At 37.8% G+C, this 135,701-nt stretch overlaps 2 protein-coding genes across 4 annotated transcripts; both read left to right on the forward strand.

Moving 5' to 3' along the window:
* Positions 1 to 20,538: 20,538 nt before the first annotated feature.
* On the forward strand, positions 20,539 to 35,324 carry EXOC1L (exocyst complex component 1 like; the record flags this gene model as incomplete). Its single annotated transcript, XM_082837724.1, has 3 exons — positions 20,539 to 20,659; positions 29,270 to 29,400; positions 35,058 to 35,324. 3 exons carry the CDS (start codon positions 20,539 to 20,541, stop codon positions 35,322 to 35,324), a joined length of 519 nt encoding a protein of 172 aa, XP_082693850.1.
* Positions 35,325 to 49,236: 13,912 nt separating this feature from the next.
* Positions 49,237 to 110,492, forward strand: EXOC1 (exocyst complex component 1). 3 transcript variants are annotated; one of them, XM_082838893.1, is made up of 19 exons: positions 49,237 to 49,325; positions 53,398 to 53,531; positions 57,529 to 57,659; positions 64,612 to 64,771; positions 69,183 to 69,370; positions 71,217 to 71,444; positions 71,653 to 71,785; positions 72,628 to 72,737; positions 80,130 to 80,279; positions 85,046 to 85,151; positions 89,778 to 89,822; positions 96,397 to 96,560; positions 97,193 to 97,300; positions 98,601 to 98,677; positions 99,205 to 99,433; positions 102,976 to 103,159; positions 105,037 to 105,236; positions 107,685 to 107,879; positions 109,544 to 110,490. In XM_082838893.1, the coding sequence occupies exons 2-19, from the start codon at positions 53,408 to 53,410 to the stop codon at positions 109,694 to 109,696; spliced, it is 2,685 nt and encodes an 894-aa protein (XP_082695019.1). In that variant the 5' UTR covers positions 49,237 to 49,325; positions 53,398 to 53,407; the 3' UTR covers positions 109,697 to 110,490. The 3 variants fall into 3 exon arrangements, with proteins under 3 accessions (XP_082695019.1, XP_082695020.1, XP_082695021.1); XM_082838894.1 differs by lacking the exon at positions 89,778 to 89,822 and having other exon boundaries at positions 109,544 to 110,489; XM_082838895.1 differs by lacking the exons at positions 49,237 to 49,325; positions 53,398 to 53,531; positions 64,612 to 64,771 and having other exon boundaries at positions 57,578 to 57,659; positions 109,544 to 110,492.
* Positions 110,493 to 135,701: the final 25,209 nt, after the last annotated feature.

Genomic DNA, 135,701 nt, shown 5'->3' on the forward strand with positions numbered 1-135,701 from the left:
AATAGGCAGTCTACCTGAAAAAGAATTCAGAATAATGATAGTAAAGATGATCTAAAATCTTGGAAATAGAATAGACAAAATGCAAGAAACATTTAACAAGGACCTAGAAGAACTAAACATGAAACAAACAACGACGAACAACACAATAAATGAAATTAAAAATACCCTAGATGGGATCAATAGCAGAATAACTGAGGCAGAAGAACGGATAAGTGACCTGGAAGATAAAATAGTGGAAATAACTACTGCAGAGCAGAATAAAGAAAAAAGAATGAAAAGAACTGAGGACAGTCTCAGAGACATCCGGGACAACATTAAACGCACCAACATTCGAATTATAGGGGTTCCAGAAGAAGAAGAGAAAAAGAAAGGGACTGAGAAAATATTTGAAGAGATTATAGTTGAAAACTTCCCTAATATGGGAAAGGAAATAGTTAATCAAGTCCAGGAAGCACAGAGAGTCCCATACAGGATAAATCCAAGGAGAAATACGCCAAGACACATATTAATCAAACTGTCAAAAATTAAATACAAAGAAAACATATGAAAAGCAGCAAGGGAAAAACAACAAATAACACACAACGGAATCCCCATAAGGTTAACTGCTGATATTTCAGCAGAAACTCTGCAAGCCAGAGGGGACTGGTAGGACATATTTAAAGTGATGAAGGAGAAAAACCTGCAACCAAGATTACTCTACCCAGCAAAGATCTCATTCATATTTGATGGAGAAATTAAAACCTTTACAGTCAAGCAAAAGCTGAGAGAGTTCAGCACCACCAAACCAGCTTTACAACAACTGCTAAAGGAACTTCTCTAGGCAGGAAACACAAGGAAAAGACCTACAATAACGAACCCGAAACAATTAAGAAAATGGGAATAGGAACATACATATTGATAATTACCTTAAATGTAAATGGACTAAATGCTCCCACCAAAAGACACAGATTGGCTGAATGGATACAAAAACAAGACCCATATATTTGCTGTCTACAAGAGACCCATTTCAGACCTAGAGACACATACAGACTGAAAGTAAGGAGATGGAAAAAGATATTTCATGCAAATGGAAACCAAAAGAAAGCTGGAGTAGCAATTCTCATATCAGACAAAACAGACTTTAAAATAAAGACTATTAGAAGAGACAAAGAAGGACACTACATGATGGATCAAGGGATCAATCCAAGAAGAAGATATAACAATTGTAAATATTTATGCACCCAACATAGGAGCACCTCAATACATAAGGCAAATACTAACAGCCATAAAAGGGGAAATTGACAGTAACACATTCATAGTAGGGGACTTTAACACCCCACTTTCACCAATGGACAGATCATCCAAAATGAAAATAAATAAGGAAACACAAGCTTTAAGTGATACATTAAATAAGATGGACTTAATTTATATTTATAGGACATTCCATCCAAAAACAACAGAATACACATTTTTCTCAAGTGCTCATGGAACATTCTCCAGGATAGATCATATCTTGGGTCACAAATTAAGCCTTGGTAAATTTAAGAAAATTGAAATTGTATCAACTATCTTTTCCAACCACAACGCCTTGAGACTAGATATCAATTACAGGAAAAGATCTGTAAAAAATACAAACACATGGAGGCTAAACAGTACACTACTTAATAACGAAGTGATCACTGAAGAAATCAAAGAGGTAACAAAAAAATACTTAGAAACAAATGACAGTGGAGACACGACGACCCAGAATCTATGGGATGCAGCAAAAGCAGTTCTAAGAGGGAAGTTTATAGCAATACAATCCTACCTTAAGAAACAGGAAACATCTCAAATAAACAACCTAACCTTGCACATAAAGCAATTAGAGAAAGAAGAACAAAAAAACCCCAAAGAAAGCAGAAGGAAAGAAATCATAAAAATCAGATCAGAAATAAATGAAAAAGAAATGAAGGAAATGATAGCAAAGATCAATAAAACTAAAAGCTGGTTCTTTTAGAAGATAAACAAAATTGATAAACCATTAGCCAGACTCATCAAGAACAAAAGGGAGAAGACTCAAATCAATAGAATTAGAAATGAAAAAGGAGAAGTAACAACTGACACTGCAGAAATACAAAAGATCATGAGAGATTACTACAAGGAACTCTATGCCAATAAAATGGACAACCTGGAAGAAATGGACAAATTCTTAGATATGCACAACCTTCTGAGACTGAACCAGGGAGAAATAGAAAATATGAACACACAAATCACAAGCACTGAAATTGAAACTGTGATTAAAACTCTTCCAACAAACAAAAGCCCAGGACCAGATGGCTTCACAGGCGAATTCTATCAATCATTTAGAGAAGAGCTAACACCTATCCTTCTCAAACTCTTCCAAAATATAGGAGAGGGAGGAACACTTCCAAACTCATTCTATGAGGCCACCATCACCCTGATACCAAAACCAGACAAGGATGTCACAAAGAAAGGAAACTACAGGCCAATATCACTGATGAACATAGATGCAAAAATCCTCAACAAAATACTAGCAAACAGAATCCAACAGCACATTAAACGGATCATACACCATGATCAAGTGGGGTTTATTCCAGGAATGCAAGGATTCTTCAATATACACAAATCAATCAACGTGATACACCACATTAACAAATTGAAGGAGAAAAACCATATGACCATCTCAATAGATGCAGAGAAAGCTTTCGACAAAATTCAACACCGATTTATGATAAAAACCCTGCAGAAAGTAGGCATAGAGGGAACTTTCCTCAACATAATAAAGGCCATATATGACAAACCCACAGCCAGCATCATCCTCAATGGTAAAAAACTGAAAGCATTTCCACTAAGATCAGGAACAGGACAAGGTTGCCCACTCTCACCACTCTTATTCAACATAGTTTTGGAAGTTTTAGCCACAGCAATCAGAGAAGAAAAGGAAATCAAAGGAATCCAAATCGGAAAAGAAGAAGTTAAGCTGTCACTGTTTGCAGATGACATGATACTATACATAGAGAATCCTAAAGATGCTACCAGAAAACTACTAGAGCTAATCAATGAATTTGGTAAAGTAGCAGGATACATAATTAATGCATAGAAATCTCTTGCATTCCTATACACTAATGATGAAAAATCTGAAAGTGAAATCAAGAAACACTCCCATTTACCACTGCAACAAAAAGAATATAATACCTAGGAGTAAACCTACCCAAAGAGACAAAAGACCTGTCTGCAGAAAAATATAAGACACTGATGAAAGAAATTAAAGATGATACAAATAGATGGAGAGATATACCATGTTCTTGGATGGGAATAATCAACATTGTGAAAATGACTCTACTACCCAAAGCAATCTAGGGATTGAATGCAATCCCTATCAAACTACCACTGGCATTTTTCACAGAACTAGAACAAAAACTTTCACAATTTGTATGGAAACACAAAAGACCCCGAATAGCCAAAGCAATCTTGAGAAAGAAAAATGGAGCTGGAGGAATCAGGCTCCCTGACTTCAGACTATACTACAAAGCTACAGTAATCAAGACAGTATGGTATTGGCACAAAAACAGAAATATAGATCAATGGAACAGGATAGAAAGCCCAGAGGTAAACCCACACACATATGGTTACCTTATCTTTGATAAAGGAGGCAAGAATATACAGTGGAGAAGACAGTCTCTTCAGTAAATGGTGCTGGGAAAACTGGACAGCTGCATGTAAAAGAATGAAATTAGAACACTCCCTAACACCATACACAAAAATAAACTCAAAATGGATTAAAGACCTAAATGTAAGGCCAGACACTGTCAAACTCTTAGAGGAAAACATAGGCAGAATACTCTATGACATAAATCACAGCAAGATCCTTTTTGACCCACCTCCTAGAGAAATGGAAATAAAAACAAAAATAAACAAATGGGACCTAATGAAACTGAAAAGCTTTTGCTCAACAGAGGAAACCTTAAACAAGACAAAAAGACAACCATCAGAATGGGAGAAAATATTTGCAAATGAATCAACTGACACAGGATTAATCTGCAAAATTTACAAGCAGCTCATGCAGCTCAATATCAAAAAAACAAACAACCCAATCCAAAAATGGGCAGAAGACCTAAATAGACATTTCTCCAGAGAAGATATACAGATAGCCAACAAACACATGAAAGAATGCTCAACATCATTAATCATTAGAGAAATGCAAATCAAAACTACAATGAGATATCATCTCACACTGGTCAGAATGGCCATCATCAAAAAAATCTACAAACAATACATGCTGGAGAGAGTGTGGAGAAAAGGGAACCCTCTTGCACTGTTGGTGGGAATGTAAATTGATACAGCCAGTATGGAGAACAGTATGGAGGTTCCTTAAAAAACTAAAAAGAGAACTACCATACAACCCAGCAATCCCACTACTGGGCATATACCCTGAGAAAACCATAATTCAAAAAGAATCATGTACCACAATGTCCATTGCAGCTCTATTTACAATAGCCAGGACATGGAAGCAACCTAAGTGTCCATTGACCGATGAATGGATAAAGAAGATGTGGCATATATATACAGTGGAATATTACTCAGCCATAAAAAGAAACAAAATTGAGTTATTTGTAGTGAGGTGGATAGACCCTGTCATACCGAGTGAAGTAAGTCAGAAAGAGAAAAACAAATACTGTATGCTAAAACATATATATGGAAACTAAGAAAAAGAAAAAAAATTGGTCATGAAGAACCTAGGGGCAAGACGGGAATAAAGATGCAGACCTACTAGAGAGTGGACTTGAGAACACGGGGAGGGGGAAGGGTAAGCTGGGACGAAGTGAGAGAGTGAGTGGCATGGACTTAGATATACTACCAAATGTAAAATAGATAGCTAGTGGGAAGCAGCCGCATAGCACAGGGAGATCAGCTAGGTGCTCTGTGACCACCTAGAGGGTTGGGGTAAGGAGGGTGGGAGGGAGGCTGAAGAGGGAGGAGGTATGGGGATATATGTATGTGTATAGCTGATTCACTTTGTTATAAAGCAGAAACTAACACACCATTGTAAAGCGATTACACTCCAATAGAGATTTTTTAAAAAATGGGTTTCTGTCTTGTGATGCTCTTGATTATAATTCCTCATTTTCTTATAATGAAATTTGAAAAGACTGTACATGTTGATTACTCCTGTAAAATTGTTTCTCTGAAACATGTATCTTAGAACAGAGAAACGTCAGCTTTGATTCTCTTTCATTTCTTAAATAAGGCAGCAGAGGCTCAGAGAGAAGAAACTAATTTAAGATCCTGCCACAGCTAAGGGAAGACAGGGAACTGGGACGAGGTCTCCTGCCCTCCTGAGGCAGGGCTGGCCCACCCCCACACACGCGCTGGTTCCATGCGTTGATAGAGACCTCTGGTTCCGATGTTCTGTAAACGCATAGTCCAGACATATCATTCTGGGACTTTTCATCTCTCCAATTAATTTCATTTGTATTTACAGATATTTCCAACCTCTGATTTATTCCTTACCCATTACTATCTATATCAGAAGCAATTTATGTGCATCCTCACATGGGCTCTTTGCCACTTGCAACTTGAGAGCTCTGCCTACTGCCACCATTGCCGCTCCACCGAACACTGCTGAAGTCTCCTTCTTCTACGGGGGGAAGACTGGAGGCTGGCATGGCCCACCGTAGCAGAAGCCATGGCAGCTCTTACAGACCCACAGGGGCTCTGGGCTGCGAAGCCTGGGATATGAATTTCCCATCAGATGTCCAAAGGGGTCAAGTAACACAACAAAAATGGGGCAAATTTTGACTGATGAGAGTCATAAGGAGGGAACCAACAGGTAAATTCATTTCGTTTCTTTCCCGCAATGAACTGCTTCAACATGCAGTGGTTCCATATGGCCTATCTGGAGACATCTTGTGTGAGCAAATGTCCAGCTGTGTTTTCTTTTGAAGCTGTGGCCAGTGCAGGAGTGGTCCACCCTTCTCTGCCTCACACTCCCTTTTTCCTCACTCTTGCTGTCCTGGGATTGCACCCCCCAATAAAACATTCACATGAAGGCTTTGTCTTGGGCTCTGTTTTTCAGTCAACTCAAACCATAAAAGTTTCCATTTTGGAGAAATAAAATTCTTACAGATTAAAAATATCCTTTCACAAACTCAGCTGGCAATTATCTTAGAAAAAAAATTTTTTTTTCCCTGAAATCTCCTGAGTCCTGATAATGGGGAGATGGGACATACAGGAGGAAGCACAGAAGAGATAGAAGGTAACATAATGTTCATCACAGGCCCCCACTTTTGTCTCCAGTTTAAAAAGCAGTTTAACATCACTGCTCTCTGCAGATATTTGATGTTTAGTAATGAACATAGAATCTAAAAGAGAAAGTCTTCAAGTAAGGTGAGGAGATGGGTGTGTTTATTCTTCTAGGATATCTAGAATACTTAGGTAGTCACTTCTAGTATAGACTCTTTGAAATTGCCATTAAGTTCAATGATTAGGGCAGAAACTCTCTTCCCGTTGAAAGGTATATGCTAGCTACCCTCTCGGATCCTGAAGGAGGGAGGAGGTTTAATCTATGGGAAGAGAAGCCTAGGAAAGCAGGTGGCAGCCCTCGGAACTTAGAAACACCAGCCCAGCTCTATTAATCATGGTTTTTGTTTTCTATATTTTATGATACTTTGACATTGTGGGGGCCTTGCAGACCCTGGAGGGCTGCCCCTCCCAGGATTGGCTAGTTTCTAGAGATGGAAACAACTTGTCATGAGCATGCCTTTATATGCAAATCAACCAATCCAGAGCCCATACTCCAACCACCTCTTTTATCAAACTCTCACACACCAAGCCAATATTCCCCCTGCCCTAAATCACTCCAGAGCCAGGTACTAGATAGCTAGGAACCACTACTATAGCCCAGAACCTGAAGAAATTATTCGAACTACCCAATCCTAAACTGTTTAACGTGCCCTGCTTTGCCTTTCCTGAAGAGATCACAGTAAAGCTTGTGCTCATGCTTTCTCCTCTTCCTTCTGCCTCCTGACCCACCCTGGTGCTTCCCTATGCAGCCCTGGGTGGAATGTTGTACCTCCTGTTTCCAGACATCTATGAGTATAAATTTCCTCCTGCATGAAAATCATTTCTGTCTGCATGTCTTACCACACCTAATTTTTTTTATATAAATTTATTTATTTATTTTTGGCTGCGTTGGGTCTTCGTTGCTGCGCACGGGTTTTCTCTAGTTGCGGTGAGCAGGGGCTACCCTTCATTGCGGTGCGCAGGCTTCTCATTGTGGTGGCTTCTCTTGTTGCAGAGCATGGGCTGTAGGTGCACGGGCTCAGTAGTTGTGGGTCATGGGCTCTAGAGCACAGGCTCAGTAGTTGCGGCACATGGGCTTAGTTGTTCTGTGGCATGTGGGATCTTCCTGGACCAGGGCTTGAACCCGTGTCCCCTGCATTGGCAGGCAGATTCTTAACCACTGTGCCACCAGGGAAGCCCTCCATACCTGATTAAAAACAATCCCAAGTACATTTCTCAACACACCAGCCTAACAGCACCCCTCCTCAGAGACGTGACTTTCAGCTCCAGGGGGCTTCTCCTCTTAGTTTCTAAGTCTTAATAATTTCAACTTCTTTCCTTTGTTTCCCTAGTCCTAAGGTGGTGGTAGCTTCCTGCTACCTCCATGACACTGAGTGCTTCTTTTACCTTTTCAATAAAGACTCTTTATATCGTCTTCATATTAATTTTTCTCTGTCAAAATAACCATTGTGTTTTCTGCCTCTTGACTAGACCCTGATGAATACACAATTTTATGGTTAATGCTGGCACTTGGGTTTGCATCAGAGCTTAATAATTTATCGATAGCTCATGAGATATTGCCAAGGTAGAAGGGGTGGTGTGTGGAATACACTCAGCCAGTAAAAATTCTGGGAAATCAAAGAGATTCAGATCAATTTACAATGTGTCATTCTCGAGAAAATAATGCTAAATTCCTCATACCTGCCAATTCCTCATCTTATGCAGAAATGCTATTTTACATCTTCACATTTTATTAGATCAATACTGGAGACATATCCAAGTATTTGTTGTCAATAAAGGTCATGATACATTTCTAATCTTATGAAAATCAAGAAGATTTCAAAAACTTCTGTCATTGTCAATTTGGGCCATTATAACAAAGTACCATAAGCTGGGTGGCTTATCAACAAACATTTATCTCTCATAGTTCTGTAGGCTGGGAGTCTGAGATCAGTGCCAGCATGGTCGGGTTCTGGTGAGAACCCTCTTCTGGGTTGCAGACAGCTGGTTTCTCCTTGTATCCTCATATGAAGGAAAGAGAGTAAACTAGCTGTTAGCCTCTTCTTATAATCCCATTATGAGGGCTCTACCCTCCTGACCTAATTACTTCTCAAAGGCCCCACCTCGTAATACCATCACATTGGGATTTAGGATTTAACATACAAATTTTGGGGAGACGTAAACATTCAGTCCACAACAACATATATAATAGAGAACAAGATCTTGCCCTGTGAGAGGACATCCTTATCTTCTAGTATGCAAGAATGACTCAGGTATGCCAGCTATTACTGTGATGGTGGGTAGTGAGAAGTACTCTGGTAGATGGCAAAGTACCTGGGTTCTAATCCAGCTAGACTACTTCATACTAACTTGGTGACCTTGGGAAAAGCATTAACTTCTCTGAGCCTCAGTTTCCTTATCTGTCAAATGGGATTATTAATACTACTTATTCCATGTACCTTACAGGCTTACTCAATTCACTAAGTATTTATAGATCATCTATAGGTAGATATTCCAAGATATACAAAGAGAAGTAAAACATGGTCCCTGACTTCAAGGAATTTATACTCCAGTATTTTTCTATGCATTCAACAGTAATGGAGCACCTCCTTCCAGGCACTGTGCCAGGAGTTAAGAATACAGAGATGTCTAAAAATATGGCTCTCTCATTCAAGGGGCTCACAATCTGATAGAGTTAAAACAAGGCCACAGATAACTAGAACAAGTGGTAGAATGTGCAATTAAATTTGAAAGAAATCAGCGTGGCAGTTAATGAAACACAAGGCATACACGTAGTTGAGAGAGTCAGAAGAGGCTTTGTGGGTCTAGTGCTATTTGAACTGACAGTGAACAAAAACCTGAAAGAGGGAAAGATGCAGGGAATGACCAGAAGAGCAAGCCTAGTTAGCTGCCAATAAGAGCCTGGAGTGGAGTGGAATCAGTAGAAATCAGACAGAAGAACTGAGTATAAGTGATACGAGATGAACAACGCTTGGAAATTCAGTGGTGATAATTATAATAGTAACTGAGTTACTTGTAAGGATACAACGGTGAACAGGTGGGCACGGCCTCTGTTTTCAATGAGCTTTAGATTAGCTGGGAGTAGGAAAAAACTTTTTTAATTTCCCTAATATGGTCTCTGTTTTTAAATATAGTATAGAAATAGGATATTGGAGGTTCAATAAGATCAAAAGTTCAGGAGACAATTGTCACTGAAGAGATGGTTTGTTAAATTCACAGATCCCAAGAGGAGGGGGCATGCCATGCCACACCACAGGGGACCACAAGGGGAGCACCGGGGTCTGTCAGGAGGCAGAGGGGGAGGGGGAAATCATGGGCAAGTGTCTTTATTGTGGTTTCCACCAGAAGGAAAGGGAAGGAAAAAGCAAGGTAGGGTAAGCAGGCTTAGGATTGGCTAGCTTGATTAAGTTCAGCAGGCTCTGGGGCTAGGGGCTGTCCCTGTATGTCTGCTACATGGCTCTGCGGTGATTATGACAAGTGGCCCAGAGTACGAGAACCTGATAAAGAAGGTGATGTGGGTGTGACCCTTCCAGGGTCAGCAAGCCCGCAGATGTTAAAGCAACAGAGTACAGAAAATAAAACACACGGTTAATATTGATACACTCCTTAAAAGTATGGGAGGGAGTTATTTAGTTTTGTGTCCCTGACACCCACCACGATCCTTTGTACATAATATGGAGAGACTCAGTAAAGGTTTGTTGAGTGACAGGTTAATACATCCTCTCTTTGACTCTTAAACTTTGCTGGAGTTGGACAACTCTCATATACGATTGTGTGTCATTTCAGTGGTGGTCACTCTCTCAGGGAGGCCCTCAGACTAAGGTAGGCATCCCTGAGGTGGACACTGCAACGCATGGCCTCAATCCCCCTTCAGTGAAGGAGGGCTGACAGCAGACAGCCTTCTGAGTCTGCCTTTGGGAGATTGTGAACAAAAATTAGATAAGTGATCCTTTTAAAAATTAAAGATACTATTAAAACAAAAAATGAAAAATGAATAAGACTGGTTACTTCTTTTATGGCAAAACTACTTTGTATCATAATTAGTGTTCTTTCAATTTCAAGAGACAGAAATCTAACTCAAACTTGCTTAAGAAAAAAAATGGAGGGGGAAAGGCGGGGAGAGGGATAATTGGGAGATTGGGATTGACATATACACACTAGTATATATAAAATAGATAATTAATAAGGACCTACTGTATAGCACAGGGAACTCTATTCAATACTCTGTAACGACCTATATGGAAAAAAGATCTAAAAAAGAGCGGATATATGTATATGTATAACTGATTCACTTTGCTGTACAGCAGAAACTAACACAACATTGTAAATCAACTATACTCCAATAAAATGTTTTTTTAAATAGAATTTTAAAAAAAAGTTTACAGGCATGGCTGGGTATAAGGGGTCAAATGATGTCATCAGAATTCTCTCCATCTTCATTTGTTTCTCACATCTATTTATCTCTATTCATGACCTCATCTTTTTTTTTTTTTAAACTCCAAATAGCTTCTCTGTGTTTGGGGACAATGGCCTCAAGCAGCTCCAGCTTACTTTATACTTACAGCTCTCGATTCTGTAAGGAGAGAAGCCATCTCTTTTCCCCCAGATTCCCTATGTAAAATTTCAGAGAGGAAACTGATGGACGTTTACATCAGTCAGTATCCAGTCTGGAGATAAAAACCACATTGGATATTGGATCAGGGAACAGATACAAAACAGCAGTTATTTACTTTAGATTAAGGATGACTGAACAAAAAAAGACTAAGGACCAAAGGAGACCCCTTTCCACCCAGGATGAGATTCAGGCCTCTTTGAAGAGGGCAGAACTAACACAAGGGCCAGAAGCTTGCTGCTGGCCAAGAAACTTGCCACAGGGCACCAGCCAGGGCCAAGCTATAGAAGCAGCTTGCCTTTGAGAGAGGGTGTGGACAGGCTGCAGCTGATCCGTACAAGAGTCAACTGTTGCCAGAGGGGATAGGTGGCTGCTGTTGAGGAGAGCATGGCCTGAGGGCACAGCTAGAATTCTCCTGTGCACTTGCTAGGCTCCCATCCTAAATAGTAGTGATGATGGAGGACCAGAAGCCGGAAGGGAAGTATCTTCCTCCTGCTATTGCCGTGCAGGGTCATTCTATTGTCTTCTATTGATGAAGTTTAGTATTCCATTAGCAGGTAAAGGGCCCAGCTTTAAGATCAAAAAGCAAGGCAAAGAAGGATGGATTTGGAGAGACAATAGGTTAGGCACCATCCTACTTGGATCACCACACAGTCCTGAACCAACCAGGTTCAGGTCATAGATTCCCCTGTGACCAGCAGGCCAGGGTCATGTGCTCATACCTGTGCTGTGACCAAACAAGTGGTAGGAGGAGCAGCCCCACCACTACGCATGGAGTGGCTTCTCCATAGAACAGATGGATTCTTCAACCAGAAGAAAGGAGAGTGCTAGGCAAATAAAAACAATAGCTGTCCTTTGTATGTTGTATATTGACCTTAAAACATCTGGTTTTATTTGGATTTGTTCATATAGGAAAGGAAAAATTAAAGCCTTTCTTTAAGAATGATAACTGCATTTTAATTCATTCAGGAGATGTTTATTAAGCACCTACTATAAGAGGAGCTCATCCTCACTAGTCCTGGACCGCTGATATCTTTGTGGACACAGACTGAATTAAAAGGTCTAAAAATGAAAAGGCAGTTGGAAAAAAGGCTGAGACAAGAAAATGGTACCTTTATTTACAGATTAAATGTCCTAAGAGATGTATCTACACCTTTGTAGCAAAGTTTTAAAATACTACTCATGGTCAAATGAGAACAAGGCAGTATGACCGCATGGTTGAGAGCACAGATTGTAGAGCAGGATGCAGGAACTCAAATCCAGTCTCACCACAATGTGACATGGGGTAGGGAAGTGGTAACTTTCATGAAAGTTTTCTCACATACAAAATTTGAATAACAATAATACCTACCTCCTAGGATTGGTGGGAAGATTAAAAAGCTAACATCTGTAAAGCTCTTAGAATAGCTCTTGTCGCATAGTAAGTAAGTACTATATGACCATTAGCACTTATTATGAATTTGCCATTATTAGCTGGATATCAAGTAATGCGACTGTCTCTCCATTAACTAATTTGAAATGCTTTTATCTTCAAAATAAGAATTTTTTTTGTTGTTTAGAAGTATCTAACTGCTATGTATATTTTAGCATCCACAAAAGAGACCTTTTTTTTTTTTTTTTTTTTGTGGTACGCGGGCTTCTCACTGCTGTGGCCTCTCCTGTTGTGGAGCACAGGCTCTGGACGCGCAGGCTCAGTGGCCATGGCTCACGGGCCCAGCCGCTCCGCGGCATGTGGGATCTTCCCAGATCGGGGCACGAACCCACGTCCCCTGCATTGGCAGGCGGACTCTCAACCACTGCGCCACCAGGGAAGCCCCAAAAGAGGCCATTCTATAAAAATAATTTTATTCTTTTCACTACTTTCTGTCTCTTTATGAACTTAAATCATGTATCCCATGGAACCAAGTAAAAGCAAACAAAAACTGGTTCTTCGTGTTATTCTACAGCATATGGAAGAAAATACAAACCTTTCTTTTATCGTCTCTCTTTAAATGTTTATAAAATTGTATGAAAAGAAAAACTCTTCCCTGAAAATGGATTTGTGTATATATCTTGTCAAAAGAACATTTTTTCACAGAGTACTTTCAGAGTTTCTTTTTTTGTTTTTAAAAGGAAACTGCCTCTGAGTATTCCGAGCGAGAAATGTACTCCTTCTCTGGCTGAGTCAGAGAAACCCTTTCCTAATGAGGACTCTGGCACTGACTGTGAACCACTGAAGCCTTCCAACAGTGACACATTCTGCAACATTAGTGATAAGCTGAAGTCTCAGATACTGAGTCTCTCAGCAAGGCTTCATCAGTGAATGTTAAGACGTCGGGGAAGAATGGGCATGAAAAGAAGGAACTGCATTCCTTCTCCTCTCAGGGATAGGGCTGTGCTCTCTAATAACTCTTACAACAGTCAGAGTTATGGGACTATATGGAGTATCCATACCTGGAAGAAAACAAATAGAAACAAGAGAAAACACCTTACAAAGTACATCTATTTGGAATCTATCCTAAATCATCAAAGTGTGTATACACACACACACACACACACACACACACACTCATGCTTAGTCTGTTCGGGCGGCTGTAACAATACTATAGACTGAGTGGCTTAAACAACAGAATTTATTTCTCATTGTTCTGGAGGCTGGGAAGTTTAAGTTCAAGGTGCCAACAGATTCAGTTTCTGGTGAGGGCCTGCTTTCTGCTTCTTTTCCCTGTGTCCTCCTCACGGAAGGGGCAAGGGAGCTCTCTGGGGTCTCTTTTATAAGGACACTAATCCCATTCATGAGGGCTCCACTCTCATGACCTAATCACCTCCCAAAGGCCTCACCTCCTAATACCATCACACTAGGGGTTAGGGTTTCAACATATGAATTTGAGGGGGCATAAATATTCAGCCCATTGCACACACTCACATACACACACACACACACACACACACACACACACACACACACACACATACACACAATGTCCCTAAACTAGAATTACCAAGGAATACCTTGATTAAAGAACAAATATTTGCTGGATTAAGTAAAATATGATATGGTACAGTAATAGAATTTTTTGTGTATAAAGAAGGTTAAATGTTTTGATACCAACACGATCCTGATTCCTGCAATAAAAGTTTAACAAATACAACATAGAACTGGCGTTTTTCAATCTGGTATAGAATCACACATAAAAAGGTATCAAGTTCACGATCTATGAATGAAGATTTACAAAACATTTTACTACTGAAGATATTCTTACCAAAGGTAGAAGCTATAAATGTGGGACACAGGTGCATCATCTTCCTCGTCAAGCTTTGAGGAGGGCTACCACGTTTCCACAGAATACTCTGTTTCCTAAGAGGAAAAATGGGGACAATCATATCTACCTCTTAGCTTTGTTGGAAGATTAAACAACATGTATTGCAAAGGCCAACACACAGAGTCTGGCAATGATTCCTGCTGACAAATAGTATTTTCCCTCCTCTCCTGGAGGCCACTCTAAGACTTACTCACATGAGGGTGGACACAACCAAAGCATTTTGCTGAAGCAAAAGGGATGTGGGATGTGAGTCTGAAAGAAGACAAAGAGTTGGGGCCCAGCCTGTATTTACAGTGTTTACCACTACTTCCTCAGGCACGCTGAGAAGAACAGAACTTTGGTCAACATACTCCCAATTAGTCCAAATGTGTAATTCCTGAAGACCAATGAGCTGCCTTAGCCTTGAGCTCTGTGGAGACCTACCCTCCATTAATTTGTGAATGTGCAAAAGGGAGAATCATATTACCATTTGAACACTGTGATCCTGTTACTTATGGACAGGTAGGACACTTGCTTCCCGATTTCTTCAGCAAATAAATCATTCTGTGGTTGCAAGAGAATTTAAAATTTTTAAGGACTGTGTTGGAAAGTGATTAAAGCAAGATTCCAAAACTGAAAATTAAAAGAAAAAGAGTTCCTTGGTCTCTGAAAAAGAATAGTAAGAGTAAAATAGATCTGGACTGTTTATAGACTTAGAAATTATAGTCCACTCTTGTAGTTGTGGGTCTTTTAGAATCCAGGCTTCTGTTCCTCAGTTAACACAACAGTTCATTAATCTATGAGTCTTATATGCAAGGAAATTCTTCTGAGTAATTGGCCTCCCTGTACACAAGCTGGGCTATATCTACATACACATGAGCTTCATTACTTTACCCAGGATTGTGGACTATCAGGGCCTCATTAGTGAATCAATGGATTTTTAAAAATTCTTTCCCGGTTGGAAATATATTTAGGGAATGTTGGAGTTTTATAAATAAGTATTTCCAGAAATATGCCATTTTGTTATGGTTTTCCCCTCATCTCATTGACAATTCTATAGCATTTCAGAAAATAAATTTAGGGACTAGAATAATCTTTGGCTATGAGAAAAGAACGTTTTAATATCTCTATTAAGTATCTTAATGAACACTTTTGGGAGGGTCTATTTGTTTTTTTTTCTATTATCTCTTCTGTTGATGTTTCCAAAGGGTTAGTACTGTACTCCTCTTAAATGACAAAGAAATTAGGGTCTCTAAAGATCTTCCTTATTTCCACTTTTAATGAATTGTTATTTGCATTTCTTTTAAGGTTGACTCTTTTGATTCTTTATAATGTAGATAATGCTTTGATAGATCGTTATTATAGAATTATTTAAAACCTTAAAAAAGACATTTATTATCATTTTAACATGATTTTCCCCTGTCAACCAAATTGATACTTTAAGAATATTCAGGGCTTCCCTGGTGGCGCAGTGGTTGAGAGTCCGCCTGCCTATGCAGGGGACGCGGGTTCATGTCCCAGTCCGGGAAGATCCCACATGCCGCGGAGCGGCTGGGCCTGTGGGCCATGGCTGCTGAGCCTGTGCATCCAGAGCCTGTGCTCCGCAACGGGAGAGGCCACAACAGTGAGAGGCCCACATACCGCAAAATAAAAAAAAAAAAATTAAAAAATAAAAAAAAAAAAAAAAAAAAAGAATATTCAAACCAGCTGGTGAATCATTTCCAAACACACTTAGTTGATAGCAAACATTTCATTTTGGAACTGAAAGCTCACTATGTCGGTTCCTGAGCCTCTAATTTCAATGTTACTTGAGACCACACTGGAATACACAGCCACTCTCTTTTTATTTTTTATTAGTTATCTGTTTTATATATATTAGTGTATATATGTCAATCCCAATCTCCCAATTCATTACACTACCACCACCCACCCCGCTTTCCCTGCTTGGCGTCCATATGTTTGCTCTCTAGATCTGTGTCTCTATTTCTGCCTTGCAAACCGGTTCATCTGTACCATTTTTCTAGATTCCACATATATACGTTAATATACGATATTTGTTTTTCTCTTTCTGACTTACTTCACTCTGTATGACAGTCTCTAGGTCCATCCACGTCTCTACAAATGACCCATTTTTGTTCCTTTCTATGGCTAATATCCCACTGTATATATGTACCACATCTTCTTTATCCATTCATCTGTCGATGGGCATTTAGGTTGCTTCCATGACCTGACTATTGTAAATAGTGCTACAATGAACATTGGGGTGCACATGTGTTTTTGAATTATGGTTTTCTCTGGGTATATGCCCAGGAGTGGGATTGCTGGGTCATATGATAATTCTATTTTTAGTTTTTTAAGGAACCTCCATACTGTTCTCCATAGTGGCTGTATCAATTTACATTCTCACCAGCAGTGCAAGAGGGTTCCCTTTTCTCCACACCCTCTCCAGCATTTGTTGTTTATAGATTTTCTGATGAAGCCCATTCTGACCGGTGTGAGGTGATACCTCATTGTAGTTTTGATTTGCATTTCTCTAATAATTAGTGATCTTGAGCAGCTTTTCATGTGCTTCTTGGCAATCTGTATGTCTTCTTTGGAAAAACGTCTATTTAGGTCTTCTGCCCATTTTTGGATTGGGTTGTTTGTTTTTTTAATATTGAGCTACATGAGCTGTTTATATATTTTGGAGATTAATCCTTTGTCTGTTGATTCGTTTGCAAATATTTTCTCCCATTCTGAGGGTTGTCTTTTCGTCTTGTTTGTAGTTTCCTTTGCTGTGCAAAAGCTTTGAAGTTTCATTAGGTCCCATTTGTTTAATTTTGTTTTTATTTCCATTACTCTAGGAGGTGGGTCAAAAAAGATCTTGCTGTGATTTATGTCAAAGAGTGTTCTTCCTATGTTTCCTCTAAGAGTTTTGTAGTGTCCGGTCTTACGTTTAGGTCTTTAATCCATTTTGAGTTTATTTTTGTGTATGGTGTTAGGGAGTGTTCTAATTTCATTCTTTCACATGTAGCTGTCCAGTTTTCCCAGCACCACTTATTGAAGAGACTGTCTTTTCTCCATTGTATATCCTTGCCTCCTTTGTCATAGATTAGTTTGACCATAGGTGCATGGGTTTATCTCGGCACAGCCACTCTTTTCTTAAGAACGTCCAGAGAAAGTTTTAGCATTTATTTCCTTCAGAAGTGTATTTGAGTCTCACAGCTAAAGTCCATGTGTTCATGGCAACAGGAGCAAATGCATATTGATACAGGATAAGTGATTGGTAACACTAATGTTGGAGCCCAAGACAGGCTGCCCCAAAATGTGCCTCAATGACATATTGATTATTTTGAATTAAAGTTATTTGAGAAACAGCCAGTGGAAAAAAATGATGTTAAAAAACCAACTCTGACCCATTTCTTTCCCCCTGAAAGCAGGAAATAAATTTCCCATGTGAAGTTATTTTCCCTATACCAGGAGGATAGAAAGCATCCTTATCACTGTTAGGGAATTCAAGGTTAAGAAAGCTGTATAGAAAAACCCTATTACTTCTCCATTAGTCTGCTACCCCAAGCACAATCCTCTTTGTTTTGTTAAATCTTCACAAATAATTGTTTCTTTATCTAAAAATGATATGTATACAGCCTGCTTTGGCCACTTCAGGAGTCCCATTTCTATGAGACCTCCGTGTGTACGAATTAAATAGTTTTTTTTTCTCCTGTTAATCTGTCTTGCGTCAATTTAATTATTAGACCAGCCAAAAGAATTCAAGAGGGGTAAAGGGAAATTTCCCCCCTCCCCAGCACTAACAGCTGTCTGCTCCAGCTGTGAAGATATTTCACTGCAAAATCAACTTTGCAAAAAAAAAAATTTAAGTCATTAGAAGACTATTTGATTCTTATTTGTTCTTTTAGTAAATTGTTACAAATAAATTGAGTGAATAAATGAATGCAAGAATGCCTATGATGTGCTAGGTACTGTGTATCACATACCCTGGTTGTATAGCAAGTGGGAAAAACATGGGTTCCCGCCCTCATGAAACTTACAGTCTAGGAGGGGAGAAAAACATAAAACAAAGAATCACATAAATAAATATCTAATCAAATATTTATGACAGTATTGCTGATGAGTTGTTCCAGTCTTTTTTTCCTCCATAGGAAAATAATTTTTTAAGTGAAAGCTGAAAATAATTCTCTGAAAACCTACCTCCTGTGTTGTGAACCCATTTACTCATTCTCTGGATGAAAGTGGAAAGTAGTTGTGTCATATTGACTCCACCTTCCTCCTTTCACATCCAATTAGGTGCCACAGCTTATTGATTTTATCATCCAAATATATCTTATATTCATTCCTTCTTCTCCATTTTCCATACCCAAAAGCAGAGTACCAGTTCTCTGGTCCTCTTACCCAAATTATTTTAATAGATTCCCAGAATCACAAACAGAATAGGAGATATTAAAGTAGGAAAAGAGCCTAGAGATCATTCTTCAGATAAGGAAACAGGCTCAGAAAGGCAAATGTCTCACCCAGGACTCCACGATTCAGCCTAGTCACACATGCCATTAACGTTTCTTAGGGGAGCCACGGACGACATTTTTGGCTGCCTGCTTGCAGTCATTCCCAGCCCTTCTTCCTTGTTAGAAAATCTGTCTTCCCGTGATAGAAACCAAAAATGACAAATTCTGGCTTTCCTAGGGATGGCCATGTGACCCAGTCATGGCCACCAAGATGTAAAAGAAAGCCTGTTGGCTGCTTTCTGAGAAAGAGTTTGCTTCTGACAAAAAGAGGAATCAAGGACAGCAACAACCACTCCTCTTTCTTCCTGTCTTTGGAGCTGAACAACAGTGGCCTAAGGATAAAAAGCCAGCCTCTGAGGACGGAAGATCAGAAAATGGCAAGCACTTGGGACCCTCATCTATGAGTCCTGAGCTAAATTTGGGACTGCCTACTTGCAGACCTCTTATTATGAGAGACCGTTTAACGTCTTTCCTATTTACAACTTGATGTCATGTATTCTGTTACTTGCAGCTAAGTATACCTTGGATGGACTCCTGCTTTGTTTATTTATTTTCCGTCTACCCCACTAAGCTCCAGAAGAGCAAGGAATGGACCTATTTTCTTCATTGCCATATTCCCAGTCCTAGAGCAGAGCCTGGCACAAAAATCAGCCCTTGAAAAATATTTGTCAAATGAATGAATGCCCCCAAATCTTCATTGGTTCTCTACTTCCATAGAATAAAATCCAAAGGATTATTCTGGCATTCAAGGCCCTTCATGAGCCGATCCCACTCAATTTACCTTTCCACCCTTATATTTTACTTCCACAAATTATATAATTTAAGCAAACCGGACTGCTTCCTGTCCTCCCAAGCACCCCCTGTGGCTTACTGATCAGAGCTTTCGTTCCAACATTCCTTCCACAGAATATGCATCTCCCCCTCCTCCACTTGGATACTTCCCTCTCTCCCTTCAAGTTCCAGATCTTCCCCCATAGCACTGTCTCTGACACTCTCCAGGTACAAATAACTTTTCTATATTTCCTTTCTCTTGTGCCATTTATCACTTTTAAACATTTATGATAATTATTTGGTGTACTCATCTCTATTAGATTATAAGCTTCTTGAGGATAGGAAATCCACCCTCCCAAGAAACAGGTACCATGCTTTGCTCCAGTAGGTACCTAGTAAATTTCTCTTTGTGAGTAAAGAAATGAAGAACATTAAAGTAAGCCCATTTAAAAAATAATTTGGACACAGGAATGGATGCTGACTCTCTTGAAAACGAAGGTCTGAATGAATTGCAGGAGGGGAAAGAAAGGAGGGAAAGAGACTTGTTGGAAGTGTCAGGAGAAAGCACGGGTGCTTTTTCTCTTGCCGATGACAGCAAAGTTCTTAATGGAAGATGATCCCAATCGATAGAGCCAGACAGCTGATTTATGTAACGGAATCAAGCTGAAGTAGTGGTCTTCTTCTGCAGAGTGATGTGAAAGCGGAAAAGGTTACTAGACTAGGGAGAACAGGGGACTCCACAAGTGTATCTGCTGGTGTTCATAAATATGATGCCCATCCCCAAACCACAGGAGAGCTCCAGAGAGCAGCCTCCTTGAGCCTGGATGCTGGAGAGTGACAGCGGGGCTGATGCCGCTGCTGTATTTTGGCTGCTGTCGCTGCTGCCACTGGGCAGATACTGCAGTGAGGGGTCTGACCGCGCTGAGTGCTCTCAGGAGCCTGGGTCTGGCTAGGAATGAGAAGTTGAAAGTGAGGGTTGGGAGGTGGGCAGGACTCATATAGGAGCTGCAAACCAAAACAAGAAATCTAGGGAGCAGAAGGAGAGAAAGAGTGAGCTGGAGCCAGGACCTCAGGCCAAGTGGAACTGGAGGAAATGTCATCATTGGTAAAGGAGGACTTGGAGAAGAAACTGTTTAAGCCACTCTTGCAGAATCTGTACGAGTTTATTGAAATAGAGTTCTCGGTCCAGGACAGGTATTACCTCTGTGTGTCAGGTAATCTGTTCTTTCTGTTATCATTTCAAAACGTAAATAACCCCAAGATGCTTGGGTGATAGAAGGACATTTTTCAGTGTTTATTTTCCTATGCAATAACAGCAGATGTATCTTCTTGTGATAGAACTTAACTATGCGAAGATTAAGAATGTGGATTCTACAGAATTTTTTTAAGTGCTAAAATGGAAGACAAAAAATATTGTATTAAGAATATTTTGGTTAATGGTTCAGAAATGAAACTGGGTGTGTGCTTTTGCTGATTTGATTATTGAGTCTCCAGTCTTTTATTTAATTCACTTGCATGGCATGCAGTTTTCTTGTGTAAGAGCTTGTTTTAAAAAATTCAACGGAGAGCTCTCTCTATATTTTTAAACATATTGGAGAATTGAGTTATACAGCTCTATTTCCAACCAATCTGGACAACTAGGGTTCTCTCTTTTCATGCTAGGAAAGAAAGAAAAAAAAAAAAGACCTTAGATTTTCTTCTGAGGCTTATTTAGACTTCCTGGTGGCTTATTTTGAAAAGAGAAATGATCTTTTAAAAATTCTTTCTCACAGTATGCTCACAGAAACACTATTTTAATGATAGAAATTAGTTCATGAAGATGGAACTTTAAGGAAATGTTCTCTAAACTAATTAAAATATTTTCCCTCATATTTTAAAAATTCATGAAAATTGTCCAAAGGTAGGAATAAGCTTTTGCACTTAATTACGATTTACCTAACTAGTAATTTTTGTGCTGAATTTAGACAGAAATTCTTGTGCCATTATTGAATTTAATATAAGCATTTCCTTTTCCCAATCCATGCTTTTTAGTAGTTTTCAGGGGCTTCGGAGGAAAGAGCTTAGAAACTCTAAGTTTTCATTGTAGACTTTGCTTTTTAAGGCACACAGTTCAGCATTTTCAGAAAATTTGTTATAATTCCTTTCCTGATAATTTGCTTAGAAGAACTTCCAAAAGTTGTCAAGATGGGCTACTATAAGGGAAGTAGAACATCTTTAAAGAAAGTGCTAAGAACTCTTTAAAATTCTGTAATTCCTAATAAGTATACGAATATTTACTTAATCATAAGAATACTAACATTTATCTAATATGTTACCTAGCATATTTTGCCAAATAAATAAAAAGTGTAAGGCTTAGCATATCAGCAAGGTAAAAAACTTAAAATCAGTCTGGGAAAAAGGTCAAATGAAACAATTTTAGAAACTGTGTTATATACAAACGATCAGATCACTATATCTCAAAGCACCTTGACTTAATATATTAGAGAATATGCTCATTCCAACATGAAAATTTAATAATTTTATACCTATTATAATCCTACTTTATAAAGCTAATTACTCATCACATAACATTAGTGTATATGTGTTTTTTAAGAAACTTATAAAAAATAGAACAATCAATAATGCATATTTATTTACCAGGCATTATTTACATCTAATTTACCACATGTATCTTAATGCCCGCCTCCAACTATATAATTAACTTGTTCTATCTGGCATGGAAAAAAAAAACACTCCTAGAATTAAATTTTTGGAAATGGATGTAATTTTTTCCCCAATATCCTCAAGTTCTGAGAAGGACACTGTGGGCTGGGGTCACCTGCTGTCTGTTTTCATAAATGATATGAATCCTTTTAACCAGGATTGGAACAACAAGGGGTTGGCATTGTTAACATGTGTGAAGGCAACCTCTTTAGGGTTCAATTTTTCACCTGGACAATGGCCACATAAAGTAGGTGATCATTTTCATTAGTATAATTCAATGATTCTGTCATGTTAGAAGCAAAGGAAAAACAAGGTTCTCTTAGATGTGAGAAAGAGAAGACAATATTGTGATATTCCAGGTAAAAGTTAACATTATAAGTCATGTTCATTCACCAACTTTATGACTCTTTTACATATCACATCCATCAACTTGAGAGCACTTTCCCCAAATTTGGCATCTCTTTATGACCATTTCGAATGCAATTAGACAGAACAGTAATTTAAAATAACGTCAGGGTGATGCTTGCTAGTCCTAAATCTTTGACTATGCTTTACTCAGAAAATCTCCATTGATAGGAATCAAGCAGGCCATATCTCAACTGTTGAGGCAGGTAACTCCAGGTTTTGAATGTTGGTCACCTTCTGGGAGTAGGGAGACATATAGTTACGATTTCCTCTGTATATCCTGCAATCCAGCAGTTCTAAATTTGTGAGAATCAAGTCTAGAGTAGTTAAATCCCATCATGCATTTCTCAAATTAAAGAAGATATGTTTAAATAAGTTAAACTTTCTATTTATCCAATCAGAGTCTGGCTTTTGCAGGGGTCTCACAACCAGATGATTGTGATTTACTGTTGCCTTGATAACTTACTTGGTCAATGTCAAAAAGCAGATGTCTTAAATCCTATCTCCCTCTCTGAAGTTTGCTAGGATTTACATTGGGGATTTCCTGGCACCTCTGTCTCCTCCCACATCAGGGTTTACATAGTCATTTCCCCTTGAAATTAGCTTCCCCTAGCCTAGACCATCATTATCCCTGGCTGTTAAAAGCGGCAACTTCTTAGGAAGGAGGGAGGAGCTCTATAAAGTACGGAAAAAGAAACGGACAAGTCAGTTGTGCAGTGATGAGAATGCAAATGAGTTAAAGAAATTCTGAAGGACTTGAAATCGAATGTAAAGTGATTATGGCTGATTGGATGGGAAGTAGCAGGGCATGGTGGAATGGACTTTGGAAGGCTAGGAGTCCGACACAGCTGGTGTAAAACATGACTCTGCTTTGCCCACCTGCCAGCTGTGATATATGGGGCAACGCTGTGGCCTCAGTGTTGACCTCTCTGAACCAGAAATAATAACATTTACATCTACACATAGTGCTCTCCTCTTAAATCCTAACTAGGGGGAAAAAATGATAAATTCTACTTCAAATAGGACTAGAATTTTATTCCAAATTGGAAGGTGGGGTTATATTGTTAAAATTACAGAAAAGAATGTATCTATTGTGAAAACATATGCTGAAGTATTTATGTATAAATAGTATATGCTGTAAATAAATATTTATAAAAAAATAAAATATACAGTAAACATATGGAAGTATTTATATTTTATAAATAAAAATTGTATACATATTCAGATACAGATTTAAGTATTCACATATATTTAGAAAAACATTCTCCATTCACAGGTAATTCATTTGAAAATAAATGGCATTTGCTAGAATTATGAAGATGGTATGCATAAATTCTCCATACCTATTACATGTTGATGCCAAAAAAGAACTTCTTCTCTATGAACCGGAGAATTGAATAATTTTGTGAAATCATTTATACTGTTCACAAAAAGAGTGTTAAATAAGTTAACAAGAAAAGGAAACAAAATACTAGAGACTGGGTGGCTTATAAACAACAAACATTTAGTTCTCACAGTTCTGGAGGCTGGGAAGTCCAAGAACATGGTGCCTGCAGATTCGGTGTCTGGTGGGGATCTGCGTCCTCATAGACCACCTTTTTCTCCCTCTAACCTTGCAGGGTGGAAAGGGCAAGGGAGCTCTCTGGGGTCTTTTTAGAGGGACACTAATCCCATTCATGAGGGCTCTGCCTCTGAAAGACCCCACCTCCTACTACCATAACCTTGGGGGTTAGTATTTCAACATAGGAATTGAGGGGAAGGAGGGACAAACATTAAATCTAGAGTACCCAGTATTGCCCCCAAATCGATTTGATTAAAATATTTCTAGAAAAATTATTTGAAAGTTACTTTTTTGATGAAATCAGTAATAGCATTCTCAACAACCCCAAGACATCACCAATACATTGAAACATTTTCACTGAGGCTTCTTGTCTTTGATATCTCATGGTAGTTTTTCCTTATTACTTAATTTCAATGATGAAAACAATTATGTAACACTGGGATTGTAACATGACAGTGGTTTATGTATTTAAAGTTTTTCTGTGCAGTTTACTCGTGAGCTACTGTTTTTCCTGTTCTGCCAAATTATATTGGTTCACTTGGCCAATCTTCTTTCCACTTAGCCTCATGAATAATAGTGACTATTTCACCATGATAATAGAGGCAGTTATTAACAACAATGTTTATTTTGAAATTAAAAGTGAAGATAAGTTGTTAGCATGAAGTTAAGATGGTTGTTCTGAAAATGCTAACTAAAATAGTGAAACTGGAGCAGGTTCATTCTGAAAGTCCCTGGGTCTACAGATATCACTAAATCATAATTAGATAGCGGCACATCTGATGTTACAGAAACCAACTCTGTTAACATTTTGACTATACAAACACAATTCTGTTTTAAGACAATGTGATGTTTCCACTTTGCCACTGCCTTAATGTGAATACGGCCATTTAATTTTAGCTAGCAGCAGAACACAAGTATGGAACTTAGGGATTGGGTCCACTCCAGCCTGATCAGACTTTGACTCTTGGCTAAAGACAGTTCTTGGAAACTCCTTGGCTACAGAGGAGACTATTTTGCCAAAATGAGGAGGTTGTACCGTCTCTGTGCTGCATCACTATATCAAAAGGTTAACTTTTAAAGCGTGCATTTTATTTTCTTAGTTTGTTATTAGTGGGACAGTGACCATTAATGTAAGAAAACTTGATGACTGGTAGATCCTACCTTCTTAACATCTCTTTCTTCATTCCCTCCCTCCCACCCATCCTTTACAGAATTGCCCAAGAAAACTTTCTAAAATGTAAAGCTCAGCCTGACCATTCACTTAAAGTCCTTCAGCGACAACACTCCTCACCCTCATCAATCTCCCCAAAAACAGAGCTTTCAGGATAATATTTGAACTCCTTAGCGTAGCATTCTAGACCATTCAGGAACCAGCTCCTGCCTACCCTGCTTCCTACCACCTATTCACCCCTACCCTTCATGCCAGCAATACGAAATGCCTGTAAGGACTCAAAAGATTCAAGTATTTTACGCTTTTGTCCACATGCTGTTCCAGAACTCCCTTTACCCCTTTCTTCATTCTGCTAACTCCCATGGTCCTTTACAACTCAGATAACCTCCTTCAAGAAGCTCTCTCTGACCCCTAGTGGGATGAAGATGTTCCTTCTCCATGTTCCTATAAGACCCTGTCCATGCCTCATCCACAGCACTTACTTGATCGTGTGTTTTCTCTCTGAAACCCCACTCTCTGTAATCTCAGCAGGAGCAGGAACAGTGCCATAGGGGAATGCACTTTTTCAATGCCTAGCCCAGGGCTTTGTACAAAAGGGGCACTCAAATGCTTATCAAATTAATGAAACAAATCAGTGGGTCTACAGTCAATTAGCTGGTTATCATAACATGTAGATGAGGCAGTGAAATTTGCTTCAAATGATATTTTTATACAGTATCCAGTTATTTCTCCCCATCCTCTCCCACTTCCTAAGTCACCAGTGAGACAGCTAGCCAGAACAAGAACATTATTATTTGGTTCTGAGGTAGAGCCTTTGTCTGGACAGACAATTACCTCCTAGGGGAAGGAACTGCCTCCAAAATCTTGTCCTAAGTAAGTATGACAGAATCAACCATGCTTCCACTTCAACACACCAGCCTAATGGCTTCTTTTCCCTTTTCCTTTCCTCTTCCCAAAGCTAACATCTAGACCAGTAGAAGTGGACCTTTTTTAGGGTTGGAGAAGTATACATGGGCAGAAACCCACCAAATTTTGCACAGTTTCAGGAGACTCACAGGCTCTGAGCCAGTTTTCTTACCCAGGGTTAAGATATTCCACACTAGGTCCCCTCCAGGACGTGCCCCTCAATCACTCCTTTTGTCCTCAAAATATGCAATCACTCCTCTTCCAGACTCTTGGATGTGATCTAAATCATAGCCTTTATTCTCTTATCTCTCTTTCTAAACCCTACCTAACATAAGAACTGGCACATAGTACGCACTCAGTATAGTTAGTCCATGAAGGAGCCCTCTACAAGCTGTTTTCTGCCCTCCCCATTCTAGAGAAACTGCTCTCAGGGAAGAAATCAATGATCTTCCCCAAGTCAGATTCCGTGCCAGGACTGAACAAAGTTACCCAACAAAGTAACTTCATGGGATTGTCTCCAGCTCTTGAAATTCTCTGTCCTCTTGATTTCCATAGATTGCACTGTTGGGCTTGTCTCTTTTCTGCCGGCCCCTTCTCAGACCTCTCTGCTGGCACCTTTTTTATTCTCTACTCTGTTTCACCTCTATCCTCTGCTCTTTTCCCTATAAACCTAGTTTTGGAAGCCTGTCCCCACAGAAAAATCCCAAGTCTGTACCTTCATTCCTAAACTATAAAGTTCCATCATCTCCTTCTCTTCTGAGATAGTTTATGGAGCTCATCTGTACATCAAAGACTAAATTCACTATTCCGCCGAACCATGCTTACGTATTTGGTTTCCATCCTGTGGTGTGAATGCCTCATTTAAAATCTAACTTAGATTTACCACCTCTATTTCCATTGCCTACATCCTACGCCTAGATTCCAACAACAGCCTCATAAACAAAACAAAACAAAAACGGAAACAATTACTATAATCCAGGCACTACCCTAAGTCATTTATATACTTTAATCTTTATACCCTATGGGTTTGTATCACTCTGATGTCCACTTTACAACATGAGAAAACTGAGGTTTAATCTCTCTAGAGATTAAACAATGAGATTACAGACCACACTGTAAGAAGTGGTGTCATGATTTGAATCCGGAATGTTTAATGCCAGAGCCCACTAAGACACACTGCCTCTTCTAAGGACCTCCAGTTCTTCTTTCTTTTCTTCTTCAGTGTATCCTGGGCATCACTGATTCCAGAAAAATACTCCTTCAACAGGGCACCACTGTATTAGTCTCCTGTTCAAGGAGGAAAGAGACTTACTGAATATGTATTACAGTATGAGCTTTCACTGAACTGACATAGTGCCCTCTTCCTAGATTTGTCAACCTGCTCAGACTCCCTTCTCTGGGAGACTGAGCTCAGCTCCATCATGAAGTCTAAGCTCAACTGGTTGCCTTAATTTCAGTATCACCTGCACTTACAGAGGATAACTACTCCCTTCACCAGTCCCAACTCTGGAGCCCTTACTGTCCAGGCCAGATTCCAATCCCTCCCATCAGAGGGGGGTTGAGACACCATGAGTCCACAGTGGTTTCTGTCACTTTTCAAAATATATTCACAACCTGGTTAACCTTGTTGTCCGCCATATCCTAACACCAATCAATCTATACAATCCACTGTCTCTAATCCTACCTGGTGAAGTTCAGGGTCTATTGTCTACTCATTTTGTCATACTGTCCTTCACCTAGAAATGCCGTCAGTATCATCCTTGCCTTTACTAATTTTAAAGCTCTATCTCCAATTCTATTTCTTCCATAATTATTTCCTTTATTCGAATCCTCTCCCTTCTTAGAACTTCTGTTGAACATATAGTCTGTTCCATATTGCTTATCTATCCCTATGATTATATTGTAATATATTGTTTTAATCTTCTTAACTCGGAGGTCATGCCAAAGTGATGCTTTCCAGAACCAGAAGAGAGTCTTCCCCAAAGACAAATTCCAGTCTCATTCTTAGAAGACAGAACCAGCTTGTAACTCCCCAAGTGACATCATCCACCTTGAAAGTTTAAGATATTCAGTTCCCACTGCCACCTCTTTATAATATACCTGTATACCTTCATATTATATATTTTATGTGACACATGTGTGTTAGCCTTGTCTCTTCAACAAAACCATAAGTTTCCAGAGGGCAGGGACCATGTCTCATGCTTGTACCCCCTGTGGCATTTGTAATAGTTCTATCAGGCAAATAGTGGATACCCAGTAAATACTCCCTTGGGAATTCATTGATAACTTTCAGTCCAGGAACTCTAACATCAAATGTTGATTCTTCTAATGTGTTCATATGAGACCAAACACAATGATTTTAAGACCAGGAAATTATTTCCCTCATGTTGCTCACATAAAATAAGCAATGATTTTCCCATACCTTTCAAAGTATAGAACTAAAGTTTTTTGTCTCGATGGCACATTTTGAATACTAGGATTTTGGATACACACTACGGAGGATTAAAAATCTCAAACGATACCAAATAGGTCAGTAGTTGCTGTTTTGCAAGCACTCTTACATCAAAAATCTCACAGCAACTTAAAAAAATAAAAGTGTGCACAAGTATTTGCATGGTCAGTCTTCAACAGTGGGTTGCTGTGTGAGCAGAACTGTTTACTTTCCTGTGCTCATTTTCTTATATTGTCATAAATTAAAATTCCAACTTGTTCTGGTAAACACTTTGGCACTGACTGTATGCTCACACTAAGCCTCCTATTTCCTGCCCTGAGTTGAACTCTATCCTCCACCACAAAGCTCAGAGCTGAAAGCACAGAGCTTGGTGTTCTATCTGACAGCCATTACCGCAGCTGTATGTGACCACAATTGCAGCAAAAATAAAGTTAACACACTGAGGAAATTTGAGGGCATACTCATGAAGCTTCAGATACCTCAGGGTTCATAACTGGGGTGCAGATACAATGTATGTTCAAGCTTATTATAGGAAAAGGAGATTCATAAATACTGAAAAATATGATGATGAATAATTTATTATATTCTAAGAGTCTAGGTAAACGAAGTGTTTTTCTGTCCTACAGTGACCAAAAATGAAGAAGTAAAAATAATTATGGTGAAACACTACAGAATAGGTTTAGATGAAAAATATGAAGTAACCAAAAAGTGGTCTTTGAACGATCTGCGGATGATCGATGGAAAAGAAGCAGATACAGTAAGTGTTATGTTTTGTAAGGGAGATATGGGATCAATATGCTGGAGACCTTTATGGTTAATATCTTACTTCATATATTTTTGGCATGTACTGACAGTTAAAATGACATATTATTCTTAAGTGGTACAGTTTACTGGGATGATCTACTGGTTTGTTTGTTCTGTTTTATGAGTTTAAATTTGAATTTTTTCGATTAGAGTTAAAGCATCTTTCCCAAGGTCTTCTTAACAGGTTAAACACAATCTTCCAGCCAGTTATGAAACTTTAAATATCTGATGCTTCCACCACCACTCTCTTCCCAGCCCAGTTTCCTCCATAATTTGTGGGGATTCCTTTCATCATCTTCTTCAGATTTTACTGTCAGTTAGCTGCTTGATCCTCTGGAAGGATCAATAACCCTTTGGAAATCCTACAACCTCAGTGTTGAAAGTGGGGAAAGGGTGTGTACTTTAATCTCTTGTGTGACCACTTGAAAGTGGTTTTCCCAGTCTCTCCTTGAACTCTTCTACTGATGGAGAACTTATTACCACATGAGTAAATCCATTCTACTTCCAAATTAACATTCTTTATTTTTACATGTCCCACTTATGTTTAACTAAAATCTCCTTCACTATAACATCCACCCATCAGTCCTAGCATCGTCATTTGAACCAACCAGAACAAACCCAATCCTTCTTTCACATAGCAGCCTTTCCAATGTTTGAAGACACTAATAAGGTTCCCTCAAGTTTTCTCTTTTCTGGGTTAAATGTAACCATTTCATTCTTTAAATAATGTTCATATGAAGATCAAATAAGTTAATATGACAGGTTATACAAACACTAAGAGGTCATAGCGCTGTTATTTTCTCCCATGACATTGCTGCAACACCCTTCACTATGCAATCTCTTCTCCTCTGGAATGTTTCAGCTTTTCCAGAATTAAATACAATACTTTAGAATTAGCGTGACCAATTTGTATTTCCTTTGATCTGGATTCTTATTTCTAGTAAACACTCAACTGAGACCTCAGGTCTTTGGGGCATGAATTGCCATTTACCCTGATCTGCCGCACCTGCCACGCACATGGAATAAAATCTAGATAAAAGCCCTTCATGATCTGGCTTCTTTATATCTGGTCATTTCTCCTAAAACTTTATACAGCAAAGGTGCTTTAATACTCTCGGGGCTTAGAAAGCTCAGTCACCTCCATCCCTCACCCCATTCTTAGATTCTCCATGGAGTAAAGTCCTACTCATGTCCCCCTGCCCTATAACCCCATTGCACAGTGGATGTAAATAATCCAACAAACTGCAACTGTTGGCTTACTCTGTCTCCCCTCTGGATAAAAAACTGTAACCATTCCTTTTCATCTTTTATTGTAGCCTTCTGCCTGGCAGTTATCAGGGACTCAATAAATATTTCTGTTATTGTTGGATGAGTTAGAATTTAAGCTCATTTTTTCTTAATCTGATTAAATGCCATATTCTTAGGTTGGCCTATTGTTCCTACCTATCAAATCTTCTAATATTTTGATTTTTTAATATTCACTATAGTATGCTGCAAATTTAATGCGCACAGCATTTAGGACTTCATTCAAGTCAATAATAAAAATGATGAAGCAGGCAGGGCTAAGTGCATACCTCTAGGTAATTGATAGGTTACCATTACTACTACTATTATTACCACTACTAGTAGTACTGCTACCTGCTACCATCTCACACTCAGTAAACTCTTACCAGATGACAGGAACCACAAAAAGCTCTTTCCATATGTAACTTCACATAATTGTCACAAAAATCCCATGAATTAGATTCTATCATTACTCCTGATTTACAGATGAGGAAAATGAGACATAAAGAGATTAACTGACTTGCCTAAGGTCAAATAACTACTATAGAGATGGAACTAGACTTTACCTCCAAATCTATCAATTTGTCTTCTTTGGACTGGCTGTTTATCATCTCTACAAATTTGTGTATTCAGTCACTCACTGAGAATTTATGGTATACCAGGCTCTGCTAGGCTCTGAGGATACGGTGGTAAGTTAGATGGACACAAGCTCTTAATTCTGCCACTTAATTCTGTCTTATTAATTATCTAGTCTGAATATCTAAATTTTTCCCTTAAGATCTTTACTGAAATCAATATATGTTATCTGCTATTATCTTATCACCTAGGAATCCTATTTTTAAAATTTGGTGTGTTTGGCATGACTTCTTGGTGAAGACATGCTGGATTTCATTGCTTTCTTTCCTAAGTAATCACATAGCATTTTTCTGACATTATATTCTACCTAAATGTTCAACACTTAGGAAATAGTTAAATATATTTTTTCATGTCATTATGCTGGAACATTACATGGTCATTAAAAGTCATGTTTCCAAAAGAATACCTCAGAACACAATTGTTCATCATTTAATACGTTTTTTAAAAGTCAGCTGAATACAAAACTTTTCTATAATATTATCTCATTTTACATATTTAATTTATCATAGTATTGAAAATTGAAAGCTGAACCTTAAATTTTAATACAAAAAAAATGTATGTGGGTATGTAAATGTATATATGAAACTAACCAGTACTTCAACAATAATTATCTCTGTGTCATAGGAGTACAAATTTTTAAAGTATTTTCTTCTATATACTTTTAGGTATTTGCCAAAATTTCTATACTGCATTGAATTTTATCACAAGTCAGTGTCAAGTTCACTAATCTGTAGTTTCAAGAATTAATCATGCCCACCTCTTTTTTTGACCATTTTCTTAATTTTTTCTCAAGTCCTCAAGTGAATATACAATTTATTTAACATTCAAACATCATTAAGACATGTGCAATATGGCAATTTTACTGGGGGTTTAACCCTATCTAGGATGATTGCTTGCTGGGGCTTAGCAACAGGGTCCAACTTAGCACTAATTAAATACTTTATTGAATAAATATAATGCCAAACAAAATGCATTCAAATGCTTTCTTAAAAAAATCAATTTTAAAGGTCTTTCTATTCAGGCTAATGACAAACACAATAAAGGTAGATATGCTAGTTTAACATAATTGGCTGATTTTATACAGCCAATTATACAGCACTTATATCTTTTAGTCTGCAAGTATATTATTAAATGATAGAGAACATCTAATACAACCATTTCTACAGAACTAGGAAATAAATTTCTAAGAAAGAAAGATTTTACAGACCCCATCTTTTATACCCACCCCAAGAACAATACCCCAAATGTTACTAATGTCATAATTATTTTCTATAAGCTTGGTCAGTGCCCGGGGATGTATTAATCAAGCCTGTCAGCTTAGATTCATTGGAAGCAGCTAGCTCTGCTCTATTTTCTCCTCACCTTTCTGGCCTTTAATTCCATCTCTATGTTGTTAATTATTCCCTTTCCCATTTGAAGATTGTTATCTTTCATAGTGAACTAGATACAAAAGGGAAATTGAGTATTTCTATTTTTCTGATCACTTTAGGGCCTAAAATATTAAACTGCCAGAAGAAAACCTATAATATCCAAAGAGTAGTTCTTTTAAATATTTCTTTTCTGTGGATGAAGTAAAAATATCTCAGTTGTTCTGGGAATTTCCACTTGTCCTCCCTCTTGTAATTGAATCCTCAGGAGTCAGCATATATTATATTTTTCTCGATAGCAATGATACAGTTTTAAATAGAGCTATTTCAAGCCAAAAGTTGTCAACTTTAAAATGGAATGGAATTGAAATTGAAGTCAATTTATAAAGCAGAAATCAGAATGACTGGGGATTTGGAGACTGACGTGGTGCAACAGAAGAGAGAATGATGTAGCAGGAAATGGGGTTGGGCTGAGTGAGAGCTTAGTCCTTGTCTTGGCTCTGCCAATAACTACATGTGTGACCTGGGCTTCACCCCTCTGGAAACTATTATTCACTATTACATTACATTATATTATATTTAACCTACTATAAACAAGGGATTACTGAATGAACAATGAGATTCCCTTTTAGCTCTATCAAAAAAAAGAAAGAGAGAGGAAGGAGGAGACAGAGGGAGAGAGGAAGGAAGGAAGGAAGGGAGGGAGGGCAGGAGGGAGGAAGGAAGGAAGGGACAGATGGACAAACTTGTATTCTATGTTCATACCTGCTTAGGTTTCAATTATCAGGCTAATGGAAAAACTTAATCCTCTCCAAGTATCTCAAAAGAACAAAGGATATTTTCTACATGATAAGGAGTAAATGTTTCTGTGAGGAAACTACATAAGGAGTATGTTTAGTATCTGGTGATGGAATGGGTGTGATTTCCTTTCATTGAAATTCTCTAAAGAACTGTCCTTCAATCTGCAATCATGACAGCTAGGAAACATTTTGCAAGGTGTGACTAGAGAACATTGTACTGAAAATCACAACACCCTTGTACATTCTTTTTCTTAAAGTATTGTTTTGTTTTTTAAAAATTTTAATAGTGTAAAGCAAGGTGATATTAACACCAGTATCACAATCTTTGGGGACAGATTTGGGAAAAGGAATTATCATTCATTAAGCTCCACACTAGTATCACAGTTTAAATGATTAATCTCATCCAAACTTCATAGCAACCCTATCCAAAAAGTGAAGGCCAAATATAATACGTGCCCTGCCCATGGTTACCTCAGAGTCAAAATGGTTGGCTAACTCCAAAACCCTTGTTCTTTTTCCTGTCTCCTCTAAGAATTTTCCTATTTGAAAAAGAAATTGCAAATACATAAGTTCTTATATACAAACTTTACACACCTCATGGTAAAAAGTCATTAATACTTTTGCTTGGTCTGGTCTCTCTGCCTCTTTATCATTTAGGGCAATGTTTACCTCCACTTCTCTTTTTATAGGATGACTTCAGATCAGTTCGACACACATTTGTTGAGTGGATACACAAAAGATAAATAACTGAAAACCTCTGCCCTCAAAGAGAGTTAGGAGTCAGGCAGATAATGAATGCGAAAGCATTTTGTAAACTGAAAAGCACTTTATAAATGCAAGGCACAGTTTTTACTGCTACTAGTAACAGTAGCAATGATTATTATTTTAACATGTAGGACCTAGGTCAGGTTTGATGCCTACTTTTCCCTGAAACATCTCCACTAGAAGTATACAGCCTAGAGCAATCCAGTGAGTCAGTCTTTAGTAAATTGTCAGTTTCAGTCAAATGATTTAATGATCCTTGCTATTAACTTTAAAAGTAATTCCTTGCTATTAACTTCAAAGCCAGCAAGTTGGTGATCTGTTGTATGCCAAAGGCTGCTTAGCCATTCTGTATTTCCCCATTCTACTATTGAAATAGCACAAGGGACCGACCTCCTAGTAGAGAAAAGGAGAAACCTTTTCTCTCCTGTGGAAGTCTATAATTGGGTTTATTCTTTTCTTCCATCCCCATCCATCCTCTCAAATTCACTACCCTGGGAAGACTTGGTAACTGCACATTTTGACACATATTTATTTGCATAATTGAAAAATCACAGATGCTTCAAAAATAATCTTTCTTATTGTTCTTTATAGAAGCAACATGTTTGAAACAGGTAGTTTTGGAAAGCTCATTTGTAGATTTTGGGAAAATGTTTGATACTGATACTTTACAATCAATACAACAATCAATATGAGAGAATCCAGGAAATCTAGCTACTTTCCTGGCTACAAACTAAATCATGTCTCTCTTTTTCTTCTAGGACAATCCATTTTTTGATCTGCACTTCAAGAAAGTGTACACTTTGGAAGCATATAGTTGTGCTTCCAAATATGCCTTTGTTCGAACTGTAAACAAGCTGAATCATGCATACCTTAAGAAGGACTTACGGATCGTGAACTTTGATTCTACTTACATTAATGATGATTCCATTTGGTCCTCCAACAACAAGGATTGCTTGGTCCTTATGAGAATATGCTTTTATGCTTTCAGTCTAGTGTGCTTTTCCCTGTGTCCCCTGCCACTCTGAATATGTATACCATGTTCCTTCATCAGTGTTCTATGAAAATGGTTCCCTAAGTAAATAGTGATAGTCATGATTTTGTTTTTTCCCTTTATCAGTGACTACTATTCATATGAAAATAAAGTGATGCTTTGTGAATTGCAGTGAAATGTGTTTCGATGCATTCATTCAATATTCTGGACTTTTGCCTATGGTAACTTTGGAAGGAGTTGGATGGTTTTGCCTAAACTAGTATTCTACTAAGGGGTATCAAAAATTATCTTGAAAGGTCTAAATAAGTGGAAATACATCCTGTTTTCACGGACAGGAAGATTTAATATTGTCAAGATGTCAGTACTACCCAAAGTGATCTGCAGATCAATATAATCCCTATCAAAATTCCAATGGCTTTTTTTGTAGGAATGGAAAAGTCAATAGTCAAATGCATATGGAGCTGCAAGGGACCCCACATAGACAAACGATCTTGAAAAAGAAGTACAAAGTTGGAGGACTCACACCTCCCAATTTCAAAACTTACTACAAAGGTATAATGATCAAAGCAGTATAGTACTGGCATAAAGACAGACATACAGATGAATGGAATAGAACTGAGAGTTCAGAAATAAACTCATACATCTATGGTCAACTGATTTTTGGAAAGGATGCCAAGTTCATTCAAAGGAGAAAAAATAATCTCTTATTATTAGTGCTGGGACAACTGGATATCTACATGCAAAAGAAAGAAACTGAACCCCTTTCTTACAGCATACACAAATATCCTTAAAATGGATTAAAGGTGTGAATGTAAAACCTGAAAGCATTAAACTCCTAGAAGAACACATAGGGGTAAATCTTCGGGACCTTAGATTTGGCAATGGATTTTTATGACATCAAAAGGAAGAGCAACAAAAGAAAAATTAGATAAATTGGACTTCAACAGAGTTACTTTTGCATCAAAGAACATTATCAAGAAAGTGAAAAACAGACCTACAGAATGAAAGAAAACATTTGCAAATTGTATATCTGATAAAGGTTTAATGTAAAGAACTCCTACAACTCAGTAACAAAAAGACAAACACCTAATTCAAAGATAGACAAGAAATTTGAATAGACATCTCTGCAGAGTATACAGTAAGCACAAGAAAAGAAACTCAGCATCATTAGTCATTAGGGAAATGCAAATCAAAACCAAAATGTAACCCCCTTCACACCTACTAGGATGGCTATTTTTAAAAAATACAGAAAACAAGAAGTGTTGGCAAAGATGTGGAGAAACCGAAACCCTTATACATAGCTTATGGGAATGTAAAATGGTATAGCATGGTGGAAAACAGTTTGACTTGTCCTCAAAAAGCTAAACATGGAATTACCAAACAACCCAGCAATTTCACTCCTAGGTATATACCCAGAGGAATTGAAAGCAAGGAGTTGAATAGATGTTTGTACACCAATAATCATTGCAGCATTATTCCCAGTAGCCGAAATATGGAAACAATGCAAGTGTCCATCAACAGATGAATGGATATACAAAATGTGATATATCCGTACAGTGGAATATTATTCTGCCATAAAAAGCAATGAAGTTCTGATACATGCTACAACATTGATGAACATCAAAAATACGTGAAGTAAAATAAACCAGATACAAAAGGACAAATATTGTATGCTTTCACTTATATGAAATATATAGACTAGGCAAAATCAGAGACAGAAAGTAGATTAGCAGTTACCAGGGGCTGGGAGGAAGAAAAACTGGGGAGTTATTACTGAATGGTTATAGAGTTTCTGTTTGGGGTGATGAAAAAGTTTTGGAAATAGTTGGTGGTGATGGTTGCACAACACTGTGAATGTAATTAATGCTGCTGAATTATACATCTTTAAATGGTTAAAATGGCAAATTTAATGTTATATATATTATACCATAATTTTTAAAAACAATGTAATATGTTAGAAATAATTGAATTGTACACTTTAAATTGGTGAATTGCATGGTGTGTGAATTATACATCAATAAAAATGTTAACAAGAAAAAAAGGACTACTTTAAATCTACTAGAAGAAAACATGGGTGAATTTTTTTATAAACTGAGAGTGGGGAAAACTCCTAGCTATCACTCAAATCTAGAAACAATGAAGAAAAATGATTAATTTAACTACATCAATATAAGAAGCCTTTGCATGAAAAGAAAAACTACATTCAATCAAATGACAAACTGGAAAAAGTGCAAGTTATGTAGCAATACATTTATACCTTTCATATACAGATTGCTCCTAAAATTGAAGAGTTAAAAAAACTAACTGCAATTTGCTGAAAAATTAGTAAAAGATACATACATAGAAAAAGAATTGCAAATGACACTTAAACATATAAGATGCTTAACCTTGCCCATAATAGGAGAAATACCAATTAAATATACAGTGTGATCCTGTTTCTTACCTCTCTATTGGAAAAAATTCAAAACTTTGACAATATTCCATTGGGAATGGGAAAACAGTTCCCCTCATTCGCGGCTGTTGGAAATGCAAGAGAGTACAAATCTGATAGGAGAGGAATTTGAGAATATCTTGCAGAACTATGTATACATTTACTCTTTTATATGGAAATTTTATTTTATTTCTAGGACTCAAAGGCATCCCAAAGGTACTTTGGCAAAGATACAGAATGACAAATGCATAAGGCACGTGACATTGTTTGCAAGAGTGAAATATTTCAAATAGTCCGAATATCCATCTTTAGAGGAAGAGGCCTGATTGGAGGTCATTGGCATGGGGGAGGTGTTGGCGGGCTAACAAGAAGCCAAGCATACTAGGTGATTGGTTAAAGGTATGTATATGGCTTTCTCTATAGTTGTTCCTAAGTCAGAAGTGGGGGCCAAAATCAGGGAAGCTGGGTTATTAATCAAGTCCTGGTCATTTGGGGCCCATTACTACAGGGGCTATTATTAGGCTTTCTAGATTGGTTGCTACAGATAGTAGTTTGACTTCCTGGACTGGCTACTGAACATACTAGTATGGCTTCCTCAGCTGGTTGCTGCAGGTGGTGGGGCAGAGTTCTATTTTTATATATAATCTGGCCATTGTCCATTTGTATATTCAGAAATATCTTGTTTATGGTGATGGTTACATGACTGTATACACTTGTCAAAATCCATCGAACCTAAAAGCATATCCAAAAGCTTAATTGTTAGTAATATTGGTAGTGTTATTTTGACAGTATCATAGGAGTGTGAGTACTGTAAGATTAAACACGTTATCACGTTAATGTCATTAGAAACCGAGATTTTTAAGCCTAACAGAGGGAATATACAAGTAAAAAAATCAAAGAAATTAAAGCCCAGTAACAGTGAATTTAACTGGAAATGGTAATATAAACTTACTAATATAAACCCCTCTTTCTTTAAAAAAAAAAAGCATGCATTTTCTAGATTTGTCTACTGAAACCGTGAAGCAAAGACATCGTGAGGCATGAGCATCTTAGCATGCAAGAGTGTTCTGCCAATACCATCTCCCACTGAAAAGACTGGAGTCTATTTAAAGAAATTACTGATTCCAGGTCTGGGACAGAAAATGTACAAGATGAACATGGGACATCTTGATGTACCAGGAAGAAAGGACGCTATCAAAGTCAACTGGGGTCAGTCCAAGGACACAGGAGCCAACTTGAAGTAGCTCTCACTGGCCTAAGACGAGACAATTTGAGCATAACAGGAAAATGACTATAATAGAATGAAGGATTTGATCCTCTCCCTCTTTTTCTTGATGAGTCTGGCTAGTGTTTTATCAATTTTGTTTATCTTCTCAAAGAACCATCTTTTAGTTTTATTGATTTTTGCCACTGTTTTCTTTGTTTCTATTTCATTTATTTCTGCTCTGATCTTTATGATTTCTTTCCTTCTGCTAACTTTGGGTTTTGTTTGTTCTTCTTTCTCTAGTTCCTTTAGGTGTAAGGTTAGATTGTTTATTTGAGATTTTTCTTGTTTCTTGAGGTATGCCTGTATAGCTATAAACTTCCCACTTAGAACTGCTTTTGCTGCATCCCATAGGTTTTGGATCGTCGTATTTCATTGTCATTTGTCTCTAGGTATTTTTTGTTTTCCTCTTTGCTTTCTTCAGTGATCTCTTGGTTATTTAGTAACGTACTGTTTAGCCTCCATGTGTTTGTGTATTTTACGTTTTTTTCCCTGTAATTCATTTCTAATCTCATAGCATTGTGATCAGAAAAGATGCTTGATACGATTTCAATTTTCTTAAATTTACCAAGGCTTGATTTGTGACCCAAGATGTGATCTATCCTGGAGAATGTTCCATGTGCACTTGAGAAGAAAGTGTAATCTGCTGTTTTTAGATGAAATGTCCTATAAATATCAATTAAATCTGTCTGGTCTATTGTGTCATTATTTAAAGCTTGTGTTTCCTTATTAATTTTCTGTCTGGATGATCTGTCCATTGGTGTAAGTTAGGTGTTAACATCTCCCACTATTATTGTGTTACTGTCAATATCCTCTTTTATAGCTGTTAGCATTTGCCTTATGTATTGAGGTGCTCCTATGTTGGGTGCATATATATTTATAATTGTTATATCTTCTTCTTGGATTGATCCCTTGATCATTGTGTAGTGTCCTTCCTTGTCTCTTATAACATTCTTTATTTTAAAGTCTATTTTATCTGATGTGAGTATTGCTATTCCAGCTTTCTTTTGATTTCCATTTGCATGGAATATCTTTTTCTATCCTCTCACTTTCAGTCTGTATGTGTCCCTAGGTTTGAAGTGGGTCTCTTGTAGACAGCATATATATGGGTCTTGTTTTTGTATCCATTCAGTGAGCCTGTGTCTTTTGGTTGGAGCATTTAATCCATTCACATTTAAGGTAATTATCAATACGTATGTTCCTATTACCATTTTCTGAACTGTTTTGGGTTTGTTTTTGTAGGTCCTTTTCTTCTGTTGTGTTTCCCACTTAGAGAAGTTCCTTTAGCATTTGTTGTAGAGCTGGTTGGTTGGTGCTGAATTCTCTTAGCTTTTGCTTATCTGTAAAGCTTTTGATTTCTCCATGAAATCAGAATGAGATCCTTGCCAGGTAATCTTGGTTGTAGTTTCTTCCCTTTTGTCACTTTATATATATCATGCCACTCCTTTCTGGCTTGTAGAGTTTCTGCTGAGAAATCAGCTGTTGACCTTACGGGAGTTCCCTTGTATGTTATTTGTCGTTTTCCCTTGTTGTTTTTAATAATTTTTCTTTGTCTTTAATTTTTGTCAATTTGATTACTATGTGTCTCGGCGTGTTTCTCCTTGGGTTTATCCTGCCTGCGTCTCTCTGTGCTTCCTGGACTTGGGTGGCTATTTCCCTTCCCATGTTAAGGAAGTTTTTGACTATAATGTCCTCAAATATTTTCTCAGGTCCTTTCTCTCTCTCTTCTCCTTCTGGGACCCCTATAATGCACCTGTTGGAGTATTTAATGTTGTCCCAGAGGTCTCTTAGTCTGTCTTCATTTCTTTTCATTTTTCTTTCTTTATTCTGTTCTGCAGTAGTGAATTCCACCATTCTGTCTTCCAGGTCACTTATCCGTTCTTCTGCCTCAGTTATTTGCTATTGATTCCTTCTAGTGTATATTTCATTTCATCTGTTGTATTGCTTATCTCTGTTTGTTCTTTAATTCCTATCTAGTTGTATGTTCTTGAATTCTTCTAGGTCTTTGTTAAACATTTCTTGCACCTTCTCAATCTTTTCTTCCATTCTTTTTCTGAGGTCCTGGATCATCTTCACTATCATTATAATGAATTCTTTTTCTGGAAGGTTGCCTATCTCCACTTCATTTAGTTTTTTTTCTGGGGTTTTGTCTTGTTCCTTCATCTGGTACATAGTCCTCTGCCTTTTCATTTTGTCTACCTTTATGTGACTGTGGTTTTCGTTCCACAGCCTGCAGGATTTAGTTCTTCTTGTTTCTGCTGTCTTCTCTCTAGTGGATGAGGCTATCTAAGAGGCTTGTGCCAGCCTCCTGATGGGAGGGACTGGTGGTGGGTAGAGCTGGGTGTTGCTTTGGTGGGCAGAGCTCAGTAAAACTTTAATCCCCTTGTCTGCTGATGGGTGGGGCTGAGTTCCCTCCCTGTTGGTTGTTTGGCCTGAGGCAACCCAGCACTGGAAGCTACAGGCTCTTTGGTGGGACTAATGGTGGACTACAGGAGGGCTCATGCCAAGGAGTACTTCCCAGAGCTTCTGCTGTCAGTGTCCTTGTCCCTGTGGTGAGCCACAGACACCCCCCGCCTCTGCAGGAGACCCTCCAACACTCTAGCTGGTAGGTCTGGTTCAGTCTCCTATGGGATCACTGCTCCTTCCCCTGATGTGTACCCTACTTTGAGTGTGCCCTCCAAGAGTGGAGTCTCTGTTTCCCCCTGTCCTGTTGAAGTCCTGCAATCAAATCCTGCTAGCCTACCAAGTCTGAATCTCTGGGAATTCCTTCTCCCATTGCCGGACCCAAGGAGCTCAGAACCTTCAATCCAGTGTGTGGACTTCTGTGGTATAATTGTTCTCCAGTTTGTGAGTCACCCACCAGCAATTATGGGATTTGATTTTATTGTGATTGCACCCCTCCTACCATTTCATTGAGGATTCTCCTGTGTCTTTGGAGGTGGGGTATCTTTTTTGGTGAGTTCCAGGGTCTTCCTGTTGATGATTGTTCAGCGGTTAGTTGTGATTCTGGTGCTCTTGCAAGAGGGAGTACTCCGCCATCTTGAACCAATTTCAATTTTACCAATATTGTTCAAACATCAATACTCACTACTCCTGGCCATTTAGAAGAAACTTTTCCCTTGGAGCTCATTAACAATGAAAAATTTATTCCATGCTATCCAAATATGAGATTGCCTCATATATGATATATGTTAATATATGTGGCCTTCTGCCTATGAAAGGGAAGCAGGACTGCAGGGCTTGAGTGACTATTTCATGTCTTTTGAGAACATAAATCTACCCAATTTAATCTTCCAACCAACCTGCATATAAATAATAGCTACCATTTATTGAGTGCTTACTATGTGCCAAGTAATGTGCAAGTGCTTTACAAGAAATATATCTCAGTGAATTGCAGGACAGTCCCAAAAGATGGCATTTATAATTTTGAATTTACAGATGAGGAAACTCAAGCTCAGAAGAGTTAAGTAATCTGCCCTGTGATCACTGAACCAGTAAAGACCAGATTTGAACCCAGGTCTGCACGACCCCAGCAACCATGTTCTTTCCACTGTCTTATGTTGCTTCCCAAGTGTACTTTATGCAGATAACTATAGTAATATAAAGAGATATTCACTGAAATACTACTATGTGCCTACTATGTGTCTTTGGGCTAAATAATCTGTGCTGTTTTCTAATCCTTAGAATAAGGATAATAAAGATTCCCACCTCATAGGACCAAAGTAGTTAATACATGTAAAATGCTTAGGATAGTACAGAGAACATAATAAGTGAATTGATATGAGTTCTAGGAACTGGGAATACATCAGTGAGCAAAACAGAAGTCTTTGTCTTCATAAGGCTTCATTCTGGTGAAAGGGAAAGAATAAGTAAATAAATAAACAAATAACATATATTAACTATATATATATATACATATGGCATTATATCTGATATATATATATCAGATATAATGCCATAGTATTGCAGGATGTAATAAGAACCATGAAGAAAAACAAAGCAAAAATGAAAGATAAAGAATGCTAGGTTGGGGCACTATTTTAAATAGGGCTATCATGGAAGGCCTCATTGAGGTAACCTTTGAGCAAAGACATGAAAAGGATGCAGTAGTGAGCCATGCAGATATTTAATGGAAAAGCGGAGGGAAAAGCAAGAGCAAAAGTCCAGCTTGCCCAGACTTTTCAAGGAACAACAAGGAGGTCTAAGGAACTGGAGTAGAGTGACCAAGGTGGGCAGTAGAAGATGAAGTCCTGGTGGGTGGGGAAATGGGGAGATTGTGCAGGATCTTGTAGGTCATTGTAAGAACTTTGACTTTCACTCCGAAGCTACTGGAGGGTTCTGAGCAAAGAGTAACATGATATGGCTCATGTTTTAAAAAAGGATTCCTCTGGCAGCTGTGTTAATAATACACTGTAGGGAGATAAGCAGTCATTCAGGAGAGACAAGATAATGGGCAATAATCAAGGAAAGGGTAGCAATGGAGACGGGGAGAAGTGGTCAGATTCTGGAAATACTTTAGAGGTAGAACCCATAAGACTTCTTGAGAGATTGGATGTAGAATGTGAGAGAAAGAGAGAGGTCAAGGACCGGCCTGAGCAGCTGAGAAGGTAGAGATACCATTAACTCAAATGGAGAAAACTCAGGGAGAAGCCATGTTTAGAAATCATTCATGCATTATTTTAAATCCTTTCAGCCTCACCTCTTATTCCAGACGTTGCTGCAGTGACCAATTCTGTGCAGGCCTCAACCTCAAGATCATCTCCCAAGAACAATATTCCAGCACCTTGCCTCTCTCACTCCCTGCTTCTCGCGTGGGATACTGCAGAAACCAGCCCACAGTGCACACGCGCAATTAGAAGCATGTGGTGCAAGCTTAACCAATGGCAGACAGGAGCCAATAGATAAGTGTGTCCTCTTTGTTCTTCTTCACTTCAGTACAGAATTCTGAGACCCATTTCGCTAAGTCTTCTCAGAAGGTTCCACAGTATCAATCAACAAATCGCCCACTGCATTTGTCAACTCAATAATGCATCCTTGTATTGGCTTTTCTGCTTTCTCTATTTTGTTTCCCCTAGGCCCCTTAGTCTATTCCCTGAACTCATTTTCTCAAATAAACTACTAGCACCTAAGCCTTTGTTTGGGGCTCTGCTTTAAGGGGAACACTGGGCATCAAAATTGACTCCAGAGACCCTACTGTATAGCACAGGGAACTCTACTCAGTGTTCTGTGGTGACCTAAATGGGAAGGAAATCCAAAAACGAGGGGATATATGTATACATATAGCTGATTCACTTTGCTGTACAGCAGAAACTAACACAACGTTGTAAAGCAACTATAATCCGATTAAAAAAAAAAGGTGACTCCAGATTGTAAAGCCTCAGTATGGGATTTTGGAGGCTGATCCTACAGCACTGATCACAAGACAATAAGGACCCCTGCTGGTGGTTAAGTAGTTGGTGGTAAATTGCAAGTGGTGACAACCCCTGGCATACAGTAGGATTGCTAATTACCAAGACTCTCTACTGTTATAGATTAGAATGAGGTGCAGACAGAAGATGAAACATTGAATTACATGTGGCTATGGTACTTGAGCGTTATGGAGCAATGATAGTCATAAAGTGGGCTGACATCTGTTAACTGCTTTGGAGATCTTAACAAAAGAAAATGACAGGCTCTATTCAGCCAACAATCAAATCATGGCACACTGTGAAAGCTAGAAGCCTCTAGGGCAGAGTAGCCACTGAGCCGACTGTGCTAAAAATCAGCTCCGACATATAATCAAAAGGGTGGCAGAGCGGCAAAGGAGTCTAAATGCACAGCCTTAAAATATTACCCGTGTCAAACCTAGGGCTCTGATAGGAAAATAATGAAACCTTGAGATCTAGAATGGGGACATTTGTGTGCACATGTCTTATAATCTTAAACCCCCAGATTTTTTGTCATCCTCTGTGCCAACAGACTCCTTTCTCTTGATAAAGGAAAGCAGCCTGTTCTTGTCTGGAACTACTTCAAAGAATATATCTGAGGCAAGAGCCTAATTTATTACCTTAATTTTCCCAATATCTTCCCCCAACGACCACTGCCTCAAGCCTGCAACCAGGGTCAGAGCTCAGCAAACCTATGTGGGGATTGCAATCCCTGCTCCAGGGAGAACCAGACCAGAGTTCCTCAACCTCGGCACTAGTGACATTTGGGGCTGGATAATTCTTTACTGTGGGAGCTGCCCTGTGTATTGCAGGCTGTTCAGCAGCATCCCTGCCCTCTACTCACTAGATGTTAGTAGAACCCCCTTGGTAATGACAACCAAAAATGTCTCCAGACATTACCAAACGTCCCCTGGGAGTCAAAATCATCCCAGGTGAGAACCACTGAACTCTAGATGAACTCAAAAAGAATTGCAAAACTGTCTAATAGAAACCAGGGGGGTTATTTGTAAGAGTGAACCCACTAAACCAGAGACTGCTGGACACTAAACTGGACTGCTGTTGCACATAGCCCCACTCAGGGGTGGCTTTAATGAACAAAGGTGAAGTGAAATCTTGCCAGTTGGTAGAGCTGGGAGCAGTATTCTTTATTATTAGCTTTGTTTATAGAGAGAAGTGGCCCGAAGTACAAATATTTACAGACTCCTAGGTTTGTCTTTCCTGCCTGAAGTGCCTCTGCCAACATCCATAACACTAGAATTATAGTATCCTGATCAATGCTACTTTAACCAAGGAACCCACTTTACAGCCTCCTCCTAAAAAAAAAGGTGACAATATACCCATGACCAGAGACTCCACTGATATTGCCATATCCCTCATCACTCAGAAATAGCCAGCTTCTGATGTGGTAAATGCTTAAAACCAAACAATAAAGAGTGTCCCCAACAGCTAAAGACATAGCTCTGGAAACCCCAGAGTGGGAGCAGGATTGGCCCATTTTATCATCACTTCCAGTGACGCGCTCACAGAATTTGTGTTTCCTGCCTCCCAAATTTAGGCTTTGCTAGATTACAATAATTAGCTCTCCACGAGTTGGGTGGAGGATGCTTCACTGAACTTGAAACTCCCTCACTATCATTTGGTTACTTGGTTTCTCATGGCAGCAGTCACGTAGCAACGGAAAGAGTTACTATAGTAGTGGAAGTACTCAACTGTGACTGGCAAAAAATCTGGGATTGTTGCTATACAATAGCAGTAGGGAGGAATAAATCTGGAAGGAATTCAACTGAGGCTTACCTTGGTGTTTCTGTACCCCGGGATAAGTTGAACAGGCAATTACACAATCATGGCCCAACCAGAGCAAGGTAAACAAAGGCTGAAGGTTCCAGTTACCTCGCTGAGGAAACAACCTAGATCAGCTGATGTGCAGGTGAAGGGAGGTTAGGATGGATAGTAGAGGAGGGAGTTAATGAAAACAAGCACGGTCTTGGCATCAGTGTAGCAGCAGGGACTGAAGCTTATTCCACCAACTCTCTTATATTAAGTCTTCGCAGAGATAGTAGGTGGCCATCACCTTGAAGGGGACTCTGTAAAAGACCAGACGTAACGAAAGGCCAAGCAGATGTGAGTGGTACAAAGAGTGGACTGAAATGGACAGCATCTGTGTATCTTCTGTCACCACCTCAAATCCTTTCAGCCACTTATTCCAACCACTGCTGCAGCAAACTTTTCTGAAGAGAGTTTGATGAACTTTGGGGAAGTACGACATGACTGCACCTCTCTTCTTCCTCAGAACTTCTCTGATGTGGAAGTCAGCTTGGCATTCACAATTGTGCATTTGGGAAGTGTGGAGTAGTTAATGGCCAGGGGCATTAACCTCTGATCAAAGGGAGACAGGAGCTGACAGATAAATGTCTCTTCCATTCTGGCTTTCAGTGGACAGTTTTGCGAATCATCTCACGAAGCTTCCCAGAAAGTCCTAAGGGATCAAGAAAACATTCAGATATGGTGACCACGAACTCAATAATACATCCTTATACTGCCTCTCCCTCTTCCTTGTTTTACTTCCCCTCCCTCTTCTCTCACTCTTGCTCCCTGCTATCAAAGCCCCAAATAAAATACTGCACGTAAGCCTTTGTTTCAGCCTCTACTTTGAGGGGAATCCAAAGGGAGGGAAGAAAGGAGAATTTAATTTTTAGAATTTTTTTTTTTTTTTTGCCGTACGCGGGCCTCTCACTGCTGTGGCCTCTCCCATTGCGGAGCACAGGCTCCGGACGCGCAGGCTCAGCGGCCATGGCTCACGGGCCCAGCCGCTCCGCGGCATGTGGGATCCTCCCGGACCGGGGCGCGAACCCGCGTCCCCTGCATCGGCAGGCGGACTCCTAACCACTGCGCCACCAGGGAAGCCCAGAAATTTTTAAAATTTAGTTTGAGATGCCTAATGGACATCCGAGTGGAAATGTTGGGGAGGCAGTGGATACACAAATCTGGAGTTCACGTTGTAAAGCAACTATACTGCAGTAAATATTAATTTAAAAAACCAAAAACCTAGAGAACAACAACAAATCTAGAGTTCAGGGAAGAAGTCCAGGCTTCTGAAAAGCAATTCACTTCCTAACTTTGAAGAGGGCTGTAAACATACAGGTTAAAAAAAAAAGGAAGAAAAGAAAAGAGAAAGAAAGAAAAAAGGACAAAATAGCACATGCAACTGTCATATAAAGAGTGTCCACAGTAAGCATTCTGGGACTGAGCAGGAAGGACCCAAGAGGTCTTTCTAAAGATCAGATCAGATCCTGCTCTTAAAAGGGAAGTCATTCAATGAAACTGAAAAGCATTTCAAGTAGCATTGACTAGAGCATATTAATCTCAGTAGCAAACAGGTCCCTACTATGTCTGCTGATTTTTCCACCAAATTATATCTTCAGCTAAACACTGAAAGATACTTTGCACAGCTCATTTGTCCCTTTCTCAGTGAATCCATCTTGACAGAGTGAGTTACACCCTCTTTTGCATTCCTATGGCGCTACATCTCTTTTTTTCTACTTTTGTTGTTTACTTTACCACACTAGACTGTAATTTATCCCTCTATTTAATTCTGTCTCTCCAATGACGGTGTGTCCCCTTCTTAGTGGGATCCCTGTCTTTGTATCTCCAGCACCTAATACAGTGTCCAGCATTGAGGTGGCTCTGTTTTCAAATGAACGAATGCTTGCATAGAATGGGTCCCTGCAGAACCCATGCAAAGGATGGTGTTGAGCTAGAGCAAAGAAGTCGCTCCTCTGAATTACCAGCACATTTATTGGACCTGTATCTCTCTTTGGTCATTTATTTTGTCTTATTTTATATGTATTTTTATGTATACCTTGTTTGGCCCTACCATACCAGGAACGTCTTCAGGTTGAGATTCATGTCTGAATCACCTCTGCACCTCGAAGTACCTGGCATAAAACAGGTGCCAAACATATGGAATAAATAAATCACTTGCCTTGCAACCAGCAACACTGGCATCACCTGTGCTTCTCAAACTTAAACGTGCACAGGCGTCATCTCGTTAAGGTGTAGATTACCATTCAGTAGATCTGAAGTAAGCCTGAGAGGCTGCATTTTCTAAAGAACCCCCAGATGATGCCCAAGCAGCTGGTCCACAGACCACATTTTAAAATACCAACGTCACTGTATCAATGGTTCTCCACCATAGCTGCATATTAGAATTTTCCCCAAAGATGTGAAAAGTGCTGGTGGGAACTTCCCTGGTGGTCCTGTGGTTAGGACTCCCCCCTTCCATTGCAGGGGGTGCGAGTGCGATTGCTGGTGGGGGAACTAATATCACGCGTGCTGCGGGCCTAAAAAAGTAAAAAAAAAAAAAATTTTTAAAGTGCTGGTGTCTTGGTCCCCAGCGTCCCCCCCCCAATTCTGATTTAACTCATTTAAGCTCTCCATGCCATAAGCAGCAAGTATCTAGAGTTAAAGCTTTATATGTGCAAGAAAGAAAACATGTAATCGCATATCTTCTTAAATGAACTGCTGAAAACAGCTGAATAAATAACTCTTCAAGAGAAACTAACACGCAGTACCAAATGCCCCAGCTCCCGAGTCAGTCTCCGAGCGACGGTGTCCCGCCCCAGCCTGTCTTAGACGCTCCCCTACGGCGAGACCTGACCCCACCCCTCGCCAAGGCCTCTGCCGCGACTCCTTCCGGCTCTACCCGACCGACTTCCGGCGCGGAAGCTGGTCACGTGCCCGGATATGGGAGGTGGGGCCGAGCGGCCGCTTCCGGTTGGCCGCTCGACCGAGGAGCGCAGCCTCGTAGCCGTAGCCGTGGCCGCTCCAGCCTCGTAGCCGTGGCCGCTCCAGCCCCGTCCCATCTCTGTCGTGGAGGATTCGCCTCGGCACAGGCGGGCTCGGTCCGGCCTTGCGGTAAGCCTTCGGCCGCGGCTGCCGGGCAGTCCTGGCGGCGGCGCACCGACGAGCGGACGGGTGGACGCCAGGGTCTGAGGAGGCTCCTCAGTTCCGCTGCTGGCCCAGCACCGGGGGGTCGGGTGCCGCTCCCTCCGCCGTCAGGGCCCTCTTCTCTTCCTGTCTGTCTGGGTAAGACGCAGAATCCAGTAGGAGCATCCCCCGCCCCGGGGGGCTGGGAGTGCAATCCTGACACCCCTTTCCAGTTCCGCCCATGAGAACCTGATTTCACTGTAAAAAACGGCCCTGATCCGTTTGCTCTCTGGCGTGAACCAGGAGGGGTCCAAATCCACATTTTCTTCTAAATCTTTTACGTGCATTTCCCTGGCTCCAGGCACCTTGTTCTTTTCTGGAGGACAGTGCTCCACGCGCTAAGATGTCTCGAGAGCATACAAGGCCCAGCCCACACTCACTCACTGACATGGCACTCCTACAGACAAGTTACCTGCCACACCCTGTAATGATCCAGCTGAATTTAAGGAAACAAGAACCAGCGTGTAGAGTATTGTGGCTGACTGCCACTGGAACATGGACATACATGGGTTCTTAAACGGGGGAAATAGTTTTGGAGGACCTCTAATGGTTCATTCACTGACTTACAAAAAAGGTACTGTAAAGACTGGAGAGTTAATCACTTCACCCTGAGAATGTAGATGCCATTGGAGGCATGGCTCTTCCTGTCTTCGTGGACCTATCTGTCATATACACCACTGTAACCTAGAATTGTGCCTGGCACTTCGCAGGCATCGATATTTGCCGAATGAAGGAGAGTCGCATAGTGCTTTTCATTATGACTAACTCCTTTCTTGTTTTACCACTTACCAGACAGTCAGTCCTTTGCTTTTGACCAAAGAGGGTCTGGGTGGTAGATGCTGACCACTATTAGTCATTCATTTAACCAGTTTTTACTATTCAGTTCAAGTTACCGCGAGAGATATTTGTTGAGTACCCACTAATAAAGGACACAAAAATAAAAAAAAAATAAAGGACACAGAACTATGCTAAAACACCCCCCATCCCTCCTTTCTTTCAAGAGAGTTGTTGAGATCCAGGAGCTTGTGATTTTACAAACCAGTTGGACAGCAAGTGCTTGATTGTTTAGTAAATGCAATAAGTGCTGTAGCAGTTGAGAGGAGAGATCAGTTTGGATTAAGATCTTTATTGAATCAACTTCATATAAATTATGGAGTGTAATTAGGGTTTGGATACATGATACTCCCTGCATGGAAAAGCTCCTAAGCAAAGATTTAAAGACCAGAATGAACAGAGAGCGTGGAGTGGAAGGTTTGTATTTGGGAACATTAGGAAAATGTTGAGCAAGGTTATATCGTGATGAAAGCTATGTTTTAATATTATTTGTCGAGAGTTTTGGGGTTGTAGAAGCTTGCGAAGAGGTAACCAGATGCTGTGGTGTTTAATAGATGTGGTTGATGTGAACCTGGGTTAGTGTGTTGGCAGCAGGAGCAGAAAGGATAAATTATGTGTAGATGAAGGAAAATCAGCAGAATGCTTTAGTTATGTTATTTGGTGCTGTCATTTTGGTTAATTTATTAAATGCCTGGTATGTCTTTGCCAAGTTCTTGGAATACAAAGATGAATAAGACGTGGTCTTGCCTGCAAGGAAATACTTTTAATGGGGGAGAGAATACAACTAGCTAGACAATATGGTTTGTAAGTGCTATGTTAGCAGAATAGAGGGGAATATTAGAGAAGTGGGAAAGGAATTTTTTTTTTCTTTGAGTGTGTGACTACTTCCCAGAAGAGGTGACATTTCAGCAGGATCTTAAGGATGGATTGGAATTTCCCAGGGAGAAAAGAATTTCAGGAAAAAGAAATTGCACAAACAAGAGCCTAGAGACAGAAAAGCAAACTGGTCAGTATCCAGCGTGGCTTGGGCGTAGGATAGAGTTGAGCTTTTAACACAGTGTGTAGGCCCTAGAACGTATTAAGGGATAGTAACATGGACATTTTATAATAGGTGGAATGGAGGTTAGGATGGGTAAAAATGTAGAGAGATGAAGAAGAAAGCAGTTGAGGAAACTTGATCTTCATAGCTTCTATATTCTCTGCAGGGTAGATGGTGAAGCCATTTGCAGAGGGAGGTGGCTGACACTCGAATTGGGGGTTGAAGGAGAGAAATAAGGATTTGCAATACTGATGGGGAGTAGGAAGAGGAATCATCAAAGAAGGTATTAAGGAATTGCTGAGCAACTTTGAAAGTTTAGCTTTAATTTGATTTAAATATTTGTAATGAGTGCAGTGAACATGGATTTGAGGCCTTCTTAAATGGCATATGGTAGCCAAGAGAAGTAGAGAAAAAAGACAGTTTATGGAGATTGGTGAACAGAGTGAACTGGTCTACAAATGGAGCAAGATGTTGAAGGGGATAGTGTGGGCGTAGGGAAATGAACACTGCCTCTAGGCTAGGTTGGAAAAGAAATTAAGCTTGGAGAGGCCAGATGGACTAGGAGAACAGGAAGGAGGGGGCTGTCAGGAGACTAGAGGCAGAGATGAGGTGAAAGAGGGATAGAAGTGTGAGTTTTGTGAGAAAAGCAATTTTTTGAGTTGGAGCAGAGATAGAAGTTTTACAGATTGAGTAAAATATAGGAGATACCTATAGTTTACAAACGTGTCCGTGTGTTATAAAAATTCACTTATTTAAAACTCATAATTTCTTCATTTTCCCATAGAAGCAGTGTTAGAACTAGGAGTTAATTTCCTAAGCAAGCTCACACGTATGAAATACTATACATCTGCATTGGAAATAATAATGTATATACACACAAATATATATATATATACAGTACATTAAAAAATAAAGTTGCAGTGAGTTTTTTTGAAATATGTAACTTAAGTTATATTTGAAAAAAGATGATTAATATACCATAAAATTCACCTTTTTTCAGTATATAATTCAGAGGTTTCCAGTATATTCAAAGGGTTATAAAAACATCACTACTACCTAATTCAAGGACATTTTCATCACCCCAAAAAGAAGCCCCATACACATTAGCAGTCACTCCCCATTCCTCCTTGCCCTCAGCCCCTGGCAACCACAAATCAATCCATCTGTATGGATTTGTCTACTCTGGACATTTCACATAAATGGAATCATAAAATATGTAGTTCTTTGTAACTGGCTTCTTTCACTTAGCATCATGTTTTCAGGATTCACTGATGTAGTATGTATCAGTACTTTGTTCCTTTTTTATGGCCAAATAATATTCTACTGTGTGGATATATTTCATTTTGCTGTTCATCAGGACATTTGAGATGTTTCCACATTTTGACTATGGTGAACAATACTGCTATGGACATTTAGGTACACGATTTTGTGTGGACATATGTTTAGCAGTTCTCTTGAGTATATACCTAGGAGTGGAATTGCTGGGTCATATGGTAAACCATGTTTAACTTTTTGAGGAACCACCAAGCTGTTTTCTGAAGTGGCTGCAGCATTTTATAATCACCAGCAATATATGAGACTTCCTTTTTCTCCACACCTTTACCAACACTTGTCTTTTTAATTTTTAGCCATCCTAGCGGTGTAAAGTGGTAGGTATCTCAATGTGGTTTGATTTGCATTTCCCTAACGGCTAATGTTGGACATCTTTCCATGTGCTTATTGGCCATTTGTATCTCTTCCTTGGAGAAATGTCTGTTCAGATCCTTTGCTCAGTTTTTAACTGGGATACTTGTCTTTTTATTGTTGAGTTGTAAGAGTTCTTTATATAGGAAATTTATATTTGAGGATTGGGCATGGATTTTTTAATTTTTTCCTAAATTTTTAAAAAATATTATAATATTTGGTGAACACTTCCAAAGATTTTAGAGTTTGATATCACTGGTTCTCTAATTTCTTTTCCAAACATACAGCTTTTTATTTTTATGATGTAGGTGTACTAGTGTATTAAATCATTCATCCTACACTTATTTGCCATAAATAAGATCATTTTTTTAATCCTAAATGGAACAATGTAAGATAGAATGATTTTGAGAATGAGTATAATATCTATACTCTGAATTTTTTCAGTTGAGTAAAGATGACAGCAATCAAGCACGCATTACAAAGAGACATTTTTACACCAAATGACGAACGCCTGCTGAGTATTGTCAATGTCTGCAAAGCAGGAAAAAAGAAAAAGAACTGTTTTTTGTGTGCCACAGGTGGGTATTTAGTAAGTCAAGGTTCTTGTTTGGCATTCTTTTATTCCCTAGGGGTCATTTCCTCATTGTTTAAAATATTCTTGGACTTCCCTGGTGGTCCAGTGGTTAATCTGCCTTCCAATGCAGGGGACATGCCTTCGATCTCTGGTCAGGGAACTAAGATCCCACATGCCACGGGGCAGCTAAGCCTGTGCACCACAACTAGAGAAGCCTGTGTGCTGCAGTGAAAGATCCTGCATCCCACAAAGAAGATCCTGTGAACTGCAACTAAGACCTGATGCAGCCAAATAAATAAATTTAAAAAATAAAAGAATGACCATGTATCACTTTAAAAAAAAAAAAGAAATTCAATTTCAAAAATAAATAAAATAAAATATTCTCATTGTTTCTGTGATTGGAAAATCGGGCCAACAAATTCGTTTTTTTTCAATTGTCTTTAATTAAATCTTGAGTAGACACAAAAGTATTTCTTTTTTAAAAATATTTATTTATTTATTTATTTTTGGCCGCGTTGGGTCTTTGTTGCTGCACGTGGGCTTTCTCTAGTTGCCGTGCGCTTCTCATTGCGGTGGCTTCTCTTGTTGTGGAGCACGGGCTCTAGGTGCTTGGGCTTCAGTAGTTGCGGCACGTGGGCTCAGTAGTTGTGGCTCAGGACTCTAGAGCACAGGCTCAGTAGTTGTGACGCACAGGCTTCGTTGCTCCGTGGCACGTGGGATCTTCCCAGACCAGGGATCAGACTCGTGTTCCCTGCACTGGCAGGCAGATTCTTAACCACTGCACCACCAGGGAAGTCCCACAAAAGTATTTCTGTAACATACATACAAGGTGTGAACACTTGTGTATACCACTGTCCAGAATAAGAAGAATTTTACCATTACCTTTGAAGTCTCCTGTGTGCCCTGCCCTGCTCCCATTCCCTTCCCTCCCTCATTAAGAGGTAACTAGTATCCTGAATTTTGATTTACTCTTTCCTTGCTTTTCTTTATCATTTTACCATATGTGTTTGTAATCTCGAATATACATTGTTATGTTTGCGTGTCTTTGAACTTTACATAAATTGAATCATAGCACAGGTATTCATTTGTGACTTTTTCCACTCAACAGTATGTTTGTGAGTGTTATCTCTTGTTTTTCTCCCATAGCTGTAATTCTTTCATTTCCACTGCTGTGTAGTAGTCTACTCTGAGAGTACTGCTGTTTACTTACCCATCTTACCAGTGATGCCAGGAGGTTTGTTTCCAGATTTTGCTGTTCGGGCAGCACTTCTGTGAGCATGTTTGTCCTTGTCTGCCAGTGTACACAGGCAAGAATCTTCTAGGGTAGACACGTAAATGTGAGCTTGCTGGGTCATAGGCAGTGAATGGTCAACACTACCCTAATACCAGATTATTTTCAAAAGTAGTTGTACTGGTTTTCACTCCCACAAGCAGTGTGTTTTGGGTTCTCCACATCCTAGTCTAAACTTGGTTTTGACAGACTGTTGTTTCCAATCTGGTGGGTGTGAAATAGAATCTCGTGGTTTTAAATTGCATTTCCCTAAATAATAATGAGATTGAGCCTCTTTTCATGGATTTATTAGCCATTAATTTTCTTGCCTAAGAAATTTGCCTGTTTAAGCCTTTTACTCGTTTTTCTATTCTGTTGGTTGTCCTTTTACCGATTTCTTTAAGTTCTGTATGTAATTTGCATACTAATTTGCTGATTGTATGCATCCCAGTTTATGGCTTATCTTTTCACTTTTTGTGATGCTTTTTAATGAAATCAGATTAATCAGTCTGATCATTTATGGCTTCCCCTTTTTGTGTCTTATTTAGGATATCCTTCCATACCCTGGAGTAATAAAAGTATTCTCCTATACTACATTCTACAAGTTTTATAATTTTACCTTTCACATTTCAGTCTTTGATTTACCTGTGTCCACGTTTATAGTGATGAGTGTGAGTGTGTTTGTTTCTGTATCCGTTCTTATATCTGGATTTTATGTTGTCTTGTGGGTATTTTGTTTTTTCATCTGAATTTTAAAATCAAGTTCCAAATTTTGTTGGGAGTTTGATTGGAATTGTTTTGAATCTGTAGTTCACTTTGGAGAGAACTTGCATTTTATGATATTAAGTCTTCTTGTTCATGAATATGGTGTGGTTCTCCATTTATCTTGGTCTTCTTTAATGCCTTGTAATAAGTTTTATAGTTTTAAAGACTTTCAATAAGTTTTATGATTTTATTATTACTATTTTTTTAATGTTTATTTATTTATTTGGCTGCGCCGGGTCTTAGTTGCAGCACGAGGGATCTTTGTTGCCACATGTGGGATCTTTAGTTGCAGCATGTGGGCTCTTAGTTGAGGCATGCGGGATTTAGTTACCTGACCAAGGCTCAAACCTGGGCCCCCTGCATTGGGAGCACGGAGTCTTAACCACTGGACCACCAGGGAAGTCCCAAGTTTTATAATTTTAAAGGCTTTGCACATGTGTTATATTTTATATTTACCCCTAGATATTTATTTATTCCTAGATTTTTAATACTATCGTAAATAATAACTCCTGTTAGTATTAATACATTTTTAAGACTTTATTTTTTTTAGAGCAGCTTTAGGTTTATACGAAAATTGAGAGGTAGGTACAGAGATTTCCCTTATGCCCCTTTCCCCACACATGCATAGCCTTTCGCTTTGTTAACACTACTCACCACAGTGGTACATTTGTTACCAAGAATGAACCTACGTTAACAAATCATAATCACCCAAAGTCCATAGTTTACTGTAGGTTTCACTCTTGGTGTTGGGTTTGGACAAATGGATAATGTCATATAGAGTATTTTAACTGCCCTAAAAATCCTCCGTGCTCTGCCTGTTCATCTCTTCCCCAATCCCTGGCAACCACTGATCTTCTTACTGTCTCCACAGTTTTGCCTTTTCCAGAATGTCGTATAGTAATTGGACTCAAATAGTATGTAACCTTCTCAGATTGGTTTCTTTCACTTAGTAATATGCATTTAACTTTCCTCCATGTGTTTTCATGGCTTATGGCTCATTTCTTTTTAGTGCTGCATAACATTCCATTGTCTAGATGTACCACAGTTTATTTATCCATTCACCTACTGAAGGACATCTTGGTTGCTTTCAAGTTAGCAGTTATAAATAAAGCAGCTATAAACATCCGTGTGCAGGTTTTTGTGTGGACATATGTTTTCAGCTTCTTTGGGTAAATACCAAGGAATGCGGTTGCTGGATGATATGGTAAGAGTACTTTTAGTTTTGTTAGGAAACTGCCAAACTCTCCTCCAAAGTGACTGTACCTTTTTTTTTTCCTGGTGTGCGGGCCTCTCACTGTTGTGGCCTCTCCCGTTGCGGAGCACAGGCTCTGGACGCGCAGGCTCAGCGGCCATGGTTCACGGGCCCAGCCGCTCCGCGGCATGTGGGATCTTCCCGGACCGGGGCACGAACCCGTGTCCCCTGCATCAGCAGGCGGACTCTCAACCACTGCGCCACCAGGGAAGCCCCCTGTACCATTTTTAATTCCCACCGTCAGTGAATGACAGTGCATGTTGCTTCACATCCTCACCAGCATTTGGTGTTGTCAGTGCTCTGGATTTTGGCCATTCTAATAGGTGTGTAGTGGTATCTCGTTGTCATTTGAATTTACGTTTCCCTGATGACATATGCTATGGAGCATCTTTTCATATGCTTATTTGTGGTCTATATATCTTCTTTGGTCGGGTGTCTGTCAAGGTCTTTGGCCCATGTTTTTAATCTGAATTTTTTTTCTTATTTTTGAGTTTTAAGAGTTTTACTTCTCAAGTAATCTGCCTCTGACCTTCTAGTCTGATTTAGATTCTTCCATTAGTATTCTGTGTATTCCTCAGTCATAGCATTTGTTATGAAATACTATTCCTGTTTTAGTATTGTGTACAGACACCTGACAGCTGTGTTTGCAATGAATTAATGAAGAATGAGGAAATGAATAATGTCTCTAATGAAAGTGTGTGTTTTATTCAACAGTGACAACTGAACGCCCCGTGCAGGTGAAGGTGGTCAAAGTCAAGAAATCTGATAAAGGAGATTTCTACAAAAGGCAGATTGCTTGGGCCCTTCGAGACCTTGCTGTGGTAGATGCCAAGGATGCTATTAAAGTATGTTTTTGTTAGTTCTTTGACATGAATTCAGAAAGTGTCTTTCATTTTATAACATAGTATGTTGTCTTCTAAGATGATCTAAACTTGTTTTGTGACCCAGTAGTTCACCACCTAACCAGCAATTAGTCTAAAGTGTATTATCCAACCTTCCATTCTCTCACTTCTCATTCGCAGGCTACTTAAAATAAGTATGTATGTAAGCTTGTTTCATTGTTGTGCTTTTTTTTTTTTAGCTACAATTATGTTTGTTCACAGGCTACATAACTAGAGCAAAATAACCTTGACTGTACATTTCTGTATTTAGATTAGGTATACTTAGTATAAAATCCATAAATTAGTATGGATTTTAAAGTGGTGTGTTGTGTGAGTAGTTTTTAAAAAAATCATTGTTTTGGTAAAACCTAGTTCAGAAATCACAGAAAATATAACCAAAGTGAATCTTCCTTAGGTAGTCCTTAAAAATAATGTAGAATCACCAGCTGAGGCAGCCAAGCTGGCCCTCTGAAGCTATGGTTTGAATATTGTGGCTCAAGTGATGGCAGTGATAGTGAGTTTCACCCCTTATTTTAAGGACTTTGAAGAATAAGATGTGACATTAAATAAGATATTAAATAAGATATTAATAAGATACCTTACACCTTAAGTCACACTCAAACTCCAGGAAAGCTGAATAATACGATAATCGTGATAAAGGGCCACCTTTATTCCTGACAGTTCAAGGCTTTTCACAGCAATACCCTTTTTTAAAAAAAAAAAAAGAAATAGGACTTCCCTGGTGGCGCAGTGGTTGAGAGTCCGCCTGCTGATGCAGGGGACACGGGTTCATGCCCCGGTCTGGGAAGATCCCACATGCCGCGGAGTGGCTGGGCCCGTGAGCCATGGCCGCTGAGCCTGTGCGTCCGGAGCCTGTGCTCCGCAATGGGAGAGGCCACAACAGTGAGAGGCCCGCATAACGCAAAAAAAAAAAAGAAATAAAGTAGACCCCCTCAGGTTAAAGTAGGTGCTTCTTCCTCTTCAGCCTCTCTAACCCTCCCCCTCATCTTCCTCTGCAGCCCAGAGGCACCTCCAGAGCTCTAGGGAGTGCCTTGCACCACATCTACTGTACTGTGGATGGGGCTGATAGCAAGGCTTAGAGTACTGTAACTACATGTGTCCATTGACTGAACTCTACAAGTCTCATACAGTGATTAAAAAGGCACAAAGAAGTGAAAACTACCTTCGTAGAGCAGTCTGATAAAATAAAAGTCTGGTTTTATGCTGACCTGGTACAAACCTCTGAGGAACTAAAAGCTGGACAGCATGACAGGCAGTTGAGTCAGGTGCAAGAAGATTTTTTTAATGAAGCAGAAACAGCTTTAGGAGAGTCCTGCATATCTGTAGAGTTGAGATTTCTTCCAAAATGTAGAGAATGCCTGTTCTTTAAATATTTTAGGCAAACTGGGCCTTTGCTTTATTCCTAAAAAGCACCCAGTTTTTAGAAAAATGGGGGATGTGGAAAACGGGGTCTTACAGGTGCTTTGAATGTGGGTGCATGTATATGTATTTGGAAAGAACATGAAAATGAGATTTTAAAAAACACTTCAATTATTTAATAATTTCTGTTATTATGGGAAGGATCAAGAGTAGAGATTTTCTGTTAAGACAAAATACTTGAAAGGCTTTTTAGAAATTCACCTTTATTAAAAAGCCTTTTTCTCTTCAGTAGTTCCACACTTCATAACCCCGTTGACTTGTGTAATTCACTAACATTGCTGAATGCTTATTTGAATGCTTTCCTCAGCTGACACCTCATTGCTGACTTGCTTAATGGATTTTTTTTCATTTTATGCAGGCACCTTGGTGTGTGTACGCTACATATGGATATAAAACATAAAATTTTTATACATAGCCTAACATTAGCCATTTTGCATCACACATTAATAATTTTTTAAAAAATATTATTTATTTATTTTTGGCTGTGTTGCATCTTCATTGCTGCGCGCGGGCTTTCTCTAGTTGCAGTGAGCGGGGGCTACTCTTAATTGCGGTGCACGGGCTTCTCATTGTCGTGGCTTCTCGTTGCGAAGCACGGGATCTAGGCACACAGGCTTCAGTAGTTGTGGCACACAGGCTCAGTAGTCGTGGCTCCTGGGCTTAGTTGCTCCGCAGCATGTGGCATCTTCCCAGACCAGGGCTCGAACCCGTGTCCCCTGCATTGGCAAGCGGATTCTTAACCACTGCACCACCAGGGAAGTCCCTGCATCACGCATTGATTTGTGTGAGTGTTGCTGCTTGGTGCAGTCAGCCTCTTTTATGTGAAATATTCCCAGGGAAGAGATCATTTCCCGTCAAGCTTCATATGAGTTGCCAAGACTCTTAGATTTCTTTATAAATACTAATGCAATTATTTTTTTTGAATTTTATTTTATTTTTTATACAGCAGGTTCTTATTAGTCATCCATTTTATACACATCAGTGTATACATGTCAATGCCAATCTTCCAATTCATCACACCACCACCACCACCACGCCCCTCCACTGCTTTCCCCCCTTGGTGTCCATACGTTTGTTCTCTACATTTGTGTCTCAATTTCTGCCCTGCAAACTGGTTCATCTGTACTATTTTTCTAGGTTCCACATATATGCGTTAATATATGATATTTGTTTTTCTCTTTTTGACTTACTTCACTCTGTATGACAGTCTCTAGATCCATCCACATCTCTACAAATGACCCAGTTTTGTTCCTTTTTATGGCTGAGTAATATTCCATTGTATATATGTACCACATCTTCTCTATCCATTCGTCTGTCGATGGGCATTTAGGTTGCTTCCATGACCTGGCTATTGTAAATAGTGCTGCAATGAACATTGGGGTGCATGTGTCTTTTTGAATTATGGCTTTCTCTGGGTATATGCCCAGTAGTGGGATTGTTGGGTATATGGTAATTCTATTTTTAGTTTTTTAAGGAACCTCCATACTGTTCTACATAGTGGCTGTATCAGTTTACATTCCCACCAACAGTGCAAGAGGGTTCCCTTTTCTCCACACCCTCTCCAGCATTTGTTGTTTGTAGATTTTCTGATGATGCCCATTCTAACTGGTGTGAGGTGATACCTCATTGTAGTTTTGATTTGCATTTCTCTAATAATTAGTGATGTTGAGCAGCTTTTCATGTGCTTCTTGGCCATCTGTATGTCTTTAGAGGAACGTCTATTTAGGTCTTCTGCCCATTTTTGAATTGGGTTGTTTGTTCTTTTAATATTGAGCTACATGAGCTGTTTATATATTTTGGAGATTAATCCTTTGTCCATTGATTTGTTTGCAAATATTTTCTCCCATTTTGAGGGTTTTTTTTTGTCTTTTTTATGGTTTCCTTTGCTGTGCAAAAGCTTTGAAGTTTCATTAGGTCCCACTTGTTTATTTTTGTTTTTATTACCATTACTCTAGGAGGTGGATCAGAAAAGATCTTGCTGTGATTTATGTCAAAGAGTGTTCTTCCTATGTTTTCCTCTAAGAGTCTTACAGTGTCCAGTCTTACATTTAGGTCTCTAATCTATTTTGAGTTTATTTTTGTGTATGGTGTTAGGGAGTGTTCTAATTTCATTCTTTTACATGTAGCTGTCCAGTTTTCCTGGCACCACTTACTGAAGAGACTGTCTTCTCCATTGTATATCCTTGCCTCGTTTGTCATAGATAAGTTGATCATAGGTGCGTGGGTTTATCTCTGGGCTTTCTATCCTGTTCCATTGATCAATATTTCTGTTTTTGTGCCAGTACCATATTGTCTTGATTACTGTAGCTTTGTAATATATTGTGAAGTCAGGGAGTCTGATTCCTCCAGTTTGTGTTTTTCCCTCAAGACTGTTTTGCCTATTTGGTATCTTTTGTGTCTCTATACAAACTTTAAGATTTTTTGTTCTAGTTCTGTAAAAAATGCCATTGGTAATTTGATAGGGATTGCATTGAATCTGTAGATTGCTTTGGGTAGTAGAGTCATTTTCACAATATTGATCCTTCCAATCCAAGAACACGGTATCTCTCCATCTGTTGGTATCATCTTTAATTTCTTTCATCAGTGTCTTATAGTTTTCTGCATAGAGGTCTTTTGTCTCCCTCGGTAGGTTTTTTCCTAGGTATTTTATTTTTGTTGCAATGGTGAATGGGATTGTTTCCTTACTTTCTCTTTCTGATCTTTCATTGTTAGTGTATAGGAATGCAAGAGATTTCTGTGCATTAATTTTGTATCCTGCAACTTTACCAAATTCATTGATTAGCTCTAGTAGTTTTCTGGTAGCATCTTTAGGATTTTCTATGTATAGTATCATGTCATCTGCAAACAGTGACAGTTTTACTTCTTTTCCAATTTGTATTCCTCTTTTTTCTTTTTGTTCTCTGATTGCTGTGGCTAGGACTTCCAAAACTATGTTGAATAGTGGTGAGAGTGGACATCCTTGTCCACAATTACCTTTTTTAAAAAAAAATTTATTAAGTATAGTTGATTTACAATGTTGTGTTAATTTCTGCTGTACAAAAAAGTGATTCAGTTATACATATATATATATACATTCTTTTTCATATTCTTTTCTATTATGGTTTATCACAGAATATTGAATATAGTTCCCTGTGCTATACAGTAGGACCTTGTTTATCTCTTCTATGTATAATAGTTTGGATCTGCTAATCCCAAACTCCCAGTACATCCCTTCCTCACCTCTCCTCCCCCTTGGCCATCACAAGTCTGGTCTCTATGTAAGTGAATCTGTTTCTGTTTCACAGATAAGTTCATTTGTGTCACATTTTAGATTCCACATATAAGTGATATCATATGTATTTGTCCTCCGTCTGACTAACTTCACTTAGTATGATACTCTCTAGTAGCATCCATGTTGCTGCAAATGGCATTATTTCATTCTTTTTTATGGCTAAGTAGTATTTCATTGTATATATGTACCACATCATCTTTATCCATTCATTTGTCGATGGACATGTAGGTTGTTTTTCTGTCGTGGCTGTGGTAAATAGTGCTGCAGTGAACATTGGGGTGCATTTATCTTTTCAAATTATAGTTTTGTCCAGGTATATGCCCAGGAATGGGATTGCTGGATCATATGGCAACTCTATTTTTAGTTCTTTGAGGAACCTCCATACTGTTTTCCATAGTGGCTGCACCAACTTATAATGCAATTACCTTTTCGTTGTAAGTGAAAGTTTTTAATCTTTTGTCACTTTAATTCTGCTTATTGAGCTATAAATTCATTAGTACATCCATGCTACTGTAATATGATTGTACCATAGGTAAGTCTTGATCCCTAAATTATCCCAGATCTTCACAGTGAAAGTCATATCACTTTCCTTGCCTACTTATGGTCTTTATTACATTTTATTCCCCCTAAATAACACTTTAAATTAATTGAATACATGTTTAGCCTTCTATAGAACATTAAAAACATTTGAGCCTATTTTTAATTCCTTGGATGTGAAGGAAAGTATACATCCATATGTTTTCATATTTTATACAGTAGTCAAGTAGTTCTAAATTCAAGGGAGAATATCAAGGCATGAAAATATTTCTGTAATGTGGCTTAAGAGACATGTAGAAAGCATAGTGCAGTTCTCTCACACCAGTTGAACTTGTTTTTCATTTGAAATGACCTTAAAAGGCCTGTATTTTTTACTTTTGAGACACCTTTAATTGTTCTGTATTTTCAGAATTGTAAACAGGAGCAGTCCCTGCTTTTCACCTCATTTGTTCTTGGAAATCACACTAGGATATAGATTGTATTTTTTCTCACATGTTATAATGAGAAGATTCACAGCTGTGAATAATAGCACATTATCAAAGAAAAAGTATAACTGTAAAACCCCATAGGCAATTTAAAAAGAAAAATTATGTCCACATCAAAACCAGAAACCATTGCCATCTTATAAACTAGGAAGCTGAGACACAGGCCATCAGACATCCTATACTTTCACTCATAGACCTAAGGGGCATAGAAAGGAAATTACCAGAATACTATGTTGTTTTTAATCCAGCATCTTTTGAGAGGTACACAAAATTTGTGCTATAAATTGAATTCTCCGAACCATTCTCTGCAAGTCACTTAGTCGATTGTGTGTGTGTGTGTGCGCGCGTGTGCGTGTGTGTGCGCACGTGCGCGCGCAGTTCTTTGCCATTTTGTTATGTGCGGGTCCATGTAACCACTGCTACAATCAAGATACAGAAGTATTACAACACCTTAAAGAGCTCCCTCAGCTACCTCTTTATAGCACACCCATCCTCTTTCCTCCCCTCAACAATCCCTGACTCCTGACAACCACTAATCTATTCTCCATCTCGTCTGTTTCGAGTAGAATTTCATTTTGATTTATTTATAGTTATTGGAGACTATCTCTTTGTGTAGATATTTAGGTATGACATTATATAGACATAACTTAGTTTTGCTTGTGCTGACATTACCAGTTTCAGTGAGGGAAAAAACCTTTTAGTCTATTTTTTTTTTTTTTTTTTGCTGCGTTGGGTCTTCGTTGCTATGCGCGTGCTTTCTCTAGTTGCAGCGAGTGGGGACTACTCTTCATTGCAGTGCATGGGCTTCTCATTGCAGTGGCTTCTCTTGTTGTGGAGCACGGGCTCTAGGCATGAGGCCTTCAGTAGTTGTGGCACATGGGCTCAGTAGTTGTGGCTCGCGGACTGTAGAGCGCAGACTTAGTAGCTGTGGTGCGTGGGCTTAGTTGTTCTGCGGCATGTGGGATCTTCCCGGACCAGGGCTTGAACCTGTGTCCCCTGCACTGGCAGGCGGATTCTTGACCACTGTGCCACCAGGGAAGTCCCCCTTTTAGTAGATTTGTAATGGTGATTTTTTTTTCCAACAACAGCTTCAACTTCTTTTTGTTTTATTGAAATATATATTTTACAATAATGAAAAGAAGATATGATCAAAAACAATATCTTTTGTATATTTTTATTTCAGGAAAATCCTGAATTTGATTTACATTTTGAAAAAATATATAAATGGGTTGCCAGCAGCACTGCTGAAAAGAATGCATTTATTTCATGCATTTGGAAACTGAACCAGCGATATCTCCGGAAGAAAATTGATTTTGTCAATGTTAGCTCACAGCTTTTGGAAGGTAAAGTTAAATAAAAATGTATATGTAAAATCAGGTATATCTGTAAGTGAATATATAATTTGGCATTACTCAAAGTATTTAAAACTCTGAATTATCTTTTTTGTAAAGGAATTTTAAAATAATTTTTCTTATTGCAGAAGTGATGCTTGTTCATTATAGAAAACTGATTCATTAAATTAAATGAAAATCACTTATAAACTTAATCCTCAGAGATAACTATGCATTTCTATGCATACTGAAATGCTTTTTTTTAAATAAAGAAATTTATGTTGCTACCTAACATGCCTTTTCATATAATGTTTCATGAACATTTTCCATGTTATTAAACACTTACCCCGACATTATTTTTAATGGCACCATAGTATTCCATTGTATTGGATATACTATAATTTTTTAACTAATCACTTTAAAAATTTTTTCCAATCTTTGCTTATCTTAAACAGCTCTGAGATGAATGTCCTTGTAGCTGTATTTTTGTGTAGAGTGTAGGTGTAGTATTTAAGAAACAACTCTGGAGTCAGACTGCCTGGGTTCAAATACTGGCTTTGTCACTTACTATAGCTGTGTGACCTTGGTTACTCTATGTTTCAGTTTCTCATATGTCAGAAACAGAGATAATAATAGTATCGACTCCATAGGATTGTTTTAAGGATTAAATTAATATATGAACATGATGAGAACAATGCCAGATATATAGTAAGAACTCAATTATATATTAACAATTATTATTCTATTATCAGGATAAAGTCTTAAGACATGAGCTTAATTAGGGTATTTTAGATCAGTATGTCTTCAGGAATATTACTAGGGATTATTTTGTGTTATAAGACAAAAACTCTACTGTTAATTGCTGAGAACATACAATGAGGTTTTTTTCTTTTAAAATATCTTTTATGAAGACATACACATTGTGAGAAGCTGGGTTCTGTGTGCCTTGGGGATGCAATTTGTGTTGTATTCTTCATCTCAAAGAAAGCAATTGAAGTAACAGCAGGTGGACAGAGTTGTTGCCCCTTTATTGAGAAAAAAAAAAGTAGATTTGTTCTAAATTATATATTAGAAAGAAAACTTAGATTTGTCCTAAGTTGTATATTAGCATTTCAAAATAGAAGCTTCTGTTCTGTCAAGTGAAACATCTGAAATTACCAATATTCAACCAGTTTGACCTATAAAAATGGCAGTTTCAGATGCTTCAGACTATTCCTTGACTTAGTCACTTGCCTCTGTCCCTTCTCCATTTTGTTTTACTTAATTCCTTTGCTGTTTGATCATCTATCTTTTTCTCCCTAAATGTAGTATTCTTGTTCATCACTTATTAATTAGTGAGGCCATTACTGGTTTCAGGCTTGATGCTTGGAACTGGCAGAGGCAAGTCACATCTCTCAGGCCACATGCTTCTCCCTGCAGTGGGGCTGGCCTTGTGTCGGAGCCCTCAGGGTTGCCATCTTGCCAACATTAGCCTCCAGTGTCTTGGTTGAGTGTGTTGAGGGAATAACCTTTAAGAAATTTATGGTAATTTTCCATGCTTTGAATAGTGGCTTAATTTGTTCTGAGTAGCTTTCTTTTTTTTTTTTTTAACCATTTCAGGGTTGAACATTCTGATCAGTGAATGATTCATAAGCTTTCTGTTCTGTTTTTGAATATGATGTGTTTCCAGATGTTACTTATTGCCTGAGATGTATTTTAAACTAATATATTTCATTCAGTCAACAATATGGGCAAGTACATACCTACCTGTATTTACCTCATTAAGGAATATTACCAAAATCAATGAGAAGAGTATTGCTGTTTTTTGAGAATGAAGTGACTAGCTTTAAAAAAAGACAAGACATTTAATTTTTCGGGCCTTAAATGAAGGTGTAGACATTTTTATTTTTATAAATATTACCTAATTGAGATCAATTTTAAGAATACTGAGATCCTTAAGGAGCTCATTTTGAAAATCACTTTCTATAAATTAGTAACTGTTGCTTTGGTTTAATGGAGTTCATATAGTAGCTTTATTAATGTCCATAAACTTGTTTAATGTTTTACTGGACTTTAAAATCATGACCACTAACTCCCATTTTTTAAAAAAAAGTCTCTAAGCTTTGGGTTATGTTAGAAAACAAATGAGAAATTATCAACATCTCCTTTTAAGAGCTAAGTAATCATTCAAGTAAGTAAGACTGTTCATTGGGAATGTTAGCAGTAGCAGCTTTAGTAGTTTTTATTGGTGACAATTGAATGTTCGTGCTAATAAATGGGGCTTCTTAGTAGAATAAGGTTCTTAAAACAGGACCTTGTTAGCAGTTGAAGTAGAGTGAAGTTTTTGTTTGGGCTTTTCTTTTTCATTCTTGCAGCCAGATTTTTTTTTTAAATCTTTGACTTGAATCCTTAAAAGCCAGCTTGAACTGATAATCGTGTGTGTTTTTTTAAACTGCTTCCATCTTGTCCTTTCTAACAATGTTTTATGACTAATCCATTGTGAGGGAGTGTTTGGGTAAAGGTTTGGGCCTTGAGTGAAAATAACTAGACTAAGCGCATGAGTCACAACTGACCTATAAGCAATCCCCAGGAAGTGATCTGCTTCCCAGTTTTCTCCTCCAAGGACTCGGCAGTACTGTTTCATAAACAACTAAGAGAAAATAGAAAGATAAATGTATTTTTAGTCACTGTCAGAAAATGAATTAAAAAAATGAACACTGGAAATTTAGCTTCTTGTGAATATTTCCAGTTTGTAGTTGTATTTGACATTGTCTTTTAACCTTAATGTAGCATGAAGTTCGAATGAAATATGGGTAGTATTTTTAAAATTTAAACCTGTGTACGTTTCTAGCCAGCTAATATTCTTTGCTTACTTTCCTCTGCTTTTTTCATACCTTTTTACTCTCCAGAACTGCCTAAAGTTACAGAAGGTGGGTAACACCTTTTCTTCTTATTCTATTCCATAGATTTTTATTACTTGACGTTGTTATGTACTGTTGGTTGCATACTTTATGAAATTGTGTGCAGGGAAAAGTATATTACTACAAAATCCATATGGTAATAAAAATCGATGATAGTATTCATTATTGACTTCCAAAGGGCTGTTTTATGGAAGAGAAAATACTTCTGAAGCAGTTATGATCATTTAAAATATTTGTTTATTTTTAAATATTTACTTGTGCAAGGAGCTGTACAGAATGGTTTAGGCATTCCCTGCCCCCTAGTGGCTAAGAAGCTGTCACACATGACAGTTGAATATTTCCACAGTGACTGTTTCAAAGGACTAGGAGCTCGGTGATGCTACTGTAAGGAACTTATATTTATATACTGTAATCTGTAATTGCCTGTACCAAAAGTTTTACCCCCTCCTTTTTTTTCTGGGACATTATCTAAATCGGCCTAATTACCATTCTTAAGAGTAAACCGTTTGTTACTTTGAATTAGGTGTTTTTTGTTCTAGGACAAATGAACATATGTCACACTGAATGCAAATATTCATTTTCATACAAAATAATGAATATTTCAAACATCCAGTGTTTGTGATTTTAACATGTCACATGAGTTGATGAAAATCAATGACTTTGTTTCGAGGTTTATTTAGGGGTAAAAATTATTTTTTTCATTTTACCTCTCTTAACCTCAAGATTTATATAAATCCCACTTGCTGAGTGTATTCTCTCAAAAAACTGAACTGAGACATTTACCCAGAAAGCATCTCAGATTTGACCTCATGGTCTTTTGTTTTGAAGCAGGAAAACAGTTTAAATTTTTGTAATTTCACTCAGCCGTGTAGTTGTTGCTCTTCTTACTGCAGTATACAGTTACTGAGAAAGTTTCTATTAGCTGATCTCTAGAAATTTTATTAACACATGTGAAAAATTTTTAAAGAAAGAAATGGAAAATTCAGTTAATATTTTCAGTGCCCAAAATAAATTGTGAATTGTAGATGCATTTTTAAAATTTCAATTGAAAGTTATTTGGAGAAAAAAACATAACAAAGACAAAAAGAACAAAGATAACAGAAGAAAATGTTACCTGGGAAAAAAAGGGAAGCGAATTATTTTTCATGTGTCCTGAACTCATAATCATTGTTTTGTTAGAGTGACAGTCACTTCAGGTAGGGGGAAAGGTTAGTCTTGCACACATGCTTTGTTTCTGGTTTTGTATTTGTTTTATAGTTTATGTTTTGGGAAACTGTGACTAAAGCCTATTTTAACACAAGTCAGTGAATTAGACTGCATGCTTTTGTTATAATAATTATGTTAACACATGCAGTTCTTCATAATAATAAGGGTTTTTTTTTCATATATTTTGAATCATTTTTTCCTATTTTTCAGCCACTAAATGTGACCTGTGCTTATAACTGACCTTACCTATAAGTACAGTGCTATTGTCCATCCTACTTTTTTTTACTACTTTATTTTTAATTTTTACCCTCTTTAAGAATCTGTTCCAAGTGGAGAAAATCAGAGTGTGACAGGAGGCGATGAAGAAGCAGTGGATGAATACCAAGAGTTAAATGCAAGAGAAGAGCAGGATATTGAGATAATGATGGAAGGCTGTGAGTATGCAATTTCAAATGCCGAGGCCTTTGCAGAAAGGTTGTCCAGAGAGCTGCAGGTGCTAGACGGGGTAAGCCTTTCTTGTAATCTATGATTAGTGATGTGTGTGTAGTGAATTGAGGAGACTGGTGATGTTCATATTTTACTGCCTGAGCACTTAAGCCTGGGTAGTGTGATTATTGCTGTCTTTCTCTATAAGTGCATTACCAGCTGCCATCAGTCTTTCACTGTTCTTGTTCAAAAGACAACCATTCCTAATAGGCCAATGAAGGCAGTCGGCTGAGGTTCTGGATTTGGGGAGCTTCTTGATTTGAAGTGATGGAAGTAAAAAGTAGCCAGCCTGAAACCAACTTGAGGGTTGATTCCCCCAGCCTCTGAAACACCTCAGAATAGTTCAATGCAAAAGAATAGCGTTTTTGTGGTTTGAAGGAAAAAAAAAAAAGGTACAGGTTAGAAAGAGAGAAATTGGGCTGAAAGAAGTGAATCATGTACCCAAAGAGAGCAAGATAGTGTGGTGAAAACAGAGAGCCAGGGGAAAAGGATGTTTGACTCCCCTGCTGAAATGTTTTGGAATAGACTCTATTCATTTGTATGCAAATTTCTAAGTTTGTATCTAAATGCACATCTTTATTTATCTACTTTTTTTTAGAAAGTAAAAAGCTGCAGGTAGCACCTCTGTTGTGAGAAAAGCCTAAAATGGGAACATTTGGGGTTTTTTTATTTTGTTTAGACAAGGTATGCATTTAAGAAAAATCCTCAGAGAATAAAAAATATTTAAAGACTTAAAGAATGTTAAGGTACATGAAAGGTACAGAAGTTATGTGATTGAACTCAGGCCCAGAGATTACACGAACAGTCCAAGCTTACAAATCTATAAAACCCTCTGGAAGTAAAGCCTAGAAGAGACTTCAAGATGTTAAAGTAGAAATTGTCCTGGGTCAGTTCAAGCCCATCTCTGCTGCTTGATGTCAGTGGGTCTGAGCCCTGCTGCCTTTACAGTTGGGCTGCACCTACAATTCAGTTATTATGAATAGTGTATAAAATAACACGTGTGAAATTATAGCATCAACTGTAGAATGATACTCTTAATTCCTTGTCCAAATTTTTTCCTCATATTGTGTTATCTGCCTTCTTAATGTGGCTTAGTGATTTGTATTATCTTTTCTAGTTAATATTGCATCTGTGTTGCAAGTCATCATATTACTTTGCAGTTTAATTTTGGATTTGAAAGCTTCCATATTTCAGGCAATTCAGAATCAATAGTCAGAATCATTTAGAAAACATTAATAAAGGGATGGTGGTTTGTTACTGCTTTGCCTCGAAAAAAAAGTAGTCGCAAATGAAAGAGAAAAGAAAGAATACCATAGAAGGAGCTATCTTATGGCAACAGGCTCTTCCACATCCTGTTTGTAGAAATCATACAACAGTTATAAATTAGTTCCATGAATTCTTCAAAGGCTGGCATACTACTGCTACCCTCTTGACTAAGGTATTAACATAGATGATTCTGCTTTTGTTTAGGGTTTTATGTAAATATTACAGAGTATAGAAAATTTTTATAGCTAATAGAGTTGGAAGAAGTATCAGAGATGACATAGTGTAATGCCACTTAATTTATAGAAATGAGAATATACCATTACTGATGATACATCGTGGGGCAGGGCCCTACTTGTTCAGTCTGCAGAAATATGCAATACTGAGGTATGGTCCCTAACCTTGATATAAGGGAAAGTGTACTTTCCTGAAATACTGTGTAAAAAAGTGGAATGTAAACACAGAATGATAAATTAGATGTTTAAATGTGTATGTCAACCTTTGTTACTCTGCTGTCAAAGAGATTTATCAATATTTCATTTTTATACCTCTTTTACACATTTGAAGAATACGAAGTATTACTTATCTTTTTAATTTTGTAGGCCAACATCCAGTCAATCATGGCCTCCGAAAAGCAAGTAAACATCCTAATGAACTTGCTGGACGAGGCTCTAAAGGAGGTGGATCAGATTGAATTGAAACTGAGCAGTTATGAGGAAATGCTCCAAAGTGTAAAAGAACAAATGGATCAGATCTCTGAGAGCAACCACCTGATTCATCTTAGTAACACTAATAATGTAAAACTCCTATCAGAGATAGAGTTCCTTGTGGTAAGCATGATTATAAGTTACCAACAACAATAAAAAAAATCTAATGATAATATGTAAAGCCCATTTGTAAACATTTTCTAATTTCTTTAGGAGAGCAAGATTTAAAAATACTGAAATTCCAAAGAGCTAGTAACAGGATTGAGTAGCATCTTACCTGTAAATTTCCTGAAGAGTACATGTACAAATGGTGTATTTATATATATTCCAGAACCACATGGACTTGGCCAAAGGTCATATAAAGGCCCTTCAGGAAGGAGATCTTGCTTCCTCCAGGGGCATCGAGGCCTGTACCAATGCCGCGGATGCCCTTCTGCAGTGCATGAATGTGGCTCTTCGACCAGGTATGACAACAAAATCTGCCCAAGAACCTGAGACTAAGCCTGTGACTTAGTATAAAGCTTTTGACAAGAAGTGCATGGGGCAAGTGGTTTAGGGTTACATTCTTAGCTATTAAAACAAGTTTCACTTATTATCAAACATAATTCATATTAGCACTAAGAAATTTTTCATTTCAGTTCCTTCTGATTGACCATCAATGACTGGTTAACACCAGGATTTTTCTTCAGTACTGTCTATAGAACCTGGCACAAAGTAGATGACATAAGGTTTTGCTATGCCAGCAGTTCCAAAACTTGAGTTTGCATTAGAATCACCTAGAGCAGGGGTCCCAAACCCCCGGGGCTGCGACTGGTACTTGTCCGCGGCCTGTTAGGAACTGGGCCGCGCAGCAGGAGGTGAGCGGCGGACGAGTGAGCGAAGCTTCATCTGCCGCTCCCCATCGCTCGCATTCCGCCTGAACCATCCCCGCCACCACCATCTGTGGAGAAATTGTCTTCCACGAAACTGGTCCCTGGTGCCAAAAAGGTTGGGGACCACTGACCTAGAAGGCTTACGAAAATACAGATTGCCAGGTGCCACCTCCAGAATCAGTAGGTCTGGGCTGAGACCTTGGAATCCATATTTCTAACAGTTCCCAGATGATGCTGAGGCAGGACCACACTGTGAGAACCACTGTGCTGTACTATTTTTTTCCCTTTACCTTTCTTTTACAAAGCATACGAATAAACCAGTAAAACTTTGGGTTCTTCAAAACTGAAATATGGATACTGTTATAAAGGTATTCATTAAACATCGAGGAACTCTTTTTACACATTAAATAAGTCAAAAAATGTTATGATTTCAGGCCATGACATGCTTCTGGCAGTCAAACAGCAACAGCAGCGTTTCAGTGATTTGCGAGAGCATTTTGCCCGGAGACTAGCCAGTCACCTCAACAATGTTTTTGTTCAACAGGTAATTTTATTTTATTATTAATACTGGCATGTTCCTGTAACCTGTTTATATATATATTAACTTAAAATTAATATATATTAGCTTAAAATTAAATTCCCAGAAAAAATTCTAGTGTGTTTAATTGGGATCACAGTATATTCCTGCACACATTTCTTAGATTTTAATATTTTTAAATTTTAATATTTGTAAATACATCTACAAGCAAATATGCGCATATTTGCTCGTAGATGTATTTGGGGCCTCAGTGACCTCCTTAGGAAGACAGTCTAGTTCCTTTTAGCTAAAACTCCCTGAGTTTTAAATAACTATGCTTACATGTTGCATATACCGTTTAGACATTCTTATTTATAAAAATAAGTCCAAACCTGTTAACATGTTTACTGTTTGGCTTGTTTTATTTTTCAGTATTTTGAATACTGAGAACTAGGACTTGATTCCATGTTTGAAGTGTTTCATTGGCTTCATGTGCTTACACATATGAGAAAAATGACTAAGTCAGTTGTAAATTCCAGTTGATTTAATCTTACATAAACCCTTTGCATTTTTATATGGAAAGGGATATTATAATTAAGGTTGTGGCAATGATAATAATGCTAATAATATTATTAAGGGTACCTTAGAGGGATTTGAATAGAAGGCATTTTAATATCTGGGCATTTTAATAAATTAGGTTTCGTATATTTTTCATCTCCTTTATTTTAATAGGGTTATTGGGCAAAAAAAAAATTGAGGGAAATTCTGTTCATCAAGAAATGCTGTCTGAAATACTAGATTCTTATTTTGTTTTCACTTTGTAGTATTCTAAAACAATTGTATTTACTATATTTTATTTCTGATTAGTTTACTCAGGCCCTCCTTCAACTCTATAACAGGTCCTACTTTCTTTCGGTGCCTGTGAGTACATCAACTTTGGCTCCAGCTTCTTTGATTCTTTTCTTTTTTCTGTAAAGTTTACTAAACTTAACAGCAGCAGAATCTTTATAGATTATAATTTACTGATTTAAGCTACCTGTTAACCATATTTATAGCAGTTTTTTAATGTCCCATAACAAAAAGTTTATTTAGGCCAAAAAAGCATTTAATCTCAGTCTGCTTGCCTTTCTTCCTGTCATTCTATCAGTCACTCACTTTCTCCTTCATATATTTAGAAATCATTTGCCAAGTGATTAGAGATGCATACCAGACATTTACTTGGAATAGATGAGAGGCTGATTCTGCCCTCAAGTCACTCACAGTCTAGAGAAGGGAGATATAATAGACTGATGGACTGAGGGGGGGAATATGTTATGATAGTGGTACTGTGGGAGCATAAAGGAAGACCATCTAACTAAGCATGCAAGGGGGAAATTGGGGAAGACTCTCTTAACATTTTACTTGACGTGAAAAGCATCAAGAAAAAAGTAAACCTAGAAATCATGAAGGAAATACTAATGCACTTTTACTTACACTATTATTTCAATAATATCTATTTCTACACAGTTCCCTAGTTTTTAAAAATAATCCTGTTGACAGTGATACAGGCCACACTTGTAGATGGTACTGAAAATACTAGTCAGTAAACGATAATCCTTTCTGCACCCTTAATTGTTTGTTGTAACATGCTACTGTTTATGATTTTGCTTCCTTGCCTTATAAACTAATGGCTTTGTTTAAAGTGAATGCTTCCGAGTTCTGAAAATCTAATATGTATCGTTACATGTGAGTAATGCATGTTGAAAACCAGAATGTTGCAACAACCTAGAATGTGATGAAGAGGTGGAGGACAATGTCCCAAGTATAGAAAAGAGATTTTCTGTGTGTTAAATTTAATGCATTGTGTCACCTAGCAAAAGAGTTGGGAAACATGGGTATTTCTATTCCTGGTTGTGGGACACACTAGCTGGGAAAATTTGATTACCGTATTATGGTTTATCTCTTTGTCAGTCACCAGATTTTTATTGCATGCCTGTTTTGTACTCAGTGTCATCCATATATAAGAATAAGAAATGACTCCCACCCTCAAGATGCTTGTGAGGAGGTGTTAAAAGTAATGTACTTAAAGCTCTACAGCAGTGTATACAGAGTACCTTGGAGACATTGAAGGTTCAGTTCCAGACCACCACAATAAAGTGAATATCTCAATAAAGCAAGTCACACAAATTTTTTTGTTTCCCAGTGCATGTAAAATTTATGTTTACACTATATTGTAGCCTATTAAGTGTACAATAGCATTATGTCTAACAAAATGTACACACCTTAATTTAAAAAATACTTTATTTCTAAAAATTGCTAACCATCATCTGAGCCTTCAATGAGTCATAATATTTTTGCTGGTGGGGGGTCTTTCCTCGATGTTGACAGCACTGAGGGATCAAGGTGGTGGTTGCTGAAGAGTGGGGTGGCTATGGCAATTTTAAAAAATAAGACAATGAAGTTTGCTATAATGATTGACTTTTCCATTCTCAAACAATTTCTCTGGGGCATGCAATGCTGGTGATAGCATTTTACCCACAGTAGAACTTCTTTCAAAACTGGAGTCAGTCCTGTCAAATCCTGCCGCTGTTTTATCACCTAAGTTTATGTAATAGCCTAAACCCTTTGTTGTCATTTCAATAGTCTTCACAGCATCTTCACCAGGAGTAGATTCCATCTCAAGAAACCACTTTCTTTGCTCAGCCATAAGAAGCAACTCCTCATCCGTTAAAATCCATTAAGTGAGATTATAGCAATTCAGTCACATCTTCAGGCTCCACTTCTAATGCTAGTTCTCTTGCTATTTCTACCACATCTGTAGTTACTTCCTCTACTGAAGTCTTGAACCCCTCAAAGTCATTCATGAGGGTTGGAATCAGCTTCTTCCAAAACTCCTGTTAATGTTGATATTTTGATCTCTTCTCATGAATCACGAATGTTCTTAATGGCATCTAGAGTGGTGAATCCTTTCCAACCGGTTTTCAGTGGTCTTTACCCAGGTCTATCAGAGGAATCACTATATCTATGGCAGCTGTGGCCTTACAAAATGTTATTTCTTAAATAATAAGACTTAAGGGGCTTCCTTGGTGGTGCAGTGGTTGAGAGTCCGCCTGCTGATGCAGGGGACACGGGTTCGTGCCCCGGTCTGGGAAGATCCCACATGCCGCAGAGTGGCTGGGCCCGTGAGCCATGGCCGCTGAGCCTGCGCGTCCGGAGCCTGTGTTCCGCAACGGGAGAGGCCACAACAGTGAGAGGCCCGCGTACCGCAAAAAAAAAAAAAAATGTGACACAGAGACATGGAGTGAGTCAATGCTCTTAGAAAAATGGCGCCAGTACACTTGCTTGACACAGCGTTGCCATAAACCTTCAATTTGTAAAACATGCAATTTCTGCAAAGCGCAGTAAAAGCACAATAAAATGAGATACGCTTGTATATTAAATTGCTAATTGTATAGCCACATATACATAATATTCATATGTATAAGTGCTAAAGAGGTTTAATCAAAAGTGAGTTTACTGAGGATTTAAATAGTCAGATATGGCATCACAGATTAAGACAAGTCTTGAACAGAGTTCTTGCAATGCAATTTATAGCAAATGTATAGGTATAATATTATAACTACTGTACAGAAGAATCTGGTGGAAATAATCTAATGACCACAACATGACAGCGATTTAAGAGCACTGATTTCTGGTCTTTTTAAAATTCACACATCAATAAAATTAAATTTGGAGACTGACCAAGTCACCAATTTATTTTACCAAGTAAAAACCTTAAAAAAGAAATATCTCCATCTGCTTTCACTATCATTTTATTTTTAAAATGACATTTGGTACTAAAAGAAAAGGAAGAACATAATTTCAGACTTTCTAAATTGATACATTTACCTTTATGAGAAACTGGCTCCCATCCTTTTCTTGTTTTCTTATTGCTGCGGGCCAGTGAGAACATCTTCATATTTGGGAATCACTGATTCAGAGCACACTCTCTGTGATGCAACTTTCACAGTAATACGTCCACATAGCTATATTTTAATGAAACTTGAAATGTGTTTTTAATATTCACTTCTTACTGTAATATAAGAGTAATATTTTTAACAATTGGCAGATTTTTTTGGCTCTTTTAGATCTTTTTACATACTCAGCTTCCATTGAAATGATAGACTCTTACCCATAACTTTCACGTTTACTAGGGATTCATGTATCTAGAAATATATTCATCTGGGGGAATCAGACCAGTTACACTAATTAGGATTCTGATATTGGAAGCAGGCAATCAAATTAAGGCTAATAAAATTGAGGAAATATTTGCAGAAGGGATATGTCATTGTAAAAAATTTTTTGGTTTTTTGAAAGATTTGTCTTGAAGGGATAACTGTTCTCTGCCCCTTTTGCCCCTTTGGTTCTACAGAGACCTCATTCTGTGCTCCACTTTTAGCAACATGATAAGACCAGTTATGCACTGAGCTAAAAGTACAGCCAGGAAAAAACTGAAGTTGTGGGAGGTTTTGCTATATGCTTAAATTTGGAAATTTTTCTTTCAACATATATTTAAAGAAACATCATATAGCAAAATAAAACCTGTGTAATAAACCAACAATATTCAGTTCATGCCACAAAAATTATTTCCTTAAGCACATTTCACAATCTTCTAAACATAGGTTGATGTGGTTAAAAACTTAGAAAGGACTGTGATTACTTAAGATCGGTTTTCATGTTTGTTGAAACTTTGCTCATATTTTCTCTTTCCTTTAAGAAAATAAAAATAAACATGCCATAACATAGAAAGAGTTCCCAAATCTTGAAAATTTGCTTAGTATTTAACATGAATGTGTCATTTCTGTTAGAAGGTCAGTAAAGCATAGTGGTTAAGAGTATGGATGCTGGAGCCAAGTTTCCTGGATTCCAAATCCTGATTCTGCTGCCTGGGTGACCTTGGGCAAGTGAACCTCTTTGTGCCATCTTAGTTGCCCTATCAAATGAATGGGGGTAATAAAAATACCTACTTCATAGGGTTGGTATGAGGATGAATGTGTTGTTATATGGTCAGCACTTAGAACAGTGCTTGGTTTTAGTAAAGTGTTCAAAATTAGCTAATTTTATTATAATTCTAGGTATATGTATATGTATATATATTATATATACATTACATATTATATTAATATATATTATAATAATACATATTATTATAGTATAATAATATATATACATACACACTAATGAAAATTTATAATTCAGTAAGTTCCTAGAAAACGTATTTGTTTTAGCTTAATTTGGAAAAAATCTAGCATATTATTTTAAAATTATGTTAATAATAGGGTTTTGCTATTTTTTAAATGAGGAGAAAAGTAGTCTGCAGAGTTATTATAAGGATTAGAATTTATATATATAAAGAACCTAGCATGGTATTGTTACTAATTTACTTATTTATAATAAGAAACTTTAAGCAATGTCTTAATTTTAAAAATATATAAAGAATAAAATTCTTAGCACATTTGAGTTCTAGATGTAATCGTTTTCTATTGTTTTTTAAATTTATTTTCTTTATTTTTTTTGGCCGCATTGGGTCTTAGTTGTGGCACGTGAGGTCTTTGTTGAGGCATGTGGGCTCTTCATTGTGGCACACAGGCTTCTCTGTAGTTGTGGCGTGCAGGTTTTCTCTCTCTAGTTGTGGCTCATGGGCTCCAGCGCACATGGGCTCTGTAGTTGTGGCGTGCAGGCTCTGTAGTTTGTGGCACATGGGCTCTCTTGTTGAGGCGGACAAGCTCAGTAGTTGCGGCACACTGGCTTAGTTGCCCAGCGGCGTGTGGGATCTTAGTTTCCCTACCAGGGATTGAACCCCTGTCCCCTGCATTGGAAGGTGGATTCTTTACCACTGGACCACGGGGGAAGTCCCTCTATATTATTGATTGAACTAAACAATTTAAGTATTTGATTTTCCTGTTTCCTGTAGGTATTTTGGAACCATTTTCTCTAAAATCTTTCTGTTAACACTAATAACATTTAATCTGTCTTAATAGTAATAGTTTGAAGGTAATGATGTTCTTTATATCAGTGAATTTTCAAATGATGGTGATCTTTAAAATGCTGTTGCAAAAGAAAGCTTTGAATAGTAATATATGTGAAAGATCTTTGTAAACTGTAAAATCCTCTATAAATGTTAACTCTTCCATTTTGCAGGAGAAGTGAAGGTTTTTAATTGAAGAGCTTTCCTGACATTAAATTAAATAATGTAACTTAATATGTAATGGTCTGAGTACACAGTTGTAGAAGAACATAAACAATGATTTTGAGTCTTAAGTCATTGAGAAAAATTAATGAGGAAGATTGGGATAATGGAAAGATATCTAATATTGTTATTAATAAAGACAGAATGTTTGAAAAACATTTATAAGCTATAACAGTTTTGTCAAATGTTCTTTGCTTTTAGTCAGTGTAACTAGTTAAGACAATTTGGAGACCTTAGCAAACTTAAAACTATAATATCTGTGATTTAATGGAATCCCAGTCATCCTTCCGATGTGGCCATTAGAAAACATTTCTGTAATGTAATGTTTGTATTGACCTTCGGCAATTTTTGAGTCTGGTTAAAATGATTTTGTTTGACATGTTTTTAAAAGAAAACAGAAGTGAGACTCAGATGACTAAGGTTCAGATTCTAGCTTTCCTCCTGTGTGACCTGTGCAAATCACTTCACTCTTTGAGTTTCAATTTGTTCTTCAATTTTTCTATTGGATCAGATGATCTACTAGTTCCATATACTCTAAAACAAAAGTCAGAAAGCATTATCTGTCTCAGGCTGTTTGAAAACTTATTAATTTATATAAGTCATGTCAAGGATGAAAAACAAAATCATATATTTATTTGCTTAACAGATCATTGGGAAAATTAAAATTACATTATTATTAGGGATTATCCTGGAAAGCCCAGGTTATAGTCATCTGTAGTCCTTCCTAGTTCCGAAATTCTATATCCTATATATTTTCATTTGTTGCTTTAAATATTGTAGACCCCAATGGAAATACCATAGATGTAGACAATTTGTTCTGAATGACTTCCTTATTTGCTGTGTTTCTTAATACTGTTTGTATCATGATATTTATTTGCTTAGTAAATTGTAAAATGATATGGGAGAGGCAAGCTTGATTAAAACATTCATTCTCAACTCCTTTAGAAGATAAAACAAGTAGTTGATTTATCAGAGAACCACTCTTGTGTGTTTATGACTGTTCAATGGTGGTGGTGTTCAGTTCACATACACAGGATGATAAAAGAAGTCAAGTAAGTACTCAGTTCTTATTTTTCTATGTGCTGTTGGTTTTGCTTGGCCATATTTGATCACTGTTTAGAATTTTTAGTTACAACAATGTTTCTTTATACTTTATTTATTTACTTACTTACTTTATTTACTTTCTTTATTTACTTACTTACTCATTCTAGGGCCATGATCAGAGTTCAACTCTTGCTCAGCACTCTGTTGAACTGACTTTACCTAATCATCATCCATTTCATAGAGATTTGCTCCGATATGCCAAGCTGATGGAGTGGCTAAAGAGTACCGATTATGGAAAATATGAGGGACTAACAAAGGTATGGATTTGATGCCAGTTACTGAGTATAGAGCATAATCTTTTAGAATCAAGAGGCCATGTGTTCAGTTCCCCAGGTGACATTTGAAATACTATTGTATATTCTTGGCAAAGTAGGAAATAATTGAATTTCTAAGTGCTCATTAGCCAGGGAGAACATTTATTTTATTTACTTGGGTGGAGAAGAGCTAGATTTTGAACTTCCAATATAATGTAGTTTTAGGCCATACTGTAGCCTGAAGCATCATTCAGTTTAGTTAAATGCTATAATTATTTCCTGAGTTTCTTTATATACAATATAGAAACTAGGGAGTATGAAGATGCTGTGAGACATTTGCCCTCTAAGAATCTATAATCTGTTCTTTTAAGCAAGTGCAGTGTGCCTCTTTATTAAGCAAACATTCCACTCTTCTAGGTACACAGAAACATGGTATTTCTATTCCTGGTTGTGGGACAACTGGGAAGAGCAATTATAATTAAAACAATCAGCAAAAAATTAAGTGCTAAACTGGCAATGAGTTTAAATATGTGGCAGTTTAGAGAAGGGAAATCCATGAACGGAAGCCACGGGGGAAAACTTGATGGAAAACATTGGACTTGAATTGACTTTTAAGTAATGAGTGGAATTAAATTAGCCAGAAATAAGAGGAAGGGCATTCCAGGGATGAGGAGCAAGATGTGCAGACAAAAGTGGGAAAATATGCCCTTTTCCCAGGACTATAAGAAGGCAAGCCTGATTAAAGCAGAACTTCCGTATTCTGGAAGAGTGAGAAGTTAGGTTAAAGAATCTGAACCTTGAGACCTAACAGCATTCTTCACACGTGGGAAAAGCCTAGATGGGGGAAACTAATTTAGAACTTAATGTAATAACTGAAATGAAATGAAATCTTGAACCAGAAAGATGATAATAGGAATAGAGAATATAAACAAAAAGAGAGAGAATCCAAAGACAAGGGACGGGATGATGCCAAACTTGCTAGACTTGGAGATTAGAAGAACAGTGGTATATACCACTGACTAAATATCAGCAAGTGGACAAGATAAGAGTCATTCATATATTCATTAAGCAAATGAATTGAGCACCTGTTATGTGCTAACACTGTGGTAAGCTCTAGAGATGCAGCGCTGAAGGAAGTAGGTGAACACTTGCCTGTTCAGAGTGCATATGCCAGTGGAGAAGGACTGACACAAAGGTCAGTTGTATAGCCTGTTGGAAGGTACTGCTGAGGACTCTAGAGAAAATAAAGCAGGGAATGCCAGGACATCAGAAAGGTTTGCAGTTTCAAAAAGGATGGTCAGAGAAGGTGTCATGAGAAGGTGACATTTGAGCACAGATTTTAAAAACAAGGAGGGGTGAGCAGCGGGAGTTTCTAGGGAAAGCTTTCCCGGCACAGTGCAAGTGCCCCAAGGCAAGAGCAGCCTGGAGCACTTGAGGAGCGCGAGGAGGCCAGTGTAGTTGGAGCACAGCGAGTCAGGTTCAGGATTAGAAGGGCAGGTGGGAGAGGTAAGGTGGGTGTGGCAGGGCAGATCTGGAAGAGACTGTGCACCATTGTAAGGATTGGGCTTTTACTTTGAGGGAGATGGGGGAGTGGTGTTGGTGGGCTTTGAGTAGTGGAATGACACGATCTGACTTAGATACATGGCCATCGTAGCAGGAACCCATGGGTTCAGTACTCTACTGTTGTGTGTTGTTTTGTTTCGTTTTGATTCAGCAGAATTCTGATTTGTAGATAGCTTAAAGAAAAATATTTGCATTACTGGAATCTTTGCCTTTTGAAGTTGTAAGAGGATTAATATTTTGGATAATTAAACATGGTTACATCTCCTTAAGAGTTTTGTGCCAACAAGTGCTTTGTCCCCTAGTGAGTATTCAAATGAGTAAAATACTCAGTAAGCTTTTTTGCCTAATTGTGTTCTCAGTGAGTATTGTTGCCCTATCTTTATATATAATGTATTCATGAATGTAATTTAAAGTGAAGAAACATGACGATAGCCAATCTAGCACTGAATTATGGAATCATTTTCTGCTCACAGAATATTTTTAAATGACAATATTAATGTGATTTTTTAAATGAAATTGACTTATTTCCCAGGAATATTACTTGATCCTGTGTTCTGAACTTTTGACAGACCATGTATTTTATGCCTCATAATCTAATTTGGTAGCTGAAGTGTTTTCCTAAACAGGATTTTATTGAAAAGAAAGAAGGAAGAAAGGAATGAAAGAAGGAAACAGACTAAACCAGTGTTTCTTTAGTAAGAAATAATTAAATCCAGGTACTATTTGCACTTGGTTGGGTGTACACAGCTCACACTTTCTGGCAGGACCAGGAAATGCCTGTTTTAAATTCTTGAGGGATAAGAATCACTAGACTCTGCCCCAACTCTACTTATGGCTGAATCTAAGCAAAGCCCTGATTTTTGGTATACATAATTAGAGCTTAAGGAAAATAGAGGTGCCTTGGTCATGTAATGAGCTCTGCTGTCAGAGTCCTTCCTCGCCAATGGTGGCTCTGGGTTATGCATGTAGGGCAATTCATAATGGAGATGGTCCATCCATGCTTAGGTAGGAAATGAGCTTTCCTCTCCTAATTAGCCCCCTGAGGTTGACAGTCAGTCTTGAAGATTGCTCAGACATCTTCTCTTAACCTCAGTTTTACATTTGTGGAATTTTCTTTTCGTGTAAAGAGAAAGTGAAACACGGAGTTATCTGTAAGGCTCTACAGTCAGCACAAAATAAAGTTGAAAACACTACCTGAAATAACAGTATTTATACTCATAATAGTTAAATTTTAAGTAAGGTGCTGTATACAAGGTGCTAAGAAGAATACGTACTCACAGTGAGAGATATCTGTCAGAATTTGGTAAATGAATGAACTGAGAGTCACACCTGTCTGTGGCCTTTCCCACCAGTGAATTCTGTTGAGGACCTGGGGGAAGCTATTCAGTCATTTGAATTGCATTGAAAACGAAGATGATTTTCAGTAGTCTGCTCAAATCACTGTTTTCAAAATACCAAAATAGCTGTTTTGAAACTGTTTAAATTGCTTGGGTCATAATTTGCTCTTTAAACAATTGGGGTATTGGAATGCAGTCTGTAATATTGAGTGATTTGAGTAGAAACCACTAATGAAGATTTTATGAATTGTAAGAAGCTAATTTCCCATTTGTCAGTCCTTTACAATGATTTGCAGTGATCAATATTTTTATGAGAATTTAAACTTGAAAAAATGAGATGCTGAAAATGTGAAACAGCCCAATGAAATAGGAATAATTTTAGGGTATATTTCAATTTATATTTCCATTTAAAGTTACACAAAGATCACAGGAAAGAATTTCCTGTTTGACTAATTTTCTTACAGAGACTGTGTGAGAATGTATATGGCCTACATATAGACAAAAGCAGGATCTATATTATGTTTTATCCAAAAATTGTTTTATAAGGATAGATCTATAAAATATCTAAAAAAAAATCAGTGATGGACTATGAATCAGTATACAAATATTTAAATAATGTATACCTTTGAAAGGTGCATCTGATGTTTAAAGCAAAGTAAACCTGCTCTAAAACTGGGTATGTTAATTTGAAATAATAAAGGAAGTTGAAGCGTAGATTCCATAATAAATTTAAAAGAATAGCTAGGTACAACAGTTTTTCTGCTGTAGATTTATTTAAATTTAGTGAAACTACATATGGCATTTAACATAGGACTTGGAAAAATACATGGTCTCCCACTGTTGAAGAATCTTTCGTAAGGGTATAAGATGTTTTTATGTGATGATAAGCAAATATGATGAAGAAATGAGTTTTCATGTTAAATAATAATTTTTTTATTTGAACTAGAATAAATTAAATTTGCTTTTTTAAAAATAAATTATTTAATTATGAAAACTGTAAGATGTATTAATTAAATTCTTGTTGAAAGTAACCTATTTGGGGGTAATGTAATACCCCATGCTGGCAAGGTATGGTAAAACTCAGTGTACTCCTTCATTGCCATTGACACTGTCTATTGGTATAATTGTTTTTAAAGCAACATGGCAGTATGGAGGAAGAGTTATAAAGATTCCCTTATTCTTTGGCACTGTAATTCCACCCTTAGGAAATGAGTCCAAGGAAACAATTCATTAGAGATGAAAAGCTTATTGTAACATTGTCTATCATAGCAAAACATTGAAACCACTTAAGTGGCCTGTGTTAGGAGATTGGTTTACTAAATTGTGGCACATCAACAAAGCGTAATACTGTGCAGTCATTAGAGTGTGAGACTAGAGAAACATAATTGCTGTAACCCAAATATCCTATACAGTATGATTGCAGTTATATTTAAAGTATGTGAAAGGTAATACGTAAAAATGAAAATGTAAGTGTGGTTATGTTCAACTTCATATTTTTGTAAATTCTTAATGTTATGTGTTTAACTTTTTTAAAGGACAGAAAATAGCCTTCTTTTTATATCCTATGAAATGCATCAAAATTTTAAGAGCACATGTAAAGAAAAAAACGTAGGGACACCAAGTGGGGAAAGCCGGGATGCGGGGGTGGGGGGGGTTGATGAATTGGGAGATCAAGATTGACATATATACGCTAATACGTATTACTAAGAACCTGCTGTGTTAAAAAAAATAAAATAAAATTCAAAAAAACATTTTAAGACCACAAAATTCAGAACAAGCACAAAGGACTTGGTGGTGGTGGGGGGTGGAAAATGGAAATTGTTATGTTTGTTTTATTAATAAGAAGTACATGTTACTTTTCTTTTTAAGAATTACATGGATTATTTATCACGACTCTATGAGAGAGAAATTAAAGATTTTTTTGAAGTTGCAAAGATCAAGATGACTGGCACAACTAAAGAAAGCAAGAAGTTTGGTAAGCTTAGGCACCTCAGTCCCTTGTTTTCTATTCTATTAAAAATGGTTTTATTTTTATTTATGACAAATAATTCTGAGACTTTTTAGGCAAGGTGGAAGGAGATACAGTAGAATTAATGAAAGAGTAAATCTAATGCATTGGTTTAATTTATAGGTATTTCATAGAAAAAATATTTATGTCTGTAAATACGTTTTTTTACTAATTAAAATTCTGCAGTATGTGAATCTGACAGCAATTGTGTATTCATGCTATGTTTAAAAGTACAATTAGCCTCATATCCGCAGCTGTGCAACCCATAGATATGGAGGACCACCTATGGGACTTGAGCATCCATGGATTTTGATATCCACGACGGGTGCTGGAACCAATCCTGCACAGTAACCGAGGGATAACTGTGTATATTCATAGGAGAAGCAGTTGACCAGAAAACAAAGTGCAGTCTGGTAGAGAAAAGAACTAAACTAAGAGACACATATTGAAAGTTCAGTTTCTGATTTCCTAAAAGACCTTTCATAACAGTTGGAGGCAAGTCTGTGATCTCTTAAGTCATTGCTCTCCACAGGGAAGTGAAAGTGATTCCTGGCTTCTTACTTCTCACTGGCTATTTTGAATCAAAAAGAAGGTTTTAAGTGTTTTCTCCCCTGCCAAGGGGCTATAAAAATGTCACCAAAATTTCTCCTGTAATTATACCTTATTTTTCCAAAGAGATATTTTTGAAACAAGTTGGTTTTTGTTGCTTCTAAATATGTTAAAACAATCAAAAATATGATTTAAAAGGATAACCAGTGAAAGTATCAAGTTGCGAGGAAGTGATTTGCCGAGGCCACATTCTGCTCTTGCATGTACCCATCTCTGGACTTCCTTTTGGATGGAGTTCTGTGCCTACTCAAGTCAAAACCTGGCCTTAAATGGCTACAGTGTGTACTCAGTGTGTCTGCATAGCTCCCCTTTAGAACCATGAGTTTAGCATTTGCTTGTTGAAAGGAGCCTATGCCCTAAGCAACTTCCGTAATCAGGAGATAGGATTGAAATTGATAGCTCATCTTTCCATTCTTTTCTTTAGGACAAAGAAGACTATCTTTAGTGGGTAATTATTTCGTGTGAATCACACTGATTTGTGGTGGTTGTTTTTTTGCGGTATGCGGGCCTCTCACTGTGTGGCCTCTCCCATTGTGGAGCACAGGCTCCGGATGCGCAGGCTCAGCGGCCATGGCTCACGGGCCTAGCCACTCCACGGCATGTGGGATCTTCCTGGACCGGGGAACGAACCCATGTCCCCTGCATCAGCAGGCGGACTCTCAACCACTGTGCCACCAGAGAAGCCCTGTGGTTGTTGTTTTTTAAATCCAACACTAATATATTGATGATACTAGTCCAGATTTTTTAAATGGTTTGAATCTGTGTACAAATGCATTGATTACACTTGGTAAAGACACTGATAAGAATCTTGGGACAATAGGCTTTTGGAAACAGAAATGCTAACTCATCCTAAAGGTTAATTGTTCTTAAAAAGCAGTGTGTTTATATCCTTGTTAATGTTTCACCATGGGTATGTTATACTTTTTTTTTTTTAGTAAATGACATATTAATACAGTTACATGTTTAATGTTTTCATTTAGTATATTTGTCACCACTTGTTAGTGAACCATTTTATTTTGAGAGAACTCTTCTACAGTGAAAACTGAAGTAAAAGAGAAATCTTTCTAAAATTATCTCCTCAGGAGGTTATTAATGCCGATATCATAATAGTTTATCAAGCCTAAGATTCTCATTGAGATAAATGACATAATAGAAATCTAATTTAAATCAAGTACAGTAGTATCTTAACGGTATCACTGCATTAGCCTGAAATGTTACGTTTTTACTTTTCTTACCCCTTGAGAAGTTCTTTAATTATCTTGTTAAAAAATTTTTTAAATTAACCTAATACAAGATACAGAAGATACTTTTATAGTTTTAAAACTGTTAAAATTATATCTCTTCTATGTATCTATTAAATAATAAATAATAGGAGAGTAATTTATAACAGTTGATGTAATCAAAAAAATTATAGTTTCTATTACTTTGATATTATCAGTTACAAGAGAAGAAAAACTAAATAATAAACAATTCAGAAGATAAAAATGCTTTTGTTCATCTTTGAAGATCTAACTTGTTAGTCAACATTTAAAAATAAATTTCCAGTTAAATACACATGGCTTAAGAAGTTCTTAAATAGGTAGAATGTAAACTTTCTAAAGGTATCTTTTCAGTGATATAAATTATGTTTAAATTAGTTTTTAGTAGTAATTATAATTCAAAGGAACATCTAAAACTTTGGGAAGATAACTTTTCAATGAATTAAAATTAAGTAATTATGACTAAAATTTTAATTTGTTTTGTTTTTGACTTGCTGTGAAAATGCTGGGTCACAGATACTAATAAGAGAAGGAAGTCAGATTGAATGTGTTTTACAAAAGGAAATTGTGTAGTCAGTATAGTCATGGAGATTCAGGGGAATTCTCTCTTTTTCAATCACTCTTGACTCAAGTCTTTAACATCTACTTAGTTCAAATAATTTAAAATAATGTTAAAATGCCAGTAAAGTACTTTTTCTTTGTGATAAGGACTTTTTGTAGGTCTGCCTTTTTTGATCTGTAGGTTTACTTTGATATCCTCAAAGGTGAATTTTCCCCCCAAGATTGATACTTTGGTGTTTTGTTTTCCCTTTGTAGTCTACAGATATACTTAATGAAAAGTCAGGAAAACGAAATTTAGTAATTATTTTTTAATTTGCTTGTTTTTTTTCTTCAGCTGAAATAGACACAGATACATATATTACTTAAGCCCATTAACATATACATTTACATAATTACTTCCTCATATTTATAATCCAAAATTTAAAATTGTTATGCCTGAAACATTTTTTCATTGTTTCTCCACTAAATTAAGAAATCTTGTTGATTCCAAAGGGAGTCTTGAATGAAAGACTGAATTTAGTCCTGACTGGATGATTCATTCAATAAATGTTTATTAATTACCTGTTATGTAATAAGCACTGCTAGGTACTGAGAATCCAGCAATGAGCAAAGACCCTACCCTCTTGAAGCTTACAGTCTAGCAGGAATTATTTAAAGATATTTAAAAGTTTACCAGCATATTGTTGCTTGTTGGTGATAATATACAGTTTTTTTTGTTTGTTTTTTTTTTTGCGGTAACTGGGCCTCTCACTGTTGTGGCCTCTCCCGTTGCGGAGCACAGGCTCCGGGCGCACAGGCTCAGCGGCCATGGCTCACGGGCCTAGCCACTCCGCGGCATGTGGGATCTTCCCGGACCGGGGCACAAACCCGTGTCCCCTGCATCGGCAGGCAGACTCTTAACCACTGCGCCACCAGGGAAGCCCGATAATATACAGTTTTTATGAGCCCCAAATGGGGCACTACTAGTAACTCTATTTTTTATTGACTACTAAAATATGTATGTGTGTGTGTATATATAAAGCATTAGGCTTTGCTCTGGAATTGGTGAACTTAGTAGAGTGACAACCTAAGGCCACCAGAAGGTACTATTCAGGATGGCCAACTAGTAGCTACAGCACATCCCTCCTTGCTTGCCACTTTAATGTCCAGCCTTATTGTTTCATATTCCCTTGAGCTTCGGGTAGCCAAGGCTGGGAACATTCACATGTCTCTGGTGTGGCAAGTTAGTAGTTCATACTTGGGATTTTGCCTTGAAGTTTGGCAGGAATAGTGACAGTTGACGCATTTTCTATTTTTTAAATATTTCTAGATTAGAGTTATATTCTTTAATTTTCTGTTTCATTCTGTAATTTCTTTCTTTGCCTTTCAAATTAACTTCTAATTTGGGTTTAGAATGTTTTACAAGATGATCTCTACAATTGATCTAATAAATATTAGAGAGAGATTTTAGATAAAAGAAATGCCAGATGACCCTAAAAGAGCTCCAGTTCCTCCATTAAACCTGTTCCCTCAGCTTTACCCTTCCATCTACCCATCTCCTAATAATTAGTATTTTTATACATACCTTTCATTCTAGGTGTTCACAAAGCCAGTTTAAGTTTCTTAGTAGTTCAGGTTGTTATTCTAAAATGGTTTTAAAGCCCCACTCGTATAATGTTCTGTCAGATGGAGTGTACAATTATTTAGTACAGTGGAGATTCCTTTCAGGAGCTTTCAGTGAATACAAGAGTGTTAATGCATTTAAAGTCTAAATCTACAACTTCATTCTGATAAATTTTCACTGTATTAAATTATTTACTTGAACTCTGTTTTCATCAGAAAACAATACTTGCAAATATAGTCTTTAAATTTAAGTACATCAGCTCAATAAACTTAAAAAAATCCTTTAAAAGTGTGGGGGAGGCTTACAGATGTAGATATTTTTACCTGAATATTTGCATAAAACAGTACATTAAAAGACTAGTAAAGTTTTTTCTCTCATATAATTTTTCAAACAATAGCTGACCAACTAAACATACGTTGCATCTCTCGTTACTTGATGCTCATGGTTCTTTGCATGTGTCTTTAAAACTAGAGCTTTAACTTCCTCTTGTGCATGGTTTGTGCAAATTGCAGTTTATTAACTTGTCTTTGTCTTTGATGCTTGCAACCTAATCCATCACAGCTACACTGCCTCGAAAAGAAAGTGCTGTCAAACAGGAAACAGAGAGTGAGTATGCTTAGTGTATTAGTAGGTATTCTCAATGCATGTTTGTTTGTCTAGAAAATAGTTATTTTTCTTGAAAAAAGTTACACCAAAAATACTGATTTCTCTGAGTTGCCAGGTATTGGTGAAAGAAAAACAACATAATGGTAGTGGTATGACTACATCCAAGAAATACATAATATAGTTAAAAATATTTGGTGGGTAGTCAGAAATTTATAAAAAGTCTTAACCATTATACTTTTGTTTTCAGGCTGTGTTTAGAAACTATAAAAATTCTTGTAGGTATGGTCAGATTTTGCATAATGAAACCAAAGTTTATCTCTAATTGTCTTTATACCTTTTTATCACTTATTATATCATTTGTCCCTCCTGACCATAAGCAGATAATGCAGGTTAGCTGAGAAATATTCAAGAAGAATAAAATGTTTTTATTGTTTAAATTTAATTCTAGTAAAAACATCACATTTTCTTATAAATGGAATCTTTTAATTCTTTTATGTGTGTAGGATATTGTCCAGACATATTGTTATCATTTTTCCCCATGGCTACGATAGATACCTTTCTTTATACCTAAACTCACATGTCCCATATTAATATAGTTAACGATGGAGGAAACATGCACAAGCCTCTTAGATAGCCTCATCCACTAGAGGAGAGACAGCAGAAGCAAGAAGAACTACAGTCCTGCAGCCTGTGAAACAAAAACCACATTCACAGAAAGATAGACAAGATGAAAAGGCAGAGGGCTATGTACCAGATAAAGGAACAAGATAAAAGCCCAGAAAAACAACTAAATGAAGTGGAGAGAGGAAACCTTCCAGAAAAAGAATTCAGAATAATGATAGTGAAGATAAACCAGGACCTCGGAAAAAGAATGGAGGCAAAGATCGAGAAGATGCAAGAAATGTTTAACAAAGATGTAGAAGAATTAAAAAACAAACAGAGATGAACAATACAATAAATGAAATGAAAACTACACTAGAAGGAATCAATAGCAGAATAACTGAGGCAGAAGAACGGATAAGTGACCTGGAAGACAGAATGGTGGAATTCACTGCTGCAGAACAGAATAAAAAAGAATGAAAAGAAATGAAGACAGCCTAAGAGACCTGTGGGACAACATTAAACACAACAGCATTTGCATTACAGGGGCCCCAGAAGGAGAAGAGAGAAAGGACCCGAGAAAATATTTGAAGAGATTATAGTCGAAAACTTCCCTAATGTGGGAAAGGAAAAGGCCACCCAAGTCCGGAACTACAGCAAGTCCCACATAGGATAAACCGAAAGAGAAACACACCGAGACACATAGTACTCAAATTGGCAAAAATTAAAGACAAAGACAAATTATTGAAAGCAGCAAGGGAAAAATGACAAATCACATACAAGGGAACTCCCATAAGGTTAACAGCTGATTTCTCAGCAGAAACTCTACAAGCCAGAAGTGAGTGGCATGACATACTTAAAGTGATGAAAGGGAAGAACCTGCAACCAAGATTACTCTACCCGGCAAGGATCTCATTCAGATTCGATGGAGAAATCAAAAGCTTTACAGACACACAAAAGCTAAGAGAATTCAGTACCACCAAACCAGCTATATAGCAAATGCTAAAAGAACTTCTCTAAGGGGGAAACACAAGAGAAGAAAAGGAACTACAAAAACAAACCCAAAACAATTAAGAAAATGGTTATAGGAACATACATATCGATAATTACCTTAAACGTGAATGGATTAAATGCTCCAACCAAAAGACACAGGCTTGCTGAATGGATACAAAAACAAGACCCATATATATACTGTCTACAAGAGACCCACTTCAGACCTAGGGACACAGACAGACTGAAAGTGAGGGGATGGAAAAAGATATTCCATGCAAATGGAAATCAAAAGAAAGCTGGAGTAGCAATACTCATATCTGATAAAACAGACTTTAAAGAATGTTACAAGAGACAAGGAAGGACACTACACAATGATCAAGGGGTCAATCCAAGAAGAAGATGTAACAATTATAAATATATATGCACCCAACGTAGGAGCACCTCAATACATAAGGCAACTACGAACAGCTGTAAAAGAGGAAATCGACAGTAACACAATAATAGTGGGGGACTTTAGCACCTCACTTACACCAATGGACAGATCATCCAAAATGAAAATAAATAAGGAAACAAAAGCTTTAAATGACACAGTAGACCAGATAGATTTAATTGATATTTATAGGACATGCTATCTGAAAACGGCAGATTACACTTTCTTCTCAAGTGTGTATGGAACATTCTCCAGGATAGATCACATCTTGGGTCACAAATCAAGCCTCAGTAAATTTAAGAAAATTGAAATCATATGAAGCATCTTTTCTGACCACAATGCTATGAGATTAGAAATGAATTACAGAGGAAGAAACGTGAAAAACACATGGAGGCTAAACACTAGGTTACTAAATAACCAAGAGATCACTGAAGAAATCAAAGAGGAAATCAAAAAATACCTAGACACAAATGACAATGAAAACACGACGATTCAAAACAATGGGATGCAGCAAAAGCAGTTCTAAGAGGGAAGTTTATAGCTATACAGGCATACCTCAAGAAACAAGAAAAATCTCAAATAAACAATGTAATCTTAAACCTAAAGGAACTAGAGAAAGAACAGCAAACAAAACCCAAAGTTAGCAGAAGGAAAGAAATCATAAAGATCAGAGCAGAAATAAATAGCAACAAAACAATAGCAAAGATCAATAAAACTAGAAGCTGGTTCTTTGAGAAGATAAACAAAATTGATAAACCATTAGCCAGACTCCTCAAGAAAAAGAGGGAGAGGACTCAAATCAATAAAATTAGAAATGAAAAAGGAGAAGTTACAACAGACACCGCAGAAATACAACGCATCCTTAGAGACTACTACAGCAACTCTATGCCAATAAACTGGACAACCTGGAAGAAATGGACAAATTCTTAGAAAGGTATAACCTTCCAAGACTGAACCAGGAAGAAACAGAAAATATGACCAGATCAGCAAGTAATGGAATTGAAACTGTGATTAAAAATCTTCCAACAAACAAAAGTCCAGGACCAAATGGCTTCACAGGTTAATTCTATCAAACATTTAGAGAAGAGCTAACACCCATCCTTCTCAAAGTCTTCCACAAAATTGCAGAGGAAGGAGCACTCCCAAACTCATGCTGTGAGGCCACCATCACCCTGATACCAAAACCAGACACAGATACTACAAAAAAAGAAAATTACAGACCAGTATCACTGACGAATATAGATGCAAAAATCCTCAACAAAATACTAGCAAACAGAATCCAGCAACACATTAAAAGGATCGTATAGGGCTTCCCTGGTGGCGCAGTGGTTGAGAGTCCGCCTGCCAATGCAGGGGACACGAGTTCGTGCCCGTTCTGGGAAGATCCCACATGCCGCGGAGCACCTGGGCCTGTGAGCCATGGCTGCTGAGCCTGTGCGTCCGGAGCCTGTGCTCCGCAACGGGAGAGGCCACAGCAGTGAAAGGCCCGTGTACCACAAAAAAAAGAAAAGAAAAGGATCATAAACCATGATCAAGTGGGATTTATTCCAGGGATGCAAGGATTCTTCAATATATGCAAATCAATCAATGTGATACACCATATTAACAAATTGAAGAATAAAAACCATATGATCATGTCAATAGATGCAGAAAAAGCTTTTGACAAAATTCAACACCCATTTATGATAAAAACTCTCCACAAAGTGGGCATAGAGGGAACCTACCTCAACGTAATAAAGGCCATATACAACAGACCCACAGCAAACATCATTCTCAATGGTGAAAAACTGAAACCATTTCCTCTAAGATCAGGAAAAGACAAGGATGTCCACTCTCACCACTATTATTCAACATAGTTTTGGAAGTCGTAGCCATGGCAATCAGAGAAGAAAAAGAAATAAAAGGAATACAAATTGAAAAAGAAGAAGTAAAACTGTCACTGTTTGCAGATGACATGATACTATACATAGAGAATCCTAAACATGCCCCCAGAAAACTACCAGAGCTAATCAATGAATTTGATAAAGTTGCAGGATACAAAATTAATGCACAGAAATCTCTTGCATTCCTATACACTAATGATGAAAAATCTGAAAGAGAAATTAAGGAAACACTCCCATTTACCGTTGCAACAAAAACAATAAAATACCTAGGAATAAACCTTCCTAGGGAGGCAAAAGACCTGTATGCAGAAAACTATAAGACACTGATGAAAGAAATTAAGGATGATGCCAACAGATGGAGAGATATACCATGTTCTTGGATTGGAAGTATCAATATTGTGAAAATGACTATACTACCCAAAGCAATCTACAGATTCAGTGCAACCCCTGTCAAATTATCAATGGCACTTTTAATGGAACTAGAACAAAAAATCTTAAAGTTTGTATGGAGACACAAAAGACCCCTAATAGCCAAAGCAGTCTTGAGGGAAAAAACCAGAGCTGGAGGAGTCAGACTCTTGACTTCAGACTAGACTACAAAGCTACAGTAATCAAAACAATATGGTACTGGCACAAAAACAGAAATATAGATCAATGGCACAGGATAGAAAGCCCAGAGATAAACCCATGCACCTATGGTCAACTAATCTATGACAAAGGAGGCAAGGATATTCAATGAAGGGAAGACAGTCTCTTCAATAAGTGGTTCTGGGAAAACTGGACAGCTACATGTAAAAGAATGAAGTTAGAATACTCCCTAACACCATACACAAAAATAAACTCAAAATGGACTAAAGACCTAAACGTAAGACCGGACACTTACAAAACTCTTAGAGGAAAACATAGGAAGAACACTCCTTGACATAAATCACAGCAAGATCTTTTTTGATCCACCTCCTAGTGTAATGGAAATAAAAACAAAAGTAAACAAATGGGACCTAATGAAACTTCAAAGCTTTTGCACAGCAAAGGAAACCATAAAGAAGACCAAAAGACAACCCTCAGAATGGGAGAAAATATTTGCAAACAAATCAATAGACAAAGGATTAATCTCCAAAATTTATAAACAGCTCATGCAGCTCAATATTAAAAAAAAAACAACCCAATCCCAAAATGGGCAGAAGACCTAAATAGACATTTCTCCAAAGAAGTCATACAGCTGGCCAAGAAGCACATGAAAAGCTGCTCAGCATCACTAATCATTAGGGAAATGCAAATCTACACTACAGTGAGTTCACCTCACACCAGTTAGAATGGGCATCATCAGGAAATCTGCAAACAAATGCTGGAGCAGGTGTGGAGAAAAGGGAACCCTTTTGCACTGTTGATGGGAATATAAACGGATACAGCCACTATGGAGAACAGTGTGGAGGTTCCTTAAAAAAACTAAAAATAGAATTACCTTATGATCCAGCAATCCCACTACTGGGCATATACCCAGAGAAAACCATAATTCAGAAGGACACATGCACCCCAATGTTCATTGCAATAGCCAGGTCATGGAAGCAACCTAAATGCCCATCAAGAGACGAATGGATAAAGAAGATGTGGTACATATATTCCAATGGAATATTACTCAGCCATAAAAAGGAACGAAATTGGGTCATTTGTTGAGATGTGGATGGATCTAGAGACTGTCATACAGATTGAAGTAAGTCAGAAAGAGAGAAACAAATATTGTATATTAATGCATATATGTGGAACCTAGAAAAATGGTACAGATGAACCGGTTTGCAGGGCAGCAATTGAGACACAGATGTGGAGAACAAACGTATGGGCACCAAGTGGGGAAAGCTGCGGCGGGGCGGGGGTGGGATGGTGGTGTGATGAATTGGGCGATTGGGATTGACATGTATACCCTGATGTGTATAAAATGGATCACTAATAAGAACCTGCTGTATAAAAAAATTAAATTAAAAAAATATATATCTATAGTTAATGATGTATGTATTATATTTTAGTTGTATTTTAAATATAACAAATTTTCAGGGTGTTGATTTTTTTCTCTTCATTTTGTTTAGTTTTTAAAGAACTTTAATCAGTTCACTTACTGTAAAAGAGTTTCTGGGTTCAGGAGTGTATTAAGTTGAATCGTGTGTAATTGACCTTTTTGGTAGGGCAAGATTAATTTGATATGGTTCCACCTAATGTGTTGATTTGATGTGGAGGTGAGTAATTTTGGGATATGGCAGGTTTTTTTGGAAATATAACTGTCATGTTAACTAGTACACTAGGGGGTCAGTGACTTTCATCCATAGTCATGTCGTTTGAGTGGGAGAGAAATCCTCATCTACTTTAGTCTAGAGAAATCATCAGGCAGCTTAATCTTTATGGTGAGACTGGGCGGGGCATAATGTGATCTTTAAGATCTTGTTCAGTCCTATTCTGTGATTCTGTATAGTTTCACTACTCTTTACAGTATATTCAGGAATAGGACACAAATGTTAATGAAAGAGAAGGACAGCCTACAATCTCTCCTCTGTGGTAGATTTGTGCCCTAACTAGTATGAGCCCCAGAAGACCAAGACAGTAGAAGATAGCCCTGATTTATGCTATGGATCTTTTTATTCATGAAGTTCACAACTTTTAAAGTTGTATTATTTCTTAGGTCTTCATGGAAGTTCCGGGAAATTAACTGGATCTACTTCTAGTCTAAATAAACTCAGTGTTCAGAGTTCAGGGAATCGCAGATCTCAGTCATCTTCCTTGTTGGATATGGGAAACATGTCAGCCTCTGATCTCGATGTTGCTGACAGAACCAAATTTGATAAGGTAAAATAAAATAACAAGTACTTCTTAAACATTACTATTAGTTTTCTAGCATCAGTTTGTTATTCCTTTAATTGTGTTCAAAGATTTGGGCTCCGTTGTTTCTTTTAATTAACCATATCTTACTTTACAGTTCTGAATCTGAAAAAAACAGTCACATGTCAACTGAAATGTGATTTATCAATTAAATGACATAACAGTTTTATTAAAGTTTGTTATAAATCATAAAGTGCTTGCAATCATAAATCCAGTTATTTGAGCAACTACAGAGTAAAGAGGAAATAGCTGTTATGAAGCTAAACTGTTCTCTGCAATGCATTAAATACGTTTAAAAAGTTTATCTCGTAAAGCAATTATACTCCAATAAAGATGTTAAAAAAAAAGTTTATCTCTGTGTTCCTCTTTCCAGATTTTGAGTAAATAATTGTTGTGAGTTTTATTTTAAGTATGTTCTGGCCCTGTTATGCCTTGATAATACTGTATTGTCCTTTCAATCTTGAAAGTGTTTGTTTTGGGGATTCTATTGAGATTATAGATGAAGCATCCCTGGTCCCTGCAGAAAAGTAATTAAACGTGGAATGTTATTTTAAGCATTTTTGTTCAGTTCTTTGTAGGATCATTTTGGTTTTCTTCAGATCTTTGAACAGGTACTAAGTGAACTGGAGCCCCTGTGTCTGGCAGAACAGGACTTCATAAGTAAATTTTTCAAACTACAGCAACATCAAAGCATGCCTGGAACTATGGTATGGCTCACATTTATTTATTGGCTAGTATTTATGACCTGTAGCATAATTAGCCTAATTAATATATTGCCACAATTTCAATGTCAGAACAGAAAAAGACAAAATTTATAATTAAGATTTTTAAAATACATTTTTGTCATACAAGATACTAAAAACAATGATAGAGTTTGGGCATCTAATCTAATATTCCGGACTATTTTAGGCCTAAACATTGTGTAAATTAGTAAGGGGGGAGAATGTCTGAATTTACTTTGCAAAAAACTTTTTTTTTTTTTGGCTGTGCTGTGTGGCATGCGGGATCTTCCCGGAACAGGGATGGAACCCAGGCCCCGTGCAGTGGAAGCGTGGAGTCCTAACCACTGGACTGCTAGGCAGTTCCCACAACAAAACATTATTTAAAAAACAGTTTTAGTAATCATCAAGAAAAAATAGGATTAAAAAAATAAAAAAGATGTTTGTGTATATATACCATGGTCTTTATAAAAAAGAAAGTAAGAAAGAAAAAAAAATGTGGAGGCCTCAAATCTGAATCTTATGGCTTTGTTACTAACTAGCTATGAGTCCTTAAAGCAATTATTTAATCCCTGTTTTTCCTCATCTGTGCAATAGGTATAATAGTACCTATTCATCATGCCTCTCTGATGGCATAAGTGTAAGAAAGTAAAATGAGAGATTTGTAAGAATATTTTGAAGAACTTAAAAGCACAGTGCAAATTGAGTGAGTTTTTTTTTAGATTAAGGTCATCTTAAAAAAGAGAACCAACATATCAAAAGCAGGCCTAAAATGAATGACAAATTAATTATTTTAAATGGTTAGGGATTTGTTGTTGTAGGTGGTCCAGGTAGTTAATATGTTTACTTGTTAGCTTCTGTAAGAACTTTCGATAGCATTTTTTAATACCAAAATTTTATTAAAATGATCATTGAGATTTCTTTAATTTTTAAAATTCTCTCTTGAAAGTTGTTTCTGGATGTTTTTGTTGAGCTGCCTTTCCATTCCCATGCTTCCTCTGAGCCTCCTCAACCTTCTCTCTCCTCCTTTCCCCTCATTGCACACACACAAACACAACTTCTCATGCCACAGTAATTCTAAGATAAAATCTAAGAACATAGCACTTCCTGAACATTCTTAAACAGCATCCTAAATTGTATAGTTTTTTCGGTAATACTGCCTTTAAAAATCATTATTTCTCATAATATATTCTCTCCTAGGAATTTTAAGACTGAGCAGGCTATTGCTATATAAACTAGTCAAATTGTTGGTCTTTTATTATGTAAAGTACCTGAATAATTTTTGCAGACTGAAGCAGAGGAGCTAGATGGAGGAACGTCGTCACGGCAACATAATGCTGGCACACCACTGCCTGTTTCATCTGAGTATGTGCTTGTTACTATCTGTTGTTTATTTTGGAAAAAAAATAAACTTTAAATTGAGCAGGAAGGAGTGCTGCTCAGTGAAGAGTTCACATGACTCTCCATAACTGACAGCACTCAGAGCATCAGCCTGTGTGCCCAATGTCTTATCGAACATCTTACTGAAGTAAAATTGGTCCTGTTTATGGCTCTTCGGCTCTTTTTACTATAGCAGCCACAGAAATGCAATCAATTTTGATATTTGCTGGTAGGAAGTAGCATTTGAATTGCAGTGTATTTCTCAGAAATCACAAAGTACATTTCAGGACCCGGTTTTACAAATGACCAAGTTACTTTGAGTGATAAAACTTAACTTCAAAAAAATATGTTTATATTGGAAACCACTATAGGATAATTAGTTCATCATATTTGGACAGTGTTAGTTGAAATACCAAATTTTAGTCATTTTATGTATACCCGGGGGATAAAGTTGAAGATGAATACACCTGAAGCTTGTAATAACTTCTATATTTTGTATGTTTTCTGAACAGGAAAGATATGATTCGCCAAATGATGATTAAAATATTTCGCTGCATTGAGCCAGAACTGAACAACCTGATTGCATTAGGAGACAAAATCGATAGCTTTAACTCCCTTTACATGCTAGTCAAAATGAGTCATCATGTGTGGACTGCACAAAATGTGGACCCTGCTTCTTTTCTAAGTACTACATTGGGAAATGTTTTGGTGACTGTCAAAAGGAACTTTGATAAATGTATTGTAAGTTCGTTTTTTTTGTTTTGTTTTTGTTTGTTTTTTAATAACTTAGAATTCTAATCGTTGCAAAAAAAATGTATTTAAACCAAGAGATTTCCAGCTTTCCACTGTGGGATCTACTGCCCAAAGCCTTGAAGCAGAGTGTTGGCTACAATTTACATGAACAGAGCTAGTTGGATGGTGCTGTGCCATCTAGTTTCCCATCTACACTGTGAATCTTGGCAAGTTCTGGAGTAGGTGGCATAGAGGCAGCAGCTGCATAAGAGATCCACTAAGTAACTGAAATTTCAGTTGACTATTAATGACCATAGATTTAATGAAACAATTGCAACTATCACTTGAATTTATTGTTTTGCTTCTTTTAATATGCTCCAATAAGATAATTAGTAACTGGATTATTTTAATTGCTTACTTAAATTAGTTTATTAGTTTAATAGCTTTAATTAATAATCATATTGCTTTATTTTAAGAATAAATTGTTCTTATGTTAACTTTTGGCAATCACCATTTTCCTCCTTCTAATAGGGAACAAAGATCATTAACTTTTTTTTTTCTGTTAGGTTTTGGTAAGCTTGTAGGTATGAACTGGACTGGGCCAGGTTCTAAAAAAAAAGTTTCATTTTATTAATATATTTAGTATATAAAACTGGATATTTATTATCTGAATTTTTCTACTATGTAACCTCTAAGTTAAATCCAGCTTTTGAATAGCCATAGAAGAATGGGAGAATAATAAAAATATTAAGGGCAGTTAAAATCCATATTCTTTTTTATACTTTCTAAAAATATTTATTGAGATTCTAAAAGTTTAAAAACAGTCTGTGTCCACTGTAGAAACTTAAATGTCACCTCAACAGTCTTGTTAATCCTCCTTCCCTACCAAGTGATTTCACTTGGCATTTGAAGTATTATGAAATTTAACCATTTAAGGCTTATCCTCTTCCCTACCCTGCCTTCTCCAGAGGTGATGATAAACCTGGAAGGTCTGATTGCAAGCTGATAGCCAAAAGGAAAAGGAAGAACTACCAAAGGCTAAGATAATGAGTCCCATTTAACATAACTGGAACACTGAATCATGAGGACACTATATATTTACAGAATATGAAGGTTCTGTTGCTTTTATCAGGAAAATATAACTTTATATAATACCTCTCAACCCAATAGAACATAGTTGTTGAAAGCGTAAGATGTAGTATCAGGTAGATGTAGACATGGGTTCAAAAGAAGTGCTTAGCACATTGCCTGGCACAGAATAAGAGTTTACTAATGGATCACTTGCAATGGTGGTGGTGATAATAGTACTAGTAATTAATAATAGTTTATTAAAGAATGTTCATGTTACTCTCAAGAGTGGGAAGTGAAGAAATTAAGCAAAATTAACCTAGACAAACGTATAAACTCATTTTCTCCTAAATTGCGTGTATTTCTAAAGGATATACCTCTTATCACCAAAGGGAGAAGGATGGTTCCTTCTGCTGACTGTCATCACTCTCTGTGTCTTATTTTAACTCACATCTTCTCAGTGTCTGGTTGATTGTGTTTGCTCAGTGTTACATGTTTTGGTACATGGGACAAGATCAGAACCTAGGGCATAATGAATGGGTAATGAATGGGTCTTTGTGTATTAAGACAGAAACATGAATGTCAGATGACTGCAGAAAGTGGAATAGATAGCACCTGAGTTTGGCACTTTCATCTGGTGGCCAAGCCCATACTATTCTTCAAGGAACAGTGCTAAAAATGTTAGCCTAGCAAGAACCAGAGATAAAATTAGAAAGTAACTGACACATCAAGTACTACCAAGCTGGACTCTGCAATCCGGTACATTTCTTAGTTGCATTTAGTTTGCTTTTCAGGATTCCTCACACTATAGTGACATGGATTTGCACTCTTAAACCTTTGAAAATGATAAGATTTGGCTGTCTCATCATTGTTTATTCTTGCCTTCTTTGTCATAGATTAATTAACCATATAAGCACAGGTTTATTTCTGGGCTCTCTGTTCTGTTCCATAAATCTGTGTATCTGTTTCTGTGCCAGTACCATACTGTTTTGATGACTGTAGTTTTGTAGTATAGTTTGAAACCAAGGAGCATAATACCTCTGGCTTTGTTCTTCTTTCTCCAGATTGCTTTGACTATTATGGCCTTTTGTGTTTCCATACCAGTTTTAGAATTATTTGTCCTAGTTCTGTGAAAAATGCCATTGGTATTTTGATAGGGATTGCATTGACTCTCTTGATAGCCTTGGGAAGTATGGTCATTTTAACAATATTAATTCTTCCAGTCGTTGAGCAGGGTTTATCTTTCCATTTGTGTTGTCTTCAGTTTTTTTCACCAGTGTCTTACAGTTTTCAGAGTACAAGTCTTTTACCTCCATAGTTAGATTTATTCGTAGGTATTTTATTCTTTTTGTTACAACTGTAAATGGGATTGTTTTCTTAATTTCTCTTTTTGATGGTTCCTTATTAATATACAGAAACAAGATTTCTTTGTTATCTGCAATCTTGCTGAATTCATTTATTAGTTCTAATAGTTTTTTGGTGGCATCTTTAGGATTTTCTATGTATACTATCATGTCATCTGCAAATAGTGAGAGTTTTACATCTTCCTTTCCAATTTAGATTCCTTTTATTTCTTTTACTTACCTGATTGCTGTGACTGGGACTTGCAATAACATATTGAATAAAAGAACAATTACTTTTCTAATCCACATGTCATATGGTTTTCAGGTTTTACCCCCAAAACCTCAACACAGTGAAATTTTAGGTAAGAGTTGAAAATGATCCAACAGTACTTGGCAATGTAATTCTTACTGTGAATAGATCTAGATAACCTGAGAAGTACACAGAACCGTAATTGAACCCAGGGATCATTTTGAACCCAAGTGTCTAGATTCTGTCTATATGAAACATCCCTTTTGCACTTTGTCACCATCATACAGAAGCACTTTGCTTACAAATTTAGAATAAGTAGCTAATAGATACATGGAAAATTATATAATGCAAATCCATGGTAGAAATGCCTGTTCTCCTTCTCTGTCCTCATACCCCAAAAATACAGAACTTCTCTATCCAAACAAGTTTTAGGCTGCTATGATTTGGAAATAAGCTATGGTTCTCAAACTTGACCGCATAGCCACCAACCAGAAATAATCTTGAGAAATCCCGTGTGTGCTCTGATATCTGCTCTGCCCCAGAATGGGCAATCACTGTATACTTATCTTTCGTAAATGATAAAAATGTTTATTGGTTGTTTTTACTTTAAACAAAGACCTGAGGTTCACAAGCTTTGATTGCATCTTGTTTTAAATAATTTGTATATTTTTTTTACTTTATTTTCTTATGTAAAATATATGTACTTTTTAATCTGTAGAAATAGTTTTTCTTAGTTATCCATATTGTATTCATCTTTATTTAGTAAACATTCAAAATGTTCTAGGTATTAAATTATGTCCTGTCTCTATGATGTATACATTTGCTTTAAATTATATGCTGTTTCTAAGTTGCTTGGCTATTTTTCTCCCTTGCGTTCTGCCTATCTTTAGAGTAACCAAATAAGGCAAATGGAGGAAGTAAAGATCTCAAAGAAGAGTAAAGTAGGAATTCTCCCATTTGTTGCTGAATTTGAAGAGTTTGCTGGACTTGCAGAATCAATCTTTAAAAATGCTGAGCGTCGTGGAGATCTAGATAAAGCATATACTAAACTTATCAGAGGAGTGTTTGTTAATGGTAAGCTTTTGTTACATTCTAAAGAATTTTTTGGTTGGTTTTCATTATTTCTGGTATGTTAGAAGTTGGGGACAGATATGTTCATTACTTTCCATGTTCTATAGTCTTTTTTAAGTTTCCTGAAATTAAAGATTTCTTAAATTTGAAAAATAAGCAATACATAAAACCCATTTGTATTCACCAGGAACCACTTATATTTTAGGGTTCATATGTGCTTATCACTATGCAAAATTGAAATTCATTGTTTAAACACAAAAAATGATCTCCTGGATTACATTGCTTTTTAGCAAGAGTCTTCCAGAGATGATCAGCAGTGATGTCTGTGTAACCTTAAACAAATCAATTCACTTCTTTAGGCCTGTTTTCATATGTGTCACATAAGGTAGATTAATGCTAAAATACTATAATTCACCATCTTCCTATGTCAGATCACACAATTAAGTTACAGAAACAGTGTGGATGTGTTGTTTAATTTGAAATAAATGATCTGATTGCATCTATTCAGGAATTTTTAAAGCTAAAACATTGACAGGAAGTGGAATTATCTCACCAGTTATAGATAACGTATTTTCAGTGGAAACAGGTTTAGGGGAAAGATAGATAAATTATATGATTGAATGTTTGTATGGTTGATAGTTCTTTTAAAATTCAAAGTAGCTTTGCTTTTTCTAATTGTAAAGTAATATATGCTCATTACATACCCCCAAAAATCAGCAAACTGATTTTAAAAATCAAGAAGAAAATAAGGATAATTTGTAATCTAATCATGCAAAGATAACATTTAATTTTTTCCCTGCTAAACTTTTGAGTATATCTCTCTCACTGGTGTATATGTACATATTGTGTGTGTGTGTGTTCTCTAATTTTAAAAGTTTTATCATACCTTACACACTGTTTTGGAACTACTAGACTCTGTACTTCTAGCATCTTTCCTTGTCTATTAATATAGATAACCATAATCATTTTTAATGATCGCATAGTATTCCGTGTATCATTATTTATTTAACAGATCTTTTGTTAATAGGCATTTAGTTTGTTTCCAGTTTCCTCCATATATTTTTGTATACTTGTCCAATAATTTCCTTAGGATCAATTATTAGAAATGGAATTACTGGGTCAAAAATTTTGGGTCTGTGTTGAGGCTTTTGCCAAATAGCCACACAGAAAGATTATACCAGTTTAGTGCTTTGAGCATTTGGTGAAAGTTTCTATCACATCTGCATCAAAGCCCAATATTACTAGGTATTATCAATCTTTTTATTCTTTGTAAACCTGAAAGACTATAAATCAGTTTTGTTTATGGTATGTTTTACCGTGCAAGAGCTTTCAAATTTTATTTGAAATATTTATTCATCATATTTATTTGTCTTTCTCTTTATGATCCTAAGTTTTGTGCCATTCTTAGAAAGTTCGTACTATCACAAAATTATTTCTTTAATTTACTTTATTTTTCTTAGTACTTACGATTATATTCATTTATTTACTTGCTTTTAACATTTTAAGTACTTGAGCAATTTAGAATTTGTTTGTCTGAAAGATGTGAAATAAGAATCCAAATTTAGTGTATTCAAAAGGACCAGCTAGTTGTCCTAAACATTTTGAATAATTCATCATTTCCCCACTGATTTGGAAAGCCACCTTTATTCTATACTAAGTTTCCATATATATATATATATTTGGGACTGTTTTAGAATGATTTTTTATTAGGTTTAGGTAGATGTGAAAATCCTTCAATACAATATATTTTATTCTATTAATTCCAGAAATGTGCTTACTTCTTAAACTTACAAATGAAAAAAATCCTGTAAATTTTTCCTAGCTAAATATGGTTATACTTATATCAGGATGTTACTATGTTTTTTCTGTTTTCATTTTAGTGGAGAAAGTAGCTAACGAAAGCCAGAAGACGCCCAGGGATGTAGTCATGATGGAAAACTTCCACCATATTTTTGCAACACTTTCTCGTTTGAAAATCTCATGTCTAGAAGCTGAAAAAAAAGAAGCCAAACAAAAATACACAGATCACCTTCAGTCTTATGTCATTTACTCTTTAGGACAACCTCTTGAAAAACTAAATGTAAGTATATTTTCATTCAGTATATATTTCCTGGTTTTGAACCTGTGTACATATGAATAACACAACAGACATTTGTTTTAAATTTGCTCATATATTGATGCAGGAGGATAAGGAAGGAGAGACTCAGATACTTAAGCTGCCAGTGTGCCAAGACACTGCTAGATGTTTTATATACATTATTTCTTTTAATTCCTATGAACAGTGATGTGGAATAAGATGGTATTATCCCCATTTTACAAACGAAGAAACTGAAAGTAAATGAAAAGTTATAATAACTGGAAAGTAGCAAAGCTGGGGGGTGAACCGTAGATTTAGGCTTTTCCATTATACCAGACTTTTATTTCTTACCTCATAAATGGCTAACCTTTATCCCTAGTTCAGATGAAGATTTTGAAAACTTTATCAAGATAAAAGGAAAACCAAAAATTGTTTGGTTCGTTGCCTTTTCTTTTTGCTTCTTTTCTTGACTTCTCATTCCCCAGAGCAAGTCTGATCATTAGAAGTGAGAAATGAGGGACTTCCCTGGTGGTCCAGTGGTAAAGAATCCGCCTTCCAATGCAAGGGTCACGGGATCGGGGAACTAAGATCCCACATGCCACGGGGCAACTGAGCCCGCGTGCCACAATTACTGAGCTCGTGCACCTCAACTAGAGAGCCCGAGTGCCGCAAATTACAAGAGCCCACATGCTCTGGAGCCTGTGCGCCACAACAAAAGAGCCCGCATATCACAACTAAGACCCAACACAGCCAAAAAATAATAAATAAACAAAATAAATATTTTTAAAAAGTGAGAAATGATAGTTTTAGAGAATTGTGCAACATAGTAGAAGCTTAAATGGACTCTTCTAACTAACTTTGTCCACAGTATGATTAGTCATCTTCTATAAGTTTTTAACTTGAAATGAGTCAAATAAAAATTATGTATCTGTTGTCAATAATTCAAATAATTGTTTTGATTAAAAGACATTTAATCAGATGCAGAACCAATTCTTTCTAAAACTTAAGAACTGACAGATATTCCTTTAGGGTAGAAGGTTGGTCTCAGACCTAAAGCCTGCATGATACTTACCTGCAACATAGAGGCACTTCCTTTGAAATCAAATTTAAAGCAGAAACATTGATAGACCCCTTATTATTTAACATCGTTATGGAAGATTTAGCCAATGCAATAAGACCGAAACATAAAGATATACAAAGGAGAGTCAAGGTTATAATTACCTGTATATAATATGTTGGAATTATTTTATCTGGTAAAGTAATAGGATTCAAGATAAATATATCAAAAAATAGTTTATTTCCTATATGTTATAATAACCAATTAAAAGTCTCTGTAGAAACAAAATTTTAAAATTACCAGGGATAGACTTGTCCAAAAATTACTGTCAAAAAATTAATAATTTATAAGAATAAATAAATAATAATTGCTAAGAAAATTTTAGAGAAAAGTAATGACTGGATTTGGCTTGTCGGTATTAAGTCATATTGTGCTCAAATAAAGACTTGCCAATCAATATGCATATTAAAAGACCAATTATAACTAAAAGACAACCTGAGGAGAATATTTGTAACACCATGTCAGTATATTTAATCTAAAAGATCTTTTTAAAATCAATGAGGAAAGCACTAAGACCTCAACATATAAATGGGCAAGGGTTCTGAATGTACCACTAAGCATCTGAAAAGCAGGTTAACTTCATTTATAGCCAAAGAATTGTGAAATAAAATGACAAACTTTTTTCACTTTTTAAAGTGGCAAAGATTTGTTTTTTAATTGTGCTAATGCTGATGATAGTATGGTAAGGTAAAAGTCTCATATACTGTTGACAGAAATATAAACCGATTGATATATAAATATAAACTTCTCTGGGAAGCAATTTGTGTATGTATATGAAGAGTCTTCAGAATGCTTAACAATTATACTCCTCAACTGAGGAATTATAGTCTAGAAATTTATGCTGGGTAGTAATCAGTAATGTGGGTAAATACTTACGTATAAAAGTTGTTTGTGACAACTGTATTTATAAGAGTTTTTTTTTTTTTTTTGATGAGTAGATTTTGCCAACTCCAAGAAAAAAGAGTGAAAAATATTACATACCCAATACTGGAGGAATGAATAAACAAATTGTAGTTCAGTCATTGGATGGAACATTATGCAGCCATTAAAATGTATACTTTGGGAAAACATATAAAATATTAAGTGGAAAAGCAGCGTGCAAAATTATAATCTCATTTATGTACTCACATCAAAAGACTAGCAGGAAATCTAAAATGTTGATAGTGGTTATCTCTGAGTGGCATGATAATAGCTGATTATTATTTTATCCTTTATATTTTCACACACTGATTTTTACATAATGAATATATACTATTTTATAATCAGATTTTTTTTTTAATTTAAGTGGTAATGAAAGCAGTTCTTAGCCATTATTTCTTTCCATTTCCTCGAAGCATTTCTTTGAAGGCGTTGAAGCTCGAGTAGCACAGGGTATAAGAGAAGAGGAAGTAAGCTATCAACTTGCGTTTAACAAACAAGAACTCCGAAAAGTTATTAAAGAGTATCCTGGAAAGGAAGTAAAAAAAGGTCTAGATAACCTCTACAAGAAGGTTGACAAACATTTATGTGAAGAGGAGAACTTACTTCAGGTATGCTTTAGTTCTTTGAACCATCCTAGATTGCACATCCTTACATATGTCGCTTTTCTCCAAAATATTCCTCTAGAAATACTATGCATTTTCTAATTTTAGGAAATTAGAAAAGGAGGAAAGTTCCACAAGGTACAGACCAGATTAATGAATTGTGAGGGGAAGAAAGGAATAATATTTATATAAGTTTATATGACTATTCCTGTTTATTTTGTATTTCTTTCTTATTGTTTTGAGGCATTAAGTTGTTTTTCTTTTGTTTGGGGATGGGTTTTTTCGTTGCTTTTTTGTTTTGTTTTAGTTTTGAGGGTGGCAAGGAAATGGAATGGTGTATAGTACAGTGGAGTGATTCTGAGCATAGGGGTTGGAGCTGGAAATGGTTTCATAATCTGGCTTCAGATAAAGCTTCATGGTTTGGGGCAAATTACTTCACCTCTCTGAGCCTCAATTTCCTTATTTGAAAAGTAGAAATAATACCTCTCCTGTATACTGGCCACTACTATTACTGTCATTGCCATTTTATACATGAGAAAATCAAAGCTAAGAGAGGTGGAGTAATATGACCATGATCCTATAGCTAATGAATGGTAGAGTCAGATTTAAACTGCCAACTGAGCCATCATTCTTTATAAGCCGTACTAAAAGGCCCAGAGATGAGTGAGAATAATTCTGATTTTAACACCATGGAAGGCTTCATGAAGGAAAGCATTTGTGTTAGCCTCTGAAAGTCAGATACTAACTTAACAGATAAAGTAGGAGAAGTGGCCTTCCAGGTGGATGAAATACCATGAGCTAAAAGATGAGAAGCAAAAAAGTGTAAGTAAAACTCTTTAGTAAATCATCTTAAGTTGTCTATTAGGAATTTAGGGTTTATGAGATTTAGGGTTTGTAAGGAAAAATCCCCTCAACTGGCAGATAGGGATGATTTCATAGTACCCACCCTCACCAGGTTGTCATGAGACTTAAAAAGGATAATGTATACATAAAGCACTTTGTACTGTGCTGATATGAAATAAGTCAATAAATATAACCTATTAATATTAGCTCATATGTCAATGTGTGTATCAGATTCTGTCTTGATAGTTGTCTGCATCGTGATTTCCACTTCCAGATTATACATTCCTTCGATTGCAGATGATTGGGCTGACTCATCTTGGTGTCCTCCATGGCATCAAGCAGTGTTTTGCATCATCAATTTTAGATAAAGAAATTGTTAAACTTTCATATGAAATGAAATTCAGGCATTCAGTGTTGCATTTCATTTAATCATTAGTCTTAGTTTCATACATAGTTGTGCATATCCACATCGGTGTTGGATATTGGAGTAAATATAATAACAGCTAAATGTAATGAGTGCTTACTGTGTCACACTGTTCTGAGCACTTTACGTGTATCCACTCATTTAACCTCACCTGAAGCTTGTGAGGAAGGTATTTTTATCATTACCCCAGTTTACAGATAAGGAACTTGAGGCACAGAGCAATGATGTAATGTACTCAAGGTCACAAAGCTTATAAGTGGAAGGAGCCAGTTTCTATCTCCAGAATGTATGTTCTTAACTATTATTCTAAATCCTTAGAATATATCCTGACATTATTTCTACATACTTGACTGTATTACTTCCATTCATAGTTTAACGACTCTTATTTTCATTTTTATTATAGGTGGTGTGGCACTCCATGCAGGATGAATTTATACGCCAGTACAAGCATTTTGAAGGTTTGATAGCTCGCTGTTATCCTGGATCTGGTGTTACAATGGAATTCACTATTCAGGACATTCTGGACTATTGCTCCAGCATTGCGCAGTCCCACTAAACCTTACAAAAGAAGAAAAGATAAATGAAAAAAGCACTCTGAGTACACCAGACACTATTCAAAAACATCAAGCAACCGTTTTGAGAACCAGACTTAAAATTTATGTATGAATGTCAGATAAATGGGTAATACCATACCACAAATATTCAAAAGCGCAAGTACCAACCTATGTGGCAGTTTCATTTGCCCAATAGGTTGTGTACTAAAAGCATTTATCTCGGGCTTCCCTGGTGGTGCAATGGTTAAGAATCCGCCTGCCAATGCAGGAGACATGGATTCAAGCCCTGGTCCAGGAAGATCCCACATGCCGTGGAGCAACTAAGCACGTTTCCCACAACTACTGAAGTCCGCACACCCTAGAGCCCCACTGCAACAAGAGAAGCCACTTCAATGAGAAGCCTGCGCACCACAACGAAGAGTAGCCCCTGCTCACTGCAACTAGAGAAAGCCCACATGCAGCCACGAAGACCCAACGCAGCCAAAAATAAATAATTAAAGCATTTATCTCATCATAAATGCCTTTATCATTTTTCCAGACTGTCCAGGAAATTTTCCTGTATTGCCTCGCTTCTTATATTTAAGAGTGGTTATCCTGGGCTTCCCTGGTGGCGCAGTGGTTGAGAGTCCACCTGCTGATGCAGGGGACGCGGGTTCGTGCCCCGGTCCTGGAAGTTCCCACATGCCGCAGAGCGGCTGGGCCCATGAGCCATGGCCGCTGAGCCTGCGCGTCCAGAGCCTGTGCTCCGCAACGGGAGAGGCCACAACGGTGAGAGGCCCGCGTACCGCAAAAACAAACAAAAAAAAAAGAGTGGTTATCCTATGTGTAATGCATTGGGAGTTCTTCAGCTTTCACTAATTCAGTATTGCTTACAAATGTTACTACTAAAATTTTGTATAGAACTTTTTCCCTCTAACTAATGTATATATGGATAGGGATCTTGTGATGATCAGTTGTAAACTTGGAATTTGAGGATTATGTGACTCTGTGTAGCAGTGAATCTAAAATAAAGAAGTTTTCAAAAAAATTAAAATTTGGTCATATTATTCTTAGATCTATCATGCTATCATTTGTATAAAAGCAAATTCTTATAAAATCAGTATATAAAAATGAATTACATGTCCATTTACCATAAACCACTTAAAAGTATAATAATAAGAAAAATAAAGGCATTTATAATAGCATTAAAAACATTTAGTATTTAGGACTAAGTCTAATGGAACATGTGCTATGGACTGAATTGTGTCCCCTCAAAATTGCTATATGGAGGCCCTAACCATGCCCTGCCGTGTGACTGTATTAGAGATAAGGCCTTTAAGGGGGTGATTGAGGTTAAATGAGGTCATAAGGGTGGACCCTGATCCAGTAGAACTGGTACCCTTATGAGAAGAGACACCAGAGCCCTCTCTCTACAATGTAAGGACACAGCAAGAAGGCAGCCATCTGCAAGGCAGGAAGAGAGAGACCACCAGAACACAGCCATTCTGGCACCCTGATCTCAAACTTCCAGCCTCCAAAACCATGAGAAAATAAATTTCTGTTGTTTAAATCACCTGATCTCTGGTATCTTGTTATGGCAGCCTGAGCTGACTAACACAAGATGAGTATAAGACCTTTATGGAGAAAATTATAAAATTATTAAAAGATATTTTAAAAGTCTTAAATAAGTAGAGGATGATTTCATGTTTCCAGATAAGAACACATAACATGGTAGAAATGAGAGTTATTCCCAAATTTAAAAATTCAGTGCAAACTTCCAGTTTCCAGTCCAGCAAGTAAGAAGCTTGAAAGTCACCTCTCCATCCTAACAGCAAGTGAAAAGCTGAAAAAACTTAAAAGCAACTTCTTAGATCTGTAAGAGAAGCAAGGTCACAGGGCAAACCACTGCCACAGTTGGAGAGATTAATAGGAGAACAGGGAGAATTACAACTTATTGAAACCTCCATAGGAACCAGTGCTAAAGTAGGAAAAAGAACTGTAATTGACAGCTTGCTGGAGATGAGTGTGGATAAGTCAGAGAAAAACTCTGGGGGAACACAGTCTTTGGGGGTAAAACTTTTGTGAGTTTTACCTCCTATAGCTCTACCAAGTTCTCACATTGAATATCGGAGAAAAATTCCCTTGTGCTTCTAGCAAAGGGAGGGAAAAAGGAACCAATTCGAAATATGCCAGAATATTCTACTCTTAACAAAGTCTGCTGTCAGGAGAAATTATTTAACCAGAGCCCAACTGATCTGGGAGAAGGGAAATACCCAAATCCAGTTGGCTCAAGCCTTCCACATGGAATGGAAGAGAAATACCCAACTTCAGCCCACTCTAGTCATCCTTTTCCACCTAAAGGGGGAGAGGGCATTGAAAAGCACAGGTAAAGTTCACAGTCAAGAGTACAGGCTCATTAAAAGACTGAGACCTTATCTTAGGGCTATAGAGTGCTTCATCTCCCTCTACACCTCACCACCACATTACTAAGACCTATTTACAACAGTTCTTTTTACCCAGTACATCATTATTTGACTACCAAGAAAAAATTATAAGACATACTAAAAGGCAAAAAACAGTTTGAAGAGACAAAACAAGCATTAGAACAGACTCAGATATGGCAGGGATGTTGGAATTATCAGATCAGGAATTCAAAATAACTATGATTAATATGCTAAGGGGTCTAATGGATAAAGTAGAAAACATGCAAGAACAGAAATGAAGAAGGCCTTTGATAGGCTTACTGGCAGACTGGACACAGCCGAGAAAAGAATCTCTGATCTTAAGGATATCACAATAGATACGTCCAAAACTGAAACACGAAGAGAACAAAGATTTTTTTTAAAAAAACAAACAATGTCCAAGGACTATGGGACAACTACAAAGGGTATAATGTGCTTGTAATGGGAATGCCAGGAGGACAAGAAATACAGAAAGGAACAGAAGAAATCTTTGAAACAATCATGACTGAGAATTAACCCCAAATCAATGTTTGCCACCAAGTCACAGATCCAGGAAGCTCAGAGAACTACAAGCAGGATGAATGCCAGAAAAACTATACCTATGCATATCATTTTCAAGCTACAGAAACATGAAAGATAAAGATAAAAAAACTCCTGAAAGAAGCCAGAGGGGAAAAAAACATCTTAGCTATAGAGGAACAAAGATAATTACATCCCACTTCTCAGAAACCATGCAAGCAAGAAGAAAGTGGAGTGCAATATTTAAAGTGTTGAGAAAAAAACCAACCTAGAATTCTGTAACCTGTGAAATTATTCTTCAAAAGTGAAGGAGAGAGAAAGACTTCCTCAGATAAACAAAAATTGAGGGGATTTGCTGCCAGTAGAACTGCCTTGCAAGAAATGTTAAAAGAACTTTAGAAGGAAAATGACACAGTTCAGAAACTCAGATCTGCATGAAGAAAGGAAGAACATCAGAGAAGGAATAAGTGAAGGGAAAATTAAAACTTATTTTCCATATTCTTAATTGATCTAACAGATAACAGTTTGTTCAAAATAACAATAGCAACAATGTATTCAATTATTTATGCATATATAAATATGCTTATGTATAAGTGAAATGAATCATAGCAGTGATAAAAAAGAATGAGAGGGAGGAATTAGGATTATTTTATTACTATAAGCTACTCTTACTATCCATGATACATTGTAGGGTTATTTGAAAGACTTGGATTAGTTGTAAATGTATATTGCAAACTCTAGGGCAAACAATAAAAAAGTTTTAAAAGAAGTATAACTGATATGCTAAGAAAGGAGAGAAAATGGAATCATATAAAGTGCACAGTTAAAACTACAAAAGACAGAAAAAGAAAGAATGACAAAGCTAGGAACAAAGAACAAGGGCAACAAATAGAAAACAGTAACATATATGGGTAGCTATTAATCCAACTATATCAAAAATCATTTTGAATGTCAATGGTCTAAATGCACCAATTGAAAGACAGAGATTGTCAGAGTGGATCAAAAAACAAGACCCAACCATACGTTTTCAAGAAATCTACTTTAAATATAAAGACATATACAGAATAAAAGCAAATGGATGGGAAAAAATATACCATGCTAACACTAATCAAAAGAAAGCAGGAGTAGATGTATTAATTTCCGACAGAGCAGACTGCAGAGTAAGGAAAGTTATCAGGGATAAAGAAGGGCATTACATAATGATAAAGAGGCTAATTCTCCAGCAAGACCTAATAATCCTTAATGTGTGTATGCCTAACAACAGAGCATTGAAATATGTGAGGCGAATACTAATAGAATTGCAAGGAGAAATAAACGAATCCACTATTATAGTTGGAGATTTCAGTATACCTTTATCAGAAATGGACAGATCCAACAGACAGAAAATCAGTAAGGACATAACTGAACTCAACAGTACCATTAATCAAATGGAGATAATGGACATCAATAGACTACTTCATCCACAACAGCAGAGTACACATTCTTCTTCTGATCATATGGAACATTCACCAAGATAGACCACATTCTGGACCATAAAAAATGGTTCAGAATAAATTTGAAAGAATATAAATTATCTAATGTCTGCTTTCAGATCACAGTGGAATTAAACTAGAAACCAAAAACAGAAAGATAACGGGAAAATCCCAAAATATTTGGAGATTAAAGACTCGATGCAGTTCCAGTCAAAGTCACAACTGTTTTGGTTCGGTTGGTTTTCGTAGGACCCAACAAGCTGTTTCTAAAATGTATACAGCGAAACAAAAGGCTAATAGCCAAGACACTCCTGAAGAATGAGATAGAAGGAATTTCCTTATCAAGAATTATAATTAAAGCAGCATTGTATTGGTGCAAAGATAAATAAATAAATAAACAAGTGGAACAAAACCAGGAGTCCAGAAACAGACCCATACAAATAGAGACCCTTGCTTTATTACAGATGTGGCATGGCAAATCAATGGGGGAAAGATAGGCTTGGAATAAATAGTGCTGGAACAGGTTGTCCATAAGAGAAAAGGTAAAAATCGAGCCCTTATCTCACACCATGTACAAAATGAATTCCACATGGATTGGATTCCTAATTGTGAAATGTAAAACTATAGAACTTAAGAGAGTATCTTTTTACCTCAGGAATGGGAAAGATTTTGTTAAGATGCAAAAATGCAAATCATAAGGGAAAAAAAGTTGATAGATTTGACTATGTCCAAATTAGGAACTTGTGTTCATCTTTCATGAAAATGAAACAACAGGCCACAAACTGAGAGATGATAACTGCAACACATATGACAATCAGCATCCAAAACTTATAAGGAACTCCTAAAAATCAGTTTAAAACAAAAAAGACAAACCAGGGAATTCCATGGCAGTCTACTGGTTAGGACTCCGAGCTTCCACTGCAGCGGGGAAGGGTTCCATCCCTGGTCGGGGAAGTAAGATCCTGCAAGCCACACGGTGCAGCAAAAATAGAAAAAGACAAACCAATAGACAAAAAGGACAAAAGAAAAAAAACGTACAGGCATTTCACAGAAGAAAGTGACAGTATGACTAATAAGCACATGAAGCGTTCACTTGACATTAGGGAAATGTTTTCCCTGATTGAATTTAAATTAAATTTAAAAGGATGTGAGCTCAACAGAACACAAATGCTTCTGGAGGAAGCATAAGTTGGTATAATCACTTAAACAATTTAACACTGTCTAGTAAAGTTAAAGATGAGTGTAACCTATGACTCAGCAATTCCACCCCTAAGTCTGTGCTCCAACGCAGTCAATCTGAATCCAAACTACACGTTAGAATCACCTGGTGTGCTTGTGTAATACGGATGCCTGGGACATTAAATTTCAGCTGAGCCAGGGTGGAGGGCAGGCATCTATAGTTTTTCAAAGCTCCCCAGTGATTCTGGTACTCAGTGTGGATTGAGAATCACTGCCATAAAGAGACTCGTACTTAGGCATTAGCACAAAGTCTTAACAAAGACCCTATCAGTACAGTTTGTAATAGCAAAAAATTGCAAATATCCCAAATGTCCGTTAACAGTAGATGGATAAATTAAGGTATCTTCATTATATGCCAATACAGTAGTGAAAATTAGTGAATTTTATCTACATACAACGTGCAGATAAATGCCAGGAAAATAATGTCAGATAAAAAAAAATCAAAGAATACATACTGTATGATTCTATTATTATAAAAGTTCAAAACCCAAAATTAAACTATATGTTGTTTAGAGTTGCAAATGTGGTAAAACTGAAGAAAAGCAAGGAAATGATCATAAAATTCTGGAGAGTGATTAGGGACCAAGAAGGGAAGTTTATGGTACCTAGCAGGGACAGGATTTTTTTTTTTTTTTTGCGGTACGCGGGCCTCTCACTGTTGTGGCCTCTCCCGTTGGGGAGCACAGGCTCCGGACGCGCAGGCTCAGCGGCCATGGCTCACGGGCCCAGCCGCTCCACGGCATGTGGGATCTTCCCGGACCGGGTCACGAACCCGTGTCCCCTGCATCTGCAGGCGGACTCTCAACCACTGCGCCACTAGGGGAGCCCAGGGGACAGGATGTTAAAGGCATATTGTCATGTTCTTTTACTTAACTGGGTAGTGGCTACATGGATTTCATTGTACCATGACACTTTATACCTTACATATAGCTTATAAATCTTATTTTATATTAGTTCAACATTTAATTTAAAAACAAAATCAAACTCACATATATGTGTGTATATATCTTTATTGATATATAATAAAACTTGAACAATTATAGATGGTGATCTGGAGCCAAAGACGATCGAGTGACTTGCTCAGGGTCTAAGCCAAATATTAACAGAGCTGATATTCCACACAACAATAACCTTCCTCTCAAAGTGCTGGCCTTTCTTTTACCCTGTTGATAGCAGGAATGATACAAATATAAATATAGTTACATCTAAGGACCAAACACTATCTAATATCTCCATTAACAGGCAAAGGTTAATTTTACCTGAGGTGGTATGGCAGGTAAAAGAAAGAAAAGGCAGTGGATGACTCCCATCAGCTATAGTTTTCTGGATCTTAAAGATCTATACTATTGTATACTAGATGGGATAGGGAAGGAGAAACAGAGAACTTTTAAACAAACTACTGAAGATGATAACTTAGAGCAGGGATCCCCAACGCCCAGGCTGTGGACTGCTACCAGTCCGCGGCCTGTTAGGAAACGGGCCGCACAGCAGGAGGTGAGCGGTGGGCAAGCAAGCGAAGCTTCATCTGCCGCTCCCCGTCGCTCGAATTACTGCCAGAACCATCACTAGCATTACCATCTGGACCATCCCCCCACACCCCAGTCCATGGAAGAATTGTCTTCCACGAAACTGGTCCCTGGTGCCAAAAATGTTGGAGACCGCTGACTTAGAGAATATAAATAAATGAAAAAGTGCTGAGAAAGTAAAAATGGCTATGCCAGGAAGGTTAAATATGCAATATTAGAGTGGTGTCAAAGACGTAAGATTATTTTCTCATAACTATCTGCTTTGGGATCCTCTACATCAGCACTTCTCAAATGTTAATGTACATAGGGAACAACCAGGAATCTTGTTGAAATGTAGTTTCTGATCCAGCAGATTTTGTGTGGTCCAAGATTCTGCATTTCTAGCAAGATCCCAGGTAAATATCAATGCCGCTGGTCTACAGCCCACAGTTTGTGTTGCAAAGCTTAACAGTGATGTAGAGTTACATCATTCATACCTGTGAACAAATCAGGATAGTTTGGGTTTTTTCACCTTTGGGAGATAGCTGACATTTATGCTTGTGGTTTTAAAAGAGTTCTCAGTTTGTAATATTTGGTGGCACCGTGATACCATGGTATACTGCTCACTTAATCCCTGACTGAGTATAGTACTAAATGCATTTAGGAGGGGGAGCATTCAAAAGACAGTGGGGTAGATGGAAACGGGGAGAGGTATATATGAAAACGGACAGGGAAAGCAGGTGCTAACAATGGAGAATACAGCAAGCAAGACAAAGCAACATCGATCTATGAGCAAATCACTTGCCCAACCATCTTGAGAAAGCAGCTTCTGTGAGATCAGCATCTCAATCAATTTCACTTGCAAGATGGTGAGTCCTTCAAGAAGTTCCAGCCTAGTTAGCTAGAGGAGAAGGTAGTGGAAAAGAAATTAAGAAATTGAAGGAATGTGCTCTAATCTGAATTTTATACTTGTCTCCATTTAATTCTAAACAGTTAGCCTTTCCGAATCTCCTGTAAATTACATTGCCCTGTAATTCTCTCGTAAGAGCCTATTCTTTTACTTCATGGCATTTACCATAATATGAAATATGTTTATTTGTCTTTCTACTTCTTCAGTGTCTTATCTCCCCTACTTAGCCTGCAGTCTTTATGACTAGAATCAAGATTGTTCTGTTTACCAGTATCTATCTAGCACACGTAAGTACTTAATAAATGTTGAATTTAAAAAGTAAAAAGTGGGACTTCCCTGGTGGTCCAGTGGCTAAGACTCTGAGCTCCCAATGCAGGGGGCCCGGGTTTGATCTCTGATCAGAGAACTAGATCCCGCATGCCGCAACTAAGAGTTCACATGCCACAACTAAAAAAAGAGCCCGCACACCACAACTAAAAGGATCCCACAGGCCGCAAGGAAGATCCCACATGCGGCAACGAAGATCCTATGTGCCGCAGCTAAGACCCCATGCAGCCAAATAAAAAATATTTTTTAAATAATAAATAAATAAAAAGTAAAAAGTGAACAGGGAGACCTGAATTGTTAATGCATGAAAAGAGGAAACCTTCACGTGTATTTCTTTACGATTCTCTTCCATGTTTACAGTACAACCATATTCTTGAAAGTAAGTTGCATTAGGGCAGAGGCTCTGCCTGCTTTGTTCACTGCTTGAGCCCAGCACTTAATGTGCCACCTTGCTTTAAGTGCTCAGTAACTAGACGTGGAAGATAATGTTCATTCTAGGTGCTGAGTGAAGGAACTGTTATAAGGAAATTGAGCCACAAGATAAAGCAAAAAGAAAAACTGCTCTACTCCCTGTTTTTATACAGGGTCTTGCACAGTGATATAAATTCAACAAAGACTTGATGAATTAAATTCATGGAGGACCTAAATAAACAATGTCTTCTGTAGACTTCAGATATGCTCTTTTGGGGAGGAGGGTTTTCTAGATCTACTGTCAATTCCTCTGATAGATACTGTGGGCTATGGCGTCTGCCTACTCTTCCTTGCTAACAGAGCTCTACTTGTTACAGAGTAGGAACATGCCAGAAAAAGTGAAAAATCAAGGTTGGCGTAAACCCTTGGATCTCAACCTGCTGCATATTACAGTTGTTGGGGAAATGTTTAAAAATACTGATATCTGCACCCCACCCCGGCCAAATAAATAAGAATCTCTGAAGGTGGAGCCCAAGTTTTTACAAACCTCCCGGGTGATTGTAATGGGCAGCATGTTTGCCCTGGTCTAAGCCTGCCATGACTATCCAGCTCTCCTTTGCCTGTAGTTAATTTAGGGATATGCATCCATGCGACCCAGTTCTGGTCAGTGAGATGTAAGAGAAAAATCTGCTAAGGGGTCCTAGAAAAGATCTTCCACCCTGACATAAGAGGACGTTCATAAGATATGCAGGGTCTTTATCCTCTATGTCTTCTTCCTTCTTGGTACGTTGTGATATGAAGAGATCAGGAGGTAGGATCATGAAGGTAGGAGGATTACCTGAGCCATCAAAGAAAATGTAAATCATGGAATGATACATGTCAAAAAATAATATGTATATAAACAGTAGAGAGAGTAGGTACAATTATTTGAAATTTTAGGGTATTGAATTCAATTTCTTTAAGGATTATCTAAATGTTACTATTAATCATTAGAGGTTTCTATTTAATTTTCACTGCACAATCATGATCCTTTTAGCTTTGTAGACAATTTAAATAATCGTATTGCAAACAGGTCTGAGAGTTCTTTGGAAGAAATTTTATGTCGTTTTATTAGAATTTAATATTTCTTTCATTTGCTATAGTTTAAAAGAGCCCTTTATCTTTGGATATTTTTCTGGACCAACAGTTCTTATTTTACTCCCCCAGACTTTGCCAAGCTGTAACTAAGCCAATATCGATTCTCTGCAACTACTTTGAGGTCAGGTTGACAGTCAATATTGTAGCACTTAGGGAAAGAGAACTTTCTAAAAGGATTTCTAAGTAGTGGAATAATACAACATTTAATCCAAAACACCACATGCTTTTCTGAGACAGTTTGTAGGCCCTAAAATTTAATTTGAAAAAACAAAAAATCTTGAAGTGGTTTGTATTAAAATTTACTCATTATAATTTTACTTACTTTTTAAAGCCAAGTTTACTTTAAATTAACTACAGCTATAAATGTACTATATCTAACTTGTGCTCATAAAAAGTCATTCACATATTTGTTTATTCAGGAGGAGTAATCTGCTGTAAGATTGCTCAAACCATAACATTTATCACAGGGAACAGTTCTCTAAGTAGAAGAGAGAGGAGCAACAGTTAATGAGAGTGTAATAGATGAATACTTTAACCTTTACTGATGTAGCCTGAAATTATGCACCTCTCCCTAGGGCATCACCTTAAGAATTGTGATTTCTCTTCTTATTCTCAGGGTCCCTTGTCTTTTAAATAATTTCCTGCCTCTTAGCCTTGTCTTTGGACCACAGATTTTTTTTTTTCTGCCTGAAATATTATAGTATTGCTGTTCATCAGGGGGTATAAAATTTATCAAAATAATCTAGAAATGAATTGAACTGTTTCTCCTTCTATATAATAGTAGAATCTTTCTGGATCCTGGTAAGACTATCCATCACAGTCTCCATGCTCTACAAAGATTAGGCAGATGACTATATTAGCTGGACCAATCAGGCTCTCTTCCTCTGCCAGGAATCCAAATCTTGGGCAGAGTGACTCTGAGTGGGATGAAGGCACTTAGAGTTAAATCATTCCAATGGTCACACCAAAAGAGACCACCCATAAATGTCTTCTATAAAGATCTCCAAAGTTGTCCAGGTTTCTATTCCTCCCAAGATCAAGTGGTTCTGTTTTCCTCTGAGTCTGTGAATCACCCAATATTCTTCCCATATTGCAGTCAGGGAGTGGTAGGGAGCCCTTAAGTTAGCTGAAGTTAGTTTCTGTAGCTTGCAACCAAAGATCCCCAATTAATGCAGACTGAAACATGTATGTACACAAAATCAAACCAACTATATAAGACAATAAATGATAGATGCCAAATGTAAGATACAGACAGTAAGTGTTGTAATAGCTCAGAGGACTTAGATATATCTGTGGTCTGATAAAGTCAAGAAAGACTTTATAAAGAAATTGGGATATGCATCACTGAGTTACCTTCACCCACCCATTGGGCAGCACCCATGAAGATAAATAGCAGTGTAACATTGAGCTAAGAGCTCAGGCTCTGAAGTCAGAGAGAACTGGGCTCAAATCCTCCTCTCTCTGGCTGTATGATCTTGTTCAAGTAAGTCAGCCTTTGTGCCTCATTATCCCTATTTGTAAAATGGAAAGAGTAGTACTCCTCTCATAGGTTCATTGTAAGGATTAAACCAGATAATGTTTGTAAAATGTTTAGCACAGTACTAATAAAAATTCAATTTTAAAAAGAAACAAATCAATCATGCATTTCTTTGCAATGGTTGAGAAATCGGACTCATCTCTCCAGGGTGAGTGGATGACGCACTCACATACGTTCTCAGGACAGAGGGAGTCTCATCGAGTCTTTTGTCTGTGAAGCCATTACCCACAAAGTCTTTAGTAACTTGCTAATGTTATTTCATTAGCCTTTCGCAAACCTGTTGGACAAAGCACAGAAGAAAGTTTCCAGACTTTCAAGAAAGTGGTTTTGAATTCCCCCAAATGACATGGAAAAGAGGCTCATTCACGGATTCTGGAAACTAGATATGAACTGAGTCCTGTTTCTTATTCCTACACCAATAATCTATTCACTAGATTGGCATGTCTCTTCTGCCATTTTAATCAGACCGCCAAAGTTACATCCTTTTTAATTTAAAAAAGAATTATATTACTACCTTTTAAAACATTGATGAATCCAACTGATCAATCGCCACAGTTCATTTTACTTGAGCACATTAGATAGCAGAGTATATACTGGCTATACTTTATTACACATCAAAAATAAAATAAACCATGAAGCTGTGGACATTACTGCTATGGTATCAGGTATTCACACAAAAACCCCAAAGCCTTGATGAATTGCCTTGTATCATCCAAACTCCTCATTCTATTACTCAGTATAAGGTTCCTTAAGTATAATGGGAAGCATTTAAAAGAAAACTGTAAATGAAGCATCATAATTTAATTGCTGTTCTATTTTAATCAGATGTAATCCTATGAAGAAAGCCCAAAAAGTAACTAAACTAGCATTTAACAAGTTTACATAACAGCAAATTTTTAAGACGTTTCATTTACTTATATTATTTGATAATTCATTATTCAATCATTTATTCATTCATCAAACACTTACTAATGGCCTGTGGGGCTACAGAGACAAGATCAAAAAGCTCATAGTGTAATGGTAGAGATGGGCAAATAAAAATATCCAACCCAAATGCTTACAGTCATTATCTTTAGAGAAAAGAGTAAAATGGGGGACCAGAGCAGGGAAAATATTAGAAGTTTCTTGTGACTTTTGATTTGTAATCTCCTGTATGGTTTGAATTCCTCTACAAGCATATACTAGTTGATAAATTTGAAACATGGTAAAATGAAATGTTAATAAGGTTAATATCCTAGACATCATCAACATAATTGCTCTCTTTTGCTTTTCCTAGCACATATTTTTCTAGTTGGCCCAAGACATCAACCAGTCTCAGAAGGAGACAAAGAGATCTGTTACAGAATGAGAACACTGATTGCTTACTGGGTGCCAGACACTGCTGTAAGCAATTTACATGTAATGCAAGGAGAAAGAATTAATACCCAGCTTCTGGCCTTCAAAATAAGATCGTGCAGCCAAACAATAGTTCAAAAGCCAGGCTATTGTATTGGGAGGGGATATTCTAAATTCTTTTATTCACCTTCAGCCCCCATCCATTAGGTACTAAGCCTGGATGCCTTGGCTCAGAGAGTTCTCACCTGGGGTAGAGAAGACACCCCTTAGAGAGGGTCTAATTACTCTATGGTGGAAGGAAGGTGTGATACAGAGGGATGGGAAGGGGAGCCATTCCCCTTCAGCCCCAGGATTGTGGCAAGGAAAGAGCAAGAGAGGAACAGAGTGGTCAGACACGCATCCTGGCATGTAGTATTAGCTGGGGAAGACGTCAAAGGTGGAAGGGGACGCTTATCTCCACTCCCCATTTAAGACTTGGAGAAGAGGCCTCATTCCAGCCTGCTTCATATCAACCCTAGTGGGGCCAGCATGACCAGGCAGAGGGAGGTCATGAGGTTTAACTTTAGAGTCAGCTATACTCTCTTCATGGCGCCCCTGTGACCAAGACTGTCCAAGAATCTGGCTGGGGACTCATAGTGCCAGTGAGGTGGGTGAGGGCCTGCGACATGGGCTGGGACGAGTCACAGCCAGAAGTCAGAGGAATAAGTTGTGTTGGGAGGAGCCCCAGGGAGGCAGAGAGAGAGCGCCACCAGGGAGACAAAGAGAGACCCATGCCTCACACCAGCCACAGGCAGCTGCAATGCCGGCGACGGTAAGAGCAACCAGGTAGACAAGGGTAGAAGAGGTTCCCAAGGCCCACAGTCTTCCCTCAGCTACAAGGTGAGGCAACTCCACACCTCCCCACATGCATACACCCAGTTCACGTCTTGGAGCCCAAAGGGTGAGAAATCTGACAGACTGAGCTTTTATTTTCCTAGACATACTAACAACCCCCTTTAAAGGAAATGTTTAAATTACTGGGTCAGATCTAAACATTAATTATTTTTACTCCTTACCAGCAGGTGCGGACCAGGGGAGAAGGCTGGATCAGTTAACAAAGGGTCCACAGTTTCTCCAAACTTCCGAGATGTGGTGTGAGTTAAATTCACAATCCTGCTAAGTCAGTCTAAAAATCAATTACAATTCAGGGTATTAAATGCTATGAAAAGAAGCTGCTATGGGAGCTCTATGCAGCAGAAGTAATTAATGTATTAGATCAGACCCATAGAGCATCCCACCCAGGATTCGGTCCTCCCAGGGGAACCAGCGCACATATGTTAAGGGGCCGAGCGAGGGAGCGTGGTTGATTTTGACTTGGCATTTCATTAACTGGAAACTTAAGGGCATTCCTTAAAATATCACCAGTTTGGCATCCAGTGATTTCTACAACTCTTCTTGAAAATTTTTATACATCTGCACCATTTCTTGGAGGCTTTAAATCTCTGTTTAGAGGCTATTTTGGAAAGTTCTGTTCGTCATCACCCAATTTTGGTGAGTTAGGAAGAGTGAGGCAAGGCAGGTTCTCTGTGTATCAGCATCTTCCTCTTCAGATGGTTTTCCCCCTACTTTGAGAATAAAGGAAGCCACCATGTTTATTTATGTTTGAGGTTTAGATAGTAAGCATAGTTTGCTCAGAATGGCTCAAAAACATAAGTTTTATTTCCTCATGTCCAGTTCTTCCTCTTGCCCCTGGATAATAACTCAGGCAGATCCCATGACTTTTTTGGTGTCTCTGAAGAAGAAGTCCTTGATTAGTAATTAAAATACCCACAACAGTTCCCTGTCATAAGCAGAACATTAAACGTGGCTTGGTGGTCAATGTTCTCACCCTTTTCCAGCTTGGGTCCGCTGCTGGCAGAGAAACAAAGGGAAGTGGTCCCTTGTTTTCCTCTTTTCCCATTCCCACTTCAATTCCTCCTCTACCCAAATTGCTACAGGAGGGAGAGGAGGGAAGAGGCAGGGAAGTTCTTAATTGACCAGTGTTTCTGTGCGCCAACGTCTGCTCTCAGGTGTTTAAACCTGACTCTTTCTTTGTTGTTGCAGATGCTTTGGAGACCCTCCTCCCTGCTCTGTGGGTTTCTCACCTACAGCTCATTTGCCAAGAGTCAGTGCATCTCAATTCCCAGCGGGCTTTTACTTCTTCTCTGCCTCCCGAACTGGCACCAGCCCCAGCTCCCCTCAGCAGAAGACGCCTCGTCTTCCTGCCGGCCTTCCTAGACAGGACCTTCTTCTGTTAGGGTTTAGTTGCAGACCAGAGAAACCCCTCTAGATTGTTTCAATGGAAATGGACTTACAACCAGGTTGCAGGAGGCTTACAGAATTGTTTGGAAGGGATAGAGGAACAGGGTCTAGGCAAAGCTTCTAGAAACAGCTCTCACTCCCAAGATCACCTCTCCTTTGTGGTCAGGAAAGCTTCCACCAATGCTCCCGGCAGCTCCTGAAGCTACCTGCTCCACGACCCATCCCAGCCAAGTGGATGCCTCCGGTTCCCCACTCTCCTTCCTTTATCCCATTCCTAATGTGTCTCACATGAGTGCAGATGATGGTGGAACTTCAGCTGCAGGCAATCCAGGAAAAACAACACTCAGCTTTCCAGCCTCTCAGACAGGAAGGCATGCCAGGAGCCTGGAGTTGATGCCAAGGGACTCAATTCACAGGATCTGGTACAGGAACAGAGATCTCTCACATGAGGCTCATACCTGATTGTGGAAAAGATACAGCAAAGTCTGAGAGGGTGCCCTTAACTCAGGATTCTCTCCTTTGTTCAGGGGACACGAATTAAGTGGTCTCTTTAAGTGCCCTCTCTCTTGATTTGAGATGAAGAGAGAAGTCCTCCAAAAATTCCTGGATCACTTCTAACATTTGGTTACACTTGTTAATAGAACCCTAATTTGGTATGAGAATAGGTCATAAATTATTCAGGCCTTCCTTGCCAGTGACTGCTCTAGGAGGGGGCCTGGAACCCGGTTCCGGCCAGTAAAGGGAACTTTACCAGTGGATTCTGGGAGACATTTCTCTTTGATGAGAAAAAGACCCATGAGGAAAAACCTTTTATTTTCTTGCCATGAAATCCCTGCTCCCTGCCCTCACTTCTTGTTTTGGGTGCCGATGCATGTGGACCTGTTACTTAGACTTGTGGCAGCCATCCTGTGGCCATGGGGCAAATGGTCTGAGGATGAAAGTCATCCACTGAGGAGAGAGAGTGGAAGCATGAAAAGTGGTCAGGTCCTTGATGGCTCCATTGAACGACAAACCAAGACAGGACTCACTTCTGTCAGGTATTTTGTCAAGTGAGACCACGAAATGCTTTTATTAACCAGTTCTTAGGCGTTCTGATACTTGCAGCCAAATGCATGTTGACTGACACTCAGGGTGAATCACTGGAACCCATGATAAGTGAGAGAGAGAGAGAGTGATTTGGAGCCCAAGTCAGCAAGTGAGTATTTTCATGTTTCTGCACAGTCAGGACTTTCTGAGTAAGATTTACCAGAACCTGGGTTAAAGAACAAGGCTTGGAAGTTTAATTATGACTCTGACAGAGTAGATAGTGAGAAAACTCTGGAAAGAGTTACCTCCCTGGAGGTATGTGTTTACATTTCAAATGGGGGCAAAACCTGGAACTAAGGAAACCTCCCAGGATATGTAAACCAGGAGAGGTTTCACTTGTCTTCCCCGAGACATCTATTTATATTCCAGAAGGTCAGAGCCCAGGACCTTTCCCTTATCTTCTCAAGGAAAATTAGTGTTAACTAGGCAGCAGAGCTTTCTCTCCCTTTCTCAAGAGAGGAAGGAAGAGAGCTATTCCTCTCATACATAAACTCTCAGATTCTTATTTGCGGGGGGAGTTCCTCTCCTGCAGTACAGAACCCGGTACATATACGGCAGCACCTGACTCCCTTCACCTCGCCCTGGGGGGTTGAGCAAGGATAATTATTGATGTAAGTAATAAAAACTGATCTCTGCACCAGAAACCTCATATTTGCATTCAGGATAATATACATAAATATAGATATTAAAAACCGGTCAGCTGTAGAAAGAGGCTCGTGCATGGTTCTTCACTGGAGAACGTGACTCAGTTACTAAAAAGACTAATGTGATACTAAGACAGTATTAGGATACGTTGAATGTACTGTGCAGATATCGCAAGGGAAACAAATATATCCCAAGCTTCAGTCCTAATCTGATGCAACCATTTCTGGGTATAAATCTCAATAAGAAAACTGAGAAACTACAGTGTTTCTACTCCAGAGGAAGTAGCCAGATAAGTGATGGGCTTGGAGACCCTGTCATGTGAGCAAAGGTGGAAGGATATGAGTATTCTGAAAGGTCATCTCACGTATGAGGGACAAGATTCACTTTCTTTTGATTGCTCAGAACAAATTGCTCACACACAAGGAGAGGCAGATTTTGGCATCATATAAAGAAGTATTTTTCTAACAAAGATTTCAGCAATAAAATGAGCTGCTTTGAAAAGTAGTGAGTCCTCTTGTCATTGTCAGGTGGCAGCTGGGATGGCCATCTGTTGGAGGCGTTGCGGAAGATATCTGTGTTTGATGTGGGAAGTTGGTCTAATTGACATTTTAGGACCCTGACAACTCTCTGTCTCCACCAAGTCTAACTGATCACCTGAATATTCTCCTTTTAGCCGTTGTCCTATAGCGTTCCCTTCCTTGATAGTCTGCCAAATTCAGAGTTGTTTTAACTTCCAGAGTTAAAGTCAAGGCTCTATCACTTACTTTGTGACTCCTGGTAAATTACTCAATCTCATCTGTAAAATGGGGATACCAATACTTCCTACTTCATAGGGTTAGTATGGTGATTAAATGAAATAGTACCTGTAAAGCATGCACAGCACTTAAAATAGAACCTAACAAGCACTCAATACCCAATGGTTGTTATTAGTTTCTTAGCATCTTCACTATTGTCTTTCTCCACCTTTCACTTGGCTACCTACTCATCCTTCAAGTCTCTGTTGGTTTTAATGTACATGTCTCTTATTTTCAGTGAGTCTGAGTCTCTTGTCACATGATAAAGAGCTATTTGAGCAATTACATTTTCATACCTTTTTCATTTAAAAATTAATTTCCTGATATATTCTATCATGTGTTAGTCATTTTACTAGCAATTTGTAGGAGCTTTTTATATATTAGGTCTATGATAATAGTTGTAACATTTTCCCCAGCTTATCCTTTGTCTTTTGGCCATAGAACTTTTGAAGTTTCCTTTGAAGGTTAGAGCATGTAGAAGGTTTTTAATATATATATTAGTATTTATTCATCTTTTTATTCATGCAGAGCCCCCACTCTTATCTCTATGCTTACTGACTCCAAAAGGTGATTAAAGGTGTAGTTCCTTGCATTAAAATTATGAAATGAACATTCTGATGTCTTTGTAGACACACAAAATAAACTACTCCATCATCAAGATGCTTCAGCACTGTGCTTTTAAAAGGGACTCGCCCTTTCTTGCCAATAATTTTCCAGTGTCTCTGCTGCTAAAGAATAGCTTTTCATAGCACCTGATTATTTTGTAGCCAAGTCACTACAGAGGCTCCACTGCAAGGCTCCAGACAGACTGGAACTATCATAACCATTATCCTTATCTGCTGGTAAATAATGAACTTGCCAGCCAAACTATACACCTCTGGCAATAGGGAAATTGAGTCCCTGCTGTTTAAATAAAAGGACCTGAATTCGTTGACAGTAATGTTGATATTTCAGCCCCATCTTTGGGCCAGTCACTGAAAGGAGGCAGCTCTGTTATACTGGACTTGTATCAGAAGGCCTGGTTCATTCAGTTCAGTTCTGTTCAATTCAATTCAGTTCATACATCCTGATCTTTTGTTAAGTGCCAGACACTCTGCCTGGGTTATAGGCACAAAAAAGAACACATTAGTCTTCTGTGTACTGTCAGGAGCTCACAGCCTAAAAGGGGAAACAGGATAATCTGTGACTACAGTAGAGTGAGTTAGCAACATCCAGATACACAGAATATGTTTTGAATATACAGAGCAGAAACCTGAAAAAGGAACCTCAAGTTATCTCTCAGTTTCTCCTAGATGTTATCTGCATACACCCAGCTGTTTCCTGGTGAATTTTCTTTACTCACAACACTTTAAACACCAAATGAGAGGGTTTTTTCCTCCTGACACCCAAGTACATGGTGTCTTTTCCAAAACCACTTCTCCAACTCTCTTGGACACCAACTGGTCCAGAATTCAACTCATTTGCTTTTTGAAAAGTATTTATTTATTTTCCTTATTTTTTTGGCTGACTCAGGTCTTAGTTGCGGCATGCGGGATCTTCATTGAGGCATACAGGATCTTCCATTACAGCACGCGGTCTCTTCACCGCGGCCCTTGGGCTGTGGCATGCGGGCTTCTCCCTAGTTGTAGCGTGTGAGTTTTCTCTTCTCTAGTTGTGGCGCGCAGGCTCCAGGGCACGCAAGCTCAATAGTTGTGGCGTGCGGGCTTAGTTGCCCCGCAGCATGTGGATCTTAATTCCCCGATCAGGGATTGAACCCGTGTCCCCTGCGTTGGAAGGCAGATGCTTTACCACTGGACCACCAGGGAAGTCCCCAGAATTCAATTCATTTCTGACATGAACTACTTACTACTGTGTTAGTAGAGACTCCACAGGTTAGGGGCTCAGTCCCACAAGACTGTCCCTATTTCAGATGCCAGTCACAAGTCCCAGGCCTCCCATATTTCTGACTGACCAGCTATACATTGGATATTCCCGTAACCCCCTCTCAGGTTAGATAATTTACTAGAACAGAACCCAGGAAGACACTTTACTTACTATTACCAGTTTATTAAAAAGGATACAATTCAGGAACAGCCAACTGGAAGAGATGCCCAGGGCAAGGAAGCGGGGAAGGGGCACAGAGCTTCTGAGTCCTCACCAGGTGCACCACCTTCCAAGCACCTGATGTGTTTACCCACCTGGAAGCTTTCTGATTCCCAGAGTTTAGGGTTTGTTTGTTTGTTTGTTTAACATCTTTATTGGAGTATAATTGCTTTACAATGGTGTGTTAATTTCTGCTTTATAACAAAGTGAATCAGTTGTACATATACATATGTTCCCATATCTCTTCCCTCTTATGTCTCCCTCCCTCCCACCCTCCCGATCCCACCCCTTAGTTTAGGGTTTTTACAGAGTTCCGGTAGGTAGTCATGATTGTTTAAGTCATTGGCCATTGGTGATTAACTCAAGCTCCAGTCCCTCTGTCCTCTTTAGAGATTGTGGGTGGGGCTGAAAATTCCAAGCTTCTAATCAAGGCTTGGTCTTTCTGGTGACCAGCCCCATCCTGAAGCTATCCAGGGCCCTGTTGAGAGTCATCTCATTAGAACAAAAGATGTACCTCTCACCCTTGTCACTCAGGAAGAACAAAAGATGTACCTCTCACCCTTGTCACTCATTAGAACAAAAGATGTACCTCTCACCCTTGTCACTCATTAGAACAAAATATGTACCTCTTACCCTTGTCACTCAGAAAGTTCCAAGGACTTTAGATGCTCTGTTTGGGGAAAAAGACCAAACATCTCTCCTATAATGCCACCCCAAGACACTTGTGCAATATCACCTCCAGCCCCTTATCTTACAGGCCACGCTTACCATCCACCCCTTGTCCCCTTCCTGTCCCAGCACCCTTCAAGATGGCCTCCTGATTATACACCCAGGGGTCTGCACGACAGCACATTCTTCAGTCTCTGAAACTCAAAACCTTGACATTTACCTGGATTCCTTCCACTCCTTCTCTTCTAGAGGCTGGTCCCTCACTACGCCCTGCCCATTCCTCCTTTGTAATATTTCTCATATTTCCCTCAGGCCTTTATCTCATCGTTAAAATAATCTCTTGTCCTAGGTAATATTGCTTTCTTCACCATTCACCATTCCATCCTTCTACTACCCAAATTAACCTTCCCCAAACTAATTTCATCGTGCAATTTTCCAGTTGAAAAGATGTTCAGTAATTCTCCATTATATACTGGATAAAATTCAAGCTCTGAAATCTAACATTCGGTGACTGTTTTAGTCTTTTGATATCACTTTTTATTTAATTCAGTGCTCATTTTCATGTCTTTTTAAATTTTATTTATTTATTTATACAGCAGGTTCTTATTAGTTATCTATTTTATACATATTAGTGTATATATGTCAGTCCCAATCTCCCAATTCATCCCACCACCACCACCCACCCCCCATATCACTTTTCATTTCCAGTGTTGTCATCTATGCCACTCTGCCCGTCCTTGCCCCCATCAGTTTGCTGCCTTTGTTATTACTGAAGCAGTCATCTTCCCCATAAGTATCTTTCTCATCATGTTATCTCCTCTCCTCCTTTTCTCCCCTCTCCAAATCTCTCTCTCCTGCTTTTCTTTTTCTTTTTTTTTTTTGCATCTTTATTGGAGTATAATTGCTTTACAATGGTGTGTTAGTTTCTGCTTTATAACAAAGTGAATCATTTATACATATACATATGTTCCCATATCTCTTCCCTCTTGCGTCTCCCTCCCTCCCACCCTCCCTATCCCACCCCTCCAGGAGGTCACAAAGCACCGTTTTTGTTTTTTTTTTTTACCCGCTCTTCTTTTTTTAATACTCAAGATCTTTATTGATTTAACTATAACAGCAACTACTGGTGAGAATTTAATTTTTTCCCTAATTTCCAAACACCTGCTGGTTCAGAAGGACAGTTACAAAAACAAGACACAAAAATACTGATCATGGAGGAGTCACACAGGACTGCCTGGTGCCCTCGGCTATCCGTCCACAACAGAGAGATGAATGGGATGGGTAGGGGAACTTCCAGATCAACAGAGATGAAGAGAAGACCAAGGAAAGTACTGGCAGTCTCTGCTTTTCCATTCAGAATGGATGGAACTGGGCCACTGGTGGCACTAAGACAGGAAAGGGTTTTTAAATATATATATATAATATTTATGGGGCTTCCCTGGTGGCGCAGTGGTTGAGAGTCCACCTGCCGATGCAGGGGACATGGGATCGTGCCCCGGTCCGGGAAGATCCACATGCCGCGGAGCGGCTGGGCCCGTGAGCCATGGCCGCTGAGCCTGCACATCCAGAACCTGTGCTCCGCAACGGGAGAGGCCACAGCAGTGAGAGGCCCACGTACAGCTAAAAAAAAAATATATATATATATATAAAATATTTAAAAGATGCTTTAACTGGACACCTGCAAATGAGAGTGTCCTCTAGGCTCTGCAGGACATCTTTCGGATTGATCCCTGGGGAAGCAGAGGGTCTCCTCACCCAGGTGCAAAGAGATGGGCTCCATCTTCAGGTGAAGGAGAGGCACTGGCTCCTAGTCCTCGGTGACTTGGATACAGACAATGGGTGCAGGATGGCTCACCACACTTCTTGCCCCTTATCTCTACAGTGTCCCTCCCCAGCTGTCCTGGTTTCCTGTAAAATTACCCTTGGTCTGGGCTAGAGGTTTCGCTTTGTTTTGTTTTGTTTTAACATTAAGATAGAGAGTAAGTGGGTACATTGGAGCAAGAATGGATATTCTGTGCTAGATTCATGGGATTCTCTAAGTTTGAAGTGTCCAGGGATTTTGGTTTCAAGCACTGGCAAGTGCTCCCTTTGGAAATCTCAGTGTGGCCAAATGACTATCAAGCATTTCAGCTCCTTTCTGCCAGCCTCCCACTCTTAGAAAGATGGCAGGGTGAGAGCTTTTGTTTTGTTTTTTAATTGAAATATAGTTGATTTACAATTTTGTGTTAGTTTCAGGTGTACAGCAAAGTGATACAGTTATACATATATAGGTATCTATATTTTTTTATTCTTTTCCATTATAGTTTATTACAAGATATTTAATATACCTCCCTGTGCTATACAGTAAATCCTTGTTTATTTTATATATGGTAGTGTGCATTTATTAATCCTATACCCCCAATTTATCCCCGCACCCTCCCCTTTGGTAACCATAAGTTTTCTATGTCTGTGAGTCTGTTTCTGTTTTGCAAATATGTTCATTTGTATCTTTTTTATATAAGCTATATCATACAATATTTGTCTTTCTCTGTCTGACTTACTTCACTCAGTATGACAATCTCTAGGTCCATCCGTGTGGCTGCAAATGGCATTATTTCATTCTTTTTATTGGCCGAGTAATATTCCATTGTATATATGTACCACATCTTCTTTATCCATTCATTTGTCAATGGACATTTAGGTTGCTTCCATGTCTTGGCTGTTGTAAACAGTGCTAGCAGGCTGCATTCTAATGGAAATGTTTGAACTGAGACAGTAAATTCTGAGAGTCCCAAAAAGCTGGTAACCCAAACAGTTAAAATAAATAAATAAATAAAAGACCATCTATTTTGACTCCATCTCAAAATCAGAAGGAAAAACAAAATTTATTTAAAGGTGCTTTAAAGATGAGCTCCTGACTTGTGGAAGAAGTACTTTTTTTTTTTTTTTTTGAATAAGCTGCCTCAGTAGCAATGCTTCTTGTTCAAGTATATTCTAAAGCAAGCAAGGCTATAGATAGGAATATGGTAGGAAGAGGCAGAGCATAAATCTAAACAGAAATTTGCATCTTGAAGATGCCTGAAAGCTCTAAAACCTTGGTTGGTCACGGGTGCCAGAAATACAGTAGACATTCACTAAGAATGTGTTGAACTGACAAGCTTCATATAAGTTTCTCTTGAGGGTGAAGACAGGACTGGTTCTCTTCAAGAACACATTTCCATCAGGAAGCCCAGGACAAGGGGACCCCATAGAGTTAACCTGCACACTGGATTTAAAGGAGCAGTCAAGCACAGATAGACATTTCTAGTTCCCAGATGTTCCCTACTTTATTGAGAAGTGGCTTCTTGGATGGGAGAGCCTGCTCAAGTCCGTTTAAGCTAGTGTGGTTGGAGGGATTAAGTACCCAGCATTGATTCTGGTGGGGACCTGACTTCCAGATACTATCATCTATTTCACCCTGAATCTGAACTGTGAACTTTTCTTCAGCCCAGTAACCTAATATCTAATTCACATTTGCTCCCTTTGCTTGACAAATCCTTACTCCAATTAAATCAGCTTTAGTGGCTCAGCTAGAAGGATCCAATTCCCTTTCTTTGTCAATTCCTTCTAAGGGAGACAGCAAATAATTGAGTCTCAGAGACACCAAGCCGAGGACTAGCAAATAAGCATCTTCGGGCTGCTGGCAGTCAGGCAGATGTACCAACATATCTCTCAGTGTATCGTCTGGTTTAAACCTACCCCTGTTAACCTGGTTTCATCCTCTATTGGGAATGTGATGGTTTTAAGAGATATCCACAAATTGTTTGACACTGCTCCATTCAGTAGGTGGGGTATAATTCCCCTCCTCTTGAGTATAGGCTGGCTTAGTGGCTTGCTACCATGGAATACATGATGATGTGATGATGATGATGTGATGATGATGATGACAATGATGATGGTGACAACGATGATGGTGACGATGATGATGAAAATGGAAGAAGTGACTGTGGGTGCTTTCGGAGACTGTCATAAAAGGCAGTGCAAATTCCTCCTGGACCTCTCTCTCTCTGGCGGCAAGCCAGCTGCCATGATGTGAGGATACTCCTGCTGCCCTACAGAGAGACCCACATGGGAAGAAACTAAGCCATGCTGCCAACAGCCATAAAGAGAGGGCTTGGAAGTGGTCTGTTCCTGTTCTCTATACATCTAAGTTCTAATTGTTTCAAGGTTCAATTCCAAGTTCTATCTGATCCATGAAATTTTGGTTGTTCTTTTCCTCAAAGGATTTTTTTTCTTTTATGAATTCCTGAGACACTTATTCTGTGCCATCAACTGGTAGTTAAACATATATGTATTAGTGTGCTAAGACTGCAGGAACAAAGTAGCACAAATTGGGTTGCTCAAACCACAGAAATTTATTGTCTGGAGGCTAGAAATCTGAGATAAATGTGTTGGCAGGGCTGGTTCCTTCTGAGGGCTGTGAGGGAGGATCTGCTTCATGCTGCTCTCCTAACTTGTGGTTTGTTGGCAATATTCAGCATTCCTTGTAGACAGCATTCTCCCTGTCTTCATATTGTCTTTTCTCTGTATGTGTCTCTTTCTCTTTACATAGTGTGTTATTTTTATAAGGACACCAGGCATATTGGATTAGGGGCCCATCCTACACCAATATGAATTCATCTTAATCAATTATATGTGCAATGACCCAATTTCCAAATAAGGTCACATTCTGAGGGGGTTAGGACTTCAATATATGAATTTTGGGGAGGACACAATTCAACCCATAACAATATATAAAGTTCTAACACAAAGCACTCATTTAAATTCAGCAAAATGCTCTCAGCCAAGAACTATAAAAATAGGAAGAAAGGAAAAAGCACAATTTGAATAATCTAGGCAACTTTACCCACTATTTTATTTATGCTCCCCAGGGGAAATTGAGATGCAAGATGAGATTCTGCTGTTCACTCAGTCAGATGCAATTTCGTTTTGCTTCTTGGAAACTCAGCATCTAGTCACTCTGAATGTGATCTAATGTTTAAAAATATGTATTTGATAATACGTGATATTTGCCCTATAGTCTGGCTTTATAATCTCACTTCCATTGAGATGCTATCTCTTATTTTGCTGGGCTGCTCTATTTCACTATACAGCAATGACAGAATAATGCTTTTACACTTCACTGAATTCTTTCACTTTTACCTGGACAGCCCTCTCCATCCCTCTCCCACCTCAGCCATAACTAAACAAATAAGCAAATATAGAAAGTTCTCAGCTTTTAAGTGAAACAGAAAGGGAGAGAGTGAGGGAGGAAGAAAGGAAGGAAACAAAAGATGAAAAACCTTACGCAAGTGTGAGGCTCTGTAGAATACATGACATGGTATTTTGTCTTTCCCCTCACCCAGACTAAAAATGTCAAAAACTAGGGGAGTGTGGTGGGTTGAATGGTAGCCCCCCCAAGAGACATGTCTACATCCTAATTCCCATGACCAGCAAATGTTACCTTATTTGGAAAAAGAATCTTAGCAGATGTGAAAAGTTAAGGACCTTGAGATGAAGAGATCATCTGGATTATCTGGGTGGGCCCTAAATCCAATGATAAGGGCCTTTATAAAAGACACACATGGACTTCTGGCCTCCAGAGCCATGAGAGGTTACAT

The sequence above is a fragment of the Leucopleurus acutus genome, assembly GCF_964270905.1.
Source record: "Leucopleurus acutus genome assembly, chromosome: 4".
Classification (NCBI taxonomy): Eukaryota; Metazoa; Chordata; class Mammalia; order Artiodactyla; family Delphinidae; genus Leucopleurus; species Leucopleurus acutus.

Excerpts from the sequence above, each read along its gene's own strand:
- EXOC1 (XM_082838893.1), top strand. The coding sequence starts at position 53,408 with ATGACAGCAATCAAGCACGCATTACAAAGAGACATTTTTACACCAAAT. Across the intron at positions 97,301-98,600 it reads AAAGCATGCCTGGAACTATG|ACTGAAGCAGAGGAGCTAGA; the intron begins GTATGGCTCACA and ends TAATTTTTGCAG. Across the intron at positions 107,880-109,543 it reads AAGAGGAGAACTTACTTCAG|GTGGTGTGGCACTCCATGCA; the intron begins GTATGCTTTAGT and ends TTTTTATTATAG.